The sequence below is a fragment of the Ruditapes philippinarum genome, unplaced genomic scaffold (genome assembly GCF_026571515.1).
Source record: "Ruditapes philippinarum isolate M1 unplaced genomic scaffold, ASM2657151v2 ctg2896_1_1_1_1, whole genome shotgun sequence".
Classification (NCBI taxonomy): domain Eukaryota; kingdom Metazoa; phylum Mollusca; class Bivalvia; order Venerida; family Veneridae; genus Ruditapes; species Ruditapes philippinarum.
The window spans coordinates 148,903-293,081 of NW_026852975.1; the positions used below are offsets into that span (position 1 = coordinate 148,903).

The 144,179-nt window shown below is 32.7% G+C and overlaps 6 protein-coding genes and 1 long non-coding RNA gene across 7 annotated transcripts; 3 read left to right on the forward strand and 4 right to left on the reverse strand.

The window, feature by feature from the left end:
- Nucleotides 1-19,003: 19,003 nt before the first annotated feature.
- Nucleotides 19,004-46,355, forward strand: LOC132729826 (uncharacterized). Its single transcript, XM_060715657.1, has 5 exons — nucleotides 19,004-19,148; nucleotides 33,648-33,848; nucleotides 43,628-43,795; nucleotides 44,207-44,446; nucleotides 45,529-46,355. Exons 1-5 carry the CDS (start codon nucleotides 19,019-19,021, stop codon nucleotides 46,230-46,232), a joined length of 1,443 nt encoding a protein of 480 aa, XP_060571640.1. The 5' UTR covers nucleotides 19,004-19,018; the 3' UTR covers nucleotides 46,233-46,355.
- LOC132729835 (uncharacterized) lies at nucleotides 21,663-22,578 on the reverse strand. The gene is made up of 2 exons (XR_009625677.1): nucleotides 22,367-22,578; nucleotides 21,663-21,880 (listed from the first exon to the last, which is right to left on the reverse strand). It is a non-coding gene; the product is annotated as an uncharacterized LOC132729835 (long non-coding RNA).
- Nucleotides 46,356-53,747: 7,392 nt separating the features above from the next.
- On the forward strand, nucleotides 53,748-73,034 carry LOC132729794 (neuroendocrine convertase 2-like). Its single transcript, XM_060715616.1, has 11 exons — nucleotides 53,748-54,078; nucleotides 59,703-59,795; nucleotides 62,256-62,354; nucleotides 62,538-62,672; nucleotides 63,095-63,189; nucleotides 63,794-63,882; nucleotides 64,246-64,445; nucleotides 65,282-65,455; nucleotides 66,217-66,317; nucleotides 68,245-68,351; nucleotides 72,919-73,034. The coding sequence occupies exons 1-11, from the start codon at nucleotides 53,866-53,868 to the stop codon at nucleotides 73,032-73,034; spliced, it is 1,422 nt and encodes a 473-aa protein (XP_060571599.1). The 5' UTR covers nucleotides 53,748-53,865.
- A 446-nt stretch (nucleotides 73,035-73,480) lies between these two features.
- On the forward strand, nucleotides 73,481-76,907 carry LOC132729842 (uncharacterized). Its single transcript, XM_060715678.1, has 3 exons — nucleotides 73,481-73,705; nucleotides 74,085-74,190; nucleotides 75,989-76,907. Exons 1-3 carry the CDS (start codon nucleotides 73,496-73,498, stop codon nucleotides 76,570-76,572), a joined length of 900 nt encoding a protein of 299 aa, XP_060571661.1. The 5' UTR covers nucleotides 73,481-73,495; the 3' UTR covers nucleotides 76,573-76,907.
- Nucleotides 76,908-82,365: 5,458 nt separating this feature from the next.
- LOC132729848 (uncharacterized) lies at nucleotides 82,366-85,053 on the reverse strand. Its single transcript, XM_060715691.1, has 2 exons — nucleotides 84,527-85,053; nucleotides 82,366-83,155 (listed from the first exon to the last, which is right to left on the reverse strand). Exons 1-2 carry the CDS (start codon nucleotides 84,636-84,638, stop codon nucleotides 82,659-82,661), a joined length of 609 nt encoding a protein of 202 aa, XP_060571674.1. The 5' UTR covers nucleotides 84,639-85,053; the 3' UTR covers nucleotides 82,366-82,658.
- A 4,271-nt stretch (nucleotides 85,054-89,324) lies between these two features.
- Nucleotides 89,325-113,914, reverse strand: LOC132729857 (neuroendocrine convertase 2-like). The gene is made up of 14 exons (XM_060715702.1): nucleotides 113,607-113,914; nucleotides 112,930-113,028; nucleotides 107,007-107,105; nucleotides 102,869-103,006; nucleotides 101,071-101,165; nucleotides 100,200-100,288; nucleotides 99,783-99,988; nucleotides 98,977-99,168; nucleotides 98,410-98,510; nucleotides 97,893-97,999; nucleotides 97,284-97,398; nucleotides 95,885-96,068; nucleotides 95,308-95,413; nucleotides 89,325-89,820 (listed from the first exon to the last, which is right to left on the reverse strand). Exons 1-14 carry the CDS (start codon nucleotides 113,784-113,786, stop codon nucleotides 89,498-89,500), a joined length of 2,034 nt encoding a protein of 677 aa, XP_060571685.1. The 5' UTR covers nucleotides 113,787-113,914; the 3' UTR covers nucleotides 89,325-89,497.
- A 15,992-nt stretch (nucleotides 113,915-129,906) lies between these two features.
- On the reverse strand, nucleotides 129,907-135,713 carry LOC132729871 (proprotein convertase subtilisin/kexin type 4-like). The gene is made up of 9 exons (XM_060715707.1): nucleotides 135,516-135,713; nucleotides 134,785-134,990; nucleotides 133,799-133,990; nucleotides 133,568-133,668; nucleotides 133,050-133,156; nucleotides 132,411-132,525; nucleotides 131,258-131,441; nucleotides 130,720-130,825; nucleotides 129,907-130,274 (listed from the first exon to the last, which is right to left on the reverse strand). The coding sequence occupies exons 1-9, from the start codon at nucleotides 135,589-135,591 to the stop codon at nucleotides 129,922-129,924; spliced, it is 1,440 nt and encodes a 479-aa protein (XP_060571690.1). The 5' UTR covers nucleotides 135,592-135,713; the 3' UTR covers nucleotides 129,907-129,921.
- Nucleotides 135,714-144,179: the final 8,466 nt, after the last annotated feature.

Consider the following 144,179-nt stretch of genomic DNA (forward strand, 5'->3'; position numbering starts at 1 on the left):
ATTTTTTTACCGCCGACCCTAAACATTTTTTTGTGATTTTCGGTACGAAAATTTTGGGTACGAAAGTTACAAATGTGAAAATTTTGTTTTACGATGCCTGTTGAAATAGCCGATGAGTAACAATCTTAAAATAATCAAACAATATTTAATCTTACATGATCAAAATCAACAACAAGTAGAATTGTGCATGTTTCTGCAGGAAACAGACAAATTTTCAATTGTCACATATTTTCGCGATGCCGCTTTTTATAATTAAAAAAAATCATAGCCAGAAGGAAGATATGTTTTGTTAAAATGTGTGTAATAAGACTTAAAATATAGTTTAGGAATTACATTAACTATTAATAGTTGAGATGGAGCCATTACCAGTATGTGTTTGTAACATACAATGAATATTTTCTTTTTTAAGGGAGGGGGGCAGTAATTTTTCTCGCTTAATTGGGAAGAGGCCTTAGCCTCTTGATTTTGGGAAAAATTATTGCTTAAATTGCTAATTTGGGAAGAAAAAAGCAGGTTTAAGTCAAGATTTTTGGGAAAACTGCATGATTTTAAAGAAAATTTCAATAGGGAAGAGGCCCTTTTACGGAGTCTGTTATATAAGTAGGAAAATCACTGGGGGGGTGTAAGGTCTGATGATGTATGTTTTTTTAAATTATATTTCAAAATCTTTTCAATCACTTTTATGGTACAGTGTTTTCCATTTGGGACATATTACCATTTTCCTGAATAAGCTTTTTCTCTGTTCAAACTCTGACTCCCCAACCCCTTACTCTGCTATACATCATATTTGTCAACTGCATATAAGTGCAGCAAAGATGGCTTAACATATTCAATGTGATCTGGAACTCCTACTTTTTTGTGCTTGGGAGTCTCAAGACTCCTTCTCTGTGAGAACCCTCAGCAGCAACTGTTGGTACCAGTTGCACATATATATCTACTAAGAGTTGCGCCCCCTGAAGACCATTTGAATATGTTTAATATTAAAATTATATATACAGTAGCTGTGTTATTTTGGTCCCCGGAATAGTGCATGTCAGATGCTCTAAGCTTATAATACAGCATTATTATTAACTTGTTACAGAGGTGACCCTTGATCTTTTAATTGTCAGACCTGTGAGATGCAGGTTAATTAGCATAGTACAGCGGGTGATTCAAAGGGAAAGGGTACATAATAAGCAGAATAGAAAGCAAATTAGTATGAATACAGGTGCTACATGGTTACTTATGACTACATACAAGAAATAAACAACACAATATCACATGCTGATAGTTTATTATGCCACCGCAGCATCTGCGATGCGGTGGCATATAGCGATTCACCTGTGTGTATGTGTGTGTGTGTGTTTGTTTGTTTGTGTGTGTGTGTGTTATATAGATTATTATAGTGAACTTAAAAAATCTTGTGAAAAACCACTTGTCCAATTTCAACCAAACTTGGCAGGATTGATCCTTGGGTGAAGGGCTTCCAAAGTTGTTCAAAGAATTTCATTCCATGCAGAAATCTGGTTGCCATGGCAACCAAAAGGAATTAAAAGAATAAATTTAAAAAATCTTCTTGTTAAGACCCAAAAGGCCTAGAGCTTAGATATTTTGCATAGGGCATTGTCTGGTAGACCCTTATCAAGATTGTTCAAATTATAGCCCTGGGGTCAAAATCGGCCCCGCCCCGAGTGTCATTCTCACTAAAATAATAATTATGTACATATAGTAAAATTTTACTTAAAATACCTTCTTGTAAAGACCCAAAAGGCCTAGAGCTTAGATATTTTGCATAAGGCATTGTCTGGTAGACCCTTACCAAGATTGTTAAAATTATAGCCCTGGGGTCAAAATCGGCCCCGCCCGGGGGGGGGGGGGGGGGGTCATTGGTTTTCCTTATATGTATATAGTTTAAAACTTAAAGTAAAAACTTTTAAAAAAAATTCTTCTAGCAATTGACAAATGCTAGAGGTTAGATATTTTGCATGAAACATTGTGAAGTGAACTTCTAGCAAGATTGTTGTTGAATTATAGCCCTGGTGTCAAAAGTTGGCCCCCGCCCAGGGGTCATTGATTTTAAAATATAATAGTATATAGTAAAAAATCTTATTGTCTGAAGGCTTAGAGCTTTAATATTTTGTTAAATGATATCATCTATAGGAACTCTACCAAAGTTTTTCAAATTTTTGCCTCTAGTGTCAAATTAGCCCGCCCCGGGGGCCATAGGTTTTTTCCTTATATTTATAAAGTAAAAACTTAAAAATCATCTTTTTAAATTTACAAAGACTAGAGTTAAGATATTTTGTGTATGAAACATTATGTAGTGAACCTCTAGCAAGATTGTACAAATTATAGCCCTGGGGTCAAAAATTGGCCCCACCCCCAGGGGTCATTGATTTTCAATGTGTACACATAGTAAAAAAATAAAAAAATATTTTTGTCTGAAGGAACAAGGGATAGAGCTTTGATGTTTGCTATATAATATCATCTATAGGTCCTCTACTAAAGTTGTTTCAAATTTTCCCCCTGGTGTCAAAATTGGCCCTGCCCGGGGTCAGTGATTCTCATTATGTACACATAGTAAAAACAGAGAATAAAACAAATGTTTTCTGAATGGGGAGAAAGCTACAGCTTAGATATTTGACTTGAAATGTTGTTTGGTGGACCTGTATCAAGATTGTTTTGAATTAAAACCCTTGGGTCCAAAATTTTGCCTTGCCCAAGGGGACAGTGGACCTTACTTTCTTGTCCTTTTGATGTACAGCAATGAAATTTTGACCATGTGCACAGTTTTAGTTGTAAAATTGAACTTTGATATCAGGTGACCCTAGATTTTGTTGATGTGACCTACTTTCTTGTCCTTTTGATGTACAAGCTATGAAATTTGAACCCTGTGCACAGATTAAGATGTAAAGTGAACTTTGATTTCAGCTGACCTAGATTTTGACAAAGTGTCTTACTGTGTTGTCCTTTTGATGTAGTCATGAAATTTAGGCTGTGTGAAATATGACCTTCACCACCAAATTCACTAGACTCGAGTGCATTGATATATTCCTACTCTGATCTTTTATTGAGTTAACATTAGATTTAACCACTTAGCTGATAATAAGAATAAGATAGATCAGGGATCTATGCTTTATAACAATCTTCAAAATTGTAAAGAAACAAAAAAAATCTCTTCCTACACTACTATTTAGTGTTGTATTAATGCGGTGGCATAGCATTTTTCTCAAATGCAATCTTGTTACAAAATAGTGTGCATTGATTGATTACAATCTTTGTTTAAGTATGTTATTAAGTATGTTAAGCAAGCAACACATCTATATATGGAAAATCAGACATTCTCCCAACCAAAAAAATCCCTACCCTCCTAATTTTTTGGACCAATGTTTCCTGACCCAGACATATTTTTTTTTTTGGCCTTAACTCCACTCATGAAATTATCAATTTTTTAAAAGGGAAACAGTTCTAAGTGTACAAAGCCTGTAATGATCACACACTATCTTAAATGGTTTTAAGTGCCTATGAGAAATTGTGTGGTGATATTGAAGGTAGGTTTATAGATGACGGTAAGAAATCTGATAATGTTACTGAAAGTGACGCTTTAGCATTCGACCCCGGATGGAATAAAATAATAAATTCAAATATCACGGGCTGATCCGGGAAGGTGTAGCTTTGCCAGCTTCATCCTTAACCCTTCCGGGAATGACAGGGTTACACCAGGGAATCACTGTAGCTTTGCTGACTGAAACTGGGGATGATCCAGGGTATTATATAGCCAGTAGAGCCCTGGTGCATGCCAGCAGAGCCCCGGTGAATGCCGGTAGAGCCCTGGAGGATGACGATTGAGCTACAGTTGATCTCTGTAGTGTCCCAGCAATGCCCGGTTCATTTCAAAAGAAGTACAGCAATTTGCAATGATTGCACTTAGTTGTTATATAACCCTTCCAATTTCCCTTCTGTCCAGTCTTGCATAAGGATTATTCAGAAAATCATCATGAATTACTTATTAAATAGGAGAAAATATCATTTAGACCACCGCCAACATGCGGCCCACCACCAACATGTGGACCATCATCACCATGCGGCCCACCACCACCATGCGGAGCACCGCCCACCATGCGGACCACCACCCCACCATGTGGACAACCAACATGCGGACCACCACCAACATGCAGTCCACTACCAACATGCGGACCGTCGCCACCATGCAGACCACCACCACCACCATGCGGACCATCATCACCATACGCATTTATATATAAATATATAAATGCGTATATATATATATATATTTAAATAAGTTTATTTAGATATTCAAAATATATAGACAAAAGTAATGTGACAAGACAGACTCAGATTAAATTTATAAAAAGGAAACGTTAAGATTTGTTCAAACATTTCTTTGTTTGCTTTAAGAAAAAGTAAAATTCGAGCGTTGCCCCCACCGCGTGGTGGCTCTTGTTTATTCTTTGTGCTATTTAGTAGCAGTTTCAATTATCACATTTTGCAAACTTGGTTATCACTTGTTGAAAGTAATTTTGCACTGTTTCATACAATGTATGTAAAGTTGTTTTCATGTTCACTGAATACATTTCATCAAAACATATTTTGCCTTTTTCCTCTATGTAGTTAAAGATACAATTTTTCCCATTTCTATTCTATTAAGGAGTAAGATAATTAACATGAAATGTTAACTTTCTGGTCAAGTTGACTAGTAATTACCTATATTATCTTAAATAAATATTGACAGTTGGTGTCATCCTGACAAACAGTATACATGTATATCTAAATAATGAGATTATATAATTATCTAATTTTTTAGATAATTTAAAAAAAAGAAGAAAGATCGCAATTTTGAAAAACAGTCATAGGCAAATTTTATCACAAATTAATGGATGGATGATCACCAAACTTGGTTCCTATCATTTTTACTATAAAGAAAAAAACAATCAGTGTCGGGAAACCTTATAACTAGAGAGGCAAGTTGAAGTTGACCTGGACTTGTCTTTCTACAAGTTTATTTGAAAAAAATATTTCTATAATCACTGAAAAACAGTTGTTTCTGGTGAGCGATTCAGAGCCATCATGGCCCTCTTGTAATTATATCTTATTATTCAGAGAAGGTACAGTGTATTCACTCTGAATTTCTCCAATTAATATCAAAATTGTAGGTCAGTATAAAATCCTCATAATAATACCATGAATAATCAACTTTTATGCAAATTTAAATTCTGAAAGTAACTTTATTTTGGATTTTTACTGAATAATTGCTCTGAGTGCTTAAAAAATTTCAGGCTTTAACTAGGTGGTTGTTTCACTATTGTAATATGAGACTGTTTATATAAATGTATACATGCGCATGCTTAGAAAGTAGTACAACAGTTCTTGTTAAGAGATTATCTTCAGTATTAAACTTGTAGTCATAGAACACACTTGTGTATCTTATTTCTCATTTGAGTTATACGTTTGTCTACTTGTTGGCGACGCCGGTGAGCGGCGTCGTCTATTATGGAATACTTTTTATTTTTGCCTATGGAAGGAGCTGTTATTATTAGCAGTTAATTTCATGTTGTGTTAATTAGTTTTATTTTGATTCGTAAAAATCAAGTTAACAAATGTGTTGTTATATTTGTATTTAATAACTTTATGTAAAAAGCATGTGCATTGTGATATTATTTTCACGAAATTGCAGGTTAAGTTTAACAGCTTGTCCCTTAGTTTTAATGACAATACTAAAACCCGGATTTCGAATATCGTTGTGGTCTAGATTGAGGCCGTATCAGTTCATTCATTCATTTATACATTTTCAAAATTTTCCTACAAGAAGAAAGTTCACCTGCAATTGAGTATAAGGATAGGTAATGGAACTGTTGTAAACGATTATCCTATTGATTTTATCCTTATTACATTTATCTGTTGCGCAGAATGGTTGTTTTTACAAAGTGTACCAGTATCCGGATGTTGAAAGCTATCCGATTTTCTGCAATTACTGCTGACACATGGCCATCTATTTTTTTTATGAATACTTTACCATTAATTTGCATGGCTTGATAAAACTGAACCTGCAGCATTTCATAATTTTGCTGTTTAGGGTGTTCTTTTGGGTTTCAGGTTTTCTTTATTGTAAGGGGAAGTAACTCATGTTTACTAAATTATTTGTTCTTTTCTGTCTATCTTAGGTATTACTTATAATACTATTTTTGTTGTATATAATTCACCAGTTGTAAGGTCATCAAAAGCATGTTAATGTTAATGTTAGGATTTCATATTTATTTAATATAAACTGGGAATTATTTATGTTATGTGCATACATGTATATCTTAGACAGTAGTATATTGATATGTTGAGACTTATAATTTTTCTGCATTTAAAGAGATACAGTTATGTCATTATTATTAAAGGGATGAGACTTTCATTTAAAGTTATAAATGATAAAACATGTATTGATTGAAAATGTCCTTAAACTTGAATCAAGCAATATAATTAATAAAGTCTCAAAAAATCATATTCTGAATAGTTATTCCAGAGACATAGATAACAGAGATAAGCAGCTCCTATATACTCCATTGAAATATCACTCATGCCTATAAAAAAGTGGAAAATTAGGCATTTTGTAGCAAATAAAACTTAATGGATGTACATATGATCCTTTAATATTATATACCATTTGAAAGGTAAATCTTTCATCTATGGCTGCATGTTAAAATATTGGTAACTTTCCATGCCTTTCACTTAGAAAAACATGGCAGAACATACCAACTGAGCCAGTTTTTTATCATATGAATAGTTTTGTAACAAAAAATATTAAGTAGTTCTCTTTAAAAAATGATACAACATTTATTTAAATGGGAACTGTAAATATTTTTACCTGCAGCCATAGACAAATGCATAAGCTTTCAGAAAATGTATTATTTTACCGATTTTGATATCTGGTTAAAAAGTTTTACTTGCTACAAGTTTTTGGTTTAGTAGGCACGCGTGATATTTTAACTGGCTAGGAAGTAGCCTATCTCTGTTATCTATGTCTCTGGTTATTCTATTTTTTTTCTAACATGTGCATAGTTTGAAAAGGACAGCTTCTGTCTTATCTATTTGTAATGAAGGGACACCGGTCTCAACCTCCAGGTCTCCTGAGTCAACCCGACAACAGACTGTACATAGAGTAGATTGTTACTTGCCCTTGAATAAATTTGTGCACTAAATTTATAGTGAGTGATTTGTGCCACATGAAAACCAACATAGTACAAAAAGTAACTGGGCGCCAGATGAAAACATGAAAATACAATCTACCACAAAGTGGTTTGTTTGTTGCATTTTCATGTTTTTGCCCGGTGCCCTTGATGCAAAATACAAATCAGCCTTCATAAAATTTCTTATGTTGGTCACAGGTTTGAGTTCTGGTCAAGCTCAAAGTTTTTCTCATCCTGTGACTGCATATAAGCATGAGTTCAATTTCCTATGCTCTGTAACATAAGAAATTCACGAACACAAATCGATATAGTGGGAAAATATGTTGTGGTTTAGAACTGTTTCATTATTAAAGAGAAAATGTGTAGCAGGCCGGATAGCTCAGTTGGTCTTCTGATAGTCATGGGTTCGAGTCATGGTCAGGCAGTTTCAGTCAGGGTTTAGAAGTGGTTTTTCAATTGACACATGTTTTTGATTCATTTAACAGATTGCATTATTTAAAATGGACAAAGGCAGTATTGCATGATACTTTTAGATCTACAAAGGGCATTTGATACAGTTGAACACACTATACTGCACATGAAGAAGTTGTTTTTCTTCTTCTTCATGAAACTTCAAGCATCTGCCATATATAATGACATTCTTACATGGTTTAAGTATTATCTCTGATAGTAGCTGGTTGATGTGGCTGGTACTCATTCTACTACTGCTCTGAGTACCTATGCTGTCCCCCTCATTTTAGGTCCTCTTTTATGTCTAATATATGTCAATTACATGTCTTCAACCCTAAGCAGTAAGCTTTTATTATAATGCACAGGCACGAGTATCAGACCTTGGAAGAAAAAATATTGCCAGATTGATAAAAAACCTGTGTTCATCTTAAAACTGTCAACAAACCAAAAAAAATGTAAATAATGACCCCCTTTAAAAATATACTTCAAGTTGATAGTATATTTTTAGCTTGACTTTTCTATGAAAAGGGGAGCTATCCTACTCGCCCCGGCGTCGGCGTCGGCGTTGGCGTCACACCTTGGTTAAGTTTTTCGTACCACCCCACTTTATTTCAGAAGTATTACAAGTATGGCTTTGAAACTTACCATACTTGTTCACCATCATAACCTCCATCTACAGACAAGAGTACATAACTCTGTCAAGGTTTTTGACAGAATTATGGCCCTTTTTTGACTTAGAAAGTGTATTGAGCTTGGTTAAGTTTTTTGTACCACCTCACTTTATTTCAAAACCATTGGAGGTATTGCTTTGAAACTGACCATACTTGTTTACCATCACGACCTTCATCAACAGACAAGAGGACATAACTCTGTCAAGGTTTTTGACAGAATTATGCCCCTTTTTGACTTAGAAAATACATTGAATATGGGTAAAATCCACTTATTGCCTTAACCCTTTGAGATATTGCTTTGAAACTTTTAATGCTATTTCACATCATTACCCCCATCTGTACGCAAGAGAAGGTAACTCTGTCAAGGATTTGTTTTAAAAATTAAGGCCTTTTATCGACTTAGAATCTTGGTTAAGTTTTTAGTACCAGTCCACTTTTTGACTGAACTGTTTGAGATATTAATTTGAAAGTTGGAATACTTGTTTACAATCATGATTCCCAAACATGTCCAGGAGAAGGTAATTCTGTCAAAGATTTTATTTGAATTATGGCCCTTAACTGTCAATGTTTTGTATTATAGGCAAGCACTAAAAAACTTAAAAAATCTAAAAAAATTCATTCCTATCCACTTGTTCACTTTACCATAAATTATGTCATATAAACACTGTGCTTACATACAGAAATTAGGAGCATTCGAAGATAGTGAGAATGAATGTGTTCAACGAGATGCCCCAATTGGTAAAAATATACTCAATGTCACGATTTCATGAACATTTAGCATGACATTAAATAATGAATTGAACTTCCTTCATGTAATTCAAATATCAGTTTACAACGCATTATCTACATAGTGGACCCACGAAAAGTAACCAGTCACCCACAGCCTGTGTGAAAGAGATCCACTTGTGACCAACTGACAACATCTAAAAAAGCTTGATAAAATTTATCTATTACTTGTATTATAAGGTAACTATAATACTTTCACATACAAAGTCAAATCTATATATTATGCTGATTGTACAAAAATATACTGCTTCCTTGGCATAGATTTCTTGAAAAATTATGTTATTATGTCATTTACCAAGGTGTTCTGAGTGACGTAAAAATACCTTATTCTCTCAAAGTGGGTTTAATACTATTAAATTTATTTAAGGCTCAACTCAGTTTTTTTTTTCTTTCTTACCAGCCCTCTTTTGACTTAAACATTTCAAACTTTGCTGCAGTGTTCAAGGGTATCACACAATTCAGTAAAATAATTCTTCACTAAATATCTTAATGCTCATGGCCATTGTTCACTTTAAAAATACAGAGATTCTTGTATTGCCTTTTACTGCAAAAACTTTTTTTATTGGCAAGCAATAAAAAAGTCGAGCGCGCTGTCTTACGGACAGCTCTTGTTTTTAAAGGGGATCATTATTTACATTTTTTTTTTGTTTTTTATAAACAGTTTTTTTATCAATCTGGTCATCTGGTCATATTTTTTCTTCCCAGGTCCGATACTCGTGCCTGTGATTATATGCTGATGACTCAGGAATCCTTGTGTCTCATAAAATAAATCTGAAGAAATTCTTTCTTATAGCATGAGTCTTATAAGATTGCTTAATTGACTATAAATTGTCTTTGCATCTTGGCAAGACAGAGTCTATTCTTTTTTGGTTTAAGTTTCAACTTAAACTGGCCCTAGCCTCCAGGTCACATGTAATGGAACTGCTATAAAGTACACATCTTTTGTTAAGTATTTAGGTGCAAATCTGGATCAAATTCTTTTGGCGTCGCCCTTTGATGCTTTGCATCAATGATTTTCTTGTGATATACTCATATACAAATCCACATAACATTACAACTATCAAGTAGTGAGAACTGTATAATTTGGTTTATACAGAATTTTTTTTTAGTTTTGATTGTGTAGAAAGCTTATAGCTTAAAGACACGCTTTCAATTCCATTCCTGGAACCAACCAGTAATTGGCATTAAGTGTAAAGGTTTTTTGCTTAAGGAAACAACACCTTGCCCCTGATTGGGTTTTGAACCCACATGGATAGCGATCCTTAAATTACTAGTCGGACACGTAATTAAATGTTTACCAATTGGCCATTTAGAATTAAAACTGTGATGAATATGAATTGTTCAATGGTTGTCTATTTCTGATTGAAAGATTTTACTTGACTCTTCAAATAAATCTGCATTGGAGTCAATCTCGTTATCATCAGATCATAGTTTTCGCTCCGTTACCCCTCATTGCATTGGGGTGTATATTGCCCCGCCTTGAAAATGTATATAGCAGTTACACAATATCTTTCAATTATACTCCCAACAGGGAAAGAGTTAAACAAAGTTGTGTTAATTTTTCAAGGGTTCCAGCCAATGTCGGCTACATTTGAACGATATGTACCAGACAGACCTAAAAAGCCTAAATCCACATGCAATGACAGACAAAGAAATTCTCGAATTGAGTGAAAATATTGGTAACTATTTATTTCTTTACAATACAGTACAATACATTATAATGTAAGTTTGAATATTTAAATCAACTCCAGTGTAAATTTAAATAATTTATTGTTTTATAAAAAAAACACAATGTTTCAACTTAAAAAGTCTTTATCAGATATATTAGCTTGTTTACAGGAAAAGCCATCAGTTGCATACAACAATGTCAAAATGTAATGCAATGTAATAAATTTGTTTTGGTTAACAATTGTTGAACAAAGTGTGGTTTTACTTACTGTTTAAGTAAATTGACTTGTAATAATATGTATTATATAAAACTGGACAAGTTGTTAATATTTGTATTTGATGTGATTGAGATTTTTGTCTGATTCAGTTAGATTTGTTTATGATTTTTCTGTTTTCTATTTTGTATTAAAATGTACAATTTTTTTATGATTGACAGGTACTAAGATTATATAATTGTTTTATTTTATACACATAGATTTCTACTCTAAATCACAAAAAATATTGAATCAAAAATGCTAATTGGTTATATGTGAGTCAAATTTTAGCTAATAAATTCATTACATTGCCATGGCGATGTCACACTAAAGTTTATTTGCCTATATATAATATAATTTTTAATTTAAAAAAAAAAGTGCAACACATATTTTAAAAAAAAAAATGGGTTGTGGCTGCAGTAGAACTCAAACCCCTGAATCCCTCTATTGTGACCCCAAAAACCTCGTAACCACTAAGCTACTGCTCTCCTTAAAAAATTTTGTTTTATTATTCCAATAGGCTACGAGTTGGGAATCTTTAAGAATACACTTGGAAATTTACTGAGGCTCAGGGCCATGCCTTTGAAAATGGGCCTTTTAAAAAAGTATGTTGTAAGTAAATTTCCTTAAAAAAAGTTAATGCTACACACCTTCCATTTTTTAAAAAATTTGCAATTATTTTAAACCTTTTCATTGACATTGTATTTTATTAAAAATTAAGACAATCTTATATGAATATAGTTCACCATAAATATTTGGTTGTCTTGAGCATGGAAAATTTTTCTGTACAAACAGTGGTTTGTCAGGACAAGTTTTACTGTACACATATATACTTCCTGTATGGAAACAATAGGTACAGGAAAAGTGGTAGTCACTTACTCTAACTTTCTCTGTATTTAATATTTTTTTTATAATACTGTTTGTAACGTTGTTTTTCATTGGATAAATTCATGACATTTTTATATAGTTTTATATACATAAATCCTGTCAATTTATGAAAAAAATCTTATCCTTTCCTCTAAAAGGAAGTTTGCTGTATTATAAATTTCTTTTAAAGATTCTTTACAGGTTATATAGCAGTATAGCCCATTTCACTACGATTTCTCACGTAAATTAGCGAAGTACGTGCTACGATCAGATTCCGAGCATATAATCAACTGACCAAGGCCACTCTTAAAAAATTATCTGTTTGCTATTGCCGGCCGACCCAGCGAAAATGCCCCGACTCAAAAGTTTTTTTTTCAGCTTAAAAAAAAAATCAGAAATATTTTTTTTTTTTTTTTTTTTTTTTTTTTTTTTTTTTTTTTTTTTTTTTTTTTATTTCCACCAAATCAGCCAGGGCAATTTGACATTAAAAAAATTCCCATCGAAAACAAAATATGAAATCGGGAGGAAAATCACACATTTAAAATATGTAAAGTAAACGAGTGATCATTCATAGAGGGCATTCTGTGGCGTTAACTATTTAAAGTATTTACATAAATAGCGACGCAACCAGGGAAGGGATATTTTCCTTACGTCAAGCAGGTACTGCATGCGCGCGGCAATTAAGTTGAATTAAACTAATAATAGAACGTATCAAATTAAAGGGGTGTGGAAACAGGGATTAAAAAAATAATGTTTGTTCAATTAATGAAATATTTGTAAAGCATTTATATGGTCAACTAGTTTACCAGATGTGGTAATTTTAATGTGCTTTGGAGTAAATGTTCTTTTGTTTATGACTTGCCGACACAGAATTAAATACTTTGCCCTTGCAATAAACATTTTTCTGGTTGCAGGGGGATTCTGTCATAAAATTTGAACCGAAAAAATAAATTTTTGGAAGCTGTGGTGCCCTTTCATAATGCATTATTGTTTTGATAGCAGACACAAGTAATTGCACAAAATATCTTCAAGATCATAAAAATGTAAAATAAAATATCAACAATCAGAATCACAGAATATACATACGTCTAATAATTAAACTCCATGTCAAAAAAATAATATGTCAATAAATTGACAACAATAAATATCGCAACATTTTTTTTAACTTGAGCAATAATTAAAACATGTGTAATCATTCCTTGACAAAAAGAAATGAACAGTTTTTTTCTGAATATATAAAAAAAGAGGTGGAAGTCAAACGAGTGTCGGACACTTCTTTGATGATTCGGCAACAACTACAGGTGGGTGTAAACATCAAAAAGATTCACCGGATTCTTCAGAAGAGGGGGGCCGACCAGTCATTTGTCAGAGGTCAATTTCGTGTGTAAATTTTGTATTTATTATTTAACAATGGAAACATATTCCTTTTATTTGTGGATGCTACTTTTTGCGCGAGTGTTTTTGTGTCTTTTAGCGCTATGGAATTTCAAGAATCGGCGATAATTTTCGATAACTAACAATGAAATATTTTAACATTTTTAAAACAGGGTGCATATATCCGCCATTCAGAAATTATAGGAGACAAATTTTGCGTGTGTTATTTTTTACAGACGTGTAATAAATTGAGTAATGATCACCCGAGAAAACGAAATGTCCTGGTGATCCACTATAATTTTTCCAGTTTGTACAGGAATATTTACACAGGATTAGGTTATCACATCGGTATTTTGACCATGCTTGAATTTATGTCCACATAGTCATTTATTAGCTCGACTTTTTTTTTTTTTGAAAAAAAAAGTAGAGGTATTGTTATAGTCAGGTCGGCGTTGCCGTTGCCGTTGCCGTTGCCATTGCCGTTGCCGTCCGAAAACTTGTACCTGGATCATAACTTTTTTTATTTCTTGGTGTATTGTCTTCATACTTGGCCACAACAACCCTTGGGACAAGACCCTTTCAGTAGACCACACTAACCTTGACCTTCATCCATAAATGACCTTGACCTTCAAGGTTAAAAGTCCAATTTTTGCTTGTTCATGCTGTTATTGGCTGTTACTTTGTTATTTTTGAATGGATTGTCTTCAAAACTTGAACATAATAATCTTCAATGATATCCCTTAAAAATAACCAGTCAGACCTTGACCTTCACTCAACAATGACCTTGACTTTGAAGGTCAGATTATATGAAAATTTTCATTTTTTTTGGCTATAATTGGCCTGTAACTTTGTTATTTTTAAATGGATTGTTTTTAAGAGACTTGAACATAATAATCTTCGAAGATAACTGTTAAAAATATACCGAAAGACCTTGACCTTCACTCATTAATGACATTGTCTTTGAAGGTCAAATTATTGAAATTTTCATTGTTTTGGCAGTAACTGACTGTAACTTTGCTATTTATATATAAATGTGTGTGTGTATGTGTATATATATATATACACATATATATATATATATATATCAAATATATATATATACATGTATATATATATATTTTTTTTTTTTTTGAATATATATATGCATATACATATATATATATATTATACATATATATTATATATATATAATATACATATATATATTATACATATATATATATACATGTATACACACACATATATATATACTATATATTTTTATATATATATAGATATATATAGATATTATATATATATACACACATATATATATATATATTATATATCAAATATATATATATACATGTTATATATATATATATTTTTTTTTTTTGAAGATATATATATGCATATACATATATATATATATATATATATACATATATATATATATATATATATATATTTTTTTTTTTGAATATATATATGCATATACATATATATATATATATACATATATATATATATATACATATATATATATACATATATATATATACATGAATATACACACACATATATATATATATATATTTTTATATATATATAGATATATATAGATAATATATATATATATACACACATATATAATATATATATATATATCAAATATATATATATACATGTATATATATATATATATATTTTTTTTTTTGAATATATATATGCATATACATATATATATATATACATATATATATATATATATATATAATATATATCAAATATATATATATACATATATATACATGTATATATATATATATATATTTTTTTTTTTCTTTTTTTTTTTTGAATATATATATGCATATATATATAAATATATATATCGATATATATATATATTATATATAACACATATATATATATATATATATCAAATATATATATATACATGTATATATATATTTTTTTTTTTTTTTCTTTTGAATATATATATGCATATATATATAGATATATATATATATATATAGATATATATATATATATAGATATATATATATATATAGATATATATATATATATACATGCATATAAATATATATACATGTATATATATATATATATATATATACACATATATATATATATATATCAATATATATATATATACATGTATATATTATATATATATATATTTTTTTTTTTGAATATATATATGCATATACATATATATATATATCATATATATATATAGATATATATATATATATAGAGATATTATATATATATATAGATATATATATATATTATACATGCATATAAATATATATACATGTATATATATATATACACACACATAATATATATAAATTGTTGCGTCATTTTTTCTATTTTTAGAAATTGTGCCATTTTTTTCTATTTTTAGAAATTGCGTCATTTTTTCTGTTTTTAGAAATTGCGTCATTTTTTTTCTATTTTTAGAAATTGCGTCATTTTTTTCTATTTTTAGAAATTGCGTCATTTTTTCTATTTTTAGAAATTGCGTCATTTTTAGAAATTTTTCTATTTTTAGAAATTGCGTCATTTTTTTCTATTTTTAGAAATTGCGTCATTTTTTCTATTTTTAGAAATTGCGTCATTTTTTTCTATTTTTAGAAATTGCGTCATTTTTTTCTATTTTTAGAAATTGCGTCATGTTGCTATTTTAAGAAATTGCGTACTGTTGCTATTTTTAGAAATATGCTTAATGTTTCTATTCATATATATACAAAATATATAAACAAAACTAATGTGACAAGACAGACCAACTAAATTTATAAAAAGGAAACGTCAATATATGTTCAAACCTTTCTATGTTTGCGTTTAGAAAAAGTAAAAAGTCGAGCGTTGCCCCCGCCCGGCGGTGGCTCTTGTTTATTTCATGTTATGATTACTAGTGAACATGTTTTTTTATTGGTTTTTTTATGTCTTTTACATGTCAGTTTTGCCGTCGCCGATGATGATAGTGTAGTCCAAATTTCCACAATTCCACAATCTGCTACAACGTACTAAGCGTATTAACATATGTTCAGTAAAAATCATATATCCAAAAAAAAAAAAAAAAAAAAGCCTACCTACCGACCCACTCCTTATCACTCTGGGTCGGCAATAGCAAACATATATATTATTAAGGATGGCCCAATCAAATGCTGGTGGATGCATGTACAATCTATAACTAATAATAGTAACATAAAAGTAAACAAAGGAAATTTACATAGCGGATTCTTATCACAAAGTTGAAATATTTGGAGAAATATGCTTTATACTGCATAGTTAACTCACTGACCCCTCACGCCACGATAATGCGTCAGTTAAAAACTTCTAGTCGATATGATATCGACTTTACACCTGTCCTGCATGCCACATACGTGCGGCTAGATACTTCCCGGTCTCCACGTTGTAGCGTCGTAAATCATTGGTTGTTTTCAAGGTATTCCCCGAGAAAATTTAAATATTAGCTAATCAGAAATCGGGTTACATTTTGAATAGAAAAAACGTAATTTGAGACCGATGCGGAGGATAATCCATTGGATTCTGATAATGAAATGTTTTAATTTGACAGCAGAAAGTAGTTTAAAAAAATGAAAGTAGGGATTTCGACTGAAGGGGATTATGTCCGTACACCAAAATGAAAGTGTTTGTGGGAGTTTACCAGAAGAATAAGCATTTTTAGCTCGACTATTCGATAAGAATAAGTAGAGCTATTGCAGTCACCCGAGCATCGGCGTCGGCGTAACCACTTATGTTAAAGTTTTTGTAATAGTTCAAATACAGGGTTCCCACGCTGTCCGGGAAAACGGGAAATGTCCGTGAATTTGAAAACACTAGCTCCCGGCCTTGAAAAGTCCGGGAATTAGTGTTGATACAGAAAAAAGTCCGGGAAGGTACGGGAATTAGTCTGGAAAAGGGGAGATAAATCAAACAACCAAAATGGCGGTCTTAGCACAGTATATTGATTTCCGCATCTTAAATGTTGATGATTTTTCGATTTACAAGGGTTTTAAGAGGCCAATTTAGACATTTATGAGATTTAACATTTATTTTCTGGTTACTATTGCGGTTTTGTTTGGAAAATCTTATAAGACAGTCACAAATCGACCCCAAGTTTGCTTGATTGGCCTGTGCTCAAAGCACATGAAAAAGATGAAAGCTCACAGGTATGGTTGTTTCCTTGGGCAATGTTTTTTATCCTAATTGCTCACAACCATGCTAAAAGCCAAAGGTATATCAATATAAAATTAACAATAGTATTACATACAGGGCGTCCATTAATGGAAGTTTGGGAGTCATTTACTCCCTGATTTTGGTTTGTGACTTCTTTAAGTTCTACTTTTCCTTCTTTACCTATATAATGTGATTTCCAATATCAGAGATTTTGCAGTGTCTGACTTCCAAATTTTGGAACTTAGTGGAAGCCCTGATTACATACATGAACTATTGTAAAGGCAGAGCACAGCCAATTGGCCACACGGGTAGCACGAAATACTTAAGTATAGCCAATATATACTAAAAATAATGTGTTGTACTAATAAAATTGTGTTTTAATCATGAATACAATATACAATTTCACTAAGATGTAATCAAACATACCCAAATATACATTTTTGAACACCGCTAAAACATTAAAAACAGCAAAATTACATGAAAATGGCACACAACCTGCAAAAACAGTTTCTGTCACAAAGTACATTTCATTATTTATAGACACTGAATGTATTTCTTAGATAGAGTTAGATTTATGTCATGAACTATATGTATTTTATTGGTGTTGCTAAACATTACCATGAACATATTCAAAGGACAAAAAAATCAAATAGCTTGAAATTTTATCTTCTAAAAAGTCCTTAAAAAATCAAAAAAGGTCCTTGATAAGTCCTGGAAAAGTAATCAAAAAAGGTCCTTGATAAGTCCTGGAAAAGTCCTTAAATTTTCAAAATATCTAAGAGTGGGAACCCTGTCAAATATTTTCAAAGTCCATAGACATATGGCTTTGAAACTTTGCACACTTGTTCACCATCATGACCCCAACCTGTAGACAGGAGGAGGTAACTCTATCAAGCATTTTGACAGAATTATGCCCCTTTTTCGACTTAGAATTTATGTTAAAGTTTTTGTAATAGTTCAAATATTTTCAAAGTCCATTGACATATGGCTTTGAAACTTTGCACACTTGTTCAACATCATGACCCCAACCTGTAAACAGGAGGAGGTAACTCTATCAAGCATTTTGACAGAATTATGCCCCTTTTTCGACTTAGAATTTATGTTTAAGTTTTTGTAATAGTTCAAATATTTTCAAAGTCCATTGACATATGGCTTTGAAACTTTGCACACTTGTTCACCATCATGACCCCAACCTGTAAACAGGAGGAGGTAACTGTATCAAGCATTTTTTTTACTATCAAGCACTAAGAATAGTCGAGCGTTGCTGTCCTACTGACAGCTCTTGTTTAATTCAATAAACACTCGCTCGTCAGCCGCCGAATCTCCCGCCATTATTGTAAATATAAACAATACATGTACACTCGAGAACCAGTATTTCATTGGTCAAACATATTAGCACTTAAACTCCCGCGTGATGCGTGTCTACAAATGTTTCCGATAAATTACGAAAGGCTGGTGAAATGGGCTATACAAACAGTTGTTTGCAATATAACTAGCCAAGCGTCTCTGGTTTTATATAAAATCAACTGTTAATATATGGCCATATAACCTGTCCAATATTTTATAGGTACAATGGAGGGTATACCAGATGTTAAAGGGATGGCATGATGTGGTGGTCGATTGTGGAGAGAATCCTAAGAAGCTACTTGCTGCAGCATTTGTGAATGCCAATACTAACTACTTTGCTTTCAGCTTATTGCCTAAACAGCAGTTTGATCGTATTACATCATTATTGATTTTTTACTCTCTTTTTAGCTCACCTGTCTCAAAGTGACACCAGGGTGAGCATTTTGTGATCGTTTTTCGTCCGGCGTCCGTCCGTAAACTTTTACTTTAAATGACATCTCCTCATAAACCACTAAGCCAATTTCATCCAAACTTCACAGGAATGTTCCTTTGGTGGTCACCTTTAAAAATTGTTCAAAGAATTTAATTCCATGCAGAACTCTGGTTGCCATGGCAACCGAAAGAAAAAACTTTAAATATCTTCTTTTAAAAAACCATAAGAGCTAGAGCTTAGATATTTGGCATGAAACATCTTCTAGTGAGTGTCTACCAAGTTTGTTCAAATAAAAGCCCTGGGGTCAAAATTGGCACCGCCCCGGGGGGTCATTGATTTTCCCTATATGTGTAACCTGTGTATCGTTTTCTGTTTATCACTGGTATATTGTATCCTCCGTGTTATGTTGTATTTGGTTGGTATTTGCCTAACTGTTGTGTCGTCGTTTGTTTGCCTAACTGTGGTAATGTTATTGTATAGTCTGTTTCGTAAGAGAGGTCACTGTAAGTTGAAAGGTTGTATGAATGTGTTCACTAATATTTCACGTGCATGACCCTAAAATCCCCGCGAAACATTTTCTTGCTTAAGTAAAATATTTCCCTTCGCCAGTTCCACATTATACGAGTAACTGATAACTTACTTTACAGTATAGTTGTTGATAAAAGTAGTTACTTATTATAGTAAACTTGAACATCATTTATGGAAAGTTCTTGTATGCTGATCCTGGTAAGAATTTATATATTTCTAATGTCATATTTATTCTTTTCCATTGATGAATTGGATGAAATGTGTAATTTTATTATTTTGTAAATCAATTATTTGTAATTCCTTTGTATTTTGTTTGTAGGCTCGTTTTTGTATGTCCGACAATAAAATGATGAAATAGAAGCAAGTCTTCAATCATTTATCCCCGGTTACAAATGGCTCCCCGACGGGGAATTGAACCCTGGTCTCCCGCGTGACAGGCGGGGATACTCACCACTATACGAGCTAGGGTCGATGGACAGTCTTTCACAACCGCTCCAGGTACGCCCCAGCCGAGAAAACTTAACAGCTTTTCAAGTTGGAGATAGACGGATGTTGTGAACTTGTGACGTTGGCACGTACCGGTACAACTCTACGCATCATAATGGTATATTCCCCCTGTCCCCTTTTAAAGAGCTCTTTACCCATTATAATGATTACATTCCATTTTATAAAGCCCAAAAGTCTATAAACTGTAGAAAACTTACGTTTTCTAGCCCTATGTAATCAAGAAAGGATCGCCGTGGAACTATTTTCATCGCGGAGGACGACATATTCGACTATGCACGTGCAGGAACTTTAGTGTGTGTGTGTGAACTTTATTTTGTGTATTTGTACATGTATGTGTTTTATAGTGAAAAGTGTGTATATTTTATTGGATTAAGGATGTAATGTAAGTACTCTTTCTATATAATTATTTTGGTCACTTCGGTAGTTAAATTATTAGAATCTACTTGTATACTGTACAGTTTATTTACATCAAAGTTAGGCTATCTTCAGTTAGGCATTATTCGTTTCAGTACACTACATGTAAATTTTTGATATAAGAAGATTTTTCTTTCCTACGAATATTTTTGTTTGCTTGTTTTCTTGACATCTATATTAAATTTTTGCTATTTCTTTTTTATCATTTGATAAACTTACATATATCATTTAACAGTAAAGTTTTATTGTTTTAAATTGACAAACAGAAAGTTAGGTTCGTTTACAATATCTAGTACACATTATATTTTTGAGTGAATATGTTGCGTAAGTAAGAAGTATTTTTTTATACAGTTGTAACAAATATTGTCTGTACATATAGATGTTTGTGTTGAATTTTGTGTTTGTGTACATATCATGGTTTAGAAACCGTTTAGCATAGAATTTAAGCAAAGTTGATTTGTTCTGGTGTTCACAGTAACCAATGATTTGTATTAGATGTACTTAGTCCGTGTCCAATTTTTCCCAAACTCTCTCCCAAACCACTTCCATACTAATACAATAAATGCACTCACGGTATGAATGAAAAGATTGAAATGGTAACAGAGAAAAATATCGTGTTTGGTTTTATTTTTTGTCGGATTCGGTTTATTTGATGGTGTTTTTGATTGACCGTTTGTGTAAAACGGACTATAGATACAGGTATTGAATAGATCAATTGACCTAGTTTGTAGGAAAAAGAAATGACGTATGTTACAAATATTTTCCCACGCTACAGGGATAAAAACTAACCATTTAAGCTTGGTGGCCACCTGGGCCACTGACTGTAAAATTTTGGTGGCCCAGTAAATATATCAGTGGACCAACAAATTATGAACAGAAAAAGGGCTAGCACTGGCATATTTTTTTAGCCAATTTTTTGGCAACGAAAATTGCGTGCATGTATTTTTTTTTTTCAAATAAGGCAAAATGGTACAGCATGAGGTATTTAGAAAAACATAAACTATAATGTCCACTTTTATTTTGGTACCAACATTTTTTATCACATTAACACATCAAACTTATAAAATTTACAGTCAATAATCATAAAAGCTTCCAGCTCAGTAGCTATGACATTTGCCTGGTTAAGTCAGTGGCATGACAGTAACAGCAGAAACACATTCCAATTTGCTGCTTCAGCTTGCTTGGTTAATGACAAAGATTTGGCTTGAAGACTATCTGTATCTGAAATAATACAGAAGAAACAAGTTTGAAAGTAAGAAGAGTGAAGAAAATGATATTGAAAATTCTAAACTAAAGAAAATTCAGGAATTAAATTACATGTACTTCTGTACAGGAATCAGTATAAGTTATCTGAAGGCATTTTCTGTTTGTATGTTACTTAACTGAATCTTTCTTTAATATTTCACAGTCATAAGCCATTTATAAATGAACACTTTTGCAAGAGCTTTAGGGGTTACAAAACTTAAATTTGATTTTAAGCCAAATCAAGGTCAATCTTTTTTTCCAAGGAATTCTCTGTAAAGCCAAATGTCAAATAAATTTCTTGTAAAGGCATAATTAGGTTAGAATAAAATGGCAATCAGCCCCCATCCCCCGAAGAAAAAAAAAATGCAAAAAAAAAACATAAAAAAACAACCATTACTCTTAACCAATATTTTCTTTTGATCTGTTATCAACAACGATAAGATTTACTGAATGCAAACTTACCGTCAACAGGTCAAGTTGTCAACTGCAGAACATAATTTGTCGCTATTTCATACCCAAACTTCTGATTTGATTAGCGATAATCTTGAGTAATCTTGGGATGCCGCTACTTATTGTTTCATATTAAATATTTAGACCCGATTTTCCAATGCATATTCAACAAACTGCCAGGTATGTTCACTACAATTAGTGTCATATTTATCAGCTGATGTAAACAAACGGCGAGGGTCAGTGTATTAGACTGTGTTACTTTTCATATCGATATTTAATACAGAAGGGGAGGTAAAAATATAAACCAGTCAATGACCCACAAGAAGTAGACTGTGTCGCTGTGTTTTGAGATAAGAAGCGGTAAAGCGGAAATTGAAAATGGAAAACCAAATGTGTACTTTTCCATTCTTAAATTAGCAAATGCTAAATTTAGACTGGAGATTCCAAAAGTAATACTTTTCGGAAGTTTGAGCCAATCGTGATTTTCTTGAGCAAATTTAATAATTTTGGAGCCAATTTGCTCCTTTGAATTTTCACATGAGTTGATTTAATGGCGGATATTAATTTAATCTATCAGCCGATTTTTTTAGTCGCCGACTGGACGACTATTTGAAATTTTTGGTGGCCCAACTACAAATTAAGTCGCCGTGGGCGACCGCTAATTTTCAGCCCTGCGCTATGTTGATCTAGTTCTAAGACAATTCTTTATTTTGATATGACAATATTTGGAGTATGATTGATATAAAAGTTGGAAATTAAGGTTTAATAATAAAAAAGGGTGTAATAATAACAGGAAATAGTTTGAATACCAAAATAGTGTAAAAACAAAAAAAAAACAAAAACTTTTTTGTGTTTTAAATAGATCTATATTGATTTTTTTATTTGGAAGTTTGCCCTATATTATCCAATATTGACCCATATATACATGAGTTCATTATTTATAGCAGAGTGTTATATTGATATTAATACATAGCTGTAATTACATAAAGCTGTGATTACTATTTGATAGCATAGTGCTGTATATTTTAAGATACTTTATAGTCTACTGATACTAAAAAAAAAGTGGATTCAATTCAATAACATGTCTGAAGAAGGAAATAAATCTAGCTTGGATAGCACTTCTCCTCAGCCAGATATGGAGGAAATTTTGAAATTCATTGAGGACAGATATATGCTTATACCCAAGACTAAGCCCCCACATATTAAGGATACTATTCCGTCCACATCTACCATACCAACTGTGCCATTTGATATTTCTGGTACAGGGGCACCATTATTTGCCAATACAGGTACAAAACCTAAGGTTTCGGTTAGTATTCCTCCTCCTATTCTTTTGCCAAATTTGAGTCTTGGTAACCCATTAGCAACTGGATCTATGGCTGGATCTGGATTTGCAAATCAATTTATGGCTTCTACGCCTGGTCCCTCTTTGTCTGTTCCCAATCAGGTAACAATGCCCCATTCAGTCATTCCCAAGATTCCTTGTTTTTCAGGAGATGAACCTTTACCTAAGGGTGAAGTTCCATATGTTGTTTGGAGATATGAAGTACAATGTCTGTTGACAAATCCGGATTTAACAAGGTCTACTGTTCTCCAGATTATTAGGGGATCATTAAGGGGTACAGCTAGGATCATGACAGTACCATTAGGTCAAAATGCAACTGTCAAAGAAATATTAGGTAAACTTGATGTTATGTTTTCAGAGGCTTCAACTAAGGAAGATTTGTTGACTCAATTCTTTAATAGTAGACAAAATCCCAATGAGTCGGTAACTACATATGCATGTAGGTTAGAAACCCTTTTACAGTCTATTATTGACAAAGGTCAACTCCCAGGCTTAGCAAGGAATGACATTTTGCGTCATAAATTTTGGACAGGTTTATATTCTGATATGCTGAAATTTCAGACTAGGCATAAGTATGACTCTCTTGATGACTACAATTTGTTAGTTCGAGAGATAAGGAAAGTAGAAAAAGAGACTTCTATTAATCCTACTCAAACGTCTTCTGTCCCATCAACTAAGCATACAATAAAACATACACCATTGTCTGTTGAATCTTCTTTTGAGCAACAACTGTCTGCTTTAGAAAATAAGTTGGATTCTAAAATAACCAATATGGAATCTAAACTTTCATCTTTTAAAGATACTATTGAAGCAAATATAGATTCCAAATTTAACTTGATACTTCAGAAATTAGAAAATCGAAGTTCTAATTTCAGGTCAAGTTCACACAATAATTTTGGAACCAACATAAATAACAAAAGCAGGTACAACAACAACAACAACAGCAGCAGCAGCAACAACAATAACAGTAACAACAACAAAAACAGTAATTCTCACACAAACACAAGCAACACCAACAATAACAACACAAATTTTAGTTCTAGATCTTATTCTAGAGGTAGAGGCAGAGGTCATGGTAGATATAACCCTCGGGATTCGAACCAATCAAACTGATAACCGCCTCTGTTGCGGGCAGAATAGAGGTTGGTAATCTTAGTGTCACTGAGCCCAAATCATTTGTAAATAAATCAAGTAGGACTCAACATAGTTCAATTGTAGAGAATCTTATTGGACCTGCAAATGAACACAGTGTTATTGTAAATGGAAATACCTTCAAATGTCTGCTTGATTCAGGTTCTATGGTTTCTACCATTAGTCAGTCTGCATTTGAGACTTTAAATCCTAAGGCTACCTTAAAAGCTTTAGATTCACTTGGACTTACTCTCTCTATTGCAGATGGTTCTTCATTGAAATATTCAGGTTATATTGAAGCAACTGTATGTGTTCCATTTTTATCTTCTTTTAACCTTGACATTCCTATTCTGGTAATACCAGACAATGATTTTAATATTTCTTGTCCAATAATTATTGGAACAAATGTACTTCGCCGTTGTAAAATGTTTGTGAAGGAAGTACCTGAGGAATTATCTATTCCTGAACAGTGGCAAATGGCTATGGATAGTATTGACTCTCATACTTACCCTGTAAAGGTGTGTGGAAAGAAAAGTGTAAAAATACCTCCATTTGAGAGTATCACACTTAATGGCATTGCTAGGAATCTTGATCAGTCTATATGTTCTGTAGTTACTGAAAGTCCTGAAATCTTTAAAGGGTATACAGTTTGTCCACGTGTCATCAAAACACATAATGCTGTTTCTGCAAAAATATCAGTCAAGGTTTGTAACATGACTGCTAAAGTATTGACTATCAAACCCAAGTCAGAAATCTGTACTATTACAGAAGCTAAAGTGATAGATGATATTTCTTCTTATATTTCTCCTGATGTTCCTTCAGAACCTCCAATCGAGGACATTTCAGTTGATTCTTCCAATCTAACACCAGAACAAACTTTAAGATTTTATCAGGTTCTTGGTACAGTGTAACTTCCGAATTCCGGAACTTCTAAAATCCGGAAACTTCTAAAAACCGAACAATTTTTTCGGTCCCGATTTTTCTCCTTCTATTTTCTATTAATATAAAGCTTCTGAATTCCGGAACTTCTAAATTCTGAATTCCGGACGATATTTTCGTAAAATTAGAGTCAAATCAATGCAATTTTACCTCCAAAAACCGGAAATTTCCAAAGGTGTGAAATACATTGTAAATCGAGAATGTTTACCCTGCAGGAAGATTTAATCTCCCTATCGATTGTTTACTTATTAGCGGTGATCGTGTAATTTGACACGCGTTAAATTCACAAACTGTGAAATGGTATGTTTGAAGTGATTGGTTAATCAAAGTAATTTACGGCGGTCAGTTAATTTGAAGTGTTTATTAGCAGATTAAATGACAATTAGTTGGGACAATGTATGCAACAAACGTCTTTAGGGATTTTATTGCATTTGATGTAATAATTAATTAACTAGCATCGGACGATATGTAAGTTTATGCAATTAACAACATTTCTACAAACTGATAGAAATTCAAAAGCATTTGCAGGTAAGATAAAAATGTATTCTTTTCATGCACATCTTTATCTTGATTAAAAGACTATTATATATGATATTACAGTAATGGCCACATCTTCCTTGACATTTAGTTATATTAAGTGGCTTAGTCTTGTCCACATTATCATAAACCTCTGAATTCCGGAAACCTCTGAAATCCGAACTTTTTGACAAGTCCCATGGGTGTTCGGTTTTCGGAAGTTACACTGTAAATGGAAGGGCATTTTTTGTACATCTACTAAAGAAATCCAAACCACTGATTTGATTGAACATCATATAGAATTGGAAGATGAAACTCCTTTCAAGGAACCGTATCGCAGAATACCTCCAGCTTTATATGAGGAAGTTAGGCAGCACATCAGAGAAATGTTAGATGCCAATATTATAAGGGAATCTAATTCGCCTTTTTCCTCAAATGTTGTTCTTGTGAGAAAACCTACAGGTGCCCTTAGATTTTGTGTTGATTGGCGTAAGTTAAACAACAGAACACGCAAAGATGCATACATGTTACCACGCTTTGACGACACTATTGATGTCTTATCTGGTTCAAAGTATTTTTCTAAAATAGACCTTCATTCTGCATACTGGCAAATTGGTTTAGCAGAATGTGATAAGCCTAAAACTGCTTTCTCTATAGGAAACTTAGGTTTCTATGAGTGGAATAATATGGGATTTGGTTTAACAAATGCCCCCGCTACCTTTCAGCGTTGCATGGAAAAATGTATGGGTGATATGCATCTCAAAGAATGTTTAATTTTTTTAGATGACATTTTAATATTTTCTTCCACTTTTGAGGAACATATTTCCAGGTTAGAGTCTGTCTTTCAACGACTCAGTGATCATAATTTGCGTGTCAAGCCTTCCAAGTGTGAATTTTTCAAGTCTTCAGTTACATATTTAGGGCATGTTGTTTCTGCCAATGGTATTGCCACAGACCCAAATAAGCTTTCAGCTGTACAAGATTGGCCTGTCCCTATAAATATAAAAACTCTTAGACAATTCCTTGGATTTACAGGGTACTATCGTAAATATGTCCCAAACTATGCCCAAATAGTACAACCCTTGAACGAACTTTTAAAAGGTCATGGTGACAAGAAGCGATCAAAAGGGTCTAAGAAAAAGGCTAAAACACCAGTTAAGTGGGTCTGGGGTGGAGCACAACAAAAGGCCTTTGCGTTTATCAATGAAAAATTAGTATCCCCACCAATATTAGGTTATGCTGATTACTCCATGGCATTTATCCTGCACACGGATGCAAGCACCCATGGTCTTGATTCGGTTCTCCTACAAGATGGTAAGGAACACGCGTAATTGCATTAACACGCAAGTCGTAGCCTCAGACCAAGTGAGCGTAACTACCCCGCCCATAAACTAGAATTTCTAGCCCTTAAATGGAGTATTACAGATAATTTCCATGATTATTTATATGGAAATGAATTTGTCGTCAAAACTGACAACAATCCTTTAACCTATGTGACTACCACAGCTAAGCTAGATGCCACACAACATAGATGGCTTGCAGACTTAGCCAACTACAATTTTACTATGGAATATCGTAGTGGTAAGCATAACATGGATGCTGATGGCCTATCCAGACGACATATTTTTCAGGATGAGCTTAAGGCTATCTACCAAGCAGTTATTATTTCTGCTCCTATCATCAACTGTACTTCAGGTGCAGCAGCCCTTCAGATGGCCACTGAAGAGGCTGATGTTACTGATTCAATTGCAAACATCGATTGGTTTAATGAGCAGTCCAATGATAGTACTTTGAGTCTTGTAATGAACTTCCTACGTAGCGGTTCCCTGCCCAGGGGGAAAGATACCGGTATTAAGCAACCTGCTGTACAGAAGTACATTAGAGAAGCAAATCGGCTTTTCATACAAAATAATATTCTGTACAGAACCGCTACATTGGATGGTCAACAAGTCAAACAGCTTGTCATTCCTGAATCACATAGGAACATCGCCATGAAAGGTATTCATAATGATGCCGGGCATCAGGGCAAAGAGAAGACATTGTGGCTTGGTAGACAAAGGTTTTACTGGCCTGGTATGGAAAAGGACATTTTCAGTTGGGTTGAGAGATGCGACCGCTGTATCAAGCGTAAGACGCCATGTAACAAGCCTTTCGCCGAACTGAAACCTATCCATACTACCAGACCAATGGAATTGGTTTCCATAGACTTCTTAAAGCTTGAGCCCAGTAAAGGTGGTATTGAAAATATCCTTGTAATAGTGGACCATTTTACACGTTTCGCACAGGCTATTCCATGCAGGAACCAGACTGCAGCTACCACAGCGAAGGCACTCTATGAAGGGTATTTTCAATACTACCGGTTCCCAGAGCAATTGCATAGTGACCAAGGTCGCAACTTTTTAAGTCGCACCATTCAGGAGTTATGCAAGATTGCTGGCATTAAGAAGTCCAGAACTACTCCATATCACGCCATGGGAAATGGAGGTGCTGAACGTTGGAACCAAACACTCCTGAAAATGCTTGGAACCCTTGAAAACCACCAGAAGTATGACTGGAAGGCATACATAGGTCCATTGGTTCAGGCATACAATGCCACCAAAAATGATGCAACCGGATATGCCCCTCACTTTCTGATGTTTGGTTGGCACCCACGGCTTCCTGTAGATGCTTATTTAGGCACAGATCCTTCAGAAGAGCACACAGGGAATCAGTCCTCTTATGCATCAAAACTCCATCGGAGATTGCAGATAGCATACCGCAGGGCTGCAGAAGAAGCTGGTAGGATGGCTGCCAAAAAAAAAGATAAGGTACTGATTCGGAAAGTTGGAGTGAAAGGGACTAACAAGTTGTCAGATCGTTGGGATGAGGAAATTTATATAGTCCTTTCTATACCCAATCCTGACATTCCCGTGTATAGAGTTCAGCAAGAAAGCAAGAAGGGCCCAATTAAGACTCTACACCGGAATATGTTACTTCCCTATCCTTTTACACAACTTGTGGAACAGGAGAGTATCAAACCTAGACCAGAAAGCAGCTCTCGCAAGAGAACTCCTAATAAGTTCAGGTCGACAGCCGATACTCTGTCCACTGAAATCGAGGATTCCACTGATTCCGATTCAGATAATACCGAAACATTATACCTACCTCCACCACTAAGATCTCAGAAACGTCCTAAAGAACAGTCCAGTAGGTCTAAACATACTGTGTCTGTGACCCCAGAACCTTCAAAGGCTCTGGAATCATTTCAGAGTGACCCCTCTGCAGAGACCATTACTCTATCTGACCATTTTTCAAGAATTGATGGTTTATCACCGCAATCAGAGACTGAGACTAATTTGGTAAGTGATCAGGAAGTTGGCTCCACCCCAGTACCTGACCCTGAACCTCCACCTCCAAGTCCTCGTCCTGTAAGGCGCAGAGTCCCACCGCAGAGATACGGTGAATGGGTTACCCCTATTGTAACAAATCCTAGCCAAGATTTGGAAGTATTTGTATGATTATCATATGTTATTATATAATGTAAAATTTTGAATTTACTTAATTAATTTCTTCACAGAAATTAAGGTCAGTAAACCTGATTTATCAATGTTTCTATTTTAGAAATAACTAGGAACTATGTCTGAACAAATCATATATGTTTTCATGTGTTTATACAGTTTTAAAAAAAAATTTAAAAAAAAAATTGTCTCCACATCTGCCATATGTGAACAAGTTGTTGTTTGTATGTGGAGAAGTTGATCTTGAAGTATTAGAGAGGATGACGGATTTATTATTGCATACTAGTACCAGTGTACTGTGATGCAACTTTGTCTATCTATTGTAAATATTTGTAAATAGATTTATTTGAATATAGAGCTGAATCATATATATGAACCTATTTCAATTAAAGAAATTAACTTATTAATTTCACATTACAATTGAAAATTCATAATAAATAAAGATATCAATAGATTTATATTTGTCATTTCATAAAGACAAGAAATAAACATAATTGTTGTGTATTATTATACACATAATTATGATTTATTGAAGATGATTATGTCCTGATGTTTTTATTTGAAACTAAAATATAACTGAGTTATGGAAATGTCAGGAGCCATTTCCTTAAAGGGAGGGAATGTGTAACCTGTGTATCGTTTTCTGTTTATCACTGGTAATTATTGTATCCTCCGTGTTATGTTGTATTTGGTTGGTATTCGCCTAAACTGTTGTCTCGTCGTTTGTTTGCCTAACTGTGGTAATGTTTTGTATAGTCTGTTTCGTATGAGAGGTCACTGTAAGTTGAAAGGTTGTATGAATGTGTTCACTAATATTTCACGTGCATGACCCTAAAATCCCCGCGAAACATTTTCTTGCTTAAGTAAAATATTTCCCTTCGCCAGTTCCACATTATACGAGTAACTGATAACTTACTTTACAGTATAGTTGTTGATAAAAGTAGTTACTTATTATAGTAAACTTGAACATCATTTATGGAAAGTTCTTGTATGCTGATCCTGGTAAGAATTTATATATTTCTAATGTCATATTTATTCTTTTCCATTGATGAATTGGATGAAATGTGTAATTTTATTATTGTGTAAATCAATTATTTGTAATTCCTTTGTATTTTGTTTGTAGGCTCGTTTTTGTATGTCCGACAATAAAATGATGAAATAGAAGCAAGTCTTCAATCATTTATCCCCGGTTACATATGCATATAGTAAAAACTTAAAAAATCTTCTTTTAAAGAACTCAAGAGCTATGGCTAAGATATTTAGCATCAAACATGTTCTAATAGGTGTCTACCAAGTTTGTTCAAATAAAAGCCCTGGGGTCAAAATTGGCCCCGCCCCAGGGGGTCATTGATTTTCCCTATATGCATATAGTAAAAACTTATAAAATCTTCTTTTAAAGAACCCAAAGAGCTAGAGCTTAGATATTTAGCATGAAACATCCTCTAATGGGTGTCTACCAAGTTTGTTCAAATAAAAGCCCTGGGGTCAAAATTGGCCCCGCCCCAGGGGGTCATTGATTTTCCCTATATGCATATAGTAAAAACTTATAAAATCTTCTTTTAAAGAACCCAAAGAGCTAGAGCTTAGATATTTAGCATGAAACATCCTCTAATGGGTGTCTACCAAGTTTGTTCAAATAAAAGCCCTGGGGTCAAAATTGGCCCCGCCCCAGGGGGTCATTGATTTTCCCTATATGCATATAGTAAAAACTTAAAAAATCTTCTTTTAAAGAACCAAAAGAGTTAGAGCTAAGATATTTAGCATGAAACATGTTCTAATAAGTGTCTAACAAGTTTGTTCAAATAAAAGCCCTGGGGTCAAAATTGGCCCAGCCCCCGGGGGACATTGATTTTCCATATATGTGTATAGCAAAAACTTAAAAATCTTCTTTGAAAAAACCCGAATAGCTAGAGTTTAGATATTAAGCATGAAACATTTTCTAGTAAGTACCTACAAAGATTGTTCAAATAAAAGCCCTTGGGTCAAAACTGGCCCTGCCCCAGGTGTGTCATTGTTTTTAACTATATGTGTAAAGAAAAAACTTGACCAGCTAGACCTTAGATGTTTAGCATGAAACATCTTCTAATGGGTGTCTACCAAGTTTGTTCAAATAAAAGCCCTGGGATTTAAACTGGCCCCACTCCGGGGGCCTATATACAGGTGAGCGACTTCAGGGCCATCATGGCCCTCTTGTTTTTTAACGCATTAACAATTATGTTACATCTTCTTTAAGGTTTTCAAACTATGCCATTTTTGTGTCGCCTCTACGAAATAGTGGCGACATATAGGGATCACTTCTCCGTCGTCTGTCTGTCTGTCTGTCCGTCCGTCCGTCACAAAATTTGTCCGGACTACTGCTCATAAACTACTGGTGCAATTTCATCCAAACTTTACAGGAATGATCAGTACCAAGTCTTGTTGTGCATATTGTCAGCATTTTCCGGTTCAATGATTTTTGTCAGAGTTATGGCCCTTTAATAATTTTTAATTTTAAAGTTTGTCCGGACTACTTCTCTTATACCACAAATGCAATTTCAATGAAACTTTACAGGATTGATCTGTAGCTCAAGTCCTTGCGCATATTACACGGGTTTTCCGGTTGAATGATTTTTGGCCGAGTTATGGCCCTTTGACAAAAAGGTGTTTTTTTCTTTGTGTTGCCAAATACACAAAAGCTTGTCCGGACTACTGCTCATAAACTACTGGTGCAATTTCATCCAAACTTTACAGGAATGATCAGTACCAAGTCTAGTTGTGCATATTGTCAGCTTTTTCCGATTCAATGATTTTTGTCAGAGTTATGGCCCTTTAATAATTTTTAATTTTAAAGTTTGTCCGGACTACTTCTCTTATACCACTAATGCAATTTCAATGAAACTTTACAGGATTGATCTGTAGCTCAAGTCCTTGCGCATATTGCACGGGTTTTCCGGTTGAATGATTTTTGGCCGAGTTATGGCCCTTTGATAAAAAGGTGTTTTTTTCTTTGTGTTGCCAGATAAGCAAAAGCTTGACCGGACTACTCCTCAAAAACTACTGCAATTTTATCCAAACTTTACAGGAATGATCAGTACCAAGTCTAGTTGTGCACTGTCCGTCTGTCACAAAATTTGTCCCAACATGAAATTGGCCATCATGAGGCGACACATGTGATTACTGATCGCTCTTGTCTATGTTTATTGTTTGTTTTAATACAGAACTTTTTTAAGTTACGTTGTGTATGAAACCATAAGCTTATAGAAACAATCACTTATCCATTATTTTAATTAACCAAACATAGCAATTATAAAGTTTTATGCACAAGGAAACAACAATTTGCCCCTTATGGGATTTGAACCTATGTTACCAACATTCCTTAGATTAACAGTTTGATGTTTTAACCACTCTTCCATGCAGTTACTTTTTTTAATCTGCCGGGAGCCAAAGAACACCAGCATCTGCATACCATATGCAAATTGAAAGTAGTTCTGATTCTTCCATCTACTATGTACTACTATGTCACATACACATTTATGGCTGCAATGCTGCAATCTTCACAATTTTTATTGTTGTTGATAATGTCAGCAAACTAACATATACATGTAATGGTTTATTTTGTATACAATGTAGATACTTTTGGGAAGTCACATTACATTTTAAACAGACACTTGGTATTAGGTAATTTAATACCTTAAGGCAAATAATAGCAATATTATATTTGTAAATTCATTGTCGTTATAATAATGATAGACCAGATCAAGGAACCATAAAGTTGAGCCTCTTGCTTACATCAGTACATGTATATGTCCTAATTATCTTTTTTGCATGATTTCACAAAACAACTATTATAAGCATGTAAATTTGCCTTCCATTTTATTCATTCCAGCAAATGCAGAAGCTAAACCTGCCACGGTTGAGCTCATACAGAAAATATCATTCAGTAGGACTGCCTATGACCATGGTGATGTGTTTCATGATCTTCCTGAAAGTGTAGCTTCCTATAGGCCAGCAGGACAGTCGTCCTTTAATGTGTATGGCGGAGATGTTACAATTGGAGGATTGGATATTCGCCAGCCTCAATCATCAAGTAAGGACGGTTACAAAAAGCCAAATTAGAAAATAGAGACACCAATAACAGAAAATTGTTGTAAAGGAAAAATTGGCTTTTGTTCAGGAAATAATTTCAAAAAAAGTTCTAGGTTCCAAGTAGAGTTGGGTACCGCCAGAAAGAAAATACCACGGTATACCACGGTTTTTTCCCATAAACCGCGGTATACCACGGATTTTCATTGTATGCTATAGGTTAATTTTTATCCCTAAAATTATAAGTATCAAGGTAGGCTGGTATAGAATTTCAAATATTAAATTTAAGCAGATCTATAAAATACAGATTAATCAAAGCATCATTTAACTTTTTTCAATCCGGTACTTTCGCATGTTGACAATCATAAATGAATTGGGTCATGGATCAGTTCTTGTTGTTGTTTTTTTATCCCCCGCCGATGGAATCGTCGTGCGTCGTCAGCAATTTCTTTAAACAACATCTCCTCAGAAACAAATGACTGCACAGCAACCAAACTTTACAGGAATGATCCTAGGGTGGTCCCTGCCAAAGTTGATCAAATGGTTCCGGTCTGTTGCATAAGTAGGTCACAGGGCCAGAAAAGGAGTTTCAAAAATGCAAAATTAAAAAATCTTGTCTGAAAGTACAAGGCCTAGAGCTTTGATATTTGGTATATGATATAACCTATAGGTTATCTACCAAAATTGTTCAAATTTTAGCCCTGGGGTCAAAATTGGCCCCACTCCAGGGGGTCATAGATTTTCCTTATATGTATATAGTGAAAACTTAAAAATTCTTCTTGTTTGAAGGTACAAGGCTTCAAGTTCAAAGAATATTACAGTTTATGCCATGATTAATATATAAAAAGCCTTATGTCTTCAGTTGTTGTGTTAATAATAACCAGTACTCGGCGGGGGATATAAATTCAACGAATTTGCTTGTATATTACATATTGGTCTCTTTCAACATTTAACAACTGTTATATAAATTGCATAGTTAAAATGGAAAAATGAAATGTTTTTGTTGCTTATTGATTAATAAAATAATAGGTCAAATGCATGTTAGCCGATGACAAATATTTATTTGTCGGTTAATTTTATAACAGAGTCCCAACTGCTATTGTAATTTTTTTATTGCACGGGCTAAGTATTTAATTAATCTGTGTCAAAAACCAAAACAAACATGTACCCCAAAAGCAAATTAAAATATCACATAGAAACAGCTGACCATGTTACTGCTTAATTAATATTCATTAGTTGAACGAACATAACTTTCAATCCAGTTTCTACGCCGTTCTATAATTAGTTAATTGCCATGCGCATGCAGTAAGTGCGTAACGTAAGGAAAACCCCTAGCCTGATTGGTCGCTATTTATATAGTAACACCCTAATTTTATGCAAGGAATGCCCTCATGAATTATCAATCTTTACGATTAGTTTTCGTATCAAAAAGCGATATTTGGACAAGTAAATGTAAGTCGACAATTCTTGCTTCTTCAACTGAGATCATTCAAGTCGACAATTCTGACTTAAATGCGGTAATCGATAAAGCATTCAATTTTCGCTAAGAACTATCGAAGAATGATAATAGTCAGTGAAAGTTGTTTGCAAAAAGGTTAACTCAAAGAAACATTAACATATACAACAGAAAAAGTTTTTTAATTTAGTACATTTTAGGGATCTGTAATTGCTTTAAATTAGAGCTAAAAGTACGGGTTTTCCAGGTCTGTACCGCGGTACGTACCGCAGATGTCATGGACTGTGGTTTGCCGGTATACCGGTTAAACCGCGCACCTCTAGTTCCAAGGGGAGATAATTTTTAGCTCGACTTTTTTTTTTTTTTTGAAAAAAAAAGGACAGGTATTGTTATAACAACTATTATAAGCATGTAAATTTGCCTTCCATTTTATTCATTCCAGCAAATGCAGAAGCTAAACCTGCCACGGTTGAGCTCATACAGAAAATATCATTCAGTAGGACTGCCTATGACCATGGTGATGTGTTTCATGATCTTCCTGAAAGTGTAGCTTCCTATAGGCCAGCAGGACAGTCGTCCTTTAATGTGTATGGCGGAGATGTTACAAATTGGAGGATTGGATATTCGCCAGCCTTCAATCATCAAGTAAGGACGGTTACAAAAAGCCAATTAGAAAATAGAGACACCAATAACAGAAAAATTTGTTGTAAAGGAAAATTGGCTTTTGTTCAGGAAATAATTTCAAAAAAAGTTCTAGGTTCCAAGTAGAGTTGGGTACCGCCAGAAAGAAAATACCACGGTTTTTTCCCATAAACCGCGGTATACCACGGATTTTCATTGTATGCTATAGGTTTAATTTTTAATCCCTAAAATTATAAGTATCAAGGTAGGCTGGTATAGAAATTTCAATATTAAATTTTAAGCAGATCTATAAAATACAGATTAATCAAAGCATCATTTAACTTTTTTCAAATCCGGTACTTTCGCATGTTGACAATCATAAATGAATTGGGTCATGGATCAGTTCTTGTTGTTGTTTTTTTATCCCCCGCCGATGGAATCGTCGTGCGTCGTCAGCAATTTCTTTAAACAACATCTCCTCAGAAACAAATGACTGCACAGCAACCAAACTTTACAGGAATGATCCTAGGGTGGTCCCTGCCAAAGTTGATCAAATGGTTCCGGTCTGTTGCATAAGTAGGTCACAGGGCCAGAAAAGGAGTTTCAAAAATGCAAAAAATTAAAAAAATCTTGTCCTGAAAGTACAAGGCCTAGAGCTTTGATATTTGGTATATGATATAACCTATAGGTTATCTACCAAATTGTTCAAATTTTAGCCCTGGGGTCAAAATTGGCCCCACTCCAGGGGGTCATAGATTTTCCTTATATGTATAATAGTGAAAACTTAAAAAATTCTTCTTGTTTGAAGGTACAAGGCTTCAAGTTCAAAGAATATTACAAGTTTATGCATGATTAATATATAAAAAGCCTTATGTCTTCAGTTGTTGTGTTAATAATAACCAGTACTCGGCGGGGATATAAATTCAACGAATTTGCTTGTTTATTACATATTGGTCTCTTTTCAACATTTAACAACTGTTATATAAATTGCATAGTTAAAATGGAAAAATGAAATGTTTTTGTTGCTTATTGATTAATAAAATAATAGGTCAAATGCATGTTAGCCGATGACAAATATTATTTGTCGGTTAATTTTATAACAGAGTCCCAACTGCTATTGTAAATTTTTTTATTGCACGGGCTAAGTATTTAATTAATCTGTGGTCAAAAACCAAAACAAACATGTACCCCAAAAGCAAATTAAAAATATCACATAGAAACAGCTGACCATGTTACTGCTTAATTAATATTCATTAGTTGAACGAACATAACTTTTAATCCAGTTTCTACGCCGTTCTATAATTAGTTAATTGCCATGCGCATGCAGTAAGTGCGTAACGTAAGGAAAACCCCTAGCCTGATTGGTCGCTATTTATATAGTAACACCCTAATTTTATGCAAGGAATGCCCTCATGAATTAGGCCACTCTTAAAAAATTATCTGTTTGCTATTGCCGGCCGACCCAGCAAAAATGCCCCGACTCAAAAGTTTTTTTCAGCTTAAAAAAATCAGATTTATTTTTATTTCCGCCAAATCAGCAAGGGCATTCCATCTAAAAAATTCCCTCGAAAACAAAAATAAAATTGGAGGAAAATCACACATTTAATATGTAAAGTAACGAGTGATCATTCATGAGGGCATTCTGTGTGTTACTATTTAAAGTATTTACATAAATAGCAACCAACCAGGGAAGGATATTTTCCTTACGTCACGCAGTACTTCATGCGCGCGGCAATTAAGTCGAATTAACTAATAATAGAAAGTATCAAATTAAGGTGTGGAAACGGGATTAAAAATAATGTTTGTTCAGTTAATGAATATTTGTGAAGCATTTATATGGTCACTAGTTTACCAATGTGGGGTAATTTTAATGTGCTTTGGAGTACATGTTTGTTTGTTTATGACTGCCGACACAGATTAAATACTTTAGCCCATGCAATAAAACATTTCTGGTAGCAGCGGGGATTCTGTCATAAAATTTACCGAAAAAAATAATTATTTGGAAGCTGTGGTCATTTTATATGCATTATTGTTTTGAATAGCAGACACAATTATTGCAAAAATATCTTCAAGATCAAAAAAATGTAAATAAAATATCACAATCAAAATCACAGATTTACATACGTCTAATTAAACTCCATGTCAAAATGCCACTTACGATTAATAATTATGTCAATAATTGACACGATAAATATCCAACATTTTTTTACCTTGAGCAATAATTAAACATGTGTAATCATTCCTTGACAAAAAGAAATGAACAGTTTTTTTTCTGATATATAAAAAGAGGTGGAAAGTCAATTGAGTGTCGGCATTTCTTTGATGATTCGGCAACAACTACAGGTGTGTAAACATCAAGATTCAACAGATTCTTCAAGAAGAGCCCGACCAGTCATTTGTCAGAGGTCATTTCGTGTGTAAATTTTGTATTTATATTTAACAATGGAAACATTATATTCCTTTTATCTATGGATGCTACTTTTTGTGCGAGTGTTTTTGTGTCTTTTAGCGCTATGGAATTTCAACAATCTGCAATAATTTTCGGGAACTAACAATGAAATATTTTAACGATCCGCCATTCAGAAATTATAGGAGACAAATCTTGCGTGTGTTATTTTTTACAGACCTGTAATAAATTGAGTAATGATCATGCATCCATGAGAACGAAATGTCCTGGTGATCCACTATAATTTTTCCAGTTCGTACGGGAATTTAAGGCAGGATTAGTTTATCACATCGGTAATTTGACCATCCTTGAATTTATGTCTACATAGTCATTTTTTTTATTTCATGTTATGATTACTAGTGAACATGTTTTTTATTGTTTTTGACTGTGTTTAACATGTTAGTTTTGCCGATGATGATAGTGTAGCCCAAATTTCCACAATCTGTTACAACGTACTAAGCGTATTAACTTATGTTCAGTAAAAATTATATATAAAAAAAAAAAAAGCCTACCTACCGACCCACTCCTTATAACTCTGGGTCGGCAATAGCAAACATATATATTATTAAGGATGGCCTTATCAATCTTTACGATTAGTTTTCGTATCAAAAAGCGATATTTGGACAAGTAAATGTAAGTCGACAATTCTTGCTTCTTCAACTGAGATCATTCAAGTCGACAATTCTGACTTAAATGCGGTAATCGATAAAGCATTCAATTTTCGCTAAGAACTATCGAAGAATGATAATAGTCAGTGAAAGTTGTTTGCAAAAAGGTTAACTCAAAGAAACATTAACATATACAACAGAAAAAGTTTTTTAATTTAGTACATTTTAGGGATCTGTAATTGCTTTAAATTAGAGCTAAAAGTATGGGTTTTCCAGGTCTGTACCGCGGTACGTACCGCAGATGTCATGGACTGTGGTTTGCCGGTATACCGGTTAAACCGCGCACCTCTAGTTCCAAGGGGAGATAATTTTTAGCTCGACTTTTTTTTTTTTTTTGAAAAAAAAAGGACAGGTATTGTTATAGTCGCGTTGCCGTCCGCAAACTTGTACCTGGATCATAACTTTTTAGCTCACCTGAGCTATTAGGATCGGTGAATGTCCGTCGTACGTCTACAATTGCTTGTGAACACACTAGTGGTCACACTTATGACTCAATCATCATCAAACTTTGTCAGGATGCTTGTTTAGTCAATTGCTCGGATGAGTTCATACTGGGTCATTTCGGATGGAAAACTAGGTCAAAGGAGCTGAAAATAGAAAAACCTTGTGAACACTAGTGGTCACATTTTTGACCCAATCATCATCAACCTTTGTCAGAATGCTTGTTTAGATTATTGCTTGGATGAGTTCGAACATGGGTCATCTCCGATGAAAATCTAGGTCACAGGAGCTATAAATAGAAAACCTTGTGAACACTCTAGTGGTCACATTTTTGAACCAATCATCATCAAACTTGGTCAGAATGCTTGTCTAGTCAATGGCTTGGATGAGTTCGAACATGGGTCATCTCTGATGAAAAACTAGGTCACAGGAGCTAAAAATAGAAAAACCTCTTGAACACTATAGTGGTCACATTTTTGACCCAATCATTATCAAACTTTGTCAGTGTGCTTGTCTAGTTAATTGCTCGGATGAGTTCGAACATGGGTCATCTTGGATGAAAAACTAGGTCACAGGAGCTAAAAATAGAAAAATCTTGTTAACACTCTGGCGGTCTCATTTTTGACGCAAGTGTCATCAAACTTGATCAGGATGCTTGTCTAGGTACTTGCTCGGATGAGTTCAAACATGGGTCATCTCGGATGAAAAACTAGGTCACAGGAGCTAAAAATAGAAAAATCTTGTTAACACTTTAGTGGTTACAATTTTGACTCGATTGTCATCAAACTTGGTCAGGATGCTTGTCTAGGTAATTGCTCGGATGAGTTCGAAATCGCATGTGAAACTAGGTCAACGGAGCTAAAAATAGAAAAATCTTGTTAACACTCTAGTTGCTACTGTTTTGATCCAAGTATCCTGGAAATTGGTCTGAAAGATTTGTTTTGATGATTTCTAGGTCAAGTTTGAATATGGGTCACCTGGGTAAAAACTAGGTCACACTGCCATACAAATATGGATAATCCTTGTTAACACTGTAGTGGTCACATTTTTAGCTCGACTATACGAAGTATATGGAGAGCTGTCCTACTCGCCCCGGCGTCGGCGTCCGCGTCCAGATTTTAGATTAAAGTTTTGGTGCAGTAAAATATTTTTCACTATAACTTTGTCATTTCTTAAGGTATCAACTTCAAACTTCAAATATATCTTCCTTATCATCAACCACATCATATGTGACAAGGTTCATAACTCTAGCACCAATATTTTCAGATTTATCTCCCCTTGAACTTAGAATTTTCCTTAAAAAATACTATTTTTTACTGTTACTTCCTTATTTCTTTAGGGATCAACCTCATACTTCAAATATATGTACCTTATCATCATCCCCATCTTATGTGACAAGGTTCATAACTCTAGCACCAATAGTTTCAGATTTATCTCCCCTTGAACTTAGAATTTTCCTCAAAAAGTACTATTTCTTACTGTTTCTTCTTTATTTCTTAAGGGATCAACCTCATACTTCAAATGTATTTACGTTATCATCATCCCCATCTTATGTGACAAGGTTCATAACTCTAGCACCAATATTTTCAGATTTATCTCCCTTTGAACTTAGAATTTTCCATAAAAAATATTTTTTTTTACTGTTATTTATTTATTTCTAAAGGGATCAACTTCATACTTCAAATATGTTTACGTTATCATCATCCACATCTTATGTGACAAGGTTCATAACTCTAGCACCAATATTACAAGAATTATCTCCCCATAAACTTAGATTTTTTTACTAGAAAAATGTTATTTTTTATTATAACTTTTTTATTTTTAAAGGTATCTACCTCAAATTCCAAATACTTATTCCTTATCAACAATTACATTTTATGTGACATTGTTCATAACTCTTGATGCAACATTTACAGATTTATCTCTCTTTGAACTTAGGATTTTCTTTAAGAAATATAATAGCTTCTTTTCTTTTTTTAAGGTATCTGCTTCAAACTTCAAATATATGTTTCTTATCATTACACAAATGTTGTGTGACAAGGTCCATAACTCTAGCATGACTATTTCTAGCATTATTCCCCTTGATCTTGGAATTTATGTTAACAAATATTATTTTTTTACTATAACTTAATACATAATTATACATAATTTTTTCATAGTTTTGTCCTCCTTACTGCGTCCAGTATTTCATTAGTCGAGCTTCGCTGTCTCCTGTGACAGCTCTTGTTGACTCACCTGTCATAAACCTTGGTCAGAATGCTTGTTTAGGTAATTGTTCGGATGAGTTTGATGGGTCAGGTGAGCGATCTAGGGCCATAATGGCCCTCTTGTTTATTTCTTGGTGTATTGTCTTCATACTTGGCCACAACAACCTTTGGGACAAGACCTTTCAGTAGACCACACTAACCTTGACCTTCATCAATAAATGACCTTGACCTTCAAGGTTAAAAGTCCCAATTTTTGCTTGTTCATGCTGTTATTGGCTGTAACTTTGTTATTTTTGAATGGATTGTCTTCAAACTTGAACATAATAATCTTCAAGGATATCCCTTAAAAATAACCTGACAGACCTTGACCTTCACTCATAAATGACATTGACTTTGAAGGTCAAATTATTGAAATTTTCATGTTTTTGGCTATTATTAGCTGTATCTTTATTTTTGAATGGATTGTCTTCAAACTTGAACATAATAATCTTCTAGGATAACCCTTAAAAATAACCCGACAGACCTTGACCTTCACTCATTAATGACCTTGACTTTGTTTTGGCTGTAACTGGCTGTTACTTTGCTTTTATTGAAGGGATCAACTTCATATTATAACAGAACATACTTAAAGACAAGACCTTGTTGTTTATCGTGACTTCACTACGCGTTTCCACCACATGACTACCACGTGACTTCCATGGGCACCACCATGTGACACCACCACATGACTCCAAAAGTGCCTCCACCACGTGACTTCACCACGTTACTCCACCACGTGACTTCCACGTGGCACCACCACGTGACTTCACCACGTGACACCACCACGTGACTTCGAATTGCGTGTCTCTATTTATATATATATAAATTAGTAAACTAATGTGACAATACAGAATGATTAATTTTATAAAAAGGAAATGTAATATTTTGTTCAAACATTTCTTTGTTTGCTTTTAGAGAAAGTAAAAGAAAGTAAAACCGCCTCCGTGGTCGAGGGGTTAGAGTCGATGACTTCTAATCCAATTACCTCTCTGGCGTGGGTTCGATCCCCGGGAGATGCTTTGGTAGTTTAGCGCGGAGGAAGTTAGTCTAGTACTGGTGTAACTCTCCAGGAACGATGGTTAGGAACTACCCGCCTATATGACTAAAATACTGTTGGGAAAAGGCGTAAAATGAAACAAACAAACAAAAGAGAAAGTAAAAAGTCGAGCGTTGCCCCCGCCCGGCGGTGGCTCTTGTTTAATTTTTTTTTTAGATTCAACAGTTTCTGACTCTAACTTTTAAATGCAATTAATTAAGAAGAAAAGTTCTTTAATTCATAATAATTATCCAAATTCTATCAATTTACATCAGTTTTAATGTTGAATATTACTATCATAAATGTAATGGTGATAACAAGAATGGACAGGCAAACGTATATGGGATACTGTTAATCAAACAAAACATTTAAGGGAAATTGTAAATCAAACAAAACATATAGGGGATATTGTAAATCAAACAGGACATATAGGGAATATTGTGAATCAAACAAAACATACAGGGAATATTGTAAATAAGACACAAATATATGTTTAAGGTAACTAAATTATCAATTACCTTGCTTTTTATCATCTGCTGCATTCATATCAGGGTCTTTCACAGCTTTAATTTACCGTATAATCAATGGGCTATTTTTAGCGATGTGGGTTTCCAAGTGTGAATTCCAAATGTCGCTATGGCCACGCTTCAGCGCTTGTGCTAATTTCGTCAGATTACACAAATAAATCTGCCACCAGGCAGTATTATCGAGTGGAGAAATATACATGTCAGACATTTCATAGAGATTTTGGGGCGACTAAAATTTCGCTTTTCAGATCATATAGGGCGAAGTGAAAATATTTACTGCGAACTTTTCGCCTGACTTCGCCCTGTATTGATAATTGCAATACAATTTTTCCTTTCAAATAGGTTCCAGTAATGTTGCATCAGATAGCCTTGATGGGTCCAGCAGTAGAGCTACAAGCTTTGGTTCTTTCAACATTCATGGAGGAAAAGTTGCAATATCAAATATGGCAATTGGACCCGCTACACAAGTCAGTGGCTTTCCAAGTTATAATCAATCGCCTACTGTAAGAGGTATGTATGTAATAACAATATTTTGCTAGTTCACATAATTGAAAAAAGATTGTTTGCTTTTTACTTTCAGAATATTAAAACTGTTCTACATCTGAGCAAGTCTATTAAAAGCACTTTCTTCCTGCACTTACAAGTATAAGTAGTTACTTTCTTCACTCATGATTCAAGGAACGTTCTCTGAGTTCAAGTGGTTAAGGCCACCCACTGCTAAAGGCATCAAGCAGAATTGCAAGGGTTTACCTTGTGTCTATTCTCTCAAAAAAACTTAAATGTTAGCGTTGATGGTGGAGATGTGATTGAAAAAACTTTTTAAAACCTTCATATTCAGCTTGAATAAGCAAGTCAGTAAGTTATTATTTGTATAATGTGCTGTGACATTGTTTGAAATAACCTATGTTTAACTTATTCTAGGAGAAATGTCGAGCATTGTGCCAGACTTCGGTAAACCACAACCAGGAAGTTTTCTATCCTCCGGTCAGCCGTTTAAGAAAGAAAATGACGATACGCTTAGTCAAAGCATGGTAGCTGCATTAGGTGAACAAATGAAATCAGTAGGAGCTCTCATATCTGCCGGTAACATCATCGGAACTGTCTTCAGGGTCGGCACCAAGTATGTGATGACGGCATCACATGTCGTGTCCATGGTGATAGGTAAAGTATTAAGAATGTGAACTTTTCTATCAACAAATTTAAGAAAAAATTTTTGAAGATGGTCATTCATTTGAAATTTATACATCCTAAGTAGATATAAATAAATGCTTTCAGTCCATAGTTATACTTGATTTGAATGACCATATCTCCCAAATTCAGATAAAATTTCTCAGGAATAATGCTTATGAGGATGTCAAGAAAAATTGTATTTTGCACAAGTCAGTAACAAGAGCTAAAAATACATTTTCACAATGAAATTTAATAAATCTTCTTCTTAGAAACTATCATGCCTACATGATATTCTATTATTCATGAGAGTCAGTTTTTTTTCTTCTTAAGGTTTCAGTTGATTAATTACATTTACATTTTGTATGCATTAAATTACTTAATTGTTAAATATGCATGTGAATGTAAAGTGGATAGTGAGAGTATTTATATACAAAAATTTGATAATTTGACAAAACATTGGCTTATTTCAAAATCAATTTACGCAACTGCAATTTTAAGACTTAAGCAATTGTACTTAGATGAATGACTTACAATGATAATGACCCTTTGGTCTTGTGAAAAATATTTAAAATAAAACCTGTTTTGGTCACAAAGAAAGGTTTTAGACAAAGAAGTTTGTTGATGAAGCAATGGAAAAGCAAAGATGAATGTAAAAATAAACACAGAATATTTGAAGGATATATATTTTTTTAAATCTTCAACATTTTAAAGGGACTGTACTGAGTTTGTTTTTTTTTTATTTGAGAGAACTGGAAATATATTTTTGAGAATAATGTTCTATTTGATGTAAGGCTTGACAAATAACTTGTGTGCAAAATTTCAGATCATTTTCTCGCTCCATTTTTTCTAATTTGAAAAATGACCAAAAATTGTAAAGTGTTAAATTGAAAAGTGTACTCAAATCCGGTTAAAAATGAATAAAAGTATGATTTTCAATTTATCTCTAAGGATATTTCTTAGTTGATTTTTGCATGTCTTTCTGTTTCACATATCCCAGTTGATCAAAATATCAAGATGTCGGCTTTTGGACCTCAGTGGAGGTCCTTTATTTCAATATAATTTGTTTGTTTCAGACCCTCATAACACAGGAAATCGTGACTTCAGTCGGCTTGAAAGTGATGACACTTTTATAAACTTCAATGAATCAGTAATATCACCATGTGTTACCGTTTACAGAGTGAGCAAAGAATTTATCGAAAATAAAGAGTTAGATGTAGCAGTTCTTAAAATCGCAGGAGATACTCTAAGTGGTTTACCAATGAAAATGAACCTATGTGTGAATGATATAAGTGAAATGCGCGTCACAAATGTGTCGCTAGTTGGCTATGGTCATCCTTCAGGTGTGATGAAGAAACATTTAGATCCAAAATGTAAGATCATAGCTCCGGATTCAGACAGATTGCGGGCTGCACACGCTTTTTCTCAACAAAATTTTGATTTGTGTAGGGCAGTTATACGAGAAAATGGAGGAAACCCTGATATTGTAAACAAAGGTTACCTTGGCTATAATCTACCATCCAAATTGTTGTTTGACTGTTTCATGGAACACGGGGCTTCAGGAGGTCCAGCATTAACAAATAACAATGAAAGGTCGGTCCAAGTGGTTGGACTTTTGACACATGGCCTTCCCGAGTTTTACTTCTCTCTTCCAGACCTAATAAAATCAAACTTTCCAAATTGTCACCGTCTTGAAGCAGGAACAAAAATGAAAGACATCTTTGAATGGATGAGGGGCACACAAAATGAATATATTGTTAAAGATATTTTTAATCTTTAAATCCATTTACACCTTAAGAAAATAACCTTTGTTACCCTTCCTACATGTACCTACTCAAAAATATCACTGCTACCCAAACATTTATTGCTAAGCAAAAAAAGCTATGGTTGTAAATAAGTAACAGATGTTTAAGCATTCACAATATGGTGATGTTTCAAAGTCAATATAATTCAGAAATGAATAACAAAAAAACTGATATATGGTAAAATAAATTTTGCATGGTTTCCGGGAGAGGAAACAAAGATAATTTAAAGGTTGGCCTAAAAATGATTTTTTGAGGTGGTAAATAGAACAACATGTAGTTCAATTAAATTTAAAGTAAATCAGAACACTCAAATATTACAAAAGTTTGTGTAGTTATATTATCCTATAGAATGAATTTATATAAAAATAAAAATTAACATGTTTTTTCCAGATATCTGGTTAAATTGTTTTGTTTTAAATTGTGTTTTGATTGTGAATTTGGAGTGTAATGTTCACTTCTGCATATAAATGAGAGATTAAATGTAGTTTTACTTTATATTATGTGATTAATGAATTATATGACCAGATTATAATACATGTATGTCACCACAGACACTATCACCTTTATGTAACCTTTACCAGCGATTACCGACACTTGTATTCCTGCCACTCCCCCTCCCTTGCCCCTGTCTAAGGGAAGGAGATGGAAATGAATAAAGTACCAAAATATCTATGGTTATGTTCCAACTTGTAGTATATATCATGAGTTATAAAGATTTTTTGACAGGTTATATGGCCCTATATAATAATAAACGGTTGTTTGGAAATATAACTTGAGCCGCTGGACGAGGGTTATATCGCAAATATATGTACGGTCATATAACCTGTCAGGAATATATGTACAGAATTTATTGTAAAGCAAACTTCCTCTAGTACGTTACTAAAGTGCAGTATTATAAATGGTTTTGAATTGGGATTTTACCAGTTGACTTCTTGCTTGAAGGGGCCTTTGCTTATAGTTTGAAAAAAAGAGTCAAAATTCCTTCTATTGCATGTGATAGGGAAGAGACAGATCTAGTATTTTAGTTGCTTGTATCACTTCTTTTGCATATGTATAATTATTTCTTCATGTTGGAACCACTTTTTTGCTATTTACAACACCTTACTCAATTACTTACATTTTCTATTTTAAAAATTTGATATTTTATGATGCATGTGTGTTGCTATGTTTTCTCTTAATATTTGTTATGTAAGTTAATATCATATGAATTATATATGAGTTTGTGGATAACAATAAAAAAAAATCTCTCGTGAAAATACTGTTACCCTAGGCTAACATATTTTCATGAGATGATCTTTTTACTTTTATTCATTAACCCATGGGTTATTTTATTACCCTGAACAAATCCTCTGAGAAATTGCAACTACACAGTTGAACCAAGAGTAACAATAACTCAACTATATCCTTACCTTACATGTTGATGTAAAACAACAAAAAACAAACATGTGACCAGATTTTTATACTGTTAAAAAGTACTGTTACCCTGTAAAAGTAAAATTTTTTTAAGTCTCATGGTACACTTGCTGAAAGAGTAAGAATAACTTGAGGGGTAATGATATTTATAGTGGCACATGCTATAGACATGGAGCTAAATATTCATCTGTGCTATAGAGTAGAGGCAACATATAGGGATCACTTCTTAGATGTCAGTCCATCTGTCACAAAACATGTCTGGACTACTTCTCAGAAGCTACTGGTGTAATTTAATCTTAACTTCGGTGCCAAGTCTAGTTGTGCATATCTTCGGCATTTTCTGTTTCAATGGTTATTTTCATCAGAGTTATGGCTCTTTAATATGTTTTTGTATTTACAAAATGGCCAGCCTTTATCACTTATACAAGTAATGCAATTTGAGAGTAACTTTGGAGGAATTGATCACTATCTTAAGTACTTGCACATATTTTTCAGTTAAATGATTTGTGGCTGAGTTATGGGCTATGGCCTGTTCATGAATTTCGTGTCTCCTGCTACATGTACATAGCTGCAACACACTAAAATGAGGTGACACACGAAATCACTGATAGCTCTTGCGTTTATTTACTCAGGGTTTTTCAGTACAATATATGCATGTTTGTACAAATGTCAGAAAGCTTTTTTGAATTTTAAGCCCCTCATGGTTAAGGCATGCATGCTAAGAAAATGTATATTTTGGAATAATATTGAGTGATAATGTATATACTACTGATCTTGCAACTACTTTTAACACGCCGCCATATAGCCTGTAAAGACTATATAAAACTAACGGTATTTAAAAGTATGTGAGTTAAAATTTATCTAAGTCAAGGCAACTAACTCATGATAAAAATTTTTGTATGAAAAAGATGTTCCGTACAAGACCACATTCTAGAAAACTAGGGTGAAAATAAGATGCTATGTTATGTTATAGATAGAAGTAGTGAAAAAGTGTGAATTACTGATTTTTCAATGTTATATGTTGATAAAGAGAGCTGTATTCAATTGAGTTTCTCGTTGATACTTTTAACGTTTTTTGTTTTAGATTAAGAAAAGAACTGGTACTTTGTACTTATATTTTTAAGTATTGCTATGAACTGATGTTTATATATTCAAAGATTATAATTGTATTCATACATATTTTAAATAAATAAAATAAAAAACAACCTTTGTGGTTTCTATATTTATGTAAAGAATGTCCGTATCCACCGAATCCATCTGCGGACCTAAGGTGAAAATACTCTTTAAAGTGGATTGGTCTATAATGGACACAATTTCATGAAAATGAAATGTTTCAAATATCCACATGATTCAATATGACATCTACATGTATTATGATGTTTTACTAATATTTTGTTCTAGAACTTTTCAACATCCGCACTATATATCATAATACTTCCATGGTTTGTTGTAATATATGATAACATAATATTATCAAAATAAAAAATATGTGAGAGTGCAAACTTTCTATCATAGATCAATTCACTTTAAATGTCCTTTTTAGCTCGACTATTCGATAAGAATAAGTAGAGCTATTGCAGTCACCTGAGCGTCCGCGTCGGCGTATACTATAACCACTTATGTTAAAGTTTTTGTAATAGTTCAAATATTTTCAAAGTCCATTGACATATGGCTTTGAAACTTTGCACACTTGTTCACAATCATGACCCCAACCTGTAGACAGGAGGAGGTAACTCTATCAAGCATTTTGACAGAATTATGCCCCTTTTTCGACTTAGAATTTATGTTAAAGTTTTTGTAATAGTTCAAATATTTTCAAAGTCCATTGACATATGGCTTTGAAACTTTGCACACTTGTTCACCATCATGACCCCAACCTGTAGACAGGAGGAGGTAACTCTATCAAGCATTTTGACAGAATTATGCCCCTTTTTCGACTTAGAATTTATGTTAAAGTTTTTGTAATACCTCAAATATTTTCAAAGTTCATTGACATATGGCTTTGAAACTTTGCACACTTGTTCACCATCATTACCCCAACCTGTAAACAGGAGGAGGTAACTGTATCAAGCATTTTTTTTACTATCAAACACTAAGAATAGTCGAGCGTTGCTGTCCTACCGACAGCTCTTGTTTGATATTGAAATGTATAAACCACTGATTAAAAGAGTCATCTGAAGTTGGCGGCTTAGTGGCAACTTAAACCTTATGGCCCAGTAGCACAAAGTTGACAGGGACTAGTGTACATCCACTTGCTTCCTTAACCCTTTCCCTCATGAGCATATTGTGAAAAATGGCCGTTTTCATTGAAAAGCCTACTGTTACAAGTTCAAACTGCTATGAAACTTGGCACAAATGTTGACTGGACCAGTGCCTTTGTAACGACATGCTCAGTTTTAAATTACCTGTTACCATGGCAACGAGGGGACATCTCAAAATTGCCAAAAATCACTATTTTGCCTTGATTTTTCCATCACAATTTATTTCAAAGTGCTGCAACCTCTCAAGGGATTGAGATAGAGTCAAAGGCTTTTCAGCGTTGGTTACACAAGTCCAAAATTTTCTTGGCGATGAGGAGGACTGCCACCCCCCTTCAAACCCCCAAACAGAAGGAGGCACATCCCCCTTCTGGCAACCTCCTGATGTATCTTTTGGATGGGGGCGGCGCCGAAAAAGTGCTCGCTTTTTAGCAACATTTAGCAACGAAAACATGTGTTTGGGGCCAAAATAGGACATTTTTCACTATTTGAAGCCTAACAGAGGCGGGGGGGTCGAAAGTGCATTGTTTCGCGTATATACGAGGTAAAGGGTTAACGCTATGGGTTCGAACCAGAGACTAAGAAAGAGACTGAAAGTGAGGAAGCATTCCAGCTAGCTTACAGACCATTGGTGTTTATATTAAGTTTATATCCAGCAACAGAGCTGGAAAGTCGCGATATGTATTAGTGTGACTTTTAATGTCTTTAAAGTAATAAGTCCTAATTAGAAATTTGAGATTAATTTGTATTATAATAAAATTCATATTTTGATTTATATTAAAAATCTTATTAGAATTGACAAAGTTCAAATAGGTTTTTATTAACACTTTGGTCCTGAGTAATCTTTATTTATTCTCCTAATTTCGACTAGAAAATTCCTAATCAGTTATAACTGGTAATAACAATGTTGAAAAATAATGGGTTTTTTATCTCTCTTACTTAGAAGTATGGTAGTATTAATTAGGATTTTATAACTCTTAATCAAAAGTAATAAAAATCCTAATTAGTCTTTTAAACTCATTACGCTTTTTGAAAATGAAATATAAAATTTTTAGCACCAGGTAGTTCCGTTTCTTAGAGATATTCGACCGTGCGACCACATACACGCATCGAGGACATTTTGGAAGTAAAGTGACCGTGCGAAAACATACACGCATCACAGAATTCCCCTTCTCATATGAGAAAGGGACAAAACGCTGCCCGACCCTTTTTTAAAGGGCAGCTCTAAATATACAAATATACGCCATTTCCTTATTGCTATTGATATGGTGGCTAATTTTTCCAGATTTTTTTTTTTTGATGCGTTTATTTAAGGTCGCCGCCGTACACTCAAGTCGGGTCATCCTAGAGCGTCCCGCCGAGATTTTTCGTCGATTTTTTTCCAGCTTTATTGGTGGAGGAAGACCCCAGGTGCCCCTCCGGGCATTATTTCAGGCACGAGCCTGGGTAGAACCACCGACCTTCCGTAAGCCAGCTGGATGGCTTCCTCACATGAAAGATTTCGACCCGAGTGAGGATCGAACCTACAGTGGTGAGGGACGTGTGATCTCAAGTCAACGACTTTAACCACTCGGCCACGGAGGCCCCCTTTTTCCAGATATGTTTTAAATTGGTTTATATACAACATTAGTTACGCAAACCAAGCGGGTTTGAGTTTTCGTCCTTTTGGGTTCGCCATGAAATTTTAAAGAGATCATATATAATTTCTTGGAAAATTTTGAGTTTAAAGACATTCCTACTTTTACTTCAATGTATATGATAGATATTTGCAGAACAATAACGTTTCTAATGTGCGTTAAATATGGGAGATAATTTCACACTTTTTTGCATAGTTTGTCTGGAGGTATTTTTGCCACCAGGTATGCATTCGACATATCCTATATACTTACTGTGGTGAACTGCAGGAAAAAATAAATTAAACTTGAGCAGCCGACAATTTTGACACTGGTAAGAATATGCTGTTGAAATTGTAAAATTAACTTTTCAAGCTGCCATTTTGTTGGAACTGTCTATCAATCTGAGAATATCAAAATAAAAATTTCTTAATATTCAGACATAAGAGCCGCTTCATTCTGCACGGATGTGCACAATGGCTTACATGTACATTATTGAAATATTTTTACTACATGCCTTTTCTGATAAGAGAATTTAGTCTTAATAAGAGTATATTTTGTTTTCTTTCCAAAACTGGCGCAACAACAAAAAAATATCTCAAAATCTAACTGTGCACGTCTAGAACAGAATGGTAGATTAAATCAAGTATTTTTGTTGGCTTTATGTGTTGATCACACACAATAAATGTATTTGGCAAGAAATGAAATATTATTTCTATATTCATGGCTGAATGGCGATTTCAAGCATTTTTGGAAATGCTAATACTTGTAAGTATATGTATACTGGTAAGTTCATTTTGGTTCCAACAGTGTAAAGGAACAGTGATGTTAACAGTACTGTATTTATATTAATACAATTTGCTATTTATCTAAGCTCAATCTTTTAACAAATTTTATAACGCAGTTTTCAATCTGCCTTATTGTCTATGTAACTGTAACATATGACTTAAAACTTTCATTTGCTATATTTTCACAAGATGGTAAAGTTATCAATGCGATAGGTTTATCGCGGAAACAATTTTTTATGACTCACAATCAACATTATTTCAAATAAAACAAAGTTTATCAATTATATGCCATTTCACATGAAAATGTCAAAAATATCCACAGATTTATAGTATTTTACCCATAATACTGATAAAACTGCAAGCAAATGCGTTGTAGGTGAAAGACCGACACAAAATATAAAAATTCTGATCTGAGATTGAATTTTAAATTTTTCTATAATTATGTTTGGATACATTTCAAACTGATGTCGTACCTTGAATATTGCGACATTTAACGGTAGTTTTGTAATATTCCACTGTAAGGGAAAATTCTGCGACATTTAAACGTCATCAAAATGGCATTTACCTTCAGAATATGTTGTCAAGGCATTTAGCGGCAGTTGCGACATTTAGCAACCATCGTGCGACATTAAGCGACAATCGTGCGACATTAATAGGCAAGTAAGACATTTAGCGTCGTTGCGACATTTCGCGGCGTCCCATTAATGTATTTCACGTGAAGAAAAAAAGTCATTTTTAAGTGAAATAAATATTGTCAGGTATTTATTTGAAGTTACAACTTTGTCAGATTGTTTATATGAAGTAACCATTTACAATTGTTGTAAGATTGGTTTTATTCTCTTACGGCATGCTAGTTAACTAGATCTAATACTGTATTAGATAGAAAAATGATGTCAAATTACAGTTGCTACCACATATAAGTTGATGAAACAACGGTTTGCCCTGCCCCTGCAATCATTGCTTGAAGCAAATTAAAGGCGTATTTTATTATCTTTTTTATATCTATTTATTTATTTATTTATTTATTTATTTTATTTATTTTTTCATTTATTTATTTATTTTAGAATTATTTTTTTATTCTTTTATAGTTCTTACAAGTCACTCATTCATCTACTTCGGTTGCTTTTTTTAAAGTGATTTAGTATTTTGTATAGAAGTCAAAATACTTCTTTGTTTACATTTTGGTACTTAATGACAAATTATTTTACTTTTATCCTTATTTTCTTCAGGTAACAAGCATCTAACATGCTCTAAAACCATTATAAAACCGTCGAAGAAGGAGACATAATGTGGCGTTAAAGGGAGACTAATCTTGAAAATATAAAGTGACATCTATAAATAACTACAGCGTATTTCCCGTGATCGATCGATTTCTATTTATAACACTTGACCTGCTTTACTTCAGCGCATATGTGTTTACATTCCTTTTCAAGGTCGCATGAGGTCATGAACTTCTCCTGGCGGGATATTGATAATATAATAAGACTGGGAGTACAGAAAATGTAACGGATGTGTATGTTTTGATCATTTAAGAAAATGAGAGGAAAATTTATTAGCGGATATTTAATGGACGACACGAAAACGCAAGCATGGATTATTTATCTGATAGTGAATGTAATATTCAGATCATGTTATAGTCAATCTGTACTTGCTTTGCGACCTAATAGAGTTGTAGTTAAAGTTAATAGTACCGATAAACAAACATTGTTTACACATTTAAAAACATACGGATTTACTTATGTGCATAAGGTAAGGAAAGATCAATGTTACAGTTTGCTAACGTACATAGTTCGTAGTTGCGAACGATTTACGTAAACTTAGATTTAGATCGATATATAGAAAATCAACGGTAAAGGTAGATCATAATCTAACTTTATAGACTAGGATTCATAAAGATCTAAACTCTTTTATATCTACTAGTAGATATAATAATGAAAATAGACAGGACTAGCTTTGAGCTTTTGACATAGTTTCATAAATACAGGTTTTCATATGGTGTATATAGTCATTCTAAAATATGTTTGTTCTGGGTCAGAATCTCGCTAGATATTATTGCCCATACACAAAATAACACAATATTTCATCGCGTAGATCTACTACAATTAGTTGGACAACGGTGCATCTGTTAGTTTTAGTTCTAACAGTTACTTTGAAAGCGCGATTATGGCAAAAACCTTGAAAAGCTTTTTTGAACCAACAGTTGCCTAGGCTACTTGTATCATATGGAGAAACATGGCCGTGACCCCAGCTCAAACCACGATCTAGCTCAGAGGCCGATACCTTGACCCTTAACCTTGGTGATTAAATGATCTTTTTGTGCAAATTTCAAATAGCTCCTGAGACCAAAGCTATTTTCCCAATTGTAGTGTAAGTTAACAGTCCCAATTTAATGTTACCTTTTTATTCGGTTAACCTTATTCAGGCATCATGCATGGATTGGTGCATAAAAGCGGAATACATTGTACATAGCATCACATTTAGTGATGCGTCGCGGAAATCCTATTTTTGTACGTCTACATGTATTATATAGATGTTATTTAGTGTTTGGTGAGATATTTGTCTGTCGTAGTTCATTTATAAAAAACAGCGTTCCGTACACGATGCACGAGAGAACGAATATACCTGTCGGCGTTCCATATATCATTTACACCTCAAGAACATACTTCTGTGCTTATAATAATCAGTTACAATATATCTCAAAATTGTGTCCTACATATCGGAGAGATTACAACTTTCTAAAGTGCTGTTCAAGTATAAATAGATATAGAGATGTAGATTTGATCATTCAATGATGTGGGTAGGCCTACTCTATGTGCCTAATATTCAATTATGTGATACTCATTATTGTGTTGTAATGACGAGTATCAGCATATTTTTGTGAATGTTAAAAACTTCAACCCTTAAACTTGTTTATTTCTTAAATGGACTTGTCCAACCTTCATTTTTGGGACTGCCCAATACCAGTTTCGGGGATAACAAAATGAAAGTTAAATGTAAGTAAGCAAGCAGTGTAGTGCCTAGTCAGTCTACATGGGTGTACAGACTGGCCTGGCGCTATACTGATGGCAAAGTATAAGCACTTCAGTTCGAGCAGAGTTAAGACCTATGGTTAAATCCTGTGAAATATCATATTATTAATTTATTTGTTTTAATTTCAAACTGATATAATTAAAATTTTGTTGACATATCTAATGTTTTATTATTTTTTCTCTCTAATTTTATAAAATATTTCTTATATCAATTATAGGTATTAGCCAAAATAAGCTATAAAGTTGTATTTTGCTATGTCCGGCGAGGACTGTCCTAAATATAGAATCAAGGTCACTAGTTTTAAGGTTACTGTCCGGTTACGTTTAAATAAATATACTTGCTCTGTTACAGTATGAAGTTCAGCATACAAAAATCTAACGAAAAACACAACAATTTAGACAATAGAGCTTACTAGTGCAATGTAAATTCACTAGGAAGACTTGACACTAAGTCTTATTTATTCTGCATGGTATTTCATTTTTATTTCAAATGGATTAAAGGCTTTTCACAAACTTATATAAATCATGAAATGTATTTTAAGAAATATAAAGAACAAGAAGATAAATATAGACCTATGTCACCGTTTAACACTTCTTCATGACGGGTTAGAAAGATCTTTGTTAGATAATGTAACATATAATTGTTTAAAAATGTACAAATAGATTATTACTAAACAATGCTTGTACTGCTATGATTTTGTAGGCCGATAAGATATTGACTTTTGTAATAATCATGTGCATATTTCGCAACATGTACTACTTGTTTCACATATTACCTGTTTTACATACATCACGGTGCATATCCATATCGGTACCCTCTTTGCGAAATCTGCTGAAACGGCACCCTCTTTGCACATGCACAGGCCACTCTCTGCTAAAAACAAACCAGCAATGGATAACAATCCAGTAAAATTTCAATATAATAAGGAAAGAAGGTATGACACGTAGAAAAGATGTATACCACGGAACACTAGAATGTTTTATCTATGTGCTGATTTGTCATGTGCCCGTTTTTCATGTACTACAACTTCACAATAAGCTACAAAAAATCGACATGTCTTGCTTCGCCCATCACCTCGACATACTTTTCGGGCTGAAATGAACCTGTGGCTTGATTATATATGCATCATACATATTTAGTATGTTCATTTACATATCATCTTCGGACAAATGGCAGTATATTGTCAAAAATAATTGTAAAATTCATAAAAACACCCTACTTTCGGTTTTGCAGCGGCACGGGCTACCTCTCTTCATTTGAATTTTTATATCACAGGCACCCTCTCATTTTTTTTACACATAGGTACCCTCAAGGCACGACATATGCTTTTATTTGCGTTAATCGTAAGGTATGTAATATTTCTTACTTTTATGTAAATATTACATACTTAACGATTAACGCAAATAAAAGCATATGTCGTGCCTTGAGGGTACCTATGTGTTAAAAAATGAGAGGGTACCTGTGATATAAAAATTCAAATGAAGAGAGGTAGCCCGTGCCGCTGCAAAACCGAAAGTAGGGTGTTTTTATGAATTTTACATTTATTTTTGACAATATACTGCCATTTGTCCGAAGATGATATGTAAATGAACATATTAAATATGTATGATGCATATATAATCAAGCCACAGGTTCATTTCAGCCCGAAAAGTATGTCGAGGTGATGGGCGAAGCAAGACATGTTGATTTTTTGTAGCTTATTGTGAAGTTGCAGTGCATGAAAAACGGGCACATGACAAATCAGCACATAGATAAAACATTCTAGTGTTCCGTGGTATACATCCTTTCCACGTGTCATACCTCCTTTCCTTATTACAATGAATTTTTACTGGCTTGTTATCCATCGCTGGTTTGTTTTGAGCAGAGAATGACCTGTGCATGTACAAAGAGGGTACCGTTTCAGCAGATTTCGCAAAGAGGGTACCGATATGTATATGCACCGTGTACATGCACACGTTTATACAAGCCGTCGGAACGAAATTCCGTGATATTGAATTCCGGAAGGACGTAAGTTTCGTTACGGTTAAGATGTACATGTATGATGTATTGAAATAGTCAATATAAGAATCTAGTTTTTATTTCGCTCTTATTGATTAAACTATAGAACTGATCAAACTTTACGTTTCCGTGTCTTCTGCAAATTTCCAGGCTCAGCGAAATCCACCAGAGTCGAATAAAGATTCCAGACCGAGAAAATCTTATAACTATATACTTGTATTATCATTGGATTTCAAAAGATTGCATGATGATGGTGCAAATGTAATGAATTCTAAAAATGAATAAAAAATACAATACATGTACATGTATCTATGACTGTTCTTACTTTAGCGTGATATCCTTAAAACTAGGACCGAAATTGGTTCATATAGTTTATGTTTATTACTTGGCCTATTTATCGTTTGCTTATCTGTGTAAGAAAAGTTTGTTAATATTTAGTTGCGACCATAATGTTGTTTATACATGTAGTACGAAGGTCATACGCGTAGGGATTTAATAATTAAGAAGGCATTATTCGTACAATATCACGTGATTTATATAGTCGTGACAAATAACTATAAACAACAAAAAAGTCTTGTTTACCAAAGTCCGTTTGCACACTAATAGATGTTAAAAATATATACATGTTGGAAGTATTTCAAGCAAAAATGTTTTATTGTGTTAATTAAACTTTATTAACTACGTTCGAATATTAAAAACGACGTTTGAAACGCATTTTGAATGGTTCCAAGCAAATTTGAAATGACTGATTGAGATTCTCTGATAACTATGTCAAAAACCGTTGATAATCGGGTCATATATCGTGAATATTAAGATTATGTATCACTAATATCTAGGTGATATTCCATCGTTCCACCGATAACTGGATCATGTTCCATCTAAAAAAGTGGTGATTAGTATGTTGTCGCTACTACATGATCTTAAAATCCGTTTTTTCAGGCATTATACCGCCGATAATCAGTTCATATTTTGTCGAAATCAGGTCTTTTTGCGCCGATTAGTTTCTATAGCGCCGATAATCAGGACCTAAATCGCCGATAACAGTCATATACTGCCGATAATGGTCCTAAACCACCGATAATCAGGTCCCATGCCGCCGATAACAAAGTCATATACTGCCATTAATTAGGAAATAGATATCAATTCTGAGTGCATTGTTGTAGAATAATGCACGGTTTGAGTTCAAATGCGTAGTAATATAATCACGAAGGCCGATAGGCCTGAGTGATTAATTACAAAGCATTTGAACGAAAAACGTGCATTATTATACAATAATGCACGAAGAATTAATATCTATTTCCATTCTAACACGTCAAGAATAAATATAATTATTATTTTTAAGGTGGACTTTATGTTTGGTGGTTAGATTTGTTTTCGCCTAGGGGTTTCCAATAGAAACGTTCTTTAAAGGCTGTTCCAGTAGGTTGAAAAATCTGTCGTTAAATCTACCGTGTGTAGAAACATTTTGAGAATAACGAATTTTGAAAACGTTGATACAACTTTGTTTCATTATTTTATTTCACTCTATAATTTTTCAAGCGAAATACAAATTATTAAAAGTGAAAAAAATGTAAAACTTAACTCGTTTGCGACATTAAAATAGCGTACTTGATTTGATTGTTTTGCACGTGCTGTTTGGCGCTACATTGTGACGTCACGTAAACAACACTTTAAACGTCTGTACAGCGTTAACGACTGAATTAAAGATATTGGTGTTCGGATTCATTTTCTTAGTTAGACCATTTTCTTTCATTCTAGATAGTTTTCACAACAAAATTCGGCAAAAATTGTTTTTATTTATAAGATTTTTCAAACAAAATGGCGCCCTCAATGTGAAAATACACAGGGAGATAATAAGAACGGCGAGTGCATTGTTGTAGAATAATGCACGCTTCGGGCCTTCTTTGTTTATATAGAAAAAATTCCGATAGTGTTAGAATATTCCTTTACTGCCAATAACCAGGTCCCACGCCGATAACAAAGTCATAGACTGCCAACAATATTCCTATACCGCCCATAACCAGGTCCCACGCCGATAACAAAGTCATAGGCTGCCAATAATATTCCAATACCGCCGATAACAAAGTCATAGACTGCCAATAACGACCCTATACCGCCGATAATCGGTGCATATTCTACCGATAAGCAAATCTTAAAAGCGCCGATAATCAGGTCATATTCTATACCGATAATACCTAAAACGCCAATTATAAGGTTATATAAACCTCAGTTGTAAATACAAAACAATTGAAGGATTCAAAAACATGCTTATCATCAATTTTATCATTCTGAAAATGTTATATTATTTTCTTTGTAATAATGGAATCAATTTGAATTTATTTCAGATAACGCCGTCGATATTTACATTTGAATACGATAATAATAACAGAACGTTACGAGAATCGTTACTGATTATAAAGGACGTCTTCACTGATGAGGTAATATAAATATTAACATTTTAACTTGATATATACAAATGAGCCGCGTCACGACAAAACCAACATAGTGGGTTTGCGGCCAGCATGGAGCAGTCTGATCAGGATCCATGCTGTTCGCTTACAAACACTATTACAAGTAGAGAAACTGATAGCGAACAGCATGGATCCTGATCAGACTGTGCGGATACGCAGGCTGGTCTGGATCCATGCTGGTCGCCAACGCATTAGTTGGTTTTCTCGTGACACGGCTCATATTATGTTCTATAAAACGGACACGTACTCTGTTTTAAATAGCAAACACCTTAATATGATATGTGTACTTAATTATAAAGAACTTTTTTTCATAAACGGATGTTGTTAAATTTATGTGTAATATTTTCCGTTTTTCCTACAAATATAGAAAATGTAATGTATAAAGATTTGGCAGGTTATATATTATCAAGTATGAATGGCTGTTTGCTTTATAACCTTCACCTAGCGACCTTGGCCAGGTAAAAGGTTATCAACGTGGGACCAAGCCCCAGAAAAAAAAATTCACCTCCGGGACCCTCATTGCTACCCTAATGTCCCCCCACCCAAGCACATAGTGATCATTCAGTATATACAAAGAAAAAAAAATAATAATTAAAATTAAAAACAATTTTCACAAAAAGATATTACTTTGAACTTAAGTTGAAGTTTAACCATGTAGTACGTATCAGAAATACTTTTTGTAAAAATTTGATTTTTTTATTGACATATATGTTGAATGATAACTTTGTGTTTTGGGGAATTGAAGGATATTTGGATAGCGTAGACGGTCCCGGGGAGGGACCCGTGGTTTAGTGCTTGACCCCTCGCCAATAACGTTTCGATCCATATAAGTTTAGCCATATAACCTGTTTAATTAGTTTATTTCTAAAATACGCTCATTACATTTTATATGCATAAACCATTTATCTTACTCAATCTTTCTTTCAATTATGCTAAATACAAATACCTTTAAACCATTTGAAGTGAATTGGTCTATAGGGGAATGTTTGTTCTACAATTTATGATAACGTTGATAGTAAACATATGAGCTGCGTCACGACAAAACCAACGTAATGCGATTGCGACCGGCATGGATCCAGACCAGCCTGCGCATCCGCGCAGTCTGATCAGGATCCATGCTGTTCGCTATCAGTTTCTCTACTTGTAATAGGGTCGGTAAGCGCAGGCTGGTCTGGATCCATGCTGGTCGCAAACCCACTATGTTGGTTTTGTCGTGACGAGGCTCATATATTTATACAGCAGGTTGTAGACCCATCCACTTTAACATATTTATACACGAATTAGCATTAGCATATTGTGCATTAAAAACCTAGTCTATTTTCCTTCGTTAATTCATTATAGCATACAAGTCATTAAAGTATAATTTACATTTTGATCGAGTGTATGCTGCTTTCTTAGTATTTTGATTTTAAACGACTACTAGTATATTATTATTTTACTTTTTCTGTCGTTAATCTTTTTTTTATTTGTTTAAGTCGGCAATTTAAGTTGTTGCTGGTTAATTTCCGTTTTAATGCTTCCCATAGTCGCTGCTTTCTCCGCGACAACAAGAGATATCGACATGAAACTTTGTACGTAGATAGATCTCGTTGGGTAGATGTGCACAAAAATCGTAACTCTGTCTTGCCTTAATTTTGGAGTTATTGCCCTCTGTTCATTTTTACACTTTGAACTTTGTCCGGGACATAACTCTGAAATTAAAAGAGATATCAACATGAAACTTTATAGGTAGATATATCTAATTGGGAAGAAATGCAGTGCAAAAGAACCATAACTCTGCCTTGCCTAATTTTGGAGTTATTGCCATTTGTTCATTTTAACACTTTGTACTTTGTCCGGGACATAAGTCTGAAAGTATAATCGATATGAACAAGACACTTTGTAGGTAGATAGATCTCATTGGGCAAAATTTCAGTGCAAAAGAACCATAACTCTGCCTTTCCTATTTTTTTAGTTTTTGCTCTTTGTTCATTTTAACACTTTGTACTTTGTCCGGGACATAACTCTGAAAGTATAATCGATATGAACAAGACACTTTGTAGGTAGATATATCTCATTGGGTAGATGTGCAGTGTACAAGAACCGTAACTCTGCCTTGCTTATTTTGGAGTTATTGTCCTTTGTTCGTACTTTGTCCGGGACATAACTCTGACACTATAAGAGACATGAACAAAGCAATCCGGGACATAACTCTGACACTATAAGAGATATGAACAAAGCAGTAACTCTGTCTTGCCTAAGTTTGGAATTTTTGCACTTTGAACTTTGTCCGGGACATTACTCAGAAACTTCAAGAGGTATACTTTTCTGTGTCCAGAACCAGTTCGGGAGCATCGCCCGGTTCAACCGGTTCTTGTTCTGAGCAAGACAATGGATGTTATAATTATTAATTAGGATCGAATGCATGACTTCGAGATTTATTTTCAGGTGCTTGAAACAGAACCAGTAAGACTATATACTAATATAATACAACCGTGGGATCGGGGCAAGGAAACGCATCTACCGATAGTTGAATACATTCCACCAGTAAGTTTCATTTAGCATGGCAATCGTTTGTAATTTAAGTAAAAATCTTCAAATTTTATAATAACATCAAATTTTTGTATTGTTTTTTTTCTTTTCTTTTCTTTCAAAAACGTATATGTTGCTGTCGTGTGCCGTGGTGCAGCGGTAAAAAAATATTGATAAGATATGTTTTAAATTTGACAGGAGATTTCAATACAAGATGGTAACGGAGTTGGTGTATCAGCAGTTTGGTCACGTGGTTACAGTGGGCGTGGCGTGACAGTAGCCGTCACTGGTGTCGGAATAGATCCTTATCTTTTAGATTTGCAGAAGAATTTGGTAAAAATATGTCGTTAAGACATTCAAATGATTATAATTAACTTTTATTTTTATATTTGCAAGTCATGGTTTTAAATGATTTTCCTTAAATTTGGAATAATTTAAATGCATAAAATATTCATAGTAAAAAAAATACTTCCGCTTAAAAACCACCATGTTCTTTTAAGAGTTCTGGGTCCTATACGAGTACCATTGGGACGTCATATTTAAGTTTATCCAAACAATGACGTCATCATTAGAAATCACGACAATTTAATACTAAAACAGGGTTAACCTTCGAAAGTGCTTTTGCAACAAAATAAGTTATTTTTATACATACACTAGTGTTCGTAAGGCGTATTTGATAATGCAAATATATTCGGTTGTTTTTTATTAAATAAAATTAGTTTTGTAATAAAATCTGTACATACTTTTCTTTTCAGAAACTGGATCTGAGCTTTAATTATATGTACAATAAATACGATATTACCCCAGAGTATTTCAGCAGAAGCCAATCAAGGGCTTTGTTACTTACGGAGTAAGTTAGACAAGCTTTACAGATCAATATTAAATACATGTAGTGATTTAATTGTGCAATTTTATATACTTTTATATATTGATAGCACTACAGTCAATGCCATGTTTAAAATTGTATTCACACTTAATCCTTCTATTTCATATACGTAATTATAAACTATACTTTAATATCTTTTGAAGTAAATTATTATCTTTTGAAGTAAATTATTATCTTTTGAAGTAAATTATTTTAATAATTATCTTGGATATCTTTTGAAGTAAATTGTGTATATCATATTTCATATTATGTATTCTTAACGAAAATTGCATTAGATAATTTTAGTATGACTGAATTCCACGAGATAAAAAAAAATTCGTCAGTGTCGGATTCTATTGAGCGTTTCTTGTGACTAGATTTGTAAACATTACGTCAATCTATTGTCTTACAATCAAGTCTCGAGGGATTCCCTTCAAGTCATGATATTTCCTGAGTGCAAAAATCAATGTTCTTTAAGTGACGAGAAATGCTATTAAAAACCGTTCACAATGAGAAACATTGGCCTTGATGTATTTATGTGATCTTTTTTGTTTAGCTAGCCTGATAAATTGTGACGTTTATATTTTAGTCAGGGGAACAATATTGCCGGGTTACTAGCAGCCGAGAAAGACAACGGTTTATGCGGTGCTGGAATTGCATACGATAGCAATATTGTAGGTGGGGAAAAGTTATTTTACCATCAATTTCTATTTCACGGCTAATTTATATTTCACCGCCAATTTATCTTTTACAATGTTTGTAGACATTTGGAAATATCAATTACGTATTAAATTTTATCTTTACATGGTCAATTAACCACCAATTTATGTTTCACAGCATTTACAGATAGACAAAACTCTGTATTTTATTGCCCATTCTGTACTTTATTGCCCACTTATCTATAGGAAGTCAATAAACCGCCAATTCTTTCAATAGATAGACGCAACAAATTGATACTTTTCTAAGAATGTGGAAAGAAAAAAGTTTTGAATTTTGATAAAAAAAATTTTTATGAAAGTAAACTTTTTCATTGTTTTGTAGGGTTAACTATATTTAAAGTAGGACCTCTACGGGACGACCTATCCACACTGAAACTTTTAACAATTTCTGACGTCATAGCAAGTGCTCTGACCCATCGTCTAGATGACATAGATGTATTTATAAACGCTTGGATCCCATCATCATCATTTGATCAGCTAGATTTAGCTACACGGAATGCAATTGTATACGGAGCAACTGCGGTACTTTGAGATATTATACTATATTCTGTACAACTTGCGAAAAAAATTCTTGACATTATTCTCTAAATGGTGGCACTCTTGTTGCTTTTATCGCTTGGCAATTTGCATTTCTCTAAATATTTTAGGTTATAATTATTAATTGATATACATGTATGTCTAATGCTTTCTTAAGAAATATATATTTTTTTTAAAAATATCCCTTTAAAAACTTGGTTAAATTAACACAATGATATTATAGTCAATGTTATGTAGTGTAATTGGAAAAATATCCGAAGGTCTCCGAAACAGACGTGGAATAAATCCTCGAGAGGGTCACAACAAGTATTGGGTCTCGTGGGGATGAAGTTAAACATGCGATAAATGTTAAGTCTCGCTAATTAAAAAGGGCGACGCAACATGCAATGTTAGCGAACATGTAAACAGGCGATTTTTAAACTGGCCATAACGTTTTTTTTTTTTTTTTTTTTTTTGATGCGTTTATTTAAGGTCGCCGCCGGAAAGCCCATATGGGCGACCGTACGCTCAAGTCAGGTCATCCTAGAGCGCCCGCCGAGATTTTTCGTCGATTTTTTTCCAGCTTTATTGGTGGAGGAAGACCCCAGGTGCCCCTACGGGCATTATTTCAGGCACGAGCGGGCACCTGGGTAGAACCACCGACCTACCGTAAGCCAGCTGGATGGCTTCCTCACATGAAAGATTTCGACCCGAGTGAGGATCGAACCTACAGTGGTGAGGGACCTGTGATCTCAAGTCAACGACTTTAACCACTCGGCCACGGAGGCCCCCTATGTCCATAACGTGACATTTATATTGATATTTATATTGTTTGCGAGCAGGGGAGGCGTGGTTTAGGATCAGTGTATGTTGTACCAGCAGGCCCTACCGGAAACGTGCTTTCCAACAATATATACACAATCACTGTGGGTGTGCTTGATGTGAATGGAACTAAACAACGAAATACTCTATCCGATGCCAGTGTGCTCACTTCCGGTCTGATGTCATCAAAAATGGTATGACGTGTAGAATTTATGTTTGAGTTTATTCAAAATTGTAGTAATAGTGGCTAAAACCCTAGTCTATATTTAACTACTTTTTTATATAGATCTATAAACGCTTGGGATATGGATCGTACTTGTGACCGCATATCGAGTGCATGTCTTTAAATCCACATACATTCCATTTCGTTAATCTCAAAATATAGTCTAATCATAAGAACTATAAAAAACTTATTTTAGCTAGTTTAAAAAAATCTTATTATATTTAAGGTTTTAAAAGGTGTACTTAACTTTGATGGAGTCACACTTCGATTCACAACCCATGTGTATGTTGCAAATCAATAAACTTTTGAACAAAATAAAGAATAAATATTAACATCTTGAAAATAATATTGCTCAGAAGGACATATTTTACGTTATACTATTATAAAAGCAAATATATAATTAACCAAAAGTGGCTTTCGCTACTATGAAATTACGTTTCTAGATATGATTTTATTGTTAATGTCATAATTAAGTTACGTATCTTTACCTTGGTCACGTGACTCGTGATTTTCTTCGTTATAATAGTGCTTTCTAGAATATTCTTATTGTAGATTACCGAAATGTTAAAGACAGTCTTGTTTATTCTTATTGTAATATGAAATACACTTGTAAATACACTGTAAATGATATTAACAAATATAATATGGCACAATATTAGTAAACAGTTATTAAGCTGTCAAACTCTATTAATCAAATTGAAAGTTCAAATAAGTACATTCACTGTTTTCAAGGTAACGACCTCAGATAACAACAGATGTATTGCCAACTTTAAAGGTTATTCCGCGGCAGAGTCTCAGATAGGCGCCATTATTGCACTTGGTATTGAGGCAAAGTAAGTTGATGATATTGTATTTTTGTACTGACAGACATTTTTTCTGTTCTGCTTTTAGAAGTCAATATTATGTGGTCAAATACTAAATAAGATAAAGGGGCGTCCGTGGCCGAGTGGTCAATGTCGTTGACTTCAGACCGCTTGCCCCTTATTGCTGAAGGTTCGAGCCTCGCAAGCGTAAGCTGGCATACGGTACGTCGGTGGTTCTATCAGATGCCCGCTTGTGCCTGAAATAATGTAGAGAGAGGCACCAGTAAAGCTGGGCAACCCCCTTATGACTTATACTGTGTTGGTGCGACATAAAACATGACCAAAATCACTAAATACATGTAATACTTATTTTCATAAGTGCACAATACCTGATATTTGTGGCCGAAATTATATTTTGCCAAATGAAATCGCTCCATTTTTCATTTGTTTGGTACACTGTATATTTAATTTGTTTATTTGTTTATTTATTAAATATTGTCCCAGTTCTGTGTTAATTTATGTCAACCACTATATACTACATAAGTTATTGTTTGTCAAGCCAGGGTTAATTCCATTAATTACCCCATGACGCTGTGCCGCTGTTGCACGTCATACAAATTGAGTTTCATTAACACTGACAAAAAAAACAACTTAATTTAATCATGTATATTTTGGGGAAAAAATCTTGTTAAAAGCAAATCATTTATACATGTATTATAAATATCATTTGAAAATCTCAAACTTTTCAACTAATGACACCTGAATTCTATATAGGAAAAATATAATGTACAGTTAATAAAAAGTATTTAAAAGAATGATTGATTGATTGATTGATTGATTGATCAAATTAAAAAAAAACCTGCATGTTATCATGTTTAAAGTAGAAGTTGAACTTTCGATCTATATTCAACGACTTTGACATTTTTGCACTAACTTATCATCTGATAAACTACACGAATTGTTAATCAAATGTTGAACATGGTTACACTGACATTTGTATCACATACTTTTAGATAAAAGTTACAAACATAAATAGTTGACACATCCTACAATAAAATATACAACTGGATAACTTGGCACCCAACAACTGACGAATTATCCATCATGTGGAGTGTTTTTGTTGTTTTTGTTTTTGTTTTTTTGTTTGTTTTTTATTATTAATTAAACAACAAAGTAATAAACCATTTCAATGTTGTAAATACTTACCAATTAAAATTATTTTTTTTACTACTTTCGAGACTGCTTTTTAAAAGCTTATCTACAAAAAATAAATGTGTTACAATTGATATGAAATGTATAAATTTTGAACAAAACAAAATTAAAAACACTCCTTTTATAAGATAAAATGTAGATACACTGTTGGTTTCTTTTTAATTTCCCTGTTAACTTTTCATTGTTGTTGTACATGTAGTGCGTGTACTTTGGTTTGTTTATATTACCTTCATGTTTATGAAATTGTAGCAAAATTATTGACCATTTATAATTCCGAAAAGTAAAATGGAATTATGTTGTACAATCACTTCTATATAAAGATTTATGAACAGTTTATAAATTATAATGACCTGGCCGGGTGCAATTTAATCATCGGCTAGTGGTTCGGTTATATAAACTTAAAATCATTTGTAGTTTTTTGTACTGGGTCATATAGCACTGTTATTTAATTCATTATATTTATGTACATGTATATATAAATGTATTGCTGGCGAACAGATCCTACACATATTAGATGTACAAACAAATTTCTTATATTTTTCGAACCTGGATTTTTATTCATAACTCTGTAATAGTAACAGAAACAACATCATCTATTATCCACGATACATATATTCCTTACATACTACATTATCTACTTTGGGGTATTTTTGAGACATTTCATTGATATTAAAGAATGTACTGAATATGTACCGTGGGTAACGAACGATGTGGAAATAAATGATATATTATAATCTTTTTTCAGTCCTCGTCTATCACTGCGAGAGATCCAACATTTACTGGTATTGGCTTCCGAGCACAGTTGGCTACGTACTAATTCCTTATTTAAAAGAAACGGTGCTGGGCACTATTGTAAGTTTTATACTTATACTTGTTTTGTTGTCAGATTATTTCATATTCTTAGTCCATTTTACATTTTTGTCATAAAATGGAGAAAATCAGAATTCATAAAGATCACCCAAAACGGCAGTATTGAAAATGTTGCAGGCTCAGTTTGATTGAGCCTGTTCATGGACAGGTACTGAAAAGTATAAGTTACCGTCCTAGCCAACAATAATGTCGTGCTGAACATCTTCAAAGATCGAAAAAATAACATCTTTGATTATATGTACGAGGCGACTTTTTACAGCCTCAGTAAGATTGATTTATAATATACATAGTATTTTTTATTTTTCAAAATATCGTATATACTACAAGCTAGGTTAAAAAAATATTTTGTTAATCCTTGCATACTTTATGCAGTTTTTAGTGTTTAAAGTTATATCTAGTGAAGAAAGTGAACAGTATAATCATGTTGTTTCCATGATGTTATTGTGCTTCATTCTCCAGAGTTGTAACATAGAACTTTATTAAGTATTTAACAACCATAAATATTGTATAAGTAAGTAAAGAGACTAATATGTTCCGGAATGAAATTATAGTAGGGTACTAAGTAGAGGTTTAACCGTTAAGTTTGATTTCGTGCATGCCCAATTGTTTGTTTTCTAAGACAATACCAAAATATTTTTTTCGTGCAGGTAGTTTTGAAGTACATGTACATGTTTGTAAATTGTTTTTCAAATTTCAAACAACAATTTTGCAATGTTATGGAAACTACAGGCCACATATGTGTATATATATTTATATTGAAACCTTTTACACTTTAAGAATTCTATTTAAATTATTTGATACAACTAGGTGGTGAAGTATTTATTCACATCGACAGTATATCAACCGGTGTTAGATCAAATAACACCTGCTCTCAATGATCCTGATTAATTTACTTTTCTTATTTTATGGCTCCGCGAGAGTTCTGGTTATCACAAAATAAATAGCCGAATAAAGTGCCAAATAAAGTTATTATTCTTTAAAGTCAGAAACGTGTTGAACAGTTAAAGGTCAAAGATAACAAAATATACAGTACTTGTTCCGTAGATAAGACATTTAAAGGCTTCCAGTAGTTAGATTTATGAGCAAATACTTAAATGTTTTATCTTTAAATGTTACAATTGATAAAATTTATGGCTGATAGGTGCTTACTGGGCTGAATGAAAAAGTTTATTCAAGGACAGTAGAAAAATTAACTTAATTGTCAGTGCCACTGAAGCATTATACGAATTGGCGACTGAGACAAACCCAAATGAAAGATCCATGTAGTACTCTAAGCGTAGTTCTCGGTGGTTCTGAATCAAAACCAAAACCATCCGAACTTATGACAGGTCCTATAGTCGTTTAAGTTCGAAAACAGAACTTGGAATATATAACTACCTAACGGCTGATCCCCTTTGTCCATAAACACATCACTAAATCATATGTAACAAAGTATCGCAGTTCCCTTTCGTTCTTTATTAAAACAAATTGTAAGTCATGGAACAACTGTTTCAAATACTTTTTCATTGTAAATCCAACACTTGAAATATGGCCGAAGGCATTCATTCATTAAGTCTTCATGTATTATAATAAAAATGATGTGTCTATGCAAACAGTCTGAAGCACTTCCGGTTCCTCGGTGATAAAGTTCTATCTCTAGCTAGAGCCTCTTAGATTCAAAAAGAACATTTCAAAATTAAAGTACTTTAGTTTCCAGTCCCATCGTGATTAAAATCCATGTCATTTATTAAAAAATTCAGGCCCATATATATAAACATATTGTGTCATTTTATTAAATAACTCACGCCCATGTGTATATACATACTCTCTCATTTATTGATATCTCACGCCCATATTTTAAATATCTCACGCTCATCTTAATAATAAGCTATTTCATTTAATTAATACACACGTATCTCACGCCCATTTTGATAACAAACTATTTAATTTGATGAATATCTCACGCCCATCTTTATTACAAACCACGCCCATCTTGATTACAAACTTCTTCATTTTATAATTATCTCAGCCCATCTGATTACAAACTACTTCATTTAATAATTATCTCACGCCCATTTTTTACAGTAAACTATTTAATTTGATTTATATCTCACGTTTTTAGCTCGACTATTCGAAGAATATGAGAGCTATTGTAGTCGCCCCGGCGTCGGCGTCGGCGTCAGCGTCCGCGTCGGCGTCTGCGTTGGTTAAAGTTTTTTGTAAATTCAAATATTTCAATTATTGCTTGAGATATTCAATTGAAACTTACAATACTTATTTATAGTAACAATGTACATCAGATTGACAAGTTGGATAACTCTACCTACAATATTGACAGAATTATGCCCCTTTTTAACTTAGAAATTTTGGTTAAAGTTTTTTGTAAAGTCAAATATCTCAATTATTGCTTGAGATATTTAATTGAAACTTGCAATACTTATTTATAGTAACAATGTACATCAGATTGACAAGTTGGATAACTCTACCTACAATATTGACAGAATTATGCCCCTTTTTAACTTAGAAATTTTGGTTAAAGTTTTTTGTAAAGTCAAATATCTCAATTATTGCTTGAGATATTCAATTGAAACTTGCAATACTTATTTATAGTAACAATGTACATCAGATTGACAAGTTGGATAACTCTACCTACAATATTGACAGAATTATGCCCCTTTTTAACTTAGAAATTTTGGTTAAAGGTTTTTGTAAAGTCAAATATCTCAATTATTGCTTGAGATATTCAATTGAAACTTGCAATACTTATGTATAGAAACAATGTACATCAGTTTGACAAGTTGGATAACTCTACCTACAATATTTTCAGAATTATGCCCCTTTTTAACTTAGAAATTTTGGTTTATGTTTTTTTGTAAATTCAAATATCTTAATTATTGCTTGAGATATTCAATTGAAACTTACAATACTTATTTATAGTAACAATGTACATCAGATTGACAAGTTGGATAACTCTACCTACAATAATGACAGAATTATGCCCCTTTTTAACTTAGAAATTTTGGTTAAAGTTTTTTGTAAAGTCAAATATCTCAATTATTGCTTGAGATATTTAATTGAAACTTGCAATACTTATTTATAGTAACAATGTACATCAGATTGACAAGTTGGATAACTCTACCTACAATATTGACAGAATTATGCCCCTTTTTAACTTAGAAATTTTGGTTAAAGTTTTTTGTAAAGTCAGATATCTCAATTATTGCTTGAGATATTCAATTGAAACTTGCAATACTTATTTATAGTAACAATGTACATCAGATTGACAAGTTGGATAACTCTACCTACAATATTGACAGAATTATGCCCCTTTTTAACTTAGAAATTTTGGTTAAAGGTTTTTGTAAAGTCAAATATCTCAATTATTGCTTGAGATATTCAATTGAAACTTGCAATACTTATGTATAGTAACAATGTACATCAGTTTGACAAGTTGGATAACTCTACCTACAATATTTTCAGAATTATGCCCCTTTTTAACTTAGAAATTTTGGTTTATGTTTTTTTGTAAATTCAAATATCTTAATTATTGCTTGAGATATTCAATTGAAACTTACAATACTTATTTATAGTAACAATGTACATCAGATTGACAAGTTGGATAACTCTACCTACAATAATGACAGAATTATGCCCCTTTTTTAACTTAGAAATTTTGGTTAAAGTTTTTTTGTAAAGTCAAATATCTCAATTATTGCCTGAGATTTTCAATTTAACCTTACAATACTTATTTATAGTAACAATGTATATCAGTTTGCAAAATAGCATAACTCTGCCTGCAATATTTGTAGAATTATTTGTTTTTGAAACTTAAAAATTTTGGTTAAAGGTTAAAGGTCTTCAAAGATATTTACTTGAAACTTTACACATGTACTTAGGGTCATAATTGGAGAGTCATAATTGTTGTATGTCACTGACCAAGTTCCATAACTCTACTCGCATTAAGGCTGATTCATCTCCCCTTTTCTACTTAGTCTCTTGGTTAATGTTTACATGCAAGTTTTACATATCTCAATAACTATTAAAGATATTTATTTAAAACTTCACATATGCATTTAGGGTCATAATTGTAGGTCACTGACAAAGATCCATAATTCTATCTTGCATTTAGGCTGATTTTTTCTCCCCTTTTTCAACTTATGGTAAAGTTTTGCTTGTAAGTTGTTATCTCAATAACTACTGAAGGGTTTGTGCCTTTTTTGGGACAATTTTATGCATTCATGATAATAAAGCAGTGATTTACTTGATAAAACATCTTAATAACAAGCATTTGTACCTTTTCTGTCAAATTTATGTATTCATAGGTAATTAGTATTATTATACTCAATAAAACACCCTTGTGACATTACCTTCCGAATAGTCAAGCCAATACTGTATAATTAGACTCTCTCTAAGGCCTATAACATGAATTTATAAAAAAAAATTAGCCCTTTTGTGAACTTAAAAAAATTTAACATTATCAAGGCTCTTTTACTATCAAGCACTTAGGATAGTCGAGCGTGCTGTCCTACTGACAGCTCTTGTTAAATATTATTTTTTTCCGTGTAAACAGTCAGTGAGATGTTTGGATTTGGAGTACTCAACGCAGAGAAAATTGTGACATTGTCGAAAAACGTCACCGTAAATCAACTGATAACGAAATCACTGACAACAACCGTAATTACGTAAGTTTTATGATTGAATAAACATGACTGAATATAAATGTTTAAATATACAATATATAACAATTTTATTTAGTTATGTCTATTCAATCATATATTTTCAATCATGTATATTAAATCATGCATATTCAATCATGTATATTCAATCATGTATATTCAATCATGTATATATTCAATCGTGAATATTCAAAATTGATAGCTCTATGTCTTAGTGTTATGATATAAATATGTTTTATTCAGCAATATTTTTACATAGACCTACTGATTGATACAGGCCTGTAATTAATGACAAGTCAATAAATTGTTGTTTTGCTCCTTTTGTAATAATGTGCAAGATCTAGTTTAATTTAGGATAAAATAAAACCGATGAACATATGTGTAAAACATTGTTGGCCCGATCCGGTATATATGTCCCACTTGGTATACCAAGGTAATTGCAGATGGAGTAAGTTCTGGCTTAGGTAAACCATGAATAATTTCAAATTTGATTTCAGCTCTATCAGTTCCCTAGAAAAGAACGTCACGTTCTGCTATAGTTGTGACATCATCAGTGACGTCACATGTCTGACGACTGTAGAACACGTTGCTATCACCTTGAGTACAGATGTACCGGTAAACAATATAACGGTAGAACTGGTGTCACCCAGTGGAACTCAATCTTTGCTGATTGATAACCAGGTAATTTCATTGAGATCAGTCATATATAGCTCATCCATTGTGCAAGCCAGGAAAAAATAATAATAAATTGATGGTAATTATAAAATAAGATCATAACAAAAACGTTTCAATTATAAATTCTGATTGAGATTCACTGAGAACTGTATAATTATGCAACGAAAAAATCTGAAATGTTTTGAAACAAATATATATATATGATGACTACGAATAAACCATTGTGGCTGAGGAGTAGCCCAGACCTATGAGTTGAGGCATCGGAATAGCAGCCATCGTTTAACCGTGTTCCTAAGAGACGTTCGAGCAACTCACTGGAATAGCGCATTAGTATAACTTTACTATTTCGTGAATATTTCACTTTTTGTTATCTATTTATATCTAGCATATAGAACAGCCGGTGAAGGAAGCCCAACTAATTTCCACGAATTTTTGGGACGAGCTTGCATTTGGAGCCTGGGTTCTTGTTTTACGAAGTAAAGACTTAAACAGTAAGATTGAACGAATAAATTATTATTAATTATCAATTATTTTATCACAAAATATGTGTACTTCGTCACAAATCGTATGTTATTCATCACAAGTCAGCCTGCTTCGTCACAAATCGTGTGATATTTAACATAAAGCATTTGCACATTATCACAAAAACATGTGTGCTTTATCACAAAACATGTGTACTTCGTCACATATCGTGTCATATTCATCACAAAATGTGTGTACTTTATCACAAAATATGTGTACTCTATTACAAAACGTGTACTTTACCACAAAACGTAACTGAATGAAAATTATTTTCAATAGGATAATCCTGTAAAATCGATATCCTCTATATGTACAGCTTAATAAAAATGTAACTAATAACCACTACATGTATTAAGAAATATGTACCATTATTGTCCCCTACCGGTTTAACCGGAGGGGACTTTAGGTTTACCCTCCGTCCGTCTGTCTGTCTGTCTGTCCGCACTCACAGGAGAGTAATTATGTGGCTAGAGGGACAATAGGTAACTGTTTTTTCTCTTTGATGTCATTCATTCCGTAATGCTTTTATGTGGCTATTTTCTTTTGTGTGGTTAAAAAGAACAATAGAGAGAACAATAGAGTAGCCACATAATTACTGTCCTGTGAGAACGTCCGTCTTTCTCTGTCCGCCTGTCTGTCTGTCAGTCCGTCCGTTCACAAAACTTGATCCCGCGATAACGCAAAAAGTACTGAAAATATTTTTATGAAACTTGATATATGGATAGATGGCAGTGTGGGGATTATGCACGTCTTTTTCTTTTCTTCCTATGTTGAAAATTCTGGTTGCTATGGCAACAAATAGTCTGAAAATATGGCAAATTTAACACATAAACTGGATCCAGTGATAACTCAAAAAGTACTGAAAATATTTTTATGAAACTTGAAATATGGATAGATGGCAGTCTGCAGATTATGCACATCTTTTTATTTTCTTCCTATGTTAAAAATTCTGGTTGCTATGGCAACAAATAGCCTGAATTTCAAGATTTCTGATTTAACTTTTTCAGCTTTTTCACTTTCAGTTCTTTATTTCTTTAGGTGTTTACTTCAAACTTTAAATATAAGTTTTTGGTCATCAACCACATCATATGTGACAAGGTTTACAACTCTAGCACAAAAATTATCAGAATTACCTCCCTTGAACTTTGATTTTTGATGAAAAAAACGTCTTTTTTAAATAACTTCTTTATTTCCTAATGTATCTACTTCAAACTTCATATATATGTTACTTATTATCACTCAACATTTTTGGGAAGGTTAAATACTCTAGCAAGACTATTTCCAGAATTATGTCCCCCTTGAACTTTTCGAGAAATTGGTATTTTTTACTGCAACTTCTTCATTCCTTATAAGATTTACTTTAAAATCCCACATCGTAATAATATGACAAGGTTGTATAAACATAATTTCCTTACTAGGCAGGGAAACTTAACACATTACTGTGAAATAGACAAACTTAGAACTCAAAAGATTTAAGTTCATTCGTGTCATTTATTCACTGGTAAAATTGAAATCAGAATGTTGCTAGGGTTCTCACCGGTAGGGGACTTATGGATTGCTTGCAATACTATGATAATTGCTTTTTTATAGAAGTTCGACCTAAATTGTGTTGGGTCGCCGTGAAACTAAACAAACAAATAACAGATAATGAAACCAAAAACAAGTACGATATAACTGGATCTTTGTAAAATATCACAAATAAATAATCAGAGTTTAATGATTTATATTTTTTCTGTGTTTTTCTGAAGTGTTACATTTTATTTCCAGGTACATTTGATTTAAAGGTGATTTCATTAACTTTGTATGGAACCCGTAACAAGACAGTATCCGATGCGGTTAACTTACCTCTAAAACATATCTGTAAAAAATATGATACAGCCGATAATGATATTACAGCTTCTACTGTAGAATCTTCTACAGGTATAATTCCTGACAAGAAAAGCGACAGTGACGATAAATTGAACTTACCTCTTATTGTAGCATTACCCGTGGGTATAGTGATAACGTGTTTTATGCTAGTGTTCATTTGTAAGAGAGGTGGTACTCAAGGACCTGTGTCGGTGTATGGAAAACCGAAAAAGAACCAACAAAAGCAAGAAAAAAAGGGCGTTTTTAATCGACAGATTAGTCAAGACAATAGGTTACATAGACAGGTTAGTCTGCTTCGTGAACACTCTAGACAGTCAGGTGATTCTGATGAGTTGGCAGAAGATATTGAAGGCGAGGAGGCGGCGGCGGAGGCGTTGAATGACGTCATAAATCAAGAGAATGATCTCCATAGACAAGTCAGCTTGCTCCGGCAAAAGTCTAGACTAGCAAGCCCCTCAAAAGTGTTGATAGAAGATGTGTGAAGCGGAAGAGGCTGCAATGAACAATAACATAGTCTGAAATCTTCATGTGGCAATCAGTGTTGAATTATTATATGAATGACCCAAGTTGTTTACCTAATTCGTTTTTCCCCGGGCGTCCAGTTAAGGGGTGACCCCATTTATTTTCCACGTCATTGGCATGATAGGGGTCGAGGAGCATCAGCCTTTCACATGAATATTTGATTCTACCTTATTCGTTTTATTTCTATAAAGACCGACGCACATATATGAGCTGTTTACGATTCGCCATATTGAAATATTCTCATACAATGACGTCACATCGGAAAACATGCTATCACGTGACAAAATAGGTATTTGTAACAGACTGAAAATATTTCAGCCCTGACCGGGGATCGAACCCGGGACCTCTCACTCTCAAGGCGGACACTCTACCACGTCGCTATAAAAGCTAGCTCTATAGCAAGGAAGTATAAGTGCACCCTTATACTGTACCCTACTACATATTACGAAAATTGTCGAAAAATGGCGAAAGCGGCTTCGTGTTTATTACGATTTTACCCGAAATCTACCGATATTTACCAATAAATTAGCCATCCTCGGCCATTTTCAGTATTTATCAAATAACTATTTGACTTGTATGGAAGGAATACAACCTGTATGGGTCAAAATTGAAATTGTTTAAATATCTAGTTTGAAACACGGAATGTGTCTAATGATTGCCCCTTTTTTAATCCCCTTAACCAGTATAGGAGACCAGTGTGCCATTTCGTACAGTCGGACATATCTCTATACTGTAATATGTAGTAGCTCCATTAGTTTACATTTTGATATTAAATTCCCTCAAACTTTGCACAGAGTATTCCAACTCAAACAGGGCAAATCAATAACCACAAATCCAACATGTTAAGAATTTAAAAAAAAAATTATATCATGCTGATGAAAAAGTTTTGTATTTGAAGTGTTGCCAAACTAGTTACTGTGCTCCTGAGTTAGTTGGGTTTTTTTTATAAATCTATTGTAAATATTATTTTTCCATTTTCTTGTAAATATTTTTGTTATTAATCTTGATTTAGGTGTTTTAACAAACTTAGAAAACATAATCTGTGAGCTTGAGGCATATTGTACTGGCATCTACATATTCTGTTTTACAACGGTGTCTAGTCCATTTTTTCCCCTGACGATCTGTGATATTATCAAGGAATTATACTTAGGGCGTTTTTCGTGGTAGTATTAATTATGTTGGCAGTATAATAATTTAGTGGTTGTGAACCTTGAAAGCTTTAATTGTATATAGAAACGTGTAAGTTGATATTTGTAATAATTACTAGTATACTGTACTTTTCAATCATTTCATATATTTAGTCGTGTATTTTGTACATGTATATTAGACGCTGCTGAGTGAAGTTTGTTGTGTTTAAGTTTTACTGACGCGTAAATGGCATAAAATGTTAGATAGGAAAAATGATAGTATTTTATTTGCATAAGTACGATGCTGAATGGTTTTTTTTACATATATTAGCCGCGTCACGACAAAACCAACATAGTGGGTTTGCGACCAGCATGGATCCAGACCAGCCTGCACATCCGCGCAGTCTGATCAGGATCCATGCTGCTCGCTCTCAGTTTCATTTCTTGTTTTAGTGTTTGTAACCTGATCAGACTGCGCGGATGCGCAGGCTGGTCTGGATCCATGCTGGTCGCAAACCAATTATGTTGGTTTTGTCATGGCGCGGCTCATATTAACCACTGCTTGAGTGTTGTTTGAGCTAATGTTATGTTTTTAAATGTTACAGTATAAGTCTTCCAGCAATATAATATTGATGCATTGTTTTTCTTCTTAATTTTTGCAAGCTACAGTATGCACTTCTTAAGATATTTTCAAAGACATGATTATTTAAACTGTATTCCTTTTGTATTTTAGAAAAATGAAGAACCATTTAACATAACTCTGATACAATTTAGTTAACTAAAGTCATGTAGAAATTCAGAATAAAGCCAAACCTGTGCAAAAGGAACGGCTGTGCGTTAAAAGAAATCTGCCTTTTCAGAGGCTAAATATATATATAACTTCCTAACTTAAGCAATTAAAAAAGGCAAATGGTACCTGTTTAAAGCGACCAGGTATCACAAATGAAAGAGTGGTCTTTAAAGACCGGTTTGAATGTATTTGAAAACTTGTTCTTAATATTTTTTTTGCATGTAAGATTTTACTATTCTTTGAAATTACTAATATAATACCTCATTTTCTTTCTATTTTTTTTGTCATGACAACAAATTCATTAGTTTAAAAATTTTAAATGCATAACTTTTAATTTTTGAAATAACAAGTTTTACAATATTATTGTAAATAATATCATAGTTTTAGAGGTATTGCATTGTCCGTATACTGTCTCTCATTGCACTGTTTGCTTCTCATAGTTCTATACATTTTAATTTGTAAATCAGAAATTTAAAATGTATACAGGAAAAAAAAACACATTTACATTTTTGTTGCATGACTTTTCTTGTTTACTAAGTGGCCTAAATTTGACTTTTGTACTTGTATTATAGCCAAAATGAAGTTGTAAACATGTCTGAGGGCAAGACTCATTGTCAACACTGTTTTACATTATGGCCTACTCCACATGTGTGTGACAAATCGGACAATTGAAGGTCATATAAGGTCATCATCCGAAAACAGTGTTAGTTAGCTCTTGTAAACAACATACATGTATTGTATATAACAAAGGATTGAGTTTATAATGTAGACAACAGTGAACATGTTTTAATGTTTTATCTAGGTTTTTGATGAACTTATTGCACCAAATATCTTAAATAGACGTGTCCATCTTTCAGTCTGGACAAATTTTCAAATATGTACTGACTGAACAGAGGACAGACAGGGCAGGTCATGGTCAACATGCCGGCTTATCTTGGTCGGAACTGATGGCATTGCAATTGGTATAGATTCTGCCCCCGCTAGCAGCACACTAATGGTTTTGATGTGAACATGTTTATAATTCACTCATTCAATGTCAAAAGTATGGGAAGGTCAATCTGCAAGTATTTGCATTGTGCTCAGACTATATGGTATTGACCGACAGATTTCCGTATTTTATTTGTGATATCCCAACCTTTCATGGTGGACTAATCCAAAATGTCTGTTTTTGTTTTTTCAAGAATCAACAAGTTACATGCTTTAGAAAAGAAACGTCCGTGGAAAGTGTTTTCAAATTCTAGCCTGATAATATTTTGCTGTTAGTTTTTGAAGTACATGTCAACAGAAATACATTATGTGAGCATGTACATGATACACCAATTATGAAAAATAGTATTAATTATTTTCAACCTAATTTTTAGATATCATTATTCTCTTTCATTGCAGGGTTCTTTTTCCATAGTCATTGTTATTTAAATTTGTAAGTTTGAAGTATTGTATTTTTTTTGGTGTTAAGTCATATATGATCAGTGTTATGTATTTTATTTCTATATTGTAAGCATTAATTTTTTACTTTACACTGTTTTTTTTTAATAGTTTATCTAGTTAACACACGGGTACATAGGGAAAATATTATATTTTTTTAATATTACAATTACGTTGCGGTGGCAAATGAATCATATCATCCCAAAATCAGGAATGAACTTATAATACGAGAAAATGATATAGCGATTGCATCGATTAGTCATTGTTAACACTTAAAACACATTTGCTTAGATACATTACAGCATGAAAGAAAAATGCATTATTACTTTTCATCGAATCACGCGAACTTCATTCATTTAAGTCTTTTGCATTGTTGGTAATATTTTTCTCACGTTTCATAAATATTACATCGGTGCCGTCTATGCAAAGTAGGCTGAAATTATAGCAGGGATATCAATGGTGTCTTTTAGCGGTTACGCGAAATACCGGAAATAACTGGAAATACATTGAATAACTTGAAATACCGGTTACTAGTGAACACACTTAAAATGTATAACAATATATTTCAAAATTTTGTTATTGTATTTCTTTAATTGTAGGTGTAGGAATTATATTCTGAAAAAAGTATGTAAAATTATAAAGTAGCAAGTGGTTTCTGGTACTTTTTGGTGGTTTCCGGTATTATCTGATGCTTCCCGGTATTTCGTGTGACCCTCTTTTTCTGTATCGTCTGCCATGTCAGTATTGTAAATACAATGTATTTTCATTGTTTATTTTTCATTTATTTACATGCTGATCGCTATGTAACTTTGTGTTAAGTATTAGGGTTTTTTTTCTATTATATTTTTTCATGTACTGTAGTATTAAATTTTTGGTATTTCACAATGTTGCACATTCAATGTTTTTCAAACAATTTCAATACTAAAATACTAATTATTGTAATCAGTGTACTTAGAAATGCGAGTCTCATTTTTTGTGTTTCTGTATAAATTAGATAAATACAAAAAATGCAATAAAACAGAGCAACTTTCGAAGCACATGCAGAATTATTTCTTATTACTTTTTAATGCTATAAACGTTGCTTTGTGCTGCGTAACAGTGTTTATCTATTGCTATCTTATGGAATAAAGAGGACATTTTCATTTTAAAAAATGCACGTGTAACTATTAACAAGTTTTTTTAATGAAAATAATTTAAAATTCCATTCTTTTCTATCATAAAATGTTAAAATGTTAACTTAAGATACCATATTTACTGTATATACAATATCAATTTTGACATTAGCAATTTCCAAGATATTCTATGTTTAAGTAAATTTATATTTTATAATGAATTTAAAAAAAAGTTGTAACCCAAATAACTTTGCTTGGGTTATGCCTTATATATAAATTTTTTTTATTAAATCTTAAGTTTTGAACGTTGTTGCAAATATCAAAGGTGTATATACATTTACTTTTGTCATTTTCCTTTATTCTTTTATAAGAGCATATGTTTTTGCTGAAGAAAAAAATAATCAAGATGAAATAAGTCGACAATGAAGGACTTTTATGTAATGTAATGATAAATAAATAAATTGATTTTCCAAGTTTTATATTGTTTTTTTCCATTTTATTCAGTATTGCAATTCTTGCTGATATTTTATTATGAAATATTTTGAACATATTTCAGACTGCATGAAATTATTTGCACACAGCAGTATCCCCAGTCATATAGCAATGAAATTGACCGTTTTTTGCGACATGTAAATAAACCAACCAAATTTATAACCTACGTGTAGTAATCATTAAATTTTAGCTTTCTGTAACCGCCACAGCAATCTGTCATCACCATCACCGGTATTACGGTGTGGTGTTGGTAGTTTTCACTCCGGCTCACGACAGTTAGTCACACACTGTTCAGCCATCTTACCGGCACTAGTTGCTTTCACTTTCGCAAGGAACTGAAACTTCTGTACATATATCAGAGCCGAGGTATACTGAGAATAACCATAGATCAATCACAACGAAAGTGACCTGCACCGTCCGGGAATCGAACCCGAGTCGCCCGATTCACAGTCTAACGCTCAACCTATTGGGCTATCCGGACGGATTTTTGGTTATACGGTGTGGTGTAGAGGTGACTTAAAACCCAAACACTTTAAGTTACATAATATGTTCCAGCAAGAAAAAAAAACAGGATGTGAATATATTTGATATTATACTGTATTCTGTATTACCTATCAATTATTCGTGCCTTACAACATTTTCTTTCAATAAATCTTTAGCTAAATACAATATCCGTATAACGAATACTAGTATATGTGACAAGTTCTGTGATTTTTCTTTTATTATTTTAAAACAGGTTTGTCGGCTTTCTGTTGGATAAAATATTGTTCAAAATGTGTAGAAATACGGGAATAACAGATACACAAATATAATAAGATGGTTGTTTTAATGATAGGTTACTAAATAATCTTTTCTCGCAAGGAGAAGTGTCGTCATGGTTACAGGTTGGTTACCATGTCTACTGGCGATCAATGCGCCAGTGATTTTCAGTACAAGTAACGCTTTTTTTAAAACCTTAGACATCTGACTAATAGCATTTCAATCTGTTCTATGAATGTTCGTTTTAACAAAATGTATTTCTTCGTCAACAGTTTGTTAAATTAAATAAAAGTTATTGTTAATGGACGAAATATCTGATATTTAAGTTGGATGTTTGTGATTTATCCAAGGTTACAACATAAACTAGTTATTCCAGGATCCTCTACGCCGTTTTTCGCCGCTCTATGAAGGCTATTAAACACTTTTTCAAGGTCGTTAAGATTCATTGACCGAAGCTCTAAAAGCTTTTGCTGCAGAATTCCGGGGTCAACGCGTACATCCGGTGTCGTCTGCTGTCCGGTGTGCGGTAATGGCGTCGGTAAACCAGGGGAAATAACTGGTTTAGACGTTGATCCGTGTACTGACGAGTTCTCCTCCTTTAAACGGTTCAAATATTTGTCATAGTGTAAAAACTGTTCTAATAGATTTATTGTAAGGTTTAAAAGATACTCTTTCTCGTAGTCTTCAAAAGATGTTTCATTACTCTGTGTTTTATTAATAAGAATTTCAGGTGTCTCGTTTGTGTTGACAATGTGTCGTTTATCTCGGACGCCGGTTACGTCTTCAACTTGTGACTGGTCGTTGTCCGTTATCTGTGACACAATGACTTGATCTTCATCTGTAAAATATATAAGATATGTATAATAAGATTTTAAATAAGCAAGTACATAAAATTATAACATGAACTAACTGTGTAAACATGCATACCAGAACTCGTATAATACTGCACGTTTTATAACGTCGTTTTTAATTGGATAATCGTTACGTTAATATATAAGCTATATACACGGCTGCCGTCCATTAAAGATTTGATCTCATTTTTTTTCTCTTCTTTTTTTAAAGAAAAATAGATAAATAACAGATAAATACAAATTTCGTCTACAAGAGGATGGTTAAGTGCATCTGGAAATATACATGTACAATATTTCAAAATGGTTTTCATTTGCAATGGTCGATCTGCTGACGTCATTTACAATATTTCACAAGGACAAGTCATATTTTACACAACATTTCACCTAGACCGTCCTTCCTTACATAAAGTTGAAAGGGACCAAAATACGTCTTTGACTTTATAAATCTGATTTATCAAATCACGTGAGAATAGCCAGGTGTCCCCTTCATTGATAATTTCTATCATACTATATTAATATTTATCATACTATGTACAAATGCTCATTCATGTTTCAAATTTTAATCTCTATATTTCATTGTTAGTACAAAATACTAGTAATTGTACGCTTTTTCAGGTTGTTCGTGCCCTATTTTACCGTCCCCGCTAGGCAAGACAAGCGTTTGCAATGTTTTGTTCAATCTTGCAATTATGTTTCATCAAAGCATACAACATTATTTATTTAAATGTAATTCCGTATTGGAAATTATAAACACTTCTTGAATTATACAGTATATAAATAAAATTATATCACCAACAAAATAAAAGATGCATTTGTTTCAATGTTATGAATTTTAATTATCATAACTACTGAAGAAGCATAATAAAGCGAAACGTGTATTGATAAATTGTATTGGTTTGTAAGTCTTTCTTATCATACCATTTTAATTGTAACTTCTAACAAATATTTACGATTGCAATTATTATTAAAACAATTATTTAGGAAACATGTACGTTACCAAATAGCAATTAATTAGTAATTTTACAATGTTTGTCTAACTCGTGGTATAAAATTTAAATTGCATTTGTTGTCATCAAACACGTATTTTACGAGAAATAATATCTTAACAGAACAAAACCTAAATTCACGATTTTTCAAATAATCAGTTATGAGGCATCTTTTTATGAAAATGTAAAATCTGGTGAAGATTTTGGGGTTCAGCTTTGTTATGCAAACACCCAATTCATACTGTTTTTCACTTTCATGAGTAATTCTGATTAGATATTTAGAGAATCTATCTTAGGCATTTAAAAATGATATTGCAATGTGTAGAAAAGAGTATGAAATTCTAACAAATGCGATGATTATAATATACTTACTTGAATTTAAAATATCCGACTTGAGTCCGGTATTTCCGGGCGCTGGCATAGCATTTATTCCCGCCGTTATAACGAGCACGGTTGTTACCCATACCCTTTGATACATCAGCATTGTTTTGTTCTTGTAGTCGCACTTATAGAAATATGCAAATGTGTCCAAATGCTTTCGCGTTTTAACTTAACGAATAAACTTTTTTTTCAGAGAATACCCAGCATACAAAAAATCAAATTGTGATCATGCTCACTTTTGTCCAAAGCATTTCAAGCTTTTATAAGTTTGCGATGCAGCAAACTTTTGAACAAATACTTCAGTTCATTCAATATCGGTCCAAATATCTTTATGTCTTTATTCCAAATGTTTATCAATCTGTTTGTTATTGACAAATATTTCCGTTAACAAAATTTGTGCGCAGTTTCTTTCTATTATATTGTTATATCTTAGATTTTGAAATCAGAAATTTAATTAAAAATGATAGCGAGAAGATGTTATTATCGTTGACAATGGCACGAGTTTATGGCAGTACAAGGGAACTGAGGCCTACTTTAATACCTTTACAATGGCTAAGGTCAATCTCGTGAGTCGTCTGCTAATACGTAAGTGCATTGCGTACATAAACACACAGTAATTGAACTCGTCTTAACAACTAGAATATGTACTAGGCTTCTGCCGTGATGCAACAATTGTTGAGACCACATTTCATGCCGTGAGCTTCCGAGTATTCATAAGGTTGTTTGGCGTTGTTTTCGTAAAGTAACTAAATATAAACGGTGTGCAGTGGGTGGTATACGTATATTCACAGATAGCCGGTCACGAGAATATATATCACACCACAATGTTTACAAGTACAATCTGAAACACCTTTAACTGTTTGGGCAAAGGAAGTGACTAACTCATCCGTTGTCGCACATTTCAAAACCCGAATGTGTAAACAATCTTCATTCAAGAAAAATATATACTATTTTCATTGTAGCTGATAAGTTAAAAATAGCTTTTATGAGAATAAAAACCAAACTGGAGAAGAATACATTTTTTTCTTTTTTGATTCAAAACAGTATGAAAATAACACACACAAATCATTACTTATGTTTTGATGTTTTAAGGACTAAATAAATTTGACAAATTTCATAAGCTTATTTTAAGTACATTGACAAGCATTCTAGATATCTCACTACTTAGCTGTTGAATGTAGGTATTTTAATTTTAATTATTATGAATAAAGAGGCACTTTATAACTTTTATACTTCGTGTAATCACATTGATGCATCGAGTTCGTAATCATGAAATTTACCTTAACTTCGTGGCACATTATTCAATAATAGTATAATTCTAAACAATAATATTTAACTAAAAATAAAATAATAAATTTATCACAGTAGATATACTATCACAGAGTTGCTTAAAGTGAGATATTATGCTCATTTTTTCGCGGTGAAGTTGAGCTGAAATGCATGTAACTATTTATTTCAAAAGATTGACTATTATATAATAGTTATTGAACAATAATTGACAAAACAAAAAGTTCTAAGGATAAAATATTAAAACTGCCTGTAATGAAAAGACTTTCCCACCCTTTTTAAAAAATTAACATTATTCATACATTTAAATTACGCATAGAATATACGTACAGAATTTTAGGATAGTCACTTTATGTAAATGAAATTAAGTATGGCAAAATGTGAAGCTAATTTCACTTTTACCTGCATACTCATACTTACACTTGGATGGGCATAATGTGACAATGAGCATATTAAAAACATATGAGCCGCGTCAAGACAAAACCAACGTAATGCGTCTGCGACCAGCATGGATCCAGACCACCCTGCGCATCTGCGCAGTCTGATCAGGATCCATGCTGTTTGCTATCAGTTACTCTACTTGTAATAGTGTTGGTAAGCGAACAGCATGGATCCTGATCAGACTGCGCGGATGCGCAGGCTGGTCTGGATCCATGCTGGTCGCAAAACCATTATGTTGGTTTTGTCGTGACGCGGCTCATATATCTTCAGTCCTAATCTTATCATATTTATAAAAAAAAAGATTAAAATCTTTATTCAGTATTTTTAATGCCTACAAGTTTTCAAAAATATTTAAATGTCGCTATAGAAAAAATCTAAAGTGGACGCGGTAACGGATTACTGTTTCCTAATACATGTTGTATTATTATTGACTGCTCAAAATGTTTTTTTTTTCTACATGGCATTATTTTTGTTTTTGAGTTATGGAACGAAATATTTGTTTAAATGTCAATTTAAATATGATCACTTTAATTGCTAGATCGCACTTGCATGATGGCAAACAAATTAACATTAACATAAATTAAAATAATCCATGCTGTCTTAATAAAAGAAAAAAAAATTAGTTTCCTGCAGCTCATCCCACATGTGTTCTATCCCAAATGGCAATGGATTGCACCGTGTGCTTTTAATAAGATGGAAATGTGCATTATGCAGGTTTCAAACTCACTAGGTGTTTCCGGTAAAAGTAACACAAACGGTGACTTTAGCATCGATGCACTGTAGGAGCACATTTGTCTCGGAACACATTTGTCTTACGAAGTAAGACCGATGTGTTCGTAAACATTCATATTTACGACTAATTGGAAATGAGACAGATGGGTTCGACACACAATAGAAAGGACACTCGAAGCACATTTGTCTCACATATTTTCCATAAAATTCTGAAAAAGTAATGTAATCTGTATACCGGCTACCAGCCAATCTTCTGTGTTTTCTGTATATATAATACCGTTTGGAGGTCAATTCCGGTCAGTCAAAAACTTCCTGCCTCTGCATAGGAGTCATATATTAAATTAAAAAAATATCCCTGTTCTGCATCTCACAATGAAAATGTCTACAAGTGCAGCATCCAGAACCTAAACATATATGCAGCAAATCTAATCTTATCGTTATCAATTGTGATACGTCTATTTTCAATGCTTAAAGATTTTTTTAGATTATTTATGGCACTAGAAATATTCTTAGCAAAAACAAGGTAGTATCTACGGTGGCATAAAGGGGACATAGAATTTTCTTATTTATTACGTGCGCACACAATAGCTTTTCCGTGGCCACGTGATACTGTTAAATACCTATTACGTGCGTACTGCGTACTGTATTGCGCATTTGGACCCTGACCTGGATCCTCGCATGAATAGTTCGACGCCCCGTGTATGTGTCGAACCTACGGCGGTTAGGGGCAAGTGGTTTTTTGAAATCACTCGGCAACGGAGGCCCTTAAATGATCCATGGTAGAAATAAGAAGACCATTACACACGTATTTCGTTTTCATCAGAAATATATGTATAAAAAGTCGTCATTTTCCAAGAATTGCGGCTTTCAGATTCGCCATTGAAAAGACACTTACAACATGCATGAGTTCCTTAAATAATCCGGGTAATGCCATAATTATGGAATATCGGGCCACTCAGAATCGAGCGAGACGCGACATTCCAATGAGACACGAAGCGAGGCACGATATTGTAACAGGAGATCTCGCAATGTCGAAGTATCCCGTACCAAGAGATTTCAGAAATAAATAAATTTTTACTTCTTTAGATAGGACAAGTATGAATATTCAAATAATGATTTCTGAGGGGGTTAGATGCTTGTAACCCAAAAAAAATCGCGAAAAATGTGAAATAATCATAAAAGTAGCAAAATGTAAACAATGTAGTACTTTGACTTCAATACATAATTCTAAATCTCTTCAACTGTACAAACTGCAAAAAAGCAGCAGATGAAATATTCTTCAGATAATTAGCCAATGAGTAACGTTTTGGAGCTAAAAAGTATACCAAAGAGGAATAAAATAAAACATTTCTCAGGCATAATGGGCCTTTAAGTGATTTTATGTAGACTATAAAGGGAATACTACTTAGCGGTATATGACCTGGTCTCGCGTCGTCGAACGGGAAACGAAGCGAGACGCGAGATTTCGCGAGACGCGAGATTTCGGCGAAATGCGAAACGAGTCACGGTATTGTATCATTCAATATCAACCGATTATGGTGTTCCGTTTGGACATAAGTAACATTTTTGTCTCCCTGAACAGCTCTGCACAATGGTACAAAGGTGAAATTGAGATGGTACGATGATTAAAACACGATGGCACGATGGTGAAATCACGATGATGCGATGACACGATAGAGAAAATAATATCGCATTTTCATCATCATGCCATCGCAATTTCATCATATCGTACCATCGTATTTTCACTATCGTAACATCGTCTTTCATCATAGTACCATCACGTTTTCATCATCGAGCCTTCGTTGTTTCACCATCGTACAATCGTTGTTTCATCATCGTACAATCGTTATTTCACGTTCGTACCATTGTGTTTTCACCATCGCGTTTTCATCAACGTACCATCGTGCCATCGCGCTGTCACCATTGTACCTTCGTGAATGTGATTTAGTACGTTTCAGTGTAAGTCAATTAGAGATATTATAACTAATAGTTTACTGTAGGTTTTCATAAAGAAAGCATAAGCAAACCTATTGATGATTACACTTGAGGTAAAACGGCGAACCTCGATTCTAAAAAAGAATTTCTGCCGTGGGGAAATATGTGACAAATAATTCATAAAAAATGACATGAGACAAATGTGCTTTCTTGTCCCTTAAAAACACATGAGACAAATGTGCTTTCTTGTCCCTTAAAAAACTTGATCGGAGCACATTTGTCACACAAATAAGTTTTTTGGGGTAGACATTTGAGGTCCCATTTGTCTCATGTGGGACAAATGCGACCGCATCGGTCTTACGTAAGACAAATGTGCTCCGAGACAAATGTGCTCCTACACTGCTTGCTTATAACGTTCGATTTAATCAATTTCCTTAATTTCGTAGGGTTATGTATTTCAGACACCAAATGCACTGTTACAAAATGCTAAATCTTCCTTTCCAGAGTATTTAGGTATTCTAACGTTAAAAATATTTGCCATTGAATACACATCCACAACTGCTATAGTCATTTTGCAATTTCTACAAACTCATTTTTTTGTCTTGTAGGATAAACTAAACGATAAAAGTTATAGTTAAGAAGCAAATAAACCGAAATAGCTATGATTGCAAAAATTATCATTGGAGTTATATTCCAATCAAAATAAAAATTCGTGTATGTTTTTTCTTTTACATGCTCCGTCGATTCTGTTGTCGAGACTTTTGTTGAGAGAGTTGTATCATTTTCCCTTTTCTTGCTGTTGTTTGTGCTGCAATTATTTCCATTATACTGAAGGTTCTTTAACTTAGTCCCGTAAAATGTAAGCGATAAATGCTTTACTTGAATGTTACCTAAAGGAAAAAAAAGTAATCAGAAAAATAATAAATTAATAGCAAGAGGTTTTTGAGCTTTAACAATATTCCAAAATCTTAATGTCATATGATATAAACAGCATATTGGTCGGTTTAGCGCCACGTACTGTGCATGCGCGACTGCCATCTTGGATTATAGCTTAAATGACAATACGTACATTGTAATCTCTAATCGGTTTGGTTTTTTATATTATTTACGTAAAGACATAATCAAGTAGTGTGTATTATATAATAAATCTTATAAGACGTGTATTATAACAAACGTGATTAGAATACGATGGAAAAGCAAGACAAAAGAAAGTGTATTGTTTGTCAGATTATTTATATTACACGTGTATTATTAAAAGGACAAAAGGCGAGATATTATTTATAAAAAGTTGTTTTGTGTTGATTAAAAGTATAGGTAATGATTGCAAATTGATAGCAAATTTATAAGAAAACAACAAAAAAATCATCATGTAAAATTTGAATAAAATACACGCGTTATAATTATGTCTAATTTGAAGAACAAGTATGGATGAATTAATTGTGCTTGTAATGAATAATAAATATATCCCTTTTGAACATATTCGATTTTGTTAAAATGATAATACTGAACAATACTTATATCAGAAACATTACTTGAGTGAATCAGACTAAAATAACGTATTACTATGTAAAGAATCTAAATCTAAAAGAATTAGATATTTTTTTCACATTTTAACAAATTCATCTTTTAGTTACGTCAACTTATATTTCAGTATTTTATATATCAAAGTACAGTGGAACCTGTCTTATCAAAACTCGTCCAGACCAGAAGAAAAGTTCGGATTAGAAAGGTTTCCGGATTATATTTTTTTTACATATTTGTACATGTTAAGGCAGAATAGTTAAAGGAAAGAAAACGGGAATGCATATGAAATTGCAACATATTTTATACTTGCAATCTTTTATTTTTCATTTTGTTATATGTGAAAACAAACCAAAATAAACAAAATGTTATGTCCTAAAGGGTAAGTTAAACAGGAGGCTGAGAAATGATTAAATATTCGAACCTATTTGTTGTTTTCTCTTATCCGATTAGACGATTATCCGAAAACACTGACAGTTGCCATTTATTTCGGTTATTTAATCCAATGTCATTAAATTCATTACAAAAGATTAAAAAAATATGTGTATGCATAATATCAAAATATTTATTGAACCAATCAACTAAGCAATTATAGTAGTTATCGAGGCAAGATAAATGTTTTTTTTTTTTAAATTACCTTCACAGATCATACGTTTCACCCATTAATCGAGCGAATTTACACATAATAGTCTTCAATCGGAACGTCCTCAGCTATTATTTATAAAAACCTCGGATTAAAAATAGTTCTTACACGTGGTTTCAGATGTAAACAGAGTCAGAGACTGTAATCTTCGATAAGGTAAAACGAATGTATATACATGTATTTGACATCCAAACGAAGATAAAGTCTGAATATGTCTGACAACTATTTTTGATTTAAATATGACCACTGATCTACAATTTTGAACAAGTCTGACTTAATGTCAACAGGTTGGCATTTTGTACTTCCGGTTTCTACAGCCATAATGATAAACCTTTAAATAATGTGTTTGCTTTTGTATCTATGAATTTATTTTTAAGGCGAATTTCAACTTGATATATTGGAAAAAAACTTGCCAATAATTCCCAGCATTAAAATACTATTTGTTTATATGTATAGTTTCCTAACGTAGGTTAGACCGAAATACCGTATCCATTCTGTGTATTCATACTCCTTATCAGAAGACTGACGGAAAAGGCCGAACAATTGTGATTGAATAGCCTTATCAGTTTGGTGTATGTTTACACCTGCAAAAAGTGCGATTATTTTTTATTTTGCTGTGTGACAATCAGCAATATCTGTCCGAATCGGGAACTTAATTTTAGAGTAAAACAAGAAAATAAAGTTTCCTTTTAAAAGGAAAGGCTTGCTCAGTTGTGCCCTCATCCCTTCTCTTTACAATTTTTTTGTTTCAATTTATTATCACGGTTTTTTTTTAATTACGGCATTTGTATATCAGAAAGGGTTTATTATGTTTTTTCTAGAAAGAAAAAAGAGTTTCACTTTTAAAGGGATAGGTAGGGTAAGTCCAAGACTGGACGAGCACCTGTGCCCATTTGTCTGAGCACCAGTGTTATGCGTGTAAATTTGGACCAACTAGGGACCAGAAGTCCACTGATTATAACTGAACGGGAACATGCTGACGATAACAGTAGCAACTTTTTTTGTAAAAAACGAATATTTTTTTGTCAAACACGATTCGAAATCTATTCTCTATTGTATAAAACTAATGAAGAAAATAATCAATCGTAAAAATACTAACATTGGCTCTCACGTGGAGATCAATCTATCATACCGAAGGGAAACAAGTGTGCACATTTCATTTCCACCTTTTTCGCAGATAGAGTCATTCGTTTTGGCAGTTGCTAATTTCATTTATATAGCAGCTAATGCACTAAAAGACTTTGTTACGTGGTATCAATTAATAAGCATGTATCAACTATGTTACACCTAAAATATCTATGATCGACAACACAGGAGATCAGCACGTGGTAAGATTAATGATATGCATGGGCTATTTTTAGATTACCTCACCAAGACGTTTAAACTCTGTCAGTAGATCTAAATATAACTTGATCATGCACTTATATTCTGCGTGATTCGGTCACGAACTTTTGGTAAGCAGGACCGCCCTTGGAGACGGAATACTGCTACAGTAACCATTCTCTATTGTATAAAACTAATAAAGACAAAAACCAATTATAAAAGAAACTAACTTTTGCGTCTTGAAAAAGAATTGAAACGGAATCAAGTAAAAATAGAAATCCTATTTATATAAACAAACTGGGATTACCGAAGTAACTAAAACAGCTAAGATTTCCGTAATATTTCTTCGTCTGATTCCGCAGTATGACGGAATAGCCCGAATTGTCACAATTGCAATCGGAACTAACTCGGCTATTATCATTAATCCGCAGAGTGACGGAAAGGCCGTAAAGTTGCGATTGGCATGATTGCAGCTGGTTTCCCGTTCAATCATGCACTACCAGATGTAAGCAGGAAACCACCTAACCGGAACAACTAATCCAAAACAAATGGCTTGGCTGCAAGCCAAAAATCGACCGGAATTCGGTGTAGACAGGTTCCGGATTACTATTGAAAATAAAATCGTGACCGGACAATTAGGATAAGAAAGGATTTGGGATTAGAAGCGCGCGAATAAGTAAATATATTTCAGCAATAACTTAGTTTTAAAAGTATGAACAATTTACTAGATTCTCTAGATATAGATTTATTCATCCAGTATTTTTTTCAGAATCTCCTTTGTATATGTACACGTTTTTACGTACGTTATAGTACGTACGATTACGTGTAGGTAAACCCAACAAAAACCACTCAAATTTTCTAATGAAAATAACATGTCACAGAGCTTTAAGGGATTAGAAAAAACGTTTAACTAAAGTGATAGTGCCAAGTTTGAATATCATATTTATTTTTATCATTATCTAATTTTATCTACCTAGTAAATAACGTGCCAATGAGCCAGTCTATAGTCGATCGTTCTAAAACTTAACCGTTGAGAGAGGTAATGACTGGGGCAGTGTCACTCACTTCATTTGCTCCGCATCTGTTGAAGTTTGGCTCCGCCTAAAATTGTCGCAAAATTTAATATGATGCTCCGTATGCTAGCATTTCGTCCTTGTTGACGGGGCGGAAGGGAACGAGGACAACTTTGATCAATATCACTTGTCGAATCATTAAATTACAAGTTACAAAGCCTAAACCACGCCCACTATCAGAGAGGCGGTTCTCCCTCAACCGTTAAGAAAGTACGCCAAACTCTGCACCGGTAACGCTACGGTCAGTAAGGGGAGACCACTGCAGAACAGTTCGTCCTCAAAATCCTCCGAACATTATGCAATTCGCACCAATATTTAAATAAACATATTCGATGCACATATTGTCTTGAATTCATTTTCAGTATACCAATCATTTCAATTTTACTTGTTATTCAATTTATTTTGCTACGACCAGACGTTTCAATATTTTGCGCAACAGACACACATTTCAGAATTTCAGACATGGCATGACTTTGTGAATTTATGCAGTAGGTTCTACTTTTTCACAAATAAAAATGCAAATTAATTATGAAACAATGAGCACATAACAAGAACATGGAGAAAAAATTGATTTGTGCTTTGGATATTCAACTGTAATAGAGAACCATTTTCAATGCTTTTGACTGTTCACATCATTTGGCGGCGTCTTTGATGTGCAGTATCAACATTTAACTTGTTTTGATTGATTTAGGAATGACGCTTTCTAACTGGTTAAGTCAATAGTTTGGACTTTTACGCTTCAAATTCAAATTTAACCCAAATCACAATTTCATACATATTTATACTTCAAATTAAATCTAATTATAACGCTTACAGTGTATTCAAATCTGACATAATGATTACTTTTTCATAAAATTGCTTTCATTATCTATACTTTTAATCAACACGAATCAACAATACAACTTTTCGTAATATATCTCCCCTTTGACATTATTATAATACAATTCTAAAATGAATAATCTGACTAAAAATACACATTTGTCTTGCTTTTCCGCCGTACTCTTATCCGCTTTGTTATAATACGCGTCTAATAATTATTTTAATTATAAAATACACACTACTTGATTACGTATCTACATAACTATTATAAAACCAACCCAACAAGAGATTACGCATTGTCATTCATGCTATTATCCAAGATGGCCGCCTCGCATGCACAGAACGTCGCACCAATATTTTTAGTAAATAATTCAATAAGTTTACGAATTGTTTTATTAGGTGTTTCATTTCTTCTACAGCTTACTATGAACGCATGTAAACATTCAAAGGGCTTACTTAGCACACAGTCTCTTACAAAAAGTCTTAAAATGTCACAGTAAAGTTCATTTTTATTGTCATGGTAATCATTTTAGCGACAGGGTCACAAATCCATTCCTTCATTCATTTTGATTCCACTGTGTTAGAAAAAATCAAAGTATGTTCTTCTTTAAAGATCCTGTAACACACTTTTTTCATGGTTTTATTTCATAATTATGATGCTCAAATTAAGATTTGTCAATAATGTAAGTTCAAATAAGCATTATTTATAAAGATATTACCGAACTAATTATTTCATGTAAATAAAGGGAGGTAATTAGAAATTTATTTTCTATAAATTCCAAGTCAAATTTTCCAATAAGAAATGAATGCATATAATTTATTAATTAAATATAATGTGCAAAAATATTTGCAGTACACATTTTACATTTCTTCCATTTTTGAAAATTGTTTTATTTGCATAATTATATACATATATATTTTTTGCAAGTGTGGTATACACACAGTAACAATATCAATCACAAAACATACAGGATCTTTAATGTAAGATAACAACATACTTGCTGAGTGTTTATCCTGGACATGTAATAGCCAAGTACCAAATGGTTCCTCGTCCCAGAAATGACAGGATAATAGTCGAAGTTTCTTTACATTCACTGACTTGCCCTTTAACAAAATTTATTGCAAACATAATTTTAGTTAACTTATTTTGGTACAATTTTTAAGCAATTCAAAGGCACTAAAAAGAATATTATGTCTTCAATACCATACATAACTTATTTTATCTATGGACATTTATTGCAACGATAACAAACTACAAAATGAGCAAGGTACAAACTGAGAAAAAAACGTATTAAGATGTTCATGGTTCTTTTTTTTTGGTTCAGTTTTTGTTGCCGTTTTATGCTTTTTTACTCTTGATGTGCGCGTGTGTGCGCGCGCGCGCGTGTGTGTGTGAGTGTATGTGTGTGTGTTTTGTTTTTTTTTTTGTGGTGTGGGTTTTTACTGTTTTTTGTGTGTTGTTTTGTTTTTAAAGGATAGGGTTTCAATGTTCTAGTTATTGTTTTCTATTAAATGAAAACTTTGCCATTTGACGGACCTAAAGAGAAATCCGTATAAAAATGAACTAAAACTTACTCTTTTAGGTTTAAAATCCATTAAAACTGATGTCGTTCCTCCAGGAGATGTTATTGCTACTTTTATTTCAGTTGATATTGCTTCAAGATCCATTTGAACTTCGACATACTCTAAAATAGTTGGACATTCTAACCCTTGGCATTCATAACAAAACTCGAACGTCTGTGTGTGAGCTTTGGGTGTTCTTCAAGGAAAAAAAAGATAAAAGTGTGCATTTACTTTAACTAATACACCATACGAGTATATATCTCTACATGTTTTTTCTAAATGTGTGCATGTATCACATGCACAAATACGACTCGACATGAAAAAAAATCCGTATCATATTTGAGTGGAGAGTCATCTGGATTGACATTGCTTGCTTTTTGCCAATTGCATTATGGCAAGGACTATTTTGGCATGACGGCACTAAAACGATTATATTATTCGAGATCTTGATACCATATGATGTATGTCTGGACCAATAACTTGTTTGCAAAATTTCAGATCATTCGCTTTCTCCTTTTTTCCTGAATAGTCATTTTTATTGTAAAAATGACCCAAAAGCTTAAAAGCAAAAATGCCTATTATCGTTTTGAATTCAGAGTATATTTCTATTGCCTCTTTGCCCATTTTGGTGGCTTTCTTGACCCAATTGAATCTGCAAGAATTCTAAAGTTTACGTTATTAAGCTTTTTGACCTCAGTGGAGCTCCTTTATGGTTAAAATGTAGTTGTTGTTTTTTTTAATTATTTTAGAAATATAACGGTTATAGGAGTATATTTATCTATTATTGCTTGCATTTGACTCTCACGGATTTTATTTAAACGGATCACAGTCGGTTCTAATCATCAATCTTAGCCTAGTCTAATCTACTCGAGTCAAATACAAGTTCCAAATCAAAACACTCCTATCATATCCTATTAACATCCACATATCTTTCGCTACTCAAAGTGATATTTTGCTTTTTTCATATCTAAATTGAGTTGAATTGATTATATATTTCAAAAGATTGACTGATGGTGACGATCTAACAGTTGATATTGAAAAAATCGGATAAAAATGAACCTGCTTCAAACATAAAAACTAGTTGCTCTTTTTAAAGATTGAACCTTATAGGTTTTTCCCGATGGAAATTTATAGATATGTCATTGGGTCACGTGTATTAATCGTTCATAAAATTAAAAGGAATTTTGCAAAATGTTAACTTATTTTGAATTTCTACTGTCCAGGCACTATAACCCTTGGATGGATATAATGCCACTTCAATGTTACCTTTTTCAACAAAATATTGAAGATCAAACCATAATTAATGTACAATCATATTTATTACTTTATAAATTTTGTAAAAATAAAAAAGCATTGCAGCAAAATCTATGAAATTGCGAAAAAAGAAGATTTTTTTTTATTCTTGACATACCTGGCTATGTGCGACAGGAGCTTCTTCATGAGCAATTCAGGTATTTGACGGTGTTTTTGTGCATTTTTAACAAATTTGTCGGCATTTATAAGACCAAAACCAAACACACCATGAACTGTAGATATAAACATAGGAAAAATTTGCAAATGACGATCCTATATTTATTCCTGTCTGGCAACTTTGTAGTTCCAACTTTATATCTAACTAATTCAGTAAACAAATTTTATATTTCTAGACACTATGCTTTGGTTTGATACCCTGAAAACAAACTAAATCGAATCAAGATGGATGCAACTTAACATAAGATTAATAAAATGTAAAGTTTGAAAGAAATTCATGTATAAAATACAGGATATAGTCACAGGAGGACCCATTAATTAGTAACAGGGCGTTTGGTTTTTGAATTTCGTGTTTGTCTTCTTACGTCAATCCAAGGCGGCAACACATATATACTTTGAAAGTCACAGAAACCTTATCACTGCATTATAAGCAAATCATTGTAATAAAATCTCATGCACTGTTTTTATAATGCCTGAAGTATAATAGAAACTGGCGCTAAAAGCATATATAATTTTACTGTTATACTGATGTCAAAGTGAAGGCTCTTACAGTATCTTCCAGCTGCATTCTTTGTAAATGCGATCCTCTCTCGTAGCTGTCTGTGTTCAGAAGACTGAACAAGAAGATGTTGGATATCCCTTAATGACAGTTCTTTACTAGAGAAAAAAAATCTACATCACATCTCAAAAATTGAAAAAAAAAATATCTTTTCATTTCACCAAGTTGCATGAATCAGTATACATTTGTATTTAAAAGCATACTATTTCGTCTGGATATTATTGCTAAAGGCGATGGGGACTTTAAAGGTTCTACTTTAAGTAAAAAGAATTCCAGGTTCATGACATTGACTTTGTACTCGCCAAAATGGATATCATTATTTTACTGTAGTATATTAATATGAACACAATTCATCATTCTTTTTACACATTATTTACAAATCTTTTAAATTCTAACCAGACTAGTTTCATTTGTCAAAAGTTCATGATGTAGCTAATTTTGACATAGTGATAACGGTATATATGATAATTATTTTAAGAGTTGGATTTTTACTCCTGAAAATTATTACTTAGCTTGTAGGCCCAATCCTATAATCGCCGCTATTTGGGCTGTGGCAGCAGAGATGCCGTTAAATCCAGTTACACATCTGTCTTCCAAAGTCGTCGTGACCTTAAATTTTTACAATCATACGCATATTTATGTTTGTACGAACTCGTATGAGGAACTATAACTGCACTAAACCTTTATTCAATGACAATATTGAATTTATTGAAATCATCGAAGTGAAACATAGGTATCTTAATGCGAAATGAACTTTTTCAGCTACACATTTTGCAGAAAGAACATTGAGTTTGTTTGTTTGTTTGTTCGACTAGGTTTTATGTCACATCGACACAGTACAGGTCATATGGCAAAGTTCCAGCTTTACTAGTGGTGCATTATTTCAGGTACGAACGGGTACCTGAGTAGGACCACCGAGTTTCCGTTAGCTTACTTGATAGCTTCCTCACATGAAAGAATCTAAAGTCCCTGTCGAGATTCGAACCCACAGAGGTGAGGGGCAAGTGGTTTGAAGTAAACGACCTTAACTAATCGGGCATAGACGCCCCAGCAGGAATAATTAAGATATTATTACCATTGAGGAAGATGTGAGGTTGTTTCCTTCACCAAGTCCAGACGTCAATACACTTGCGTCTGTATAAACATAATCCGCAATTATTCCATTTCTACCGACACTGGATACTGTGACTGTGTGAATATTGTTAGAAAGTTCGCTTCCTGTAGGACCAGACGGTACAACATAAATAGTACCAAGACCATGCCGACCCTTAAAATGAACAGCATTTACTTTATATGTATTTTTAAATATTGCTGATAACTATGAGAAATGTGCCGAACAGAAAAGATAACACGGTTGAAGTTTTCATACATACATGTACATTGAAAGGTATAAGTGTTTTCTTATTTATTCAAAGATTGCAGGATCTTACGAAATGATAAAAAGTATGTTTTAAAAAAATTGGGATTATTGGTCTCTTTCGGGGGGGGGGGGGTAGAATTTTTTGCCCTTAAATAAGAAAATCATTTAAATTCAAAGGCTAACTCAAAAACGAGATCGGCGTCTCCGTTTTTTCCTTTTAATTAAATGTTTCTTTTATCATATTGTATGGTACTGCAATACTTGAATAGATTCTGTGAAACTGTGATACAACAATAATGGTGAACATTTTAGGTAGCAATTGTACCATATTGACCCAGGGAATGTCATGTCTCTACAATAATTCGGATGAAACTTATAAAAGGGGTTATAGAACAGCAATTTCGACGAAGACAGTCCTGTTGTAAAAATGAAGCTGAAGACAAGTTACGAGTTAAGAATACATGGCCCCCGCAATATTGTTTTAAAAGACATAATTATAAAAGAATTTTCTATAAACTCACGTGGATGGCCCCATGACTTATCACATCTTTTGTTGCTACATCTAGTTTGTCAAATGGTGAATCAGGTGCCCATGCATTTGCAAATATGTCAATAGTGTTAGGTTTGTAGTTAAGTGCCCTTGAAATAACGTCAGAATCCGACCAGTGTTTCGGTTCTAGTTCCAGTAAAGAAGACCCGATCAGGATCACCTTGAAGATCTTTAGCGCTAGCAAATAGTATGAGCAATACAATACAAAACAATACAATACAAAACAATACAATAGGACAAAACATCCGAGCTGAGACTGTTGTAAGTGTGGGAAACTACAATGTACAATATGACTCGGCACATAGTTTTCTATAACATTTAAACAGTAAACAAACAAGAAAATGGCTATACAATACATCTATTTGGATAGGGTGAAGACAGTTTTTACCTATAATGGTAGCGTTGTGTGCTATTCCTGCGCTGCATCTGTTATTACCTTTAATAGCACCTATAATACTTGCCATCTTGTTACCGTGACTAAAATCAAACAAAAGCAACATAACACAGCGTTAACAATAACAAATTATATCAATGTAATTGTATAAAAATGAAATACTATCAATGGAATTGTATAAAAATGAAATACTATCAATGGAATAAAAAAGAAATACTATCAATGGAATTGTATAAAAATGAAATACTATCAATTGAATTGTATAAAAATGAAATACTAACAATGGAATTGTATAAAAAATTAAATAACATCTCAATGGAATTTTATACGATGAACGACAAAAGCATCAATGGAATCGTATTTAATTGAAAGAACAAAAATTGAATTGTTTAAAATATTTAAATATCATGAATATAGCTGTTTAAAACTAAATTGTCATAAATAAAATCGTATGACATACAAGTTAACTTTATATTATAAATATATGAAAAAACATTTATCTATTTAGATATATGAAGGATGGATCTAAAAGCTACAGAATTCTTATTCTGATATAAAATGCACTGTACAAACGTAAATAACAGAATCTCTATTGTTTATTGTTTTACAGTTTATACATACGGCAAGCATAACCTTAGAATATGATTTTAAAATTTTCATAATACGGTATCAAATTAGATTTAAGCCGATTCCACGCTGTCTTAATAAAATAGCAACAACACAATTATAATGCTTTGATGAAAAGTTATTACAATAAGATTTACATACTCTGTAAAAAAAGCTGCCCCCCACGCTGCCTTAATAAAATAGCAACAACACAATTATAATGCTTTGATGAAAAGTTATTACAATAAGATATACATACTCTGTAAAAAAAGCTGCCTTTTCAGGAATGTTGTAAAAAAATTCAGGTGTAACATTATCGTTGTTGTCCACAAAATTGAAACTAAGCGTTTCGTTCTTAAAAAGAAAACGTGAGCAAACTATAAACACCCAAAAGTGGAGGAAAAAAGCACAAAAGCATCACGAGTGCAAATAAAAGAATATTTGAAAATGACAAGTGAATAATTGAACACAGTTATTTAAAGATACATGTAAAAGTTAGAAACAAAGACAACTATCTAAAACATAATTAAAGGTATATGAAAAAATAAAAATAAAAATGACAACTATCTAAAAAGGGCTACAACAAAGTGAACTGCCTGAAATGATGTTCCTATACATAGAGTATGAAAAAAACACTATTTTACAAAAGAAAATTCTCGACTTTTACATCTCTTGCCAAATATGGCAGCCATATTGGCGATCTATTAAATGATATGATCTCTGAATATTGCCAACCCCTCTCGCGGGTGTTATAAGCAGGAATTAAGTGCGCGTCCGATTGTTAGTAAAATGTGAAGGAAAAGCAAAATAGTCCAAGCATCATAAACATGCTAGGAAGGTGAGACTGGAAATGTATTCTAGTCATGGCTAAATGTTAATAGTGAAAGAAGAAGATGAAATAGTTAAAAACACTGGGAGTACGACTAGTACTGTAACCCTACTACTGCTCGTTTAAATAGACTAAAGTTTGACAGGGTGACAATGTAGCTACGGAGTTTATTCTTAAGTACAATGCTATGAGGGAATAAAGAGTACTTATGGTAGTCGTATGGTAGAAAACCTGTATTTGGCGTAGGGATAGGGGTGCATATTTCGGATTGAACTATTGGGGTATTGGGTAGGAGATAAGTTGCAACTAGATTATGGTATATCTTACATCTTTTAAAATATATTGAGTAAACAGTCCAGTCTTCGATGTTCAAGGGATCGCCAGCCTAGTTCTTCATACATAGCTGTGGCACTGAAGAGAGGGGAGTTAACCCTTTTAACTCATTGTATTGCACGTCTCTGGAACATATCAACTTTGTCAATAATTGGTTTAGTGTACAGAGAGACCAAAAAGTTGATGCGTTTTTAACCTGTGGCCGGAAGACCGACTTGTATGCCAGCTCCTTCATTTTTTTTTGTAATTTCATTCCTTATAAGAAAGCGAAGGGATTTGTTTGCATTTGAAGTTATTTGAATACATGTGTAACATTTAAGGTCAGCAGACAGATGTAGTCCAAAATATGTATCCATATAGCATTAGAGACCGATTCAAGGTCTAAGGTTTTTAGATTGTAAATGAGATTGTATAAATTCAGTTTGATACGAAAAAACGGTTGCCAACAGCAATCATTCTCAAAAGTATTAAGCCTCTCCAATAATTGGCAAAAATTAATTTTTCGATATAAACAGCTCCTTTATGGGAAATTACAAATTCCTTTATAATATGAAGGAAAATATAATTATAACACCAATATGCAAAAGATTTACTAGTTTTCAAGGAGATGAATTTTAAGAGATTTTTATCTTATATTAAGCACAATATATTAGGAATGACCCTCAAAATGACAGTCAAGAGTGGTTATGATTGCTATATGACAAACAATGCATATATCTCAAGTAATTGAAATATTGAGAGAGCGAAAAATATTTGTACATTATGATAAGCAAAAGGAAATTATTAATGGAATAATGGGTATGAAGATATTATAGTTTTTTAAAAAGGTAAAATGGATAAATTAGTCACGAATAAACCAAATTTGGAACTTTGTACGAAAGTGAAAGTTTGCTACCAAATTGTCCTTCAAATCAGAAATATGAGTGTTTATTCCGACGTCTGTTATGGCAATTGTGATCCCATTTCCGTTATATCCACGTGACCACACCTTCTCCACTCCCATTCCATAGTAATGTTCACAAACAAGATTAGTCTGCAATGATACAAATACAGGTACTTTTAATGTAAACTTAATAAAAAATAAATTATTTTTCTTGTGAAAAGAACAAGAGCTATCACGCAAGTGACGAATGCCCCCGAAAAAGTTCTTAAGCATGCAGGTATAATGAAAAGAAAAGAGAAGGAAGTAACGTATTTCTTAATATTGTTCTTGTGAAATGAAGTGCTATTTATAGTACACTTAACACCTTGGGACAAGGGTCTTGGATGCGACACATCATCTTGATGTGGTAGACATTTATTTCAAATTATTCAAAATCCTTCTATGCATGACAATGTAACAGTTTGGAAATTATTAGAGTGACCTTGACATTGGAGGTAGGGACATGGGTCTTACAAACAACCCGTTATCTTGATGTGGTAGACATTTGAGCCAAGTTATTTTAAAACTCTTCAATGCATCACAAAGTTATAGTCCGGACACGAATGTTTGTACCTATAATTTATATCTGTGATAGTGTGAACCTTAAATATATAAATGTCACCTGGCCTTTAAATAAAGGACGTGGTTCTTGGACGCGACAAACCGTTGTCATGTGATAGAAGTTTGTGCGAAGATATATCAAAATCCATCTATGTATGACACAGTTACAGTCTCGACATGATTGTTGTGTTAGTGGGGACGCTCAAACGGGCAGACGGACATGGACCTTAGCCGCGACACATTGTCTTGATGTCGTATATATTTGTGACAATATATTTTTAAATCCTTCCTTGCATGACAAAGTTACGGTCCGGGCAAGATTGTGCATCTTTAAAATCTTCTCGAGAGAATAAGTACCTTCAAAAAATAAGTGTGACCTTGACCTTTGAGGTAGCCACATGGGTTTTGGACGCAACATGTCGTCTTTATGTGGAAGACATTTATGCCTAGTTTTTTTAAATCCTTCGATGCATGACAAAGATACAGTACGGACATGAATGTGTGTACCTATAAACACTAATTGTGATAAAGTGAACCTAAAAAAGGAAGTGTGACCTTGACCTTTGAGGAGGGGAAGTGATTTTTAAACACGACACATTGTCTTGATGTGGTAGACATTTATGCCTAGTTATTCAAAATCCTTCGATGCATGACAAAGTTTCAATCAGGATACAAATATGTGTACCTATAAACTCTTATGGGGATAAAGTGAAACTTTAAAATGTTTGTGTGACCTTGACCTGTGATGTAGGGTCGTAATTTTCGGACGCGACACATCGTCTTGATGTGGTAGACATTTATGCCTAGACATTTCAAAATCCTCCGATGCGTCCGGATAACGTGAAATAAATTTAATGTGACCTTAACCTTTGAGGTAGGGACGTGATTCTTGAACGCAACACATCGTTTTTATATAGAAGACATTTATGTCTATGTCACAGGGTCAAGTATACATTGTCCGTAATGCCAAGTGCTGTATATTTTTGGTCTGTTCGTGACCATGCCTGTCTCTGTATATTTATATTGTAACAGATCGATTTTTCGTTAACTTACAAAAAAATATAATTTGTTTACTTTTACACAACGCTTTATTTCATGGAGGCATCCATTTTGATTGCCTTGCCAAGTGCATTATATAAGAAGTGATTTGATTGGCTCTTATCAATTATAATAAACGAATCGATTTTTATATTATCTTTATGAATAACAAATCAATTGTTTGTTTCTTGTCTGGAAGCAAATAAATAGCCGAAACTTGTCATTGTTCGGTGCTGTACCGTCTAGGTCAGTACAACAAGGCTCAAGCCTTGACTTTAAATAAAGACTTCGGTCTTAGAGTAAACACTTTCAAGTGTTAATTTAAATCGACTGTTTCTATCAATTTATTCATAAAGCTGTACTAATCATAAATAGGAATATTAAATTTATTTTGAACTTATTTAATAAACTTTCATTTTCCCCACTAACACACTAAACAATTGGGACTTAATTAAAAGATTGTTGTTTTTTTTAATTAACTTAGTTGTTATTTGTATCCCAACAACAAATCCACAGAATACATGTTCCTTATTACGGCCAAATTGTGATCGCTATATGTCCAAACGAATCTCATTTAACCCATTGCTTCATGAGCATTTTGTGAAAAATGGCTGTTTTCATTGAAAAGTCTCCCGTTACAAGTTCAAATTGCTATAATACTATAAAAACTGCTTCAACACTAATCAAACTTGGCACAAATGTTGACTGGACCATTGTCCTTGCAACAACATGCTCAGGCTTAAATTTTCTGTTACCATGGCAACGAGGGGACATCTCAAAATTGCCAAAAATCACTATTTTGCGTTGATTTTTTCCATCAAAATTGATTTCAAAGTGCTGCAACTTCTCAATGGATTGAGATAGAGTCAAATGCTTTTCAGCGTTGGTTACACGTTACCTTATGATCAATCTGGGGTCATTTACAGCCTCTCACAAGTCCAAATTTTCTTGGCGATGAGGGGGACTCCGCCCCCCTTCAAACCCCCCCAAACAGAAGGGGGCACATCCCCCTTCTGGCAACCCCCTGATGTATCTTTTGGTTGGGGGGCCGCGCCGAAAAAGGGTCACTTTTTTTAACAACATTTCTCAAACAAAAACAAGTGTTTAGGGCCTAAATAAGGCATTTTTTCATCATTTGAGACAACAAAAAGGGGGGGGGGGTGAAAAAGGCGTTAAAAGGCGTGTATATGAAGTAATGGGTTAAAACTGCCACTATTACAATATGTTAATGTCCATGTCCCTTATTGTTTTCCGTAGTTATTTCTTTAATTCATATACTCATAGCTCATATCTCATTTCCAATAGCCGTTACCTATACATAATAGTACATTATAACCTTTTCAATATCTTCGATTAACTTTTCTCGCTAATATTTCAATTTCCCTGCTAATCTGCACAACGCATGCGCACTTGAATTGAGAAATTGTTCGCGCAGGCCACGGTTTTGTTGTAGTGTAGAATAAATATTTTGAGTAGCGCATACTTGTCTTTTTACATGTAAATAGACTTTTGCAGATGATGCTATTATTTTTCATATATATTTTGCCATTCATCGATTATTGTGATTTTCATATTTTGCACTTGAATTGAGAAATTGTTGGCGCAGGCCACGGTTTTGTTGTAGTGAAGAATAAATATTTTGAGTAGCGCATACTTATGTTTACCCAAGGTCCAGAACTCACAGCAGAGTCAACGAGCCCTTTGTTTCGTTTGAACTGCGACATCTAGTTATTTAAAAGTCCTTCGATGCATGACAGAGTTTGAGTCTGGACACAAATGTGTGTTCCAATAAACTCTTATTTGTGATAAAGTGAAACTTCAAAATGTTAGTGTTACCTTGACCTTTGAGGTAGGGACGTGACTCTTGGACGCGGCATATTTTCTTGATGTGGTAGGCATCGAAGGATTTTATGCCAAGTTATTCTAAAATCCTTCAATGCATGACAAAGTTACATCCCAAACACGACTTTGTGTATCAATATACTCCAATTGTTATCAAAATGTTAATATGACCTTGACCTTTGCGGTAGGGACGTTATTCTTGGACGCGACACATCGTCTTGATGTGGTTGACATTTATGGCTAGCTATTTTAAAATCCTTCGATGCATGACAAACTTACAGTCTGGACACGAATGAAATGGTGACGCACAGACAGACGGTGCGATTTTAATATGCCGCCCTTCGGGGGCATAACAATAGTATCTATTCGACGTAAGTTCATTGTTCAAAAGCAAAAATGAAGCGAATGCGAACATTTGATTATTTATAAACATTTGTCTTATGAGAAGTATAATAAATGCATAATGTTTTGTTTCACACAACAATTTAATGTGTGCAATATTTAGATTATTTTTACCACGCACCATTTTGGATTTTATGGCGCCTTTTGGATATTTTCTTCTCTTTTTTTTTCTTCTTTTTTATCTAAAGAACTATATAGAAAACGCTTTAAATGGTTCGGTCAACGACATAATTGTTAATGCTTGAAACGACGTTCAATAAAATCTTACTTTGATCTCGGACTGCCTCTCGCTTGTCAGAAATCCTGCGTTTGTAGCTACGGGTTTTAAAGTATCAGCATACACTCTGACAGGCATTAACTTCAATATCTGATAAATAATGATAAATGTTAACAAGAGAAGCATTGATGCAAAGCATCAAAGGCGACGCCAAAATATATTTGATCAATATTTGCACCTAAATACATGTACTTAACAGAATATGTGAACTTTATATCAGTACCTTTACATGTGACCTGGAGGCAAGGACCTTGTTTAAGTTAAAACTTGAATAGGCTCTGTCTTAGCTAGTCAATTTAACCAATCCCTAAAATCATCACGCAAAAAGAGAAAATTTCTTCAGATTTATTTTTCCGGATACAAGGATACCTGAATCATCAGAATATAAGAAAAGCTTATTGCATAGGGTACAAGACCTGTCATTGACATATATTAGACATAAAAGAGGACCTAAAATGAACCCCTTGGAGACACATTAGATACTCGTAGTAGTAGTAGATTGAGTACCAGCCATATTCACCAGTTGCTGTCTATGAGAGATAAGACTTGAACCATGTAAAAATGTCATTATCTGTGGCAGATGTTTGAAGTTTCATGTGCAGTATAGTGTTAACTGATCAACTGTATCAAATGCCTTTTGTAGATCTAAAAGTTCCATGCATACAATACTGCCTTTGTCCATTTCAAATTTAATACAATCTGTTAAATTAATCAAACACGTGTCAGTTGAAAAAAACACTTCTAAATTTACCCTGACTGAAACTGCCTGACCATGACTCGAACCCATAACTGTCCAGAAGACCAACTGAGGTATCCGGCCGGCTACACAGTATCTTTTTAATAATGATCAGTTCTTAACCATAACATAACAGGATGAGAAAACTGAACAGCAGCTTGACCAGAGCTCGAACCTATGACCCACAGAATTATGTACCGCGGCTGTAGCGATTGAGCTATCTGGCCGCTTACACTTTTTCTAACCTAAATGGTGAACAGTTTAAAACCGTGACAGATACTTTTAGATATTTTAATTAACTGGTAGATTAATTCTTAATAAATACAAATAAGAAAAAGAAAAACTTACATAGTCATTGTCTTAATTAAAATAACAATTTATATATTGTATAAGTATTTTTTAAAAAAACAGGGCATTTATTGGTTGTGCCATATCAGGTCAATTTAAAAGTGAACTTAACGGTACTAATACATGTACAATATCTAATTCTTTGTACAGATAAAAAAAAACTAACCTTTTTCTAGATAAGAAATTTTATGGAGGCTGATTTGTGCCATGTTGTATTTTGCGTAAGGGGGGGGGGGGGGGGCACCGAGCGAAAACTTGTAAATACAACAAACAAACCACTTTCTGGTAAATTTATGTTTTCATCTGGTGCCAGGTTACATTTCGTACTTTTTCAATTTTCATGTGGCACAAATCACCCACTATTAAATTTAGTGTACTCTATGTACTAAGTCTGTAGTCGAGTTGTCCCCCTATTACAAAACGATAAGACAGGAGCTGTCCTTTTCAAACTAAGCACATGTTAGTAAAATTTAAATAACAATTCAGAATATGATATTTTTGAGACTTTATAAATTATATTAATGCAAGTCTCATCGCTTTAAAATAAAGTCATAACTGTAACTCTTTAAATGCAGAAATATTATACGTCTAATCATATCCATATACTAAAATATACATGTATGCACATCACAATAATTATTTCCAGTTTCTGTTAAATAAATATGAAATCCTATTAACATTCGTACTTGGATGGAATTCAAAATCTAGTAGAAAGAAACCTATAATGTATAGCAGGGTTCCCGCTGTCTCTCGCCAATGGCGCCAAATGCGACAAAATATTAATTCTGGCGCATAATATCTTCAATTGGCGAATTTTACTGGCGCCAACGTAAGATAAAAGCATCCGACAACTAGTACACTTAAATATCATAAGCGGCCGCGTCAATTACATAAGCGGCCCTAATGTGAAAGGTCATGCGCGATTAGTTTGTTTATCAAACTGTATAATCAATTATGTCATCAATTGTGTGACACTTCGGTAAAAGTGTCAATGTGTTAATTGGAACAATTTACGTCTTTAATCCTCTGACTTGGAGCACTGATAATTACACACGTGGTCAAATGGTGTTAGTAGCGAATCAGAGAAATGAAAGATCGTCAATGATGTTGACAAACATTAAACTTTAGGTAAGTTGGCTCGTCAACTGATTTAAATAATTACAGTTTGAAATATAAAATCGGATGACAATTAAAAGAATGATTTCACAATGATTATTCTAAAGCCACCGTTTACTGCAGCGTTAATATTTTCTTATCTGAATGTAAAATGCTGAAATGCCTAATCACATGCAAAACCTATTAAAATAAACAATATTCTTCATTGTTAAAAAGTACTTAGTATCTATTTCATTTTTGTTCTTATTGATTTTTAGATGAAGTCAATTTACAGTAATGTTTTGTTTTTTTTAATTTTGTATCTGTAGATCACCAGAATGTCAGGAAGAAGCTGGAAAGATCATGGCTCAGTCCAGTCAGTGAGAATGACTAAGTGATAAGAACTGTTATAGGCAAAACTGTGGAAAACAGGACCTCCAAACCTCACTTATAACTTAAAATGATGTTTTTGATTACATTTATAATGTCACAATTGTATTTATTCAAATGGAATTTGAAAACCACATAATACTATGTCTATATTTTAGATAATAAACATGTGCAGCTGTAATAAAATGTAAAATTATAAATATGTGTTTTTAATTTTAATGATATATAACTGCTAAAGATAGGCATGTTTCCCTTGCAGAATTACTGGCTCCATATTGGCTCCAACTTTGGAGCCATTGGCTCCAACTTTTTCTGATTGGCGAATTTGGTGGCGCAAACTAATTTTGACCCAGAGGGAACCCTGTATAGTATAAAAGTAATAAAAAATCTCAAATAGTCTACATCATATAATAAAGATTGAGTTGTGTCTCTTTACTATATAACAAATATCAAGTGTTTAAAATTAATAACTTCAGGATGTTATCATTTTTCTGTTGCTATATATGGACATAAGTACCTATATGCATAGCTTTAATTTTCTACCTTTCATTTTTACCAAACGTTCTTCTATTAACACTTTTGATACAAACAAATAGAAAATAATAAGTAGTTTCACATATTGATTAGATGATTCCTGTAGCAGAATACCTGTAGGTATGTACTAACTGAACAAACTAGAAAAAAATCCAGTCTTAGGTATATAAAGCCAGTCAAAAAAAATATTCTATCAATATTCACTCTTCAGTGTCTCTGTTCTTTCAAGATGAATGTACAATAGGTAAATTTTCTCATTATTCAATTTAACAAAAGGCAAAACCATAATAAGAAAGTTTCATAGCCTGTAAAGCACACTGCCAATAACCATAATGTTTATAAATAGACAACGAAAATGTAATACCTAAGATTAACAGAAAAGAACAAACAATTTAGTAAGCATGAGTTACTTCCCCGTAAATGGGAGAAAACCTGAAACCCTAAAGAACATCTTAAACAAGCAAAATTATAAAATTTTGTAGGCTCAGTTTTATTTAGCTATGGAAAGTAATGGTAAAAAGAATTCATAAAAAGTTAAAAGGACATGTGACAGCGGTAAAAATTACATTGCAGAATATCGGATAGCTTTCAACATTCGGATACTTGTACACTTTTTAAAAACAATCATTCTGTGCACTAGATAAATGTAATATGGATAAAATCAATATGATTATCGTTTTCAACAGTTCCATTGCTAATCCTTATACTCATTTGCAGGTTAATGTTCTTCTTGTAGGAAAATTCTAAAAATATATAAAGCTTACAAATATCTCGGGCCTCACAGACACCTTAAACTGCTGATGAAAAAGATTTGGCAAAACAGTTGTAGAACGAAACAATAAACAGTGCATAATTAACAAAAATGGTTAAACAGTAAAAACTTTAAAATAAAAAAAAACTTAATCTGAGTAAAATTACAAAAAAATGAAAAAGAATGAAAGTGACATCAATGTATAAACCACAAATGTATACTGAACCCGGCTTTTAGTATTCGGGACAAGCTTTTAACTGAGCCTGCATTTTCATGAAAAAATATGCACATGCTTTTTACACAAAGTTATCAAATACAAATATAACAAAGTATTTGTTTACTTGATTTTTACGAAATTGTTGTTTTTTGACATTTTTAATTTTTTTAATTAACATTTTACTCCATGAGCATATTGCGAAAAATGGCCGTTTCATATGAACTTGTTACAGGAGGCTTTTCAATGAAAACGGCCATTTTTCGCAATATGCTCATGGAGTAAAATGTTAATTAAAAAAATTAAAAATGTCAAAAAACAACAATTTTTCACAAAATTTCGGTGTAAGGGCATGTGTTTACATGAAAAATCTAGTTTTTGTGTAATTCCAAGGGTTTTTTTATCTTTTTTTTTAATTAAAAAAATAAAAAATGTCAAAAAAACAACAATTTTTCATCAAATTTCGGTGTAAGGGCATGAACATGGAAAATCTAGTTTTTGTGTAATTCCAAGGTTTTTCATCATTTTTTGTTAACCTTTTCCCTTATATAAGCGTGTTTCGACGACTTCCCCCCCCCCCCTTTGAGGCCTCAAACAGTGAAAAAATGCCCTATTTAGGCCCCAAACACTGTTCTTCGTTTGAGAAATGTTGTTAAAAAAGTGACCACTTTTTCGGCGCCGTCCCCCATCCAAATATTACATCAGGGGGTTGCCAGAAGGGGGATGTGCCCCCTTTTGTTTGGGGTGTTTGAAAGGGGGGGCGGATTTCCCCTCATCGCCAAGAAAATTTTGGCCATGTGACAGGCTAAAAGTGGCCTCAGGTCGATCTTAGGGTAACTAGTAACCGACGCTGAAAAGCCTTTTACTCTATCTCAATTCATTGAGAAGTTGCAGCACTTTGAAATCAGTTTTGATGAAAAAAAAACAATGCAAAATAGTGTTTTTTGGCAATTTTGAGACGTCCCCCCGTTGCCATGGTAACAGGAAATTTACCATTGAGCATGCTGTTACAGAGGCTATGGTGTAGTCAACATTTGTGCCTAGTTTCATTAGTATTGAAGCATTTTTCATAGTTTCATAGCAGTTTGAACTTGTTTCAGGAGGCTTTTCAATGAAAACGGCCATTTTTCGCAATATGCTCATGGGGTAAAAGGTTAATTAACTTACTTGAACCGAACCTGATATGCCTTTGTCTCAATTGACGACCAGGCTTTTGGTAGCTAAATCTCTGTACTTTTATATCACCGATAGGTATTTCCTTCCTTAGAAAGGGCTAACATAATTTTCATAGCAATTAAATAATGATTTAGAGTGTTTTGGATGCTTATCACATATAGAAATTGGCATGTGATTTAAATTTTTTAGTTATAAAAGTAGCAAAATGTAAACAAAGTTATATTTTGACTTTTATGCAAAGTACTCAATAACTATAAGTGCACTATTTTCCGAAAAACAATAGAAGCAAAAGATGGTTCAGGTTATTGTCAAATGAGTAACCATTTGGAATTTATCACAGATCGCCAAAAATAAAAGGTTCCGAGAAATAAAAAATAAATGCATTTATGAGGTATTATGGGTCTTTAAAATGGATTGTTGGGCAAATCTATGACACACATTTAACGTGTTTACACAAAAATGACTCATCAAAATGTTATCATAGATGATAACAAACTGATAGTAGATATTATCTACGGTATCAACATAATAAAATGTCAAGGTTTCAAAAGTGACTATGTAACAGCGTCAAAGCTTAAACCTCAAACTTTTAGGTAAATGAAGTACAATCAATGTCCAATCATTTTATAAACCTTTTATATTTTCATATAATATTGGACAAACCACATACCTTCTTATCAAAACGCCTTTTAATTTTTGAAAGTGTCTGTCGTAAAGCGGCGTTTCGTCTAGAGCCGGTGTATCTCAGTATGTACGTTGAAGGTGTAAGCTACAAATAAGACCTTTTTTATAAATGATAAATATCGTGTACATTGCTTATGGTCATATTTGAGAGGAGTTTATGAGTGAAAGAATATAGAAATATCAGTACAAGAATAGTACTTTATTAAAAGCAATATTAGCACTGTAAGCACATCTCTCTTACTTTACTCTCAAAATTTATTTGTACAATAACATTATATGGTTATTATTTCATTCATAAAATGTACATGTCAATTATGTTCAATTATATCAGTACAGTATCTTCATATAAATAAACCGGACATTGCTAATGAAAATGAAAAGTAAAAAAGAATGATTTCAACGATACGATCATGACCTTGTTGGAAAACATATTAAGTTGACAAAATAAATAGACAAACAGAATACATTTTAAGAAAGTTAGTAAAATTAAATAGAAAAATTGCTACACTTCCGGGTTTCATACATTGCACTTCGTAACCTTTTTCGAGCTATAAACATCTTGTATTAAAAGTCACAAAGTAGCAGAATATACAAACGACGAAAGTCACAAAAAAATAAATTTTCAGAGAACAATTTTATATCTATGTTATAATTATAAGTGACCTGATTGTGCTGCGTCACGTTCAATGAAAATAAATGGCTAAACAAGTCGTTATTATCTCGATGATTTTTTACTTTAAGCACAAGGTTCACGTCGGACTTCAAACTGATATCTCCAACACTAACATCAGCAAATATAAGTGTAATTAAGGAATAAATCACGGTCCAGCTCAATACCTCCATTTTTATTGTTTTTCCTTTTATGACTGAGTTAAAAATATATCTTACGTATATTTTGGAAAACCCACCCGTATGTTTGTATAAGATAAGCAGTTAAAATATCGTCCCTATCCGTGTCGCATTTAAAATAGCTTAAATTGGCGGTTTTTTTAATAAGATTAATTGACAATGAATGAGGAAGTGAAATGATTTTTTTTTCAAAACCGAACATAACATATTAAGTAAACATGGAACAATAAATGAACATGGAATGCTAATGGCGTCGCCGGTGGCGTCGGCGTTCGCGTCCGGATTAAAGTTTTGGTGTAGTAAAATATTTTTCACTATTACTTTGTCTTTTCTTAACCCTTTCACTGCCATAGGGACGTCTTAAGCCGTCCCTGTTATTTTCGGCGTATGGACGGCTTTAGCCGTTTCTTTAGTAATAATAGTAATAATGATAAACTAATAATAAAAATAATAATAAATATAAAGAAAATTATACCATCGACAATAATTATTATTATACTAACAGATTTGGAAACATATATAATTTTTATAATACATATAACAAATAATAATAATTATATTAATTAATAATATAGTAATTTCTTAGAAAATCCTCTGGCAAATAGGTGAACAATAAAACAATAACCCTCTGGCAGCGAAAGGGTTAAGGTATCAACTTTTAACTTCAAATATACGTTCCTTATCATCAACCACATCTTATGTAATAAGTTTCATAACTCTAGTGCCAATATTTACAGATTTATCTCCCTTTGAACTTAGAATTTTCATTAAAAATATTATTTTTTACTGTTTCTTCTTTATTGCTCAAGGGATCAATTTCATACTTTAAATATATGAACCTTATCATCATCAACACATTATGTGACAAAGTTCATAACTCTAGCACTAATATTGTAAAAATTATCTCCCCATAAACTAGAAAAATGTTATTTTTTACTATAACTTTTTTAGTTTTAAAGATATCTACCTCAAACTTCAAATACTTATTCCTTATCATCAATTACATTTTACTCTTGAAGAAATATTTACAGATTTATCTCTCTTTGAACTTAGGATTTTCTTTACAAAATATTATAACTTCTTTACTTTTTGAAGTATCTTCTTCAAACTTCATATATATATATCTTATCATTACATACATGTTGTGTGTCAAGGTTCATAACTCTAGCGTGACTATTTCTAGAATTATTCCCCTTGATCTTGGAATTTATGTTAACAATGTTATACATAATTAATTTTTCTTTCATAGTTCTGTCTTCCTTACTGCGTCCAATATTTTATTAGTCGAGCTTCGCTGTCTCCTGTGACAGCTCTTGTTATGTATGACTATCGTTTCGTGATAATTCTATATAATCTCAGTTTCAAAAGGTTTATTTCTGCGCATATTTTAGAACAAATCGCCTGTCTAATAAAAATAGCATGACACGTGGAGTTCTCCCGGACGGTTTGCTTGATCTGGGGTCTTGTTTTTTATATTTCTGAAAAGAAGAAACTCCAAACTGATACGAAAACGAAGTCGCAATGGAAACAGACAAATTGTACTTAAACGGTTGGATCGAGAAAAAAATGGTGCGGTTTTTTTTTACTTTAATACAGAAAAAACAAATCGCCGGTCCAAAAAACGACCATGAAACTTGGCTTTGTATAAAGCTCTATCAAGATTGTTCAAAGAATGCCATTCCATGCTAAACTCTGGTTGCTATGGCAACTGAAAGAAAAAACTTAAAAGTTCTTAAACTTCAAAATGGAAACGGCTAGAGCTTTGATATTTCTCACAAGGCATTAGCTTGTTAGTTCCTACAAAGTATATTCAAATTGTGGTCTAAAGTTGAAAATTGGTCTCTGTTTTGGGAGTTAAAGGTTTTTTTTTTTATTGCAAGGTTATATAGACTTTCTTTGTAGGGATAAATTGAGATAGTGTATCTTGTATTTTTCGTCTCAACAGACATTGTTATAAAGATTTTTCTGTTAAAGCATAGGAAGGATGAAAAGTTTGTTGAATGTGAATGTTTATTCAAATCAGATTCAATCAGAATAGCACTAATTTGTGAGCTACAGTGATGTTGATTTCCCCATTCAATAATGGATTCTTCCATTAATTTCGTAACATCGTCAGAAAGGAAGACTGCTTCATTTCCGACATACAATGTAAAATATTTCGGTTCTTGACAATGACTTGCACATTTTATTGTGTAAGATATTGCACAAAGAAACGAAAGTGAACAAAAAATTGTTGTTTTTTCACAAAAATTAGTTGATTAAGATAACAGTTTAATTTACAGTACGGATATTACTTTTTGTATCCTTCCGGTTTGCGGGAAAAATCATATTCTACACAGCTCCTACTGCTGAACGAATTATGTCAAAATATTTAATTCTGAGAACAAACATACGATTCAAATCATTAAATAATGTATACCAATCAGTCCATTTAAAAAATTTTCCTCAGAAAACATCTGTATCAATCTGACCTCGAGTTGAGATTATAAATTATACTAAACCGGAAGTATATGACAAAACGTCCGCCAATGAAGTAAATTGAGAAAGTTTGTAACGAAAACTCGTATTTCATAACAAAGAAGTGAAGATGAATACAATTATCGGTGTGCTTCGTTGAAACAGGTATTTTGTTAACTATTTGTGAAGTATTAAGGCATGACATTCAGTATTTATGTAAATATCACCTCTGGACGTCCCGTGTTATAATTTATAAAATTATGCATGTACACATGTGTTATTGACCTCAATAAATGTAAGTGAAAATGGAACAATAATTACGGTAATTATCCATGGTGCTAGCAATACTTAATTATCTTTATCATATTGTTAACTAAGCTAGAAAATTGCGTAATGTTAAAATAACTTAACCTCATAATATAATCAATTTAAACTTGAAAATCTTCTCAAAATGACTTCCAAAACAGTAATTTTTGAATTCATTTTTGAAACATGAAAATGGTTCATGTAGAGAAATAAGAGAAGAAAAAAACTGAATTGACTCATGAAAATTTTGGTCAAACAGTCTGCCACGTGAAATTCGGACCTTCCTGAGATCCCTGCTGTTTGTTGTTGTTGTTTTTTTTTTGTTTTGTTTTTTTTTTAGAAAGGGTGTTCTAATATGATAAACCACAGATGCTTGGGTCAACATGATACCCCTGAGTAAATACTATCAAAATATTTTAATATTTAAACACTAATGGGATATCTGTTACAACTATAATCTGGTTTTCGAAAAAGAAATTACATATATGAAAAAAAATACTGTTTACCATCATGTATTGAGACTTGATTCCGGGCAGGCAGGTTAGGTCATTTTTCGTAACAGTTTTCTCAGCAACTACTTATCAGAGCCTCATGATATTTAGTATGCAGCATTAACACATTGTCCTATTCCATGGGATTCGATTTTAGGTCTGTCGCTCTTTATGTTTACTGACTTAGTTAAATTCATAATAATGGTCAATGGTTCGAATTTTTCATAACAATTTTCTCATTAGTTAAATTCATAATAATGGCCAATGGTACAAATTTTTCGTAACAATTTTCTCAGCAACTACTTATTGCAGCCTCTTGATGTTTGGTATACAGCATTGATATGATTTCCGGTATGTGGCTCATCCACTGTCAGTTTTCTGACCTTTAAAAAATTTTCGGCATTAATTGTAAATGGAAGGAAATTTCCATAACAGTTTTCGTAGCAACTACATACATATCACAGCCTCTTGATATTTGGTATTGTGACTGCAAAGTTCAGGTCTATGGCTTATCCACTTCCTGTTTTTCGACTTAGTTAAATGATCGATATTAATGGTCAATGGTAGGAAATTTTTGTAACATCACAGCCTCATGAGTTATGTTATTTGGTATACAAATGCAACCCGGCCTTCTTTGTCTTTGACCCATTTTTATTGAAGTATTATCCAAATTTGTACTTTGTCTTGTTAATTTTGATGTCATTGTTAAAATTTGCATGATGTAAACACGCTACAAGGAGTTTATTTTTTAGCAACCTGTACTTTAAAGAAAAGAAAAAAAGAGGTATTTCTATACACTTGTTAGCATTCTTGTTGCTGTCGGCCAAAAAAACATTACATTTGACACTAACCTTTAAATGACATTAAAGAATTTTATAAACCTGTTGCTTGTTTTTAAAAAGAAAATTACTTTATAAGATCTATTCCTTAAGGTGAGCGATATAAGGCAATCATGGCCCTCTTGTTTGAACCTGCGATTTGTTCCTTCTGTATATAAAGTGTATAAATGTTCGTAAAAAACACCATATTAGGAGCCAAACATTAAAGCACCATTTGCGACTTCATTTTTTTATCAATTTGGAAGGACTTCTGTACAGAAATATAAGACACAAGCTCTTGAACAAGTGAAACATCCGATAGAACTGGTATGGCCCTTTCTTGAACCTGAGATTTGTTCTTTCTGTATATTTACTTAAAAAACACAATCCGCTAAACAACCATTGATGTGATTATTTGTGGATTCGTTTTTGAATTTAGATGGAGAGTCTTCTTTTCAGAAATATAAGAAACAATTCTCTAGACCAAGCAAACGTCCGGGAGAACTCCACGTGGCATCGTCTTTTTATTAGACAGCCGATTTGCAAGTAACTTTATTGAGACATAAACCTCTGAATTATAGAGAATGATCACGAAACGGTAAACATACATCGTAATAAAAACAATTTGGTAAAACAACCGCTTAAGTGCACGTTTTTACAAGAGTTTACATAATACCCAGTTAGCCATTGTAAAGTGAACCTAAAGAAAAGTTGAAATAATGATCTATCAAATAGGAAGTAAGAAGGTTCATCTTCACAGCAATACAAAGCTCAACGCCTTAAACCAAACAAAACGTCCCAGCGTTTTCTGCATGACATGTTCATTTTTTTAGATAGGCGATTTATTCTTCCTGTACATAAAGTGCAAACATTTTCGTAACAAACACACTTTTTTGAATCCGACCTAAAAAAACATAATTTGTCTGATTCCGTTGCAAATTCGTGATTTATCAATTTAGAGGGTCTTCTTTAGAGACATTTCGGACCTAAGCAAAAAGTCCGAATGAACGTCCTGAAGAATTGTCGTGTTTTGAACCGGTGATTTGTTCTTTCTGTATATAAAGTGTATAAATTTTCGTAAACAACACCATTTTCTACATATAACTATCAAAATACCATTGATCTGATTCCGTTGCGTGTTTGTTTTTGTATCAATTCGGAGGGAATTCTTCGTAGACATTTCCTTTTTTTCTTTCATTTTACGTCTGTTTGTTTCATTTTACGCCTTTTCCCAACAGTATTTCAGTAGTTTCCTAACCATCGTTCCTGGAGAGTTACACCAGTACTAGACTGTCTTCCTTCGTGCTAAACTTCCAAAGCATCTCCCGGGGATCGAACTTACGCAAGAGAGGTGACTGAATTAGTAGTCATCGACTCATCAATAGTAATGAGAACCAAATTTATGTAGCAAGCAAATGTATCACGATTCGGATGAACACGGTATCAAAACAATTTTTTTCAAACATTTTTTTTTTCCAATATGGATATTTAAAAATGTTATATTATTTAACACATTTAAAAAGCACAGTACTACATTTGCAATATTGAAGTTTAAGTTTCTATTATGATATAAAGTGTATATGTAAAGAGTAAAAACAAATTTCCCGCCCATGTACATTCTTACGCATAAGTCAGTTCAACTGCGGAATTGATGTTGCTGCGAAGTTGAAATTTCGGTTTCGATCTCGTTTTGAAATTTTTAAACAGATCCAAAAAGTATATGTTCAATATCTCTTTTAATAGGGAAGAATTTTGATAACAAATTACATGCAATATATTTTTATGTAAATAGTTACTTTGCGATGTATATTTGGGGTAAATAATAAAACAAATCAACAAAATAAAAAAGTTGGCTTTAATGGATAGTTTAGATCCACACATATCTATACAATCTTTTAAAAAGTACAAATTAGAAGGCAAAATCTGATCTTGAAATTATTTATTAGTTGGACAGGTTTATGCATAGGCATAATAAATTCCTGTTATAAAAATAAAATTTGTTTCGGTTAAGTATAATAGTATAATAAGTAATAAGTATAACTGATTAGTTGGCATTAGGTAGCCGGCTCTTAAATATTTTGATTTTTTCCGTTATGAAATGAAGATGATGATAACGATCATGATGATGAAGAAGAAGATTTTATTTAAGAAATAATATAGGTCTCAGCAGCGTTTATCGACTATTTAACAGAAAATGTTGAAAATACTTGAAATTACACAAAATCGCGTGTTTCCATGTTTAAACATGGCCTGTCATATAAATTTGAAGAAAAGTTTTGTTTTGTAGATTTTTTGATTTTTTTTTTCATTAACACCGGGTTGCAGTTTTGATGCGTAGGTCTAAGTTGTTAATTTTTTCGCATCAAAACGACAAAACTCGTGATAAATAGCCGATAAACACCGCTTAAACCGATATTATTTCGATTCTAACAAGATAAAATAAAGAATATCACTAAAATTATTTTTTCAAGCGGAAATAACTTCGGTGCCGGTTTTTATTTGTTTGGGTCGTCAGACCAAACAAATAATGGTAGCGAAATTTCAGAGTCTAATGCTGTTAATTGCAAATGCCGAAAGTAGTCCACTTTTTTGAAGCGGTTACTTCCCTTTATATGTACACTAACGCCGAAAAATTCAGGGGAGATCACTGCGTAAAGATGGTCAAAGACAGACGCATTAATTTTCAAGCAAACTAATTCCCGAATTGTCGAAGATTTCTAATATTGTTTTATTGTATTTTCTGATAGAAAATAAGTAAATACAAAGCGGACATTCAATCTCTGACACAGAAGTTTACGACAAACCTAACAACAAGTAGTTCTCAAAACAGCTTAAAACTAGCGATTTAAAGGAAAGAAATATTTTTATTTCGTTACAAGTATCCAACAAATTACAACGCAATTAAAGTTTAAAAATAGCGTTGGCTTATAGAATGCTCCCTTTATATTAAACATTCAAACACATTTTCAAAATTTTCATGAAAAGTAGCATGTATCTGGAGGCGTGCTGCTTTAATCATCGCGAAGACTTTTACATTTTGATTCGCACCAGGATTTAAGTATGTGAAAGTATAAGCATGAGACAAATTCAACGTTGTATTTAGCGAAAAGTTTCTTGCGATAATGTAAAATAATGCCACTTTTTCTTTGAAAATACAGAAAGAGGGGTAAGACTTTAGAAAAAATAGCATGTCAATAGGAGACCTTCAACTGGCCCAAGCAGGACACCGTATTTAATCCACGTGGAAAGTAACGGTTATTTAAAAGTGTCTTCTTACGGACGTGAGAAGACACTTTTTGAATAGCTCTGCTGGGGGTATAGTCGTATAAGCAAGGACAAATGTGGCTATCGTAAAAAATAAACATTAATGATTTTTTGATGCAACTCTAGTTATGCAGAATTCCGTATGTATCAAACTCTGTTGCCTTGCAAAATGAATTATAATACCTAAAAATAAACTTATACAGGAAAATACATACATATATACAGTACGATTTAGATTGCAAAGATCAGAAAATACCACAGAACTTGCAGCCCTTTGATTCTTTAAAAATATACATGCTTTTAGTAAGCTCCAGGATTATTTACATCTGTGTTAAACAACAGTTAAAGTCGTTACAAGCCCTAATTTAGAATAATATGGTTTTCTTCAGGCCGTTCACATATAAATTCACCGTGGCTGAAGGGTTTTCGCGCTCGCTTAGGAAGCGAGAGGTCTGGAGTTCAAATCCCAGTAAAGGCAACTCATTTTTTTCAATTTGTTTAAGTCAAATAAACATTGGATTGAATATCAGTGTTGCAATTAGTCTTATAGCCAATTTACTACAATTAAAACGCTGGAAAGCATTTGTGGCACTATACATATAATCTCACAACCTGTACCTTTCTTACATTCTGAGACCCAAACAAATTCAGCGCCTTCTGTGCTTTGATTTATATAACGCAGTTCGATTTCACACTCTACTGTTGCTTAGATAGAGAAATTATTAAACAAAAAAAATAAGAAGAAAAAAAAGGTTCATCAAGTTTTCAAAAATAAAAACTTTTGTCTTAGAATGGATTTCATTGTGTTTACATCAGTGCCTAATTTATCATTCTTGTATGATTGATGCTAAAAAATTGTTTCAAAATTTAGGATTTGCTAATATTTTTGATAATCCCAATGTTATTGATTTAAAAACCATCATTCAACGTATATATGATCAATATAATCAACAATGGTTATCGGATATTAGTAATTCATCAAAATTAGAGAAGTATAAGATTATAAAAGATAGCCTTGACTTTGAAAAATACCTTTCTTTAGTAAAAGATCCAAAGTTTAGAATAGCTTTGTCACGATTTAGATGCTCAGCAGATAGACTTATGATATAAGAAGGTAGATTTAGGAATATTGACAGAGATCAGAGAATTTGATTTTTTAATTTTAGACTGATATGGATTAAATCTGTGGCGTTAGTGTATGTGAGATATTATTTCGGTATTGAATGAAAAAAAAATATTGTAAGAACTGAAAATATAAATAAACATGCTTTTTTGTTGCTTTAAAAGACTTTGTAAACTATATAATCGAGGAAGAAAACATAATAGCCGCACCGGCTTTTTTCATTTTTGTGTATAGTGACAAACTCACGTGGAGTGTTAGAACAGTGAATATAATAAACATTGTTAATGCATTGTAAGTTAACAATACACGAGCGCCACCATTAATTGATAAAGGTTTATCCTTTGCGTTATCAAAACTTTTTGTATATAACAAATCTCAATTAAAGGTCTTTTACATATCAAAATGTAACAAGTTAAATGTTGATGCTGCACATCAAAGACGCCGCCAAATGATGTGAAAAGTCACAGGTAATGTACAAAATCAGAATTGAAAATCGTTCTCTATTACAGTTGATTATCCGAAGCACTAATCCATTTTTTCTCCATGTTATTGGTATGTGTCTGAAATTCTGAATTGTTTGTCTGTTGCGCTGGTCGAAGCAAAATAAAGTGGACAACAAAAGAAATTGAAATGATTGGTTAACTTAAAATTAATCCAAGACAATAATTATGTGCCGGAAATATGTCCATTTAAATATTCTTGCGGATTGCATAAGGTTCAAATGATTTTGAGGACGTACTGTCTGTTGAAATATGTCTGTAATATCAAATAATTGTTATGAATAAATTGATATATATATAATCAATTCTTTGTTACGTATTGTTTACTTATTTATAAACGATTAAACTTCTTGAATTAACAAAATTTGTATATTAGCCTAGAATCTAGGTATGGGACCACTAAATGTAATAAAAAAATCTAGGCAAAAGAGAAGAATCGTCAGTCACAGAATCCTTCAAAATAACCTATTGCAAAAATTTGCGATACGTATTAAAATGAACGTAAATTTTTTCACTCAGTTAATCTGTTTTATAACTTAAATGTTTATTATTTTCACGAATTACATCTCGCTTACGTTTTTTTTTTTTTTTCCTGTTTTGCAAAAAATATTTCCACTGCGTCCGTTGCGCCAAAATAATCTCCGTTGCGTATTTTAATGATGCCTCTTGTTCCCTGCCCGAAATTGGTTCCCGTCATTAGACTATAGACGGGTCTGTGTTGAGCCAAGGGTTGAGGTAGAACTGCCTCTCTGATAGTGGGGAAGGTTCAGGCTTTGTTACTTGTAATTTAATGATTTGTCCATTTATATTGTTCAAAGTTGTCCTGGTTCCCTCCCCCACCCCCGTCAACGAAGACTAAATGCTAGCATATTAAATTTGGCGACAATTTAAGGCGGAGACGAACTTCAATAGAGGCGGAGCAAATGAAGTGAGTGACACTGCTTCAGTCGTCCGATCGACTATAGACTGGCTCATTGGCACGTTATTTATTAGGTAGATAAAATTAGATAATTATAAAAAGAATATGATATTCAAACATGACATTATCACTTCAGTTAAACGTTTATTTTAATCCCTTAAAGCTCCGTGCCATGTTGTACATCAGTTAAAAAATTTGAAAACAATGTGATTATGTTAAAACAAAAAACATGCACAAAATCAAGTCTTAAATTTCCCCGATTGCTATACGGACAAATGCATATCTACAAGACGGCGCGTGCACGCGCCGTCTAATAAAAGGCGGAATTATCTTTCTGAATTTAGAACGAAGGGTTTATTTAAATATAATTAAGTTGTGCATACATGTTTCACTAAAATTATGATAATATTGTTAACTTCACAATACTAACATAAGACGTTTTGGAGGGAAATATGATTGTTTAAATTGGTGAAAACTGAACGCATAATTTTTGAAAATACAAATTACACGTTATACATTGAGATAAACTGCTGTATCATCTGTGAACAATCATTTTAGCTTTTGTATACACGAGTAGATTTCGTTAATCGAGCTATTGTCAAAGACAGTTAGGGCCATTTCAACTTCATGAGTTCTCGATTTCATCTTCATGAATTCACGATTTGAATTTTTGAATTCCCGTTTTCAACATATAGAATGCCAAATTCACGATTTCAGCTTCATTAATTCCCGATTTTAACTTCACTTATTCACCATATCAACTTCATGAAGTCTTGGTTTCAACTTCAAGAATTCAACTTTTTGAATTCACGATTTTAACGTCGTGAATACACGATTTCAACTTCACGAAATCACGATTTCAACCTCACGAATTCACGATTTCAACTTCATGAATTCAAGATTTCAACAACTTCGTCAATACACGATTTCAAGTTCATGAATTCACGATTTGAACTTCACAAATTCACGATTTCAACTTCATGAATTCACGATTTCAACTTCTTGAATTCACGGTTTCAACTTCAAGAATTCACGATTTCAACTTCATGAATTCAACTTCGTAAGTATACGATTTCATTTTGATTTCAACTTCACCAATCGTGAATTTACGAAGTTGAAATTATGCATTTGAAATCGTGAATTCGTAAAGTTGAAATGGCCTACCGGTCTTTCGTACCGGTCTTTTATATGTATTTATCAATTGAAAGCTTACACAACCATCTTTGTGCTACTTGTACAAAGTTCATGCAAAAAAACGGGTTAAAGTGAGCTATTAGCTTTGTTCTTTCATATTTGAACACCCCTCGTTATTCGAGACAGAAACACTTTAAGGATAACGAAAACACAAAAAGCTGATAAAATAATATTGGACACTACTTATTGTTTCATGAGAAAACAAAACAAAAGAATGGTTTAAAGAATAACCAAAACAAAAAGCTGAAATAAATTTTTATTTGTCAATTTTTATTTTTTTCATGAGAAAACAAAGGTCAGCACAATATCATTGATATATTTACATGTATATATAATCTCTTTAAAGTCCCATTATCATGTAAAATTGATTAATACTTTTTTCTCTGGCAAGTACAATAACCAATGCAAGGCATTTAATTATGAAGATTGACAGCTCAAAATTTACATTAGGTGCTTGATGCAAACAAAGAAATACTTGAGAATTTTGTTGAAAAATTAGTGAATTGAGAAAATGACCACCCTTGTGTTTTTAACATCTTCATAATTCATAAAAATATTTTGAATATTCACTTTCCTCAGTATTGTAATGTAAACACATATACAACAATACAATTTTTACTCATAAAACTGTCAATATAAATTAATGGCTGTCTGCATTTTACTCAAGAACTTTTCAACAATATCAATAATGCTTCCCTATCAACCTACTTACATTTATATAGAAACAATTTAACACTACAATATTTAACTTAAAATAAATCATAATAAACACATTATTTATCACAGTAGATATACAATCACAGAGATGTATTAAAACTGCCTCTAATTTGAAAGCTATGCAACATTTTTTTAAAAATAAACATTATCCATTATAATATTTTAAGGATCCGAAGGATATTAATAGATTTTTTTGTGAGTCGCGTTGGTATTGATTTTACATGCGAAGTAAATTTTTTAATTGAAGTTAAGTATGGCAAAATGTGAAGAAACATTGAAAACTAAAATAAAGTATGACAAAATGTGAAGTCAAATTTTAATTTGAAATCAAGTATGGCAAAATGTGAAGTTAATTTGACTTAACCTCTACACTCATCATTCACTCGGATGGGCATAATGTCACAATGGACATATGTCAATATATGTAAGATTACTTAAGACAACTACTTATTCAGCTAAACCAAGTATGCATTAAGTCTAAAATGGGCTGTGAAAATCACTTAATTCCAATGTTGTCCTTGGTTAGACTACTTAAGGTATTACCACCCTAATGGGCACTATAAGAAACTAAAAAATTGACATCATAGGTCAGATATAAACCTTAAAGTACACCTGTATGCAAAATTTAAACAAAATTTACCGTACGGAAATCAAGTTATGGCCACTTTTCTGAACTAAAGCTAGGATGTTATGGTTTCTACTTAAAATTTATGAAATCTGTACAAAAATGTTACCCTACCCCACCCAGTTTTACAACGTGTCTGACCATTTTCCTACTTAGGGAGCCTAATTTAAAAAAATCCTGAAAATTTACCCAAATAAGTGCTTGTTTTCAAAGTTTCCCTAAATTTTTACAAAGGTATATTGGTTGATCTTGTAAAATATGAAATACTTTTACCGTCTAATTTTGATTTTATTACACTTTGAAAATATCAGGTACCATATTTATTACTAGATTTAGCATAATTTAGCCAATGAATACCTTTATAAATTAATAAATCAAAATTAAACACTTTTTTCTTTCCAAATGGGACATAAGAGATACATAAATAATGTTAAAAGAAAAAAGAAAGAAAAAAAAGTTGACCCTTCTGAGGATTGAACCAACGGCCCTCATTTTCAATGTAGTTAACAGTAGTTCTAGCCTATTTGAATACTCTTCAAAGCGGGGGTTATGCATCAGGATGGTAATACCTTAATATCAAAATAAATTATAAACTATCACTTAATGTGATTAATATCCCCGCAAGACAGCTTCGGAAATGAGGATGTTACTAGCAACAGAATACCTTGTAAAAGAATTAAAGTTATGATTGTGGGCAAATAAAGATAGTTGTGGTTCTTGTATGTTGCATTTCCTTTCAATGTGGTTGGCCATTGATGACATTTTATTGATTTACTCTGTAATAAGTCCAGAAAGACAAGGAAAAGGAACATAGGGCAATAACTCTATACATACCGAAGATGGAGTTATGGTTATTGTACACTGCACTTCCTCTCATTGTGCTTGACCATTGTATTAAGTTATATTGAATTCCAACTACCAGTTTTCAAGTTATGCACTGAACAAAAAAGTAACAAAGGGCAAGAATTGTAATTAGTCCAAATAGAGTTATGGTTCTTGTGCACAGCACTTCATATCACTGCCCTTGTTCATTGTATAAAGTTTCATTGAAATCCAACCATTAATTTTCAAGTTATGCACTGGAAAATAAAAAGTAACAAAGGGCAAACACTTTTAAATTAGTCAAGAAAAGAGTTATAGTTTCTGTGCACTGCACTTCCTCTCAATATACTTGGCCATTGTATGAACTTGTATTGAATTCAAACTAGCAGTTTCCAAGTTATGTTCTGGACAAGAAAAAAGCAATGGAAAAGTAACAAATGGCAATAACTCTATAATTACTCTGGACAGAGTTATAGTTCTTGTGCACTGCACTTTCTCCTATTGTGCTTGACCATTGTATGAAGTTGTTTTGAATTCCAACCAGTATGTTTTAAGTTAAGCCCCGGACAAGGAAAAGTATCAGGCAATAACTCTGTAATTTGTCAAAATGGAGTTATGGTTCTTGTGCATTGCACCTCCTCTTAATGTGCTTGACAACTGTATGAAGTTGTATTGAATTCCAACAAGTAGTTTTCAAGTAAGGCTCCGGACAAGTAAAAGAAGCAAAGGGCAATCACTCTGTAATTAGTCAAAATAGAGTTATGGTTCTTATACACTGCACTTCCTCTTTATGTTCTTGACCATTGTAAGAAGTTGTTTTGAATTCAAGCCTGTAGTTGTCAAGTTATGCTCCGGACAAGGAAAAGTAGCAAAGGGCAATCACTCTGTAATTAGTCAAGATGGAGTTATGGTTCGTGTGCACTGCACTTCCTCTTAATGTGCTCAACCATTGTATGAAGTATTATTGCATTCCAACCATTAGTCTTCAAGTAATTCTCCGGACAAAAAAGCAATGGAAAAGTAACAAAGATCAATAACTATATAATTAGTCAAGGTAAGAGTTATGGTTCTTGTGCACTGCACTTCCCCTTATTATGCTTAACTATTGTATGAAATTGTTTTGAATTCAAACTATTAGTCTTCAATTAATGCTCCAGACAAGGAAAAGTAACAAAGGGCAGTAACTCTGTAACAAGTCAAGATGGAGTTATGGTTCTTGTGCACTGCTATTCCTCTCAACGTGCTTGACCGTTGTATAAAGTTATATTGATTTCCAACAATTAGTCTTTAAGTTATGGTCCGGACAAAAGAAAGCAATGGAAAAGTAACAAAGGACAATAACTCTGTAATTACTTAAGATAGAGTTATGGTTCTTGTGCACTGCACTTTCCCTTATTGTGCATGACAATTGTGTGAAGTTGTTTTGAATTCCAACCAGATGTTTTCAAGTTATGCTCCGGACAAGGAAAAGTAACAAGGCCAAAAACTCTGTAATAAGTCAGATATATTTTAAATAAAATTTATCTACCTTATTATCTGCTTGAGAATCTTTTCTCAACAATTGACATTTAACGTTTGCTTAACCCTGTACCTCATGAGCATATTGTGAAAATGGCCGGGTTCATTGAAAAGCCTCCTGTTACAAGTTCAAACTGATATGAAACTTTGAAAAATGCTTCAATACTGATGAAACTGGGCACAAATTTTGACTGGACCGGGCACAAATTTTGACTGGACCATAGCCTCTGTAACCATTGTGTACATCAGCCTTACTGACCTGTGTGAAACCAGTCTAAGCATGATGGGATCGCACTACTTTTTACATGTCGGCATGAACATGGAAGTGATAGAACAAAACGCAAATTGGGCCAGTTGAAAACAAAATTAAACTTTTTCCATACCCTGTAAGCAAAATAGCATTTACATAATTTTTACCCAAAACATGCATCAAATACACCTTCTGACAATCCTTTAGTGGCTTTGCAAACCCAGTTTAGTCCAACACACATGATGGTATTTCGTCGGTTGTTAGTTTAAAAACGGAAAGTGAAAGAAGTTTTGAATATTTGAATAAATAGTAACACAGTCGAACAATCAATTGCACTTGCAATATTAAACTCTTGTAAAAAGTGATCCCTTGTAAGCAATAAACGATTTTAATCACTTGGAAAGATATATTGTGTTTTATAAGATAAAATTATCATCCCTACGCGGACTTCTTTATGTCGGAGTCATTTTTTACCCATATTTGGGGTGAGTAATGCGTCGTAAGACACAGATCGATAATTGAGAATCCGGTGTGTATACAATGCTCTGTAACAGCATGCTCAATCTTAAAATTCCTGTTACCAACGGGGGGTAGAAGATATCAAAATTGCCGGAAATCACTAATTGCATTGTTTATTTTTCCATTAAAACTGATTTCAAAGTACTGCAACTTCTAAATGGATTGCGATAGAGTAAAATGCTTTTCAACGTTGGTTACCTGTAACCTTACGATCGGCCTGTGGCCATTTTTAGCCTGTCACAAGTTCAAATTTTATTTACTTCAAACCCCCAAAACAGAAGGGATCACAGCCGAAAAAGTGATTACATTTTTAAACAACATTTCTCAAACGAAAAACAGCGTTTGGGGCCTAAATAGGGTAGTTTTTCACTGTATGAGACCTCAAAAAGGGAGTCGAAAAGACGTTTAAACACGTCTATATGAGGTAAAGGGTTAAAACGACCGATTTGATCAGTTTCCTTAATTTCGTAGGATAGTGTATTTTAGACAACAAATGCTATGTTATAAAATTTGATATTATTGATATTATTTTCCTTTCCAAAGCATTAAGGTACACTTAATTTTATAGATGTCTGCCCTTGATGAATAATTTTTCATACACAACTTCTAAAGTAAGTTTTCACTTGAATTCATATCATCCCCTAAAGACACACACATTCGTCTTGTAATGATTATAGTTTTAACAATCATATCAACCCAAATCGCAATCATTATTGATAATGCTACAACAATGATAACCAATTGTACAACAATGTGAATCAAATCAAAATAACTTTTAATGATTGTTTGGTCTTTTTCATGCTCCGTCGATTTTGTCGTCGAAACTTTTGTTGTAACAGTTTCGCTTTTCGTGCTGTTGTTTGTGCTGCAAACATTTCTATAATGCTGCTGGTTCTTAAAAATTGCTGGTTTAGTAGTCCCGTAAAATTTAAGCGATAAATGTTTTACTTGAATGTTACCTGATTGAAAAAAAAATTAATAACCGGTATAAATTAATAGCTAAAGGTCTTTAAGCTTTAACAATTTTCCAAAGTATTAATGCCATATGTTATATAACCGAGTGAGAATCGACGAAATTTGTATCACCAATATTTTTGCGTAAATAATTCAACAAAGTAACGAATATTTTAATTAGGTATTTCAAATGTTTTCTTCAGCTTTATTTGAAGGCATGTAAACAATCAAAGGGCATAACTAAGCACAACGTTCTCTTACACGAAATTGTAATGTCAACGTAAAATTAATTTATATTGTCATGCTAATCATTTAAGCAACATGACCACCATGTCATTCATACATTCAATCAATCAATTATTCATGCATTCATTTTGATCATTTTGATTGTGATATCTGTGTTTGAAAAAGAAATTAAAGTATATTCTTCTTTAGTTTAAGATAACATACTTGCTGAGTGTTTGTCCTGCACATGCAACAGCCAAGTACCAAGTGGGTCCTCATCCCAGAAATGACAGGATAACAGTCGTAGTTTCTGTACATACACTGACTTGCCCTTTAACAAAATGTATGCAACAAAATTAAAGTATACTAGTAGTTATTTTCGTACAAGTTTTAAGCAGTTTAAAGCCAGGAGTATTATGTCTGACAATATCATACATTACTTTATTTATAATAATTATTCTACTTACATTTCTTACGAACACGTAAATAACGATACCATATTATATAAATGGGAAAGAGGGAACAAACTGATCAGAAAAATCGTTTGTACGTGTTCTTGTGGGGCGTTGTTCGGGTTTTGCTGCTGTTTTTATTTTGATTTTTAGGGGTTTGTAATTTTGTGTTTGTGGGTTACTTTTTGTTTGTCTTTTCGAAAAAGTGTGAGTTATTATTAAAGTTATAGGTTTCGCCATAGATATAATTATATAGTTAAATATTTGACTGAACAAAAGCGAAATCCCTATAGAAATGACATACAACTTACCATTTCAGGTATAAAATCCATTAAAACAGATGTCGTTTTACCAGGCGATACTATTGATATTTTTATTTCAGTTGATTTTGCTTCAAGGTCCATTTGAACTTTAACATACTCTAAAATAGTCGGACATTCTAACCCTTGGCATTCATAACAAAACTCAAACGTCTGTGTGTGAGCTTGATGTGGTCTGCAAGAAAAAAAAAGATAAAAAAAATGTTCATTTACTATAGCTCTTTCATACACCTTTTTAAATAATATTTAAAACCTGAATCAAAAGCCTGAATCATTTTTAGACTTTCGATATATGGCCCATACCATATGATGTACAATGTATATCTTGAGCAATACTTTATTTGCAAGTTTTTATATCATTCACTTGCTTCGTTTTTCCTGAATAATTATTTTATTTCGAAAAATTACCCAAACATTTAAAGACTTAAAACGTTTTAAATCGAAACAGCTGAAAATGGCACAAAATTGATTATCAAATTGATTCAGACACTATTTTTCATTATCGTTTTGCATATTTTTGACTTCTTATTTGTCTCAATTAAATTTGCAAGAATTTTAAAGTTCAAGTGTTTAAGCTTGAGACATTTTGTGGTTCAATTTTTTATAGATATAATGGTTATAGGATTATTTTGATCAATTATTACTTGCATTTGACGTTGCATGGATTTTACTTAAACATGTCACAATCGGTACTAGTCATGTCCTCATTAAATCTTAGACTATTTAAATCTAAGAAATAACCATCGATCTTTCGTTACTCAAAGTGGTTTTATGCTCTGCTCTCTTTTTTATATTTAAGTTGAGCTGAATTGACAATCATTTCAAGACATTGACTGATGTGAAAAATGTTTAGGAAGAAACTAAATCTGCTTAAAACAAACTTGCGCCACTCTTTTTATAATTTGATTTCCATAAAATTTCCTTGGGGCAAAGTAAATTACAAAAATAAAAGTAATAATGGCAAAATGTCATCTTATTTTGCAATTTCCCCTGTCAACGCGCTATAACCTTTTGAGTGGCATATTTTTTCATCAAACCAGAACAAATGCACAATAAATCCATAATAAATTTTGTTAAAATAAAAAAAGCGTTGCAGCAAAATCTATCATATTCCAAATAAAAAAAATTGTTTTTCTTGACATACCTGGTTATGTACGTCTTGAGCTTCTTCTTGCGCATTGTAGGTGTTGGGCGGTGTTTTTGTGCCTTTTTAACAAACTTATCGGCATTTATAAGACCAAAACCAAACACTCCGTGAACTATAGATATAATAGAATAAAAAACAATACACATATGTACAACGAAAGACAGCTGACTATCGCTTTATTTATTTTTTTTCTGGCAGCTTTGCAGTTCCAACATCATAAATAAATAAATAATCTTAATATTCTAGTTAACAAATTTTCATATTTCTATGCTCTATGCTTTTGATTAATATGAACGCAAATTGTATCGAACCAAGATGCAATTTCAGATTACATTAACAAAATGTAAAGTTTGAAAGAAATTCGTGTATCAACGAATGTAGACTACAGATTATAGTTTGTAGACAAGACCCACTCATTTGTATCTAGTCACAAGGCATTTTGGTTTAAGGTCTACGTGTTGGTCCATTTTTGTCCGTCTAAGGCAACTTTGACAGTCAAAGAAATGTGACTGTGATGAAATGCACTGGGTTTTTGTTTAATACCTGTAGTATAAAACAAACTAGCACTAATAGCATAATCAATTCAACTGTTATACATGTATATTGATGTGAAAGTAAGCATAAAGAAAATCTTACAGTGTCTCCCAGCTGCATTTTTTGTAAATGCGATTCTCTCTCGTAGTTGTCTGTGTTCGGAAGACTGAACAAGTAGATGTTGGATATCCCTTAATGACAGGTCTTTACTGGAGAAAAATATCTGTACATTATATCTAAACAAATTGCAAAATTAATTTTTTCACTTACTTAAGATACATGAATCAGTATACATTTGTACATGAAAGCATACTATTTGTTCAGGACATTGCTGCTGAATGTGACAAGGACTTTAAAGGTTTTACTTTTAGTAAAAGAAATCCACGTTGATGACATTCACTTTCTACACACCAAAATGAATATCATTATTTGACATGTAGTATATCAATGTGCACACAATATATCATTCTTTTTAAACACTATTTATTTATCTTCTTAATTAATATCTGATTAGGTAATCAGACTAGTTTCATTTGTTAACAGGTCATTATGTATTTAATTTTTACATAATGTTACCGGTATATTTTTTGTTATTTGAAGAATTGGATTGTAACTCTTACTTAGCTTCGAGGCCCAGTCCTATAATCCCCGCTATTTGGGCTGTGGCAGCAGAGATCCCGTTAAACCCGGTTACACATCTGTCTTCCAAAGTTGTTGTAACCTAAAATATTTACAGTCCTACATATTAATCAATGATATAAGCGAATTTATTGGTATCAATCAAATGAACCTGAAATTTTCAACTACAAATTTTGCAGAAAGTATAATGAGTACAATTAAAATATCATTACCATTGAGGAAGATGTGAGATTGTTTCCATCGCCAAGTCCAGATGTCAATACACTGGCGTCTGTATAAACATAATCCGGAATTATTCCATTTCTACCGACACTGGACACTGTGATTGTGTGAATATTGTTAGAAAGTTCGCTTCCTGTAGGACCAGATGGTACAACATGAACAGTACCTAGGCCGTGACGACCCTTAAATGAACAGCATGCATTCACTTCATTTAAAATCCGAACCGAAAATGTTACACAGTTGGAGTTTTCATATATACATTGAAAGGTATAATGAAAGTTGTTTTTATAATTTATGAAAAAGAAATTGCAGGACTTTAAGAAATGATAAACAATGACAATTACAATAGATTTATTTGATTTTGGCCTCCGGCCGTTACAACACAGCATATACATTACAAGCATGACATGATGAAGTGCCAGTGTACTAAATAGAATTCAATTACTAGTATATATGTTTATGAAGTGACATAAATCAAACTATATTAACATATATGTATCGTATATACCATCTAGAATGTGTAGATAAATAGATAATTACACATATAAATATTATCAATGTAACATGTTACGTTCTTGAATAGCACAATATGCAAACACACCCAATCTCATCATAATATCTATATTTTTAGATGACATCAAAATATATCTAACTTATTAATATTAGGGGACTGATAGAATTTATATGGAATATTTTTTCTGTCTTAAAGATGTTAATCTGGGATATTTTAAAACAAAATGAAATTCAGTTTCAATCTCAGTATTACAAAGTTTGCATATTCTTTGATTTCTTTCAGTGTTAGAATACCATACCTCCATCAGGCCTCTTTCTTTTTCTAAGTCATATGAAGAGGCCAAGACAGTCCCGTCGTAAAAAGGTAGCTTAAGACAAGTTAAAATTATAATATCTAGAATCCATGACCCCCGTGATATTGTTTTCAAAGACATAATTATAAAAGAATTGTCTATAAACTCACGTGGATTGCCCCATGACTTATCACATCTTTTATTGCTACATCAAGTTTGTCAAATGGTCTAACAGGTGCCCATGCATTGGCAAATATGTCAGTAGTGTTAAGGTTGTAGCTTAATGCCCGTGAAATTACGTCAGAATCTGACCAGTGTTTTGGTTCTAGTACAGGTAAAGTAGACCCAATTAGGATCACCTTAAAGATCTTCAGCGCTGGCAAATACATGCAGTATGAGCAATACAATACAATACAATATAATACATTAAAATACAAACAATACAATAGGACAAAACATTCGAGCTGAGACTGTTAGTGATAATAACTACAATGTATACATGGTCATACTTACTGTGTACTGTGTTAATCAATTTGGGTCCGGTCACGTGTTTGACTTTTCAACAGAACAAAATTAACAACCCAGGCATCTATTTACACCCTATCATTCGAAATTGAACCAATGGTCCGATAGATAAAGATATTATGTAACACCAAAATTACCTTCCAAACAATGTAGATTTGATGATACACACTGGGTCTCAGTTTTGTTATATACATGAAGTCAACATTCAACATTGACCGGGCAACTTTACATTAGAAAGTACTTCATAAGTACATTATGAAGTAAACGAAGTAGGTATATGACCAAGCATATAATTTTCTATACAATTTAAACAGTAAACAGACAAGAAAATGGCTATACAATACATCTATTTGGATAGGGTGAAGATAGTTTTTACCTATAATGGTAACGTTGGGTGCTATTCCTGAGCTACATCTGTTATTACCTTTAATAGCACCAATAATGCTTGCCATCTTGTTACCGTGACTAAAATCAAACAAAGCAACATTACAACAGCATTAACAATAACAAATTGCTTACATCCACTAAAATAATGAGATAAAAAGCAATGAAATTGTATAAAAATGGAATTATATCAATGGAATTGTATAAAAGAAATGAAATAACATCTCAATAGATTTGTATACGATGAAATCAACTAAAAAACATTTCCATTATGATATTAAAGGGTATATAGGATCCACATTTAATTATGTAAATGGTCTCTTGTTAACATTTATATGATATATATCGCCGTATCCAGTTAGTAACTTGCAAAAATAATACTATAATAAAAGTAATTCAATGACAATAACACTCTTAAAGACAAACTTTTTACTGGTTAACAATTTTTATTGGTAATTTACTAGTATTTAATTTTTTTCTTATCGATCTTTGCCATAATATTACAAAACGAAAACTATTTTTATCGAAGGAAATTAAGTAGTTTTAAAATGGATTCATAAAAAATTTTTTTAATGAAGTGTTCGCCTGCAGTAACAAAAATCAGAGTAAAAGCAAATTTCCGGCCCATTTTTACCATAAGTCGGTTCAACTGCGGAATTGATGTTGTTCCTGCGAAGTTGAAACTTCGGTTTAAATCTCGTTTTGAATTTTTTAAACAGATCCAAAATATATGTGTTCAATATCTCTTTAATAGGGAAGAATTTTTAAATAAAAAATTTACATGCAATATATTTTTTTTAAAATAGAATTTTGCGATTTTATTTTTGGGGGTAAAAAAATAAAACAAATCAACAAAAAAAAAAATTTTTGGCTTTAATGGATAGTTTAGATCCACACTATCTAAAACAATCTTTTAAAAATAAAAATTGAAGGCAAAATCTGATCTTGAAATTATTTATTATTTGGACAGGTTTATGCATAGCATAATAAATTCCGTTTTAAAAAATTTAAAATTTTTTTCCGGTTTTAATTTAATAAAGTTAATAATTTAAAAGTATAACGATTATTTTGGAAATTAAAGGTAGCCTGCTCTTAAAATATTTTGTTTTTTTTCCGTTATAAAATTGAAGATGATGAAAACGATCTTTGTTTGTGAGGTTTTTTTAAAAAATTAAATATTCTCGCAGCGTTTATCGGCTTTTTAAACAAAAAAATGTTAAAAAAATACTTAAAATTTTACACAAAATCGCGTTTTTTCCATGTTTAAAAAAATTGGCCTGTCATATAAATTTGAAAAAAAATTTTTGTTTTTTTTAGATTTTTTTGTTTTTTTTTTTTCATTTAACCCCCGGGGTTTGCTTTTTGATGCTAGGTCTAAGTTTTTAAATTTTTTTCGCACAAAACGACAAAACTCTTTTGATAAATACCCGATAAAAACCCCCGCTTAAACCATATTATTTCGTTTTCTAAAAGTTTAAAAATATAGAATATCACAAAAAATTATTTTTTTCAACCCGGAAATAACTTGGGTTTTCCCCCGGTTTTTTTTTGGGTGTCCCCAAAAACAATAATGGTAGCGAAATTTCAGAGTCAAATCTTTTAAATTGAAAATTTCCCCAAAATTTAGTCCATTTTTTAAAGCGGTTTATTTATCCCTTTTTTTGTACACTAACGCCGAAAAATCGGGGGAAGATCACTGCTTTAAAAAATGGTAAAAGACAGACGCATTAATTTTCAAGCAAAAAAATTCCCCGAATTGTCGAAGATTTCTAATTTTTTGTTTTTTTGTATTTTTTTGATAGAAAATTTAAGAAAATTTACAAAGCGGACATTCAACTCTGACACAGAAGTTTTCGAAAAACCTAACAACAAGTAGTTCTCAAAACACCCTTAAAAACTAGCAAATTTAAAGAAAAGAAATATTTTTTATTTCGTTACAAGTATCCAACAAATTAAAACCCCAATTAAATTTAAAAATAGCGTTGGCTTTTTAAAATGCTCCCTTTATATTAAACTTTTCAACACTTTTTAAAAAATTTTCTTTAAAAGTAGCAATGGATCCAGGCGTGCTGTTTTAAATTTCATCCAAAAAGACTTTTACTTTTTGTTTTGCCCCCAATTTTAAGTATTTTTAAAAAGTATAAGCATGGAAAAAATTCAACTTTGGGTTTTTTTAGCCCCGAAATTTTCTTGCGAGAATGTAAAATAATGCCACTTTTTTTTGAAAATACAGAAAGAGGGGTAAGATTTTAAAAAAAAAAATAGCATTTCAATGGAGACCTCAACGGGGCCCAAGCAGGACACCTATATTTTCAACTGTTTTAATCCACGGGGAAAAATTAACAGTTTTTTAAAATGTCTTTTTTAGGACGTGAAAAAAGACACTTTTTGAATGGGTTTTCTGCGGGGGTATAGTTTTTTAAAAGGGCAAGGACAAAGTTTTTTTTTTTTTTTTTTGGGGGCTTTTTTATTCGGTAAAAAAATAAATTAATGTTTTTTTGTTTGCAACTCGGTTAGCAGAATTCCTTTATGTTTTAAAACCCTCTTTTGGCCTTGAAAAATTAAATTAAAATCCCCAAAAAATAAACTTTTTACGGGAAAAATACTACATATATACAGTCCCGTTTTAAATTTGAAAAAGATAAAAAAAATTACCACAAATTTGAAACCCCTTTATTTTTTTAAAAATATACATCTTTTAGTAAGCTCCAGGTTTATTTACATCTTTTTTAAACAACATTTAAATCGTTAAAAGGGCCCTAATTTAGAAAATATGGTTTTTTTTCGGGCCTTCACATATAAATTCACCGGGGTTTTGAAGGGTTTTTTCGCGCTCGTTAGGAAGAAAATTTTCTGGAGTTCAAATCCCTTTTTTAAAGGCAACCTTTTTTAAAAAAATTTTTTTAAAGGTCAAATAAAATTTGGTTTGGGGAATTTTTTTAACCCCGGGTTTTGGGGAAAATTATTCTTATACCCAAAATTACTAAAATTTTAAAACGCGGGGAAAAGCTTTTTGGGGGCATTTAAATATAATCTCACAACCTGTACCTTTTTAATTTCTAGCCCAAAAAACAAATTCAGCGCCTTCTGTCTTTGATTTATATAACGCCCGGTTTTGATTTTTACACTCTACTGTTGCTTAGATAGAGAAAATTTTTAAAAAAAAATAAGAAGAAAAAAAAAAGGGTTTATCAAGTTTTCAAAAAATTTAAAAAATTTTTTCTTTGAAAGATTTCATTTTTGTTTTCATCTGCCTTTAAATTTTTCATTTTTGTATGAAATTTATTTCTAAAAAAAATTTTTTCAAAAATTTGGATTTGCTTTAAAATTTTTTATAAATTCCCCCAAAGTTTTTTGATTTTAAAAAAACCCTCATTCAACGGGATATATTTATCAAAAATAAACAACAATTTGGGTTTTCGGAAAAATTAGTAAAAATTCATCAAAAAATTTGAGAAAATATAAGTTATAAAAAATAGCTTTGACTTTTAAAAATACCTTTCTTTTGTAAAAGATCCAAAGGGTTTTGAATAGCTTTTTCGATTTAGATGCCCCAGCACATAGACTTATGATTAAGATGGGAGATTTTGGGGTATTTACAGAGATCAGAAATTAGATTTTTTTTAAATTTTTGACTGTTGGATTAAATCTGTGGCGTTAGTGTATGGGAGATAAATTTCGGAAATTTATTTAAAAAAAAAAAGATTGTAAAAAACTGAAAATTAAATAAAAAAGCTTTTTTTGGGTTTTTTTAAAAAGGGCTTTAAACTTATTTAATTTGAAGAAAAAAAAAACATAATTTTGCCGCACCGGCTTTTTATTTTTTTTCTTTTTAGTGACAAAATACGTGGGGTGTTTTAGGGAAAAGTGAAATTTAAAAAACATTGTTAAACAAATTTTAATTAACAACACACCCATTTAAATTTATTTAAAAGGGTTTTCCTTTGCGTTATTTAAAAATTTTTGTATATAAAAAAATCTCAATTTAAAAGGGCTTTTACAATCAAAATGTAACAAATTAAATGTTTTATGCCTTCAATCAAAGAGCCGCCCCCAAAAAGATGTTGGGAAAAATACAGGTAATTTACAAATTTAGAATTGAAAAAACGTTTCTCATTAAGTTGATTATCCGAAGCACTAATCCATTTTTTTTTCCAAAAATTATTTGGATGTGGTTTTAAAAAACTGAATTGTTTTTTCTTGTTTCGTGGGTTTGAACCCAAAAAAAAGTGGACAACAAAAAATTGAAAAAGATTGGTTAAATTTTAAAATTTAAACCCAAAAACAAAATTATGTGCCCCCGGAAAAATTGTCCCCTTTAAATATTCTTGCGGATTTTCATAAAAGGGTTTAAATTTATTTTTTAGGAGACTGGGCTGTTAAAATATGTCTGTAATATCAAATAAAATTTTTAAGAATAAATTTATTTTATAATAATCAATTCTTTTCTATTGTTTACCTTTTTTAAAACGATTTAAACTACTTTTTAATTTTAAAAAAATTTGTTTTTATTAGCCAGAATTTTAGGTATTTGGGGCCCCTAAATGTTTTTAAAAAAAAACTAGGGAAAAAGGAAAAAATCTCAGTCACAAATCCTTCCCAAAAAAAACCTATTGCAAAAATTTTCATACGTAAAAATTAACGAAACCAGTTAATTTTTTTTTATAATTAAGTTTATTATTTTAGTTAAAACCGCTTACGTTTTTTTTTTTTTTTTCCCGTTTTGAAAAAAAATTTCCCAAATGCGGGCCCCTTGCGCCAAAAAAAATCTCCGTTGCGTATTTTTTAAATTTATTTCCTCTTGTTTCCCCGCCCCAAAATTTGGGTTTCCCCTTTATTAGGCTATAGCGGGTTTGTGTTGAGCCAAGAATGACGATTTCAGCTTCATTAATTCCCCATTTTTAAATTCACTTATTTACGATTTTTTAAAATTCATGAAAATTTATGGTTTTATTCTTCAAGGGAAATTAAATTTGTTTTAATTTTCCCATTTTTAACTCGTAAAACACGAGTTCAACTTCACTTAAATTTCCCATTTTTAACTTTACAAATTCACCCATTTTCAAACCCCATGAAAATTCCCCAATTTCAACTTTTAGGAATTTAACTTTTTTTTAATTTACGATTTTTAAAGTTTGTGAATTTAAAGATTTCAACTTCACGAAATCACGATTTCAAACCCCACGAATTTACGATTTTTTAACCCTTTTATGAATTTTAAAATTTTTAACTTCAGGATTTCAACTTCATGAATTACCGGGTTTTAACTTTTATTTAAAACACGGCAACCAAAATTCACGATTTCAACTTCAGAAATTTAACTTCGTAAAAAAAACGATTTCAAATTTTGGGTTTTTAACTTTCCCCAAACGTGAATTTACGAAGTTTTAAATTTTGCATTTGGGAAAACGGGGAATTTGTAAAAGTTAAAAACCCAAACCCCTTTTCGTACCGGGTTTTTTTATATGTATTTATCAATTAAAGCTTACCCCAAAACCCTTTTTTTTTGGGGGGTTTTTCTTTTTTTCCCCAAAAGGTTTTTATTTTTTTCCAAAAAAAAAAAAAAAGGGGGTTTAAAAAAACGGAAAAAAACCCAAAATTTGGGGTTTTTGTTTTTTTTCATATTGAAAACCCCTCGTTATTCGAGACAGAAACACCTTTTAAAGGGTAACCCAAAAAACAAAAAAACTTTAAAAAAAATTTAAAAATTGGGCACTCCTTATTGTTTCCCTTTAGAAAACAAAACAAAAGAATGGGTTTTAAAGAATAAACCCAAAACAGGGAAAACTAAATATATTTTTTTTTTGTCAATTTTTTTTTTTATAACAAAATATCATGATTTTATTTACAAATAATAATCTCTTTTAAAACCCCATTACATTAAAGTTGATTTTTACTTTTTTTCTGGGAAGTACAAAAAACCAATGCAAGGGGATTTAATTATAAAAATTACAGCCTTTAAAAAATTTTAAATTTGGTGGGTTGATGCAAACAAAGAAAAAACTTGAGAATTTTTGAAAAAAATTGTAAATTTAGAAAAAGACCATTTGTTTTTTAAAATCTTCATAATTCATAAAAAAAATTTTTTTACCCCGTATTGCGATAAAATTTTTAAAAAAAACCCCCAACCCTTTCAAGTTTTTCATTTAAATGACAAATCCAGTGCTTTTTTAAATTTTTTTAAACATTTCCCCAGATTTTTAAAAGTAAAAATTAAAACCCAAAACAATTTTTACTCATAAAAATGTCAATTTTAAATTAATGGCTGTCTTTTTCTCAAAAAAACTTTTTAAAAATTAATGTTTTCCCCATCAACCCCATAACTTTATATAGGAACTTATTAAAAACTTTCAATATTTTAAATTAAAAAAAATCATAATAAACATATTATTTTATCACAGTAGATATAAAAATTTACGAGATGCTTAAAAAATTTTTTTGCTAATTTTTTTTCGCCCGTCAAATTGAGCTAAATTTTGTTATTTATTTTAAAAATTGGACTATAATTATGGTAATGGCCATAAGATAAATAAAAAAGTTGAGGGTTTAAAAAAATTAAAAATACCTCTAATTTTAAGACTATCCCAAAATTTTTTTTTAAAAAATTTAAAAATTTTCCCATTTTAAAATTAAGGTCCGAAGGATATTTAATTTGATTTTTTGTGAGTCCCCTTTTACTATTTTACACAAAATGTGGGAAGGGCATATTTTTAAATTTTAAATTTAAGTAAAGGTAAAAAAGTTTAAGTAAATTTGTCTTTTACCTCTAATCCCTTTATTCACTCGGATGGGATAATGGGCAAAATGGACAATTTAAAAGATTTTTAAAATTTCTTAGACAACTACTAATTTTAAAAAAAACCAAAAATTTTTTAGTATAAAATTCCTTAAAATCCCCTTAATTCCAATGGGGTCCTTGGTTTGACTAACCCAATCAAAATAAAAATTAAAACCCCAAAAGGTTTTTTAAAGTCACAAAAATTTTAAAAACAGTGAGTAAAAACCAAAAAAAAGAAAAAAAAAACCTTCAGAAAAATAATTTGGATAAAATTGTTTGGGAAATTTTGGAAACTTTCAAATTTTGTTATCTAAAATTGTTATGGATAAGCTAACCTTTTAAAACCTTAAATAAAATTTTTCTACCCCTTTTTTTATTTTGGGTTTAGGAAACTTTTTTAAAAATACATTTAAAGTTATTAAACCCCTTTCCTAATGAGCTATTGTGAAAAAGGCCGGGTTCATTTTAAAAACCCCCCTGTTACCAGTTTCCCAAAACCCTTTAAAGCTTTTAATTTTTTGATGAAATTTAAGTTGGGTCGCCATGCCCAATCCAATTTTTTTTTTCCCCCTTTAAAAGAATTTTAAGTGCTGCCAACCCCTTCATTGGGTTGGATAGAGTAAAAAGGGTTTTTTAGCGTTTTGGTTTCACGATTGACCTTTAGGCCCCTTTTCAGCCCGTCACTGTTCAAAAATTTTTTTGGCGATGAGGGGGACTGCCGTCCCCTTCAAACTCCCAAAAGGGGGCACATCCGCACTCTGGCGTTTGATGTACTTTTTTGATGGGGCGCGGCGCAGAAAAAGTGATCACATTTTTTACACCATTTTTCAAACGAATAACAGTGTTTAAGGCCTAAATAGGGTAGTTTTTTACTGTTTGAGGCCTCAAAAGGGGGGTCGAAAAACCGTCAAAACACGTCTTTATGAGGTAAAGTGTTAAAACGACCGATTTGATCAATTTCCTTAATTTCGTAGGATAGTGTATTTTAGACAACAAATGCTATGTTATAAAATGTAACATTATTTTCCTTTCCAAAGCATTTAGGTACACTAAATTTATAGATGTCCGCCCTTGATCAATAATTTTACATACACAACTTTTATAGTAAGTTTGCACTAGAATTCAAATCATCTCCTAAAGACACACTTACTCGTCTTGTAACAATTAAACGCTTAACAAGAAAAGGAACCAAAATCGCAAATGTTATTGTTATTACTATCAAAAATAGTATTGATATTACTACATAAATGGTAATCAAAACAAAATTACTTTTAATTATATTTTTGTTGTTTTCATGCTCCGTCGATTCTGTTGTCGAGACTTTTGTTGTAACAGTTTCGATTTTCGTGCTGTTGTTCGGGCTGCAAACATTTCTATAATTCTGCTGGTTCTTAAAAATAGCTGGTTTAGTAGTCCCGTAAAATTTAAGCGATAAATGTTTTACTTGAATGTTACCTGATTCAAAAAAGAATAATAACCAGTAGAAATTAATAGCTAGAGCTCTTTGAGCTTTAACAATTTTCCAAAGTCTTATTATCATATGATATATTCATTACCTAATGAGAATCGACGAAATGTGTATCACAAATATTTTTGCTTAAATAATTTAACAAAGTAACGAATAGTTTAATAAGGTGTTTCAATGTCTTTCTACAGCTTTATTTGAAGGCATGTAAACAATCAAAGGGCATAACTCAGCACAACGTTCCCTTACAAGAAGTTGTAATATGTCAATGTCAAATTCATTTTTATTGCCCTGCTAATCATTTTAGCGACAAGACCATTCATTCATTCATTCATTCATTCATTTATTTTGATTATTTTGATTGTGATCACTGTGTTTGAAAAAGAAATTAAATTATATTCTTCTTTAATTTA

Bases quoted from the DNA above. Each gene is read 5' to 3' on its own strand.
- LOC132729826 (XM_060715657.1), top strand. From the start codon at position 19,019: ATGTTAAAGGGATGGCATGATGTGGTGGTCGATTGTGGAGAGAATCCT. The intron at 43,796-44,206 runs GTATGTATGTAA...AACTTATTCTAG, and splicing joins TCAATCGCCTACTGTAAGAG to GAGAAATGTCGAGCATTGTG. The intron at 44,447-45,528 runs GTAAAGTATTAA...TGTTTGTTTCAG, and splicing joins TGTCGTGTCCATGGTGATAG to ACCCTCATAACACAGGAAAT.
- LOC132729794 (XM_060715616.1), top strand. From the start codon at position 53,866: ATGAGAGGAAAATTTATTAGCGGATATTTAATGGACGACACGAAAACG. The intron at 59,796-62,255 runs GTAATATAAATA...ATTTATTTTCAG, and splicing joins AGGACGTCTTCACTGATGAG to GTGCTTGAAACAGAACCAGT. The intron at 63,883-64,245 runs GTGGGGAAAAGT...ATTGTTTTGTAG, and splicing joins ATACGATAGCAATATTGTAG to GGTTAACTATATTTAAAGTA.
- LOC132729842 (XM_060715678.1), top strand. From the start codon at position 73,496: ATGAATAATTTCAAATTTGATTTCAGCTCTATCAGTTCCCTAGAAAAG. The intron at 73,706-74,084 runs GTAATTTCATTG...ATTTATATCTAG, and splicing joins CTTTGCTGATTGATAACCAG to CATATAGAACAGCCGGTGAA. The intron at 74,191-75,988 runs GTAAGATTGAAC...TTTTATTTCCAG, and splicing joins ACGAAGTAAAGACTTAAACA to GTACATTTGATTTAAAGGTG.
- LOC132729848 (XM_060715691.1), bottom strand. From the start codon at position 84,638: ATGCTGATGTATCAAAGGGTATGGGTAACAACCGTGCTCGTTATAACG. The intron at 83,156-84,526 runs GTAAGTATATTA...TATATTTTACAG, and splicing joins GTCGGATATTTTAAATTCAA to ATGAAGATCAAGTCATTGTG.
- LOC132729857 (XM_060715702.1), bottom strand. From the start codon at position 113,786: ATGGAGGTATTGAGCTGGACCGTGATTTATTCCTTAATTACACTTATA. The intron at 107,106-112,929 runs GTATGTGGTTTG...ATTATTTATCAG, and splicing joins AAAGGCGTTTTGATAAGAAG to ATATTGAAGTTAATGCCTGT. The intron at 99,989-100,199 runs GTAAAAACTGTC...ACTATTTGCTAG, and splicing joins ACACAACGCTACCATTATAG to CGCTAAAGATCTTCAAGGTG.
- LOC132729871 (XM_060715707.1), bottom strand. From the start codon at position 135,591: ATGGCAAGCATTATTGGTGCTATTAAAGGTAATAACAGATGTAGCTCA. The intron at 133,669-133,798 runs GTAATGATATTT...TAAATATTTTAG, and splicing joins ATCTCACATCTTCCTCAATG to GTTACAACAACTTTGGAAGA. The intron at 130,826-131,257 runs GTAAGTTGTATG...ATTTTGTTAAAG, and splicing joins TGGATTTTATACCTGAAATG to GGCAAGTCAGTGTATGTACA.